Below are 144,179 nucleotides of genomic sequence, written 5' to 3'. Positions count from 1 at the left end.
ATAATTTAACTGATTCTGTTGTGGGGAAGGGGTGGGAGTGTGTGTGTGTGTGTGTGTGTGCGCGCGCGTATGTGTGCATGTGTGCGCGCATGCCCTCAGAGCCCTGTCACTGATGGGAAAAAGATTAGACTGGCTTGCAGAGACAGGGAGCAACATGATAGGGAAGAGAACTCAGCAGAGAGTCTATCCCAAAATGATTTTACAAAATTGCAGCAGTTAAAAGGAATGTTTGCCTTGACAGCCCCCCACTAAACTGGGATTAACATCAAGGCTCCAATGTGGGAACAGCTCCAGAGTGACCAGTAATAAAGACAATAGACAATGCTGCTTTCTTTAATCTTATGGCTGGTGAAACAGACCCTTGACAGGTGATGGATTAGCAGAAACTAACACAACTTCCTAATGTCTTCATAGAACACTGTATGGTTTATCGTCAGGCACACTGTAGCCATTATATTGCCTCTCACAGTCCTGCTTTTCCTAATCCTACTCTTTCCTCTTGCTGCTGATTCTTTCTCTAGGTTTATCCTCCCTTCCAAGCCCCCCAGAATCCCCTTAATCAGCATCTAGCCAGCTGCTGTCACAGCAGGAAAATTGATAGGATCTGCATTGCAGATGAATCACTAGAGCCAGATTAGCTTCTGATGCTGATGATGAGGCGTCCCCTCTCAGCACCGCTGCTCTCTGCAGTTTCCTTTGTCTTCCACCGTCTAAGTCTGTGTGCGGTTAGTCAGATGATTTCAGCTGCTGGTGCCAGCCAGTAGCATTCCTGCTGACAGATGGCCCAGCCTCTGATACAGCAGCACCATCTAGAGATCAATAAAGGGTATATTATTACTGGTAATTTGCACGTGTGCTGGATGAGAGGAAGTGAATAGGGAAAATAATCAATCTCAGCTATGATAGCTGTGCAGGTCTCTAGTCTCCTGCTTACAAGGAACAGAGACACGATTCCTAGCCAGAATAAATGAACCGTAAGGGCTTCTGTATTAGGACCCTTCAAAGGCCAAGGTAAGGGACACCAGAACTTCCAAGGGTCCTCGTGAAAGAGATGATTAGGCAGTGGCTCTTATGGACTGTTCTGCATCATTTTTAAGCAGGATGGATGCTCATTGCAGAGAACAGAGCTAAGCAGCCTACACTGCAGGACTGAGGAAAGGGCTTCACAGATCTGGCCCATAGTACAAACAACAACTGGTGTTACTGTACATCTAAGGGAACTCTCATATTACTGAGCAACTCAGGCCTGTACAACTTTGGATGGAGGACTTCTATAAAAATGATGAATCCTGTTAGTATTACTCACATAAAGAGTTGTACTATGGCCCTATCCACGTGTAAGCATTGAACACCCTATTCCGCTCTCTTTAGTTTTTGGTTCTGGGCATGTTGGTGTTGTAACTGAGGAATCTTGCTCTCCCCATTAACTACAACAGCTGAGTTACACAAATACGAGTCAATTTATCATTCCTGTAGAAGTTACACAAATGGGGAAACTGAGGCACAAATATATTCAGGCAGATGTTCCAGAACTTCTCAGACTAGTAAATTGTTACCAACCCTAAAGTTTCTTCCAAGTCACCATGCACCCTTATCATCAAGTTTTTAAATGAAAACCCACGAGGCTGGAAGCGATGCCCAGATTATCTGTGGACCACTCACCATGGCCTTATCTCCCAGTCCAGGGTTCTGTTCAGCACCACTTGACTAATTTGACAATTACTTACTTTGCAAGCATCAGATGATTTGAGTTGCTTTCAGATGAAGACGTCACTGTTAATTCTCTTCACAGTGCTGGGGAATCATACTTCAGGAAAACTGATGTTAACTCCAACTTTGACCACCTTCTTCAAGCTTTGCCCCAAGGTACCCGAAGGCCACTTAAGCGGTGAAGTTTAAAACTGATTCTTGTCAGCAAAAAAATGTAAACATTAAAACCTTCCAACTGCTGAAGACTGGTGCTACTTCATAAACTAAAAAAAAGCCAGCTCTCTCTGGAGAACAAGAAATCACAACAGTTTAACTTGGATTATTGCACTAGGTTTCTGTTATGTTTCAGATAATGAGACAAAGAGCATGTTGGATTAAACAGAATTACTATACAGGAAAAATTAATAAGGTAATTAATTACAGGTCTTCAGGTTGCATGCAGGAAGATCAGTCCTCTGTGAAGAAATAAGGGAAGTTTAGAAAGAGGTGTTTTTAATGGTGTATTCTGTATATACAAATGGTAAATGAGTGTGCGCCCATGTGCTTTAAGTGCGGTACAGAAATATCATTCCGATGCCCTTTATTTATGTGTTAGTATAACCGTGTGTTTTCCCTGCAAACACAATTACTGAGCTACAGTCATAAATCATGTGGAGAAGGTGCTGGTTTGTTCTTAGTGCACATGGATGATGGAGTCACTGCACCTGTAGATGATCATTCAGAGACACGAGAAGGTGGTGGGGGAAGCTGTGAGAAATAACCCAAGCTTGCCCCTTATGGACCTTGATTGATGGGCTACATATTTTCCTAGTATTCCCAACATTACCTAGTCAAGTATACAAAGGGTAACACCTCTGTGGAAAAGAGAAAAAGGGATTAATCTGAAAGCTTTCGAGTCTACAGGGCTACATAGCTGACAGATTTATAGGTCCAAACTTCAAGTAAGCAATGAAAAATGTATACTGTGGTACGGTTGAATAATATGGTTCAATGCTGAACATGAAGGCGTTAAAGAAAATGATAGCTCGATGGACTATAAAAAAGAATATATGAAGTGGAAGTAAGTTACTCATGTTGAAAAGTAAATTGGTAACTTACTTCTGATTATGAACTTTCAGACTGGTTTGCTTCTTAAAACCATCAATGAACAAACCTCAAAGATTATACTGGTTTATTTCTTACCAGGTGCATCAAAAGCAAGGCCCTCTAATGTTAGTCTTGATCAGATTGTGTTTATGTTTCTTTGAAACAAATGATACAAGAAAGTATGTCGATGTTACAAGGTAGCCTTCAACCAGACCACATTTGGATGCACCGCTGCTAACATCTGTTATAAATTGATGGGTCTGGTTTTGGTAGAGATGGCTCACAAGTATCATTCTTCTCACACAGGACCAACTTTTGTGAGCTTTCCTCACATAAGCTAGTGTTTACTCATTCAGGAAATCAGTGCATTTATTTATGTAAGTTGAACTATTTAAGTCAGAGTTGTAGGTAGGTGGTGTACACGTATAAAGGATAGATTTAGTGAAGGTGCCTACAAAGTGATCTCTACAGCATTTAGTTTTTAGGCACCTGCCCCAACAAGTGGAATATTAAACCCAGAACGAGGAACCTTCAACAGGCAATCTTCATAAATGCACTCTGGAATGAAACACTAAGGTTAGGAGTATGTCTGAAATCCTACCCTCCGCCAGAGTTTAGCCTGTTCGCATGGGCTGCTTTTTGCCAGCTCCATCTAACTCAGAGTCCAGGGCAAGAATTTTCTTCTGAGGGTAGGTAGATACCTATAGGTGCTCTTTGAAAAAAAAGAGCTCACTCTTTCAGTGTGAAAGATCTCATGATGCTGCCTGCCTCATTATTAACTTCATAGTTAGAGCATTTGCCCAGAAAGTGAGGGGCTGGGATTCTGTGCTTCCCTCAGTTTTGGTGAGGCTCAAGCCCCCAGCCCTTGTGTCTCAGGACATTAACCTACATTTCTTCTTTAATCCCAACATGGTGTTAAAAGAGATTAATTGTGGTGGGGTGTCTTTTTGGTCAGGTGTAAAACTGAAGCTGTATTAAGCTGTGTTTTTGAAAAATTCCTGATAGCACTTTTCAAAGGGTAGATGGAGGCCTGATCAAATTCATTATATCAAGCAAACTGTAATTTTAATTAGAGAAGCTTGTGGTAGAAAATTTATTAGAGAAGGTAGTAATCCTTGACAGAAGGATTGTACAGGGCATAAAGGACTGATGTTTAATCTCTATTCTGCTACTCCATTCCTATGTGTTTTTCAATAATAAGTGACAAGATTTCTGTGTATCAATTCTTCATCCATAAAATGGGTGCAATTGTACTTCCCTGAATTGAAATGGCATAAAAGATAAATATTTTTCCTATCCAGTGGTATTACAGTACTGTCAGGGATCCTCTGTTTGTTGGATATATGGGGACTTGATCTTTAAGGAGGATCTCAACTTGCGCTTAGGGTCAACACCTTCTGTTTACCTACTAATTAATGTAAGACACAATTGTTTGCAGAAGCCAAACAGAACTTTACAAAAATCAGGTCCTCTGTCCTCTGTCTGTAAAGTCCTTTAGCATCCAAGACACCTTAACATTCTTAAGCAAGCAAAACTTCCAATGAAGTAACTGAGTATAAACTTACTGGATTAAATTTTAAAGCTAATGACAGTTTGCCTGCCTGAGAAGAGCTGAGTAAAGACCTTAGGATTTTCCTTTCTAAAATTCATGAGTTAAAGGGAAACTATAGACAGAGCTATCAGATAAAATAACACTGAAAAAAAGTCCAATGTAGCTTACCTTAACATAAGTAACTTCAATGAAGCTACTCATATGAGTTAGGTGAACAATATTTATCTTTACGTGTTACTAACATCTGCTTATGGATAAGCATATTACCTAATAATTAATGTCATGGTATCAATAACGGCATGATGCTAATTGAACAAAAATTGTAATAAAATCCTTATCATAAACACATTCAAATGCCATCATTTGATCTCCCAGTGTCTGACAGACTTTTCTCAGTACTGAAAAAGCAGGTCTATCATGGTATTTTTTAAACTGTGTGAGAGCCATTGCTGGCTCACCTGATGGGCTTACACATCTCTATTTAAGGGCATTTGAGCAAACAAAATTTAGAAAAGTATTTAAAAATATTTCTGTCTCAGGGTGGATCAAAACTCTAGTAGCTTTATTGTGGAGCATCTTAAGTGAAGACAACTTGACTCGACTGCAAGAGATGATCCTAAGCAATGCTGAGAAAATGCTGTCATCAAAAGTTGCTGCAGGGAGCTGCAATTTATTTCCTTTTCTCTTACCCTGTTGCTCCTCCATGCACAGCATGATGCCATGGACTACCATGATCTGTTAAGTACAGATAAAACTACCGTGGCAAGTAGAGGAGAGCATGTATCCCACCAGAATGACATTGACCCCATCAGCAGCTGTTTATTGAACCCTGTGCAGATCATTCCAAACTTGGGGCCAGATTGTTTGCAGAGTGAAATTGCCTTTATTACAAAACAGCAGCTGAGAGTTTGGGCCGGTGTTTTCTGTGAACTCAGATTGTTATTGATCTTGGGGATTATGTTTCTTTATGTCACACTGAGAATACAGTGGAAGGCACCAAGGGTTTAAATTTATGTCTAATTATTTTTCAAAGCAAGATACCGAACACCAGGGTATCTTGTTATAGGCTATTTGGGTTATTTGCTAGTTCCTACTTGAGTTGCTCTGATTAGCATGATATTGATTTATTGATTATTATGGTTGTTGTTATATTGGTGCCATTTGTGATTTCTCTGTGAATGCTGAGATGCTGTGGAAGACATAGGACCATGCCTTACCAGCTATTGCTTGTTATGGCTAACTGCCTTGTAATCAGGATAAATAATACATCCTTTTTCTGTTAGTATGTTGCCCACAAGCATGGTGTAATTTTGTTGTTTCACAGAGTTGGTCACCAAGTCATTTTTGTAACTATCTGTTAGACTGCTTTGGAGCAGTTTGTTACTAGCTCAGGAAGAAAGACAACTGTAGAGTCTCAGTCCAGTTGGGACGATAGTTAGTTTCAAATCAGTTGACACACACAGTGTTAATGCGCTTCAACTATTCACATCTAAATTTGATACCTGCATTTACAGGTATCAAATTTAGGCATGAAGTGTCTAAATTTGCCATTTTTAACACACATTAAAAGTGCACATGTGTAGACATACACCCTTAATGTGCATTAACTTAGGCTAATGCTCATTAAAGCATCACATGTAGACAAGTCCATTGTGTAGGAAAAGCTAGGAGTGCTTATCAGACCTTTAGCCCATAGGTGGATCCAGAATTTTAAAATATTGGGTGCAGGAACAGCAAATGATACTGCAGGGGTAACTGCACTCCCACTGTGCCCTCCTCTCCACTAGGCTGCAGGCCACACCATGGAAGCAGTAGCCGGGGACCTTTTCCAAGTCCCTGAGTCAGGTAAAACTCTCTCCTGCTGCTCTTGGCAACCCCTCCTTTCCTTTCTGTACTCAGTGGCACCTCTCTTCCTCTCCCATTCCCCTTGCACCCCCTAATCATGATTCTGGCACAGAAAGGGTTCAGGAAGATCTGCCTGGTGCCACCACTGTCCCAGCAACTCCTGCTCTACTTCAGCCAGGGTTGTGGGGAGCAGCTGTCCAGGGACCCAGCCTCAGCTGGGGACAGCGGTGGTAGCAGTGAGTAGGTTCACTGCACCTGGGCTGGGGGAACACACTTGTTGCCTCTGCTGCTGTCCCAGGCTGAGTCTGGCTCCCTGCACAGTCTGGTTTGAGTAGGGTGGGAGTGGCCCTGGAGTCCCTTCTTCTCCCATCCCTGGATCAGCCAGGGGCAGCAGCAGCAGGAGGTAGGGGAGGTACCGTTGAGCGTGGAGAAGGGAGGAGTACCGAGATAATTTCTTAGCTGCTTCAGGGACATAAAGTTCCCGGTTGCTGCTCCTGCAGGGTGGTCCAAAATGGGGTACAAATATGCCTCTGGATCTGCCCCTTATTTAGCCCTTGCCTGATGCTTCCAGTAAGAATAGGAACTGGTGAAGAGAACCCACGGCATTCCAGAACATAACAAAAATTACTTGGGTTTATTCAGGGGATGAAATGTAGCATGTGGTAGACCTTTCCCCACTTCAAGGGATAACCAGAGAATGCTTCTTCTTTATTTATAACTGTGATAACCTATCTGTTACATACATGCACATCAGAATATAAAGATATTTGTTATTGAATCTGTTAATAATAATGCATACTCAGCTCTACCTGATGTTCACAATATATTCTGTACTCACCAGACTGGCAGTGCTTTTTCCCACATGTGTGGTTGGAGTCATTTTTTTTCAGAATGCCTTTGGACAAATGTAACATTAGCACCTAGCCATGATTCCCCAACACCTGTGGTGTTCTTCTTTAAACTGTTGTGCACTAAATTTGCAATGAGGGACCAATATGTAGAAAATGTTTTTATCACTTTGCAAAAGCTGTCTTCTCCAGCTTTCTAGTCGCCACTGACTTGATACAAGCACCATATTCATGTGGGACTCAGACCTCTATCATTTATTTTCAGCCTCCACATTAGATTCACTTTCATAGTGCTAATGAGGCTGCTGCTGGGCTTGGGGTTGAGGCTGAGACTGAAGCTTCCCATCCATTAGACCTGCTGCTGATGGAGCTAGCAGGTGTGTGAGTTCAGTGGTCTCTGTCACTGCAGAGGCCTCCTTAGGCAAACATTTCTCTGACTTCTGAGCCTCATATAAAGTCTTTTACCTCCTTTGTCCTGTAGCTTTTTTTGCCAATTTGTTTTGTTCTGTCATCTAACACCAAAAAAAAACAAAACAACCCAAATGTTTTTAAAGATGCCAGTAGTGCTTCATTGATGTGACAACTAAGCAGAACGGAACGATAAATTAGCAACCAACTCATCACTGCTGAATGCTACATGAATAAAATCAGAACTTAGGGTGGTGCATATCAGAGTAACTCCATTAAAAAGAGCTGGTGTGATTTGTGCCACTGATAACTAAGTTCAAGATGCTGCCATGATGCACAGAATGATACACACAAGTAGAGGTCCTGGAACAAGAAGGTGCAAATATATCCCATAAGTTTTGTGCAGAGGCTTCTCTATTTGAAAATGACTGGCTGTATAAGAAATGCCCATCTGGGCACTCCAGAACTATAAGTCTTAAGCCCTATCCACATCAGGAGCTTTATATCCAGACTGAGTCTGTTGTATACATACACAATAACCCCACTGCATCCAGATGAGTGTGGCCATGTGGTATGTCATTCAGTTATTCTCCATATGGGGGCAGTGCGCACTGCTCAAAACTGGAGCCAGGTTGCCCAAAGGCACACTCTTGTTGCCAGCCGGGCTCCATGTGACAGGATCACCACTGCTGCCACCCTGGGAGGACCCCAGGTAAGGTTGCTGGGGCAAGCACAGTGCTGGCTTCAGCCTCTCTTACCCCACCTGGGGTAACTTGCCATGTGTCAGAGGGTGCGTGGCATAGGCGTTCTCCAGGGACAACTAGCAGCAGCACAAGGTGCGCTACTGTTAATTGGCCCCAGAGACCCAAACATCTACGCATGTGTGAATGCGGCCACAGCATGCATTTTTTGAGCATGAACAGCTTAACAAGCACATAATTGTCTAACACCTAAATGTGCAAGGGAAAGAATTCATAGGCAGAAACCTGGTTTACTCAATGCACGTGTGACAATAGGGAGACAGTTTCAAAAGAAAGACTTAGGTGTCTGTGCTGTTAACCCCATCAGGGTAAAGGGGGCCTAGTCCTTGGGTGTCCTGGTTCATGGACAAATGCCCTACCTGCTCACCTATTGGAGCCAAAACTTAGGAGGGCCCTCCCCCTTCATTATCTCACCTGCTAGCCATGGGGTTTTGCTGTGGGATTGTGTGGCTTGTACTCATGTAGCATATATGTGTAAGTAGCTGTTTAACTGCACAGCGAGCACAAAGGTTACTTACTGATCATGCTCAGTGGCTATGTGGATGCTTGTGTATCTAAATTGCATGTAAAGTTTGTGTGAAACTACAAAAAATGGCATTTATGCAATTAAAAATGTGCCATTTGGGCATGTAAAGTGAAATGGCCTTCTACCTTATGCATTTTATGCCATGCATATGACCCCATAAGCAGGCAGGCAGGGTGGAGACGAGATAGACAAATCCATGTCTTCATCCCTCATGCAATGGTAAGAGATCTGAGCAATGGTAGCGCAGTTTGCCTGGTGAAGCAACATATCCACAAAGTGCCCCACACAGGACTGAGACTAACAACTAATATGAGCTCTAATTAGATGTAAGTTACAAATAGATTTTTATTAACGTTATGGTTTTAATCAACAATTTGCTGTTGATAGCTTACATATATGCTTATCAAACCATTAGAGGATATATAGATTATAGCGCAGTAACCAGAAGCTCTCAGCTTTCTACAAGCATTCATCCTGAGTGAGTTGGAATCTGGCCTCACCGACCTTCCCCTTTTAATCCACAGTCTGGGCAGAGGTATTGAGGTTGCCAGGAAATTGAACTGATGATTCACAAGCTGCCATTATCATTTACCTTTTTTTCTAAAATCACTTTTAACCCTGAATGGACAAAGCTCCTCTTTTGTTCCAGGCACTGGTTTTGTGCACTAGCTTTGAAATGTTTTAGACATTAAACCAAAAATATACTGAAGCCTTGAAGCCAGCATCAGGAAAATGAAATAGTGAAATGTAATACATATCATTGCTTTGTGACATTGGGGTCAGAGGTTATAAACTCTCATATTCACCAAGGGATGGAAACTGCTAAATGAAGGTTTTGTTCCTTGTTTCAGATCTTAGTCCAATTAAGTGCCTGATCTGCAAACTGTTGCATACATGAGTCATTTCATTAATATCAGTGAGAAATGCAATAACAATCAACATGGATGGCATTTTAGCCAATTGATTTCAACAGGAGCAGAAGGAGAACCAATATATATGTTTTCCCACACAAGTTACCAATATATATCATATAGTAACATCTTTTCACACCGACATGCTTTAAAGGACTGTGCAGTAAAAGAGCATGTGACTCATATAAGCCAAGGGTTAGACAAAACAAGTGTTTATATGCAGGATTTTGGTTTATAAATATTGGTCTAAAACAAATGCATCTTTATTTGTATATGAATCCACTAAACAGCTCTAAACAGGTGCTGAATGGCACTCTACAATGAAATTATGAGCTAACAGTGTGCCCTTGTTGCCAAGAAGGCTAACAACATATTGGGCTGCATTAGTAGGCGAGTTGCCAGTGAACTGAGGGAAGTGACTATTCCCCTCTATTCAGCACTGGCGAGGCCACATCTGGAGTACTGTGTTCAGTTTTGGGCCCCCCACTACAGAAAGGATGTGGACAAATTGGAGAGAGTCCAGTAGAGGGTGACAAAAATGTTGAGGGGCTGGGGGACATGACTTCTGAGGAGAGGCTTAGGGAACTGGGCTTATTTAGCCTGCAGAAGAGAAGACTATGGGGGGATCTAACAGCCTTCAACTACCTGAAGCGGGGTTCGAAAGAGAATGGAGCTGAACTGTTCTCAGTGATGGCAGATGACAGAACAAGGAGCAATGGTTTCAGATTGCAGCAAGGGAAGTCTAGGTTAGATATTAGGAAGAATTTTCTCATGAGGAGGGTAGTAAAGCACTGGAACGGGTTATCAAATCCGTTGTGGATTTGAAGACCCAGCTAGACAAAGCCCTGGCTGGAATGATCTAATTGAGGATGCTCCTGCTTTGAGCAGGGTGTTGGACTGGATGACCTCCTGAAGTCCCTCCCAACCCTAATTTTCTATGATCCTATGAAAATCCTAGCACAACTGATAGACTATTGACATCTAGGTAGTTACAAAATGGACAGGGGGAAAAAGTGCTTTAATTAGCTACTAGATGTAGCATAGTGCAATATGTATAGCAGTGAAGGTGTAAGGCTACGTCATTAATGTTACTTTCTGCCATAGAGAGGAAGTGGCACTTCACTTCACCATGCCAGGGCAAACCAGAGGATGAACAAATAGTCCTTTTCCCTTGCTGCTGAGAAAAGATTAGTGGAATAAGTCACTCCATATCATTGCATAGTGCCACTTGCTGGCCCTAAATGCTACTCTGACTGGAATGTGGGGACAGAGCTAAGAATATACCCTGTCCCTACCTAATTCACCCCATTCCCTGCCTGCATCCATGTTGCAGTGAGGGCTATCAAAGGTGAACTTTGGTCCTACAACCAGACACAGGTATGAGCAAGGAAGAAAGAAAGAAAGTTTCATCAGAGCATAACTAGGGCTAGACAATGTGGGCACAAGCTATGGGGGCTGATAAAGGCAGGGGGCACTGGAATCATGTCTGAGGGGCACTGGAAAAGATGCAGCTTTGTTGCTAATACAGGCCTAGGATATGGGGAGAGGGGCCAAGCAGTGAGATCAGGGAGACTTCCTGGCCCTGGAAGCTGAGTGCTAGAGGGAAAGAAGCTGTGGGTGAATAAAGCTGAATTAGCCATTAAATTTCTTCACACAGCATGGCATTCAGCGAGTAAGAGTTTTAACTTTTTTGCTGGGAGGAAACTTTTCCCCATAGCTGTCAGGACCCTAGAGCTGCTCTGACCCAACCCCTTGTCTCCTTCCCCTCTCTGCTCAGCTGGAGCTCTTACACCTCCCGGGCCTTGACAGACTCTCTGCCTCCTACCCCAACTGGGTCCTGGACACAACTGGAAGCCTTAGGTATGCCTCCGAGGGTCTCCCTTTGAACACCCTTTGCCCAGGCTGACAAAAAACCTACCTAAGCTTTTGGGCTTCCTTCCATCTTAATCTTCTGCATGGCTAAGAGTTTCTAAAATCTTGGCCAATGTCTTTTATCAAACTTACTGCCCAAAATTGTTTTTTCCTATATAGATCAGACAAAAACAAGCCCACACCAAAATTTCCAGTCTGCTATAGCCCCTAATCTGAATGCTGCATGCACAAGGGAAATCCAGAGGTGGGGGTATCTTCACAGGCATTTCATGATGATAATATGCGATCATGTAAATGCAATATATATTCCCTTTTAAGAGAGCATTGTTCTTGCTTTCCAGCTTTTAACTGCTTTATGAAGAAAACTTAGGAGTCTTTTAAAGACTCATCTGATTTCCAGTCTTGGCACCCTCTTTATCCAGTGCCTATGTGTTACTTGAGTCTGAATTGGTCTGCCTTTCTAGCTAGATTACAAACTGATTCAGCTAGGGTCATACGTGCCTGGACTCAGCAGCATTGAACCTATGGTCAGTACTCAACAAATACACAATATTCTTTTGTAAGCTCTGGCTCACTTTATCAGTAGGGGGAGAAATCAGGGCCCCAAGCTGTTTACATAGCAATTTAGGTAAGGTAAACCTCACATCATTCTCTGTAGAGAAGCTTGTATAATAACACTCTATTGTTTCCTGTTCTAAATCGTGGAGAGGTTTTTTTTCCCTCCTTCTATACTGTCTGTTCACTTTTTATTCTCACTGCTCCAGTGTCTTGCTTCTTTCTGTGGCTTCCCTGCAAGATGTAGCAGAGCCTTGGTTCCCACCTCTCAGCACAGGAACAGTATACCTCTCTCTTAAAACATCCTGCAATCCACAGGAATGTATCATTGCATCAGCACAAGCCAGAGTCCATAAGCATCTCTAAATAGATCCTTATATCTTTGGCTTTTGGCGGCTGAGCAAACCGCAGGGTGGTGAAGTTGGTGGTTTAGCATCTAGCTTATGTCAGCAGCAACTCCCATGGCCCTGCATTTACTCTATAGGCATATTAAAAACCCCTAAAGAAAATCGAAGCTGTTCATGTTGAATTCGGCGCTTGCTTCCAAAATGCATTTGTGCTCAATAGGCTACAGTCTAAAGAGGGAAGGATTTTTTATACATGGTAAAATCAGTAAGTACTGAAATTAAAGGGAAGAATTTTTCACATATTTAGTGAGCTGGAGGACAGCTAAACTAAGTCATTATACTTTCTGGATTTCCCTTTTTTCTTTGCTTCAATATTATGTAATTACCTTTGCTTATGAGGGTCTCAGAATATTTGATAATAATAAAACAAAACAAAGCTATGCCTTACATCACCACTGTCCAATAATGCTAATTATAATTTGCAAATCTAGGAAACCTCTCCCATAGTATTAAATGAGGCAAATAAGCTAAAATTTATCCATGATGTCACTCCATTCATGTTCATCACGTTAAGCCACCAGTGAACTTAATTTAGCCAGTATTATCAACTCCACAAAATTTTACACTAGCTTTATGAGGTAGCAGAAGGACCACACGTCCCTTAATTCACTAAATATTATTCTTCAGTCCTGACATCTTATAGTAATATACAGAAGCTGTAATTGCCACTAGGAGTCCCTAGATTTTAAACCAGTAAGTTTTGAGATAAGTGAGATGTGACCCCATGCTTCCTGGGGTTTAATCAATTTATAGGAAGATACTTAAGAAGTTTCTTGCTTTGTGGATTATAATTTAGTTTGTTTCTTCCATTACCAGAAGAGATGAAGGCTACAAGAGTGTCTCCACCTCTAATATCTGCATGTTTGATTTAAGACTTGAATTTAAACCCACTTCAGAAGAATCCCTTTTATTTTGATGTAAATGGAGATAAAGGCCACATTAATGGTTTTCTTGGAAACAAAAGTTATCTGCATTTATAAATAGAATTTACAACTATTTTATTTTCTCTAAAATTTTTGGAAATTGCCATTCTCTCAATCTCTTTCTATATCAAAATATCAGGTCCTTCTCCCCGCAGCTTCAAATGATATCATAAGATCAAGAGATTTTACTTTATTTATATGCTGTCAATTTTCTTCCATAGACTATACTGCTCTCATTACACTTTTGGCATGTTTTGAGCTTGTGTTGTTACTTGAGAAAGAAAACTAGGTTTTCATGCTCATTATCTCTCTCAAATGCCAATCTATTTTTTTAAAACTGAGCCGCAGGTGCTATGTCTCATTAAATTGGACCAGCTGTCACATTTTGACAGAATTTTTTTAATAAACGATTCAAATATTGTAGATGTTTTAATGTATTAATAAATGTGTTTTGATTTTGGACAACTAACCACTATTTAGTAGAACAAAACTCAAGTTGTGGACCCTTGTAGTATAAAATATAATCTGATGAAGAAAACAGAAGCAAATTTCCAGTTTTCAGTGATCTGCTGGTTTAAATATTCCCTTCCCACCTTGACCCTGTCATTGTACTGCCGTGACCTGGAACACATGGATCAGGGTTTCACTATGTGCTGGCTCATGATGTAAATTACGGACAAACTACTGGTGGAAGCTTTGAGATCTTACCTCAGATACTTATGTTTTTAGGAAGGAAAGGCTAGGATTGAGGTCCTGACCCAGACTGGTTCTCCAAGTACAAGCACACTTTATCTAGTTACCATGCTTTTTGTATAAAAGCACATGCTGCTTCCTATCCCAATTCTTCAGGTTTTCTAGATGTTCCTTCCCTCTCCATTAAATCTCCCCATCCAGCCTAATTTTGCTTCACTCACCCTTCCAAGTGCACACAGTGAGACAGGTCCTGAAAACTTCTGGAGTGCAAGGTGATTTTGATAGCAATAACTGTGATTTATTGCAGATTCACTAAGGTAATTAGGAAGATACTATAAAAGGCAACACTTTCCCTTGGGACTGAGCATTTTACTATATATTAGCAGTTGCAGGAACAATAGACATACCCATGTTACTTACAGTCAGGTTGAATGATCACATTTAGGAAAACGAGAGACATAGTAAAGTGAATCAAACAATAGTATTAGACAATCCTCTTAAATACTCCTGGACAGAAAAAGGAGGCAATATAATTCAGGCTTCAGCAGGGGGAAAATCAGCCTCCCTGCAGGCTTGCCAGAGTTAATTTTGTTTTTCAGGGTGGGCTCTCCCATGTATCTGGCTGAGGGAGCCCACCATGGAGCAGATTACCATTGAACAACAACACAGAGACTGTTCTTCAGCCTTTGTCACCGTCTGTATGAAGAATGCCTGCAGGAAACTATGGGTGCATCTACACATACATATGATCTGAGAACAGTTTACTTGAAAGTAAACTGCTGATGAATAAATGCTCCTGGGCATTTGTCTACATGTGCAGGGACATGGCAGTAGATTTGTTGCTCTTAGCAGCAAATTGCTACCGTTTCCTGTGGCCCTGCAGTGATCTCTGGGGGGAGCTCAAGGCTCCGACTGTAGCTGTCAGCAGCCCTCTGGAAAAGCCAGTCCTGCTCTATGCTCCATGGCCAACCACTTCCCTGGCCAAAGCAGCATGCACAGCGCAAGGGCAGCATATAGCAGCTCTCTTCTCACTACCTTTACCTCCCCATGCCATGGCTGATTCAGCCCTTGCTCCAGCTGTGACAACCAGCACCCTGGGCTCCTGCTGGCCATGCTGGCCTGCTGCACCAAATGCTGGCTGGCCCATGGCTGCCTGGGCCCTCCCAGCTCCCCCTATGCAGTGATCACCTGCTCAGCCCAACTGTAGCATCCCAGGGCTGATGCTGTTGCATACCTGCCACCTAGACCCCATCTACGTGGCTGGATCCCAGCAGGGACACCAAAGATGGGCTGCTGGATGCAACTGCTGGGGCTGCCCTCACCCTCCTGGGTCTGAAGCCCCACTGTGTCTGGGCTTGCTGGGCCAGCCAGGACTCATGACTGTATGTCGTCCAGCAGACCTGAGAAGATGAGCAGTGGTTGGAGGTGCTCTGGATGAGCAAGGGCACCTTCTGGGATCTCCTGGAGCAGCTCTGGCCACATCTGGAGCAGCAAGACACTGACATGCAGCTGTCCCTGCCTGCAGACACCCAACTGGCCCTTGCCCTGCTCAAGCTGGCCATACCCATATGCCTCCACTATGTGGGTCATCTCTTTGGGGTGGGCAAGGCCACTGCCGGGGAGGTCACCCTGGAGGTGTGTGGCACCCTCCAGGATGTGCTGGGGACAGTGTTCCACATGCATGACCCCCTGGTGGTAGTGGTGGGGCTCCATGCCCCGGATTCCTCCAATGAATCAGGACCCTGGACAGGACCCACATCCTATCACTTACCTAGCCCATGGCAACCGTCCCTACTATAACCAGAGGGCCTTTCAATCTGTGGTGCTCCAGGCTGTTATGGACCATCATGGTGGCTTCACGCACCTGAGTGTTGGCTGGGCAAGCAGTGCCCACAGCACCCGCATGTTTCACAACCCCACCTTGCCAGCCAAGGTGCAGAGCAGCTACTTCAATTCAGGCGTGCCAGACCTGCAACTGGGCGCTGTGGTGGTCCTGCCCCTTCTCATGGGGAACCCTGCCTACTCATTCCTGCCCTGGCTCATACATCTTTACAGCGGCCAGCTGAACCCCCCACCAGCCCCACTTTAAGTGCTGCTTGGGCCAAACCTGCACCCTGGTGGAGTGCACCTTTGGCCACCTCATGGGATGCTGGCATACCCTCACCACCCACCTTAACTTCACCAAAGACAACCTTCCCAGGTCATCATCACAGCCTGCATGTTGCATAACATCTATGAGGCTCAAGGGGAGCTCTTCCATGAGGCCTGGGCAGAGGAGGCATGGCAGAAGGAGAATGCCTCGTAGCAGAAGTACTACCTGCCATAGCAGTGACAGCAACAGCAGCAGGCCTCCACTGCTGCAATCTGGGTTATCTGCACACCCACCACTGGGGGCCAGGGTACTGAATGCAAGGTACTGGCTGACCACTTCCTCCTGCACTCACCACTGTAGCCTGCCTGGACCACTGCCCATGGACTCTTTCCTCTCCTGCATTCACCCACCCACCACCAGCACCACACTCACTGCAGACAGATCTCAGAAGAACAAGTATTTAATCTTCTCACATCAAACAGAACCCCCCTCCTCAACAGAGCCCCTCCACCACTCACCCTACCCACACACAAAACAGCTGTTCCCCCATGGGTGTATACGCTGTGGTGAGCATGGCAAGCAGGGGGCTCATCCGGGGTGACCGTGGCTGGTGGTCCCTCAGTGCAGGCAGCTCCCCCTCTGGCAGCCAGTGTCTAGGGGCAGCAGGGTTGGCATGTGGTCCTCACCCCACTGCAGGGAGCTATGGCTCCATGCCTGTGTGGAGCTAGGGTGAGTGGTAGGCCTGGACCCAAATGGGGGGGACTGGGGGGAATTTGGGGGAAATCCAAGGCAGGGGCTCCTGGCTGGTGGAGGTGGTGCAGGACCTCCTCCAAGGCCCGGGGGGGGGCGGGCATGGGCTGTTGATGAGAGATGGGTGGGGCAGGCAAGGCTAGAGTCAGGGGCAAGGCAGTGTGTGGCACAAAGGTGACCTCCAGGATGGTGTTCAGCACCAAGTAATCACAGTTCATGGCTTGCACTGCCCTGACCAGGACTGTGGTCTGCTCCCATAGAACCTCCACACAGTGGCTCTGAAGGGCCAGATGCTGTGCCAGGAACTCCCGATCCCGTGTGTCCTCATGGGCAACGTCCTCTGCCTGCCAGGTCCATACATCTGCCAGCTGGTCCTCTGATGTCATCACCAGCTGGTCTAGGAGAATGGTACAGTCCTGGGTTTGCCTATGGTGGAGCTGGGACATCCACAGGGCCCTGGCCATGGGCATCAGTGACCTTGAGGCCACATTCCAGCTGCCAACTTCGCCCTCTATCCTTCATGCATGTGAAGAACCTGCAGAACCATGACAAAGCAGCTGTTTGTGAGAGTTTGCAACATTTCTCAGATATGATGCTCTGTATCAGGGGCTGTGCACTGCTCAGCTTTAGATTAGGGGTTGGGCACACAAGGATGCTCAGGAACCATGGTAAGTCAGCTGGGCAGGGCTGGGCCCATGTGGCCACAAGCCAAGCCCCCTGTCCCCGCTCACTCCCAGGGTCAGGTGGGCAGCTGGGTCCTGGCTGGAGGCAGCCTGCCTCCCCCACCTCATTCCCATGGCGGGACAGGCCAGGCTTCTGGCAGCACCTGCCCTACTGGCTCCAGATTCCACTGCCCCCCTTCTCCTGAAGACCAGCCACAATCCTGTGCCACTGCTGAGCCCAAAGCACCCAGGCTCAGTGGGTATGGGGCTCCCAGATGACTGCGACAAGGAGCTGCCTGAACCTCATCCTTCAGGCAGGCACCCTGGGGCCACCTGTCTCACACCAGCACCGTGCTTTGTGTGTGCCCCTGCTGCACATGTCATGGACCGTTTGTGAAGAGCTGTTTGTGCAAACCGAGGGGTGCCTGACCCACTATGCCCTGCTGGTGCTGATTGCCATGGTGCTCTGGCCACACCTGCACACCTGGAATGGGACCCAGAGCTTCAACGGCACTGGGGGAAAGTCAAGGCTGCCTCACAACCTCTGCTGCCACCTGGAGGACTACCTGTGACTGTGCTACAAGTCCCTGCCCCCTGCAGCTGGAAGGACATTGCTGCTGACATCGATATGTTCCTCAGCATGTTGGGCATGGGGAGGGGGTAGGGAGGGTCCTTCCCCAGTGCAGGGCTTACCACATGGCTGGTGGCTCCAATCAATCCTGGCTGGTGGTGATGGCATGTGACTTGGGGCAGTGGCCTCAGATGGCAGAGCATGGAGTACGGGTACCCAGGTTGGGGTCCTCCACAGGGCGGAGCTGGCTCTGCTGGAACCCAGTTGTGACTGTTATGGGACAATGGCTGTCCGTGCTTCATGGCTGGGGCTGTGGAGCTGTCAGGGCAGGCACTGGTCTGGGCTCCCCAAAGTGCTGGTGGAGGCTGCAGGCCAGGACCTTGCTGAGAAGGGCAGCTGGTGCCCCAAGGGTGTCAGGGTGCCAGGCCAGGGCAGGGGCTTGGGCAGGCCACCCATGCTGTATATAGCACAGCTGCAGCTTGGGTCCCAGGGCACAAGGATCACTAGCAGTTGCTGCATAAAGGGCATAGGCTTACAGGCACTCCCTGACCAATGATTTTGGTCGATCATGGTGACCCACTGTGCCTGGAAGGCCGCGATCTTTATGTGGCACTGCCATGCCAACCAGTTGTGCCCACGCTCCCACATTTGGACTGACAGCCCCTCACATACATGGGTGTGGGAGTGCCTGCTCTGTGAGAACTGGTGCTGCACCTCCACCTTGCCCCACATTGCCACAAGGCCACCAGTCTCCTACCACCAGTTGGGGCCCCGTGTGGTGGGCACAGGCATGAGGACAATGCCATTGGGGCTCCTGCACCTGCTCTTTGGGCCTCCATGCAGCTGCTCCTGTGCTGCTAGGCTTGGGCAGCTGGCTGTGGTGCCCAATGCAGGGGGACAGTGCATGGAAGCTGCGTGGTAAGGCAATACCATAGCACCTGCAGGCTCTGGGGAGGCTCCTGGGGGGGTGAGCTGTGGGCAGCTGGAGCTGGCCGTAGTCACCAGGAGTTGCCTGCGGCTGGGCAGGCACACCCCACATCCAGCTGTGAGGGCAGGAACCCAGCATGCCTATTCCCACAGCCCCTAGGGCAGGGGTACTTACCTGCTACGCTCTGGGTAGGGCTTTTAAACTCCCCACCAAAGCAGGGAATCAAACAACCTACTAGGCTGCCCCAGGAAACATAGGCGGCTTGCACTGCATTTCCAGAGCTCTGCTGCCTTTTTCCTCTGTGCTTCATGTAAGTTTTTTATTAACTCTTTCCGTCTCCTTTCAGTTTCAGGCCATTTCTGGCCAAATTAGTTTTCCAGGGCTTCTGAGGCTTTCTCCTGAAATCGCCTGCAGCTGAATTACAGTGGTCCCTAAATATAAAATTCCCCCTGAGAAAGATTCTTCAATGATAAGTCACTGTATTCCTGCTGTAATAGGAAAAATATACAAAAAAACAGTTACAGGATCATAGAAAAGTAGGGTTGGAAGTTTCCTCAGGAGGCCATCTAGTCCAGGCTTCTGCTCAAGGCGGGTTAATTCCTGACCAAACCATTCTATTCAAGTATGTTTAATCTGCTCTTGAAAATTTCCAGGGATGGACATTCCACAACTTCCCTAGGTAGCTTATTTCAGTCACCTTCAATCAGAAAGTTCTTCCTGGTCTCCAATGTAGATTTACCTTGCTGCAGCTTGAAGTAGCAGCTTCTAGTCCTGTCCCCTACATACAAAAATAAAAGTCTCTCTCTCTCCTCTTTCTAACTGCCCTTCAGGTATTTGGAGACTGTCATCAAATCCCTCCTCCATCTTTTCTTCTTCAGACTAAATAACTGTAGTTCTTCCAGCCTTTCCTCATAAGCTACATTTCCCTAATAATTTTTGTTACTCTCTGCTGGACTCTTTCCAATCTGACCACCTCATTCTTCAAGGGAGGCTCAAAACTGGACACAAAACTCCAGATAAGTCCTCACCAGTGCTGAACAGAGAGGAGGAATCACTTCCCTTGATTTGCAAGAAACACTCCAGGGTCCTCTCTACAGTACCAGGCTCAAGCCAATCATTTTGCAGTCTGTATCTGTGCTTGCAATTATTCTGTCCCAAGTGTAGGACATTGTACTTGCCCTTCTTAAATTTCATCTAATTGGTTTTGGACCATTTCTCCAGTTTATCCAGATTCTAATGGATCCTAACCTTAACCTCCACAGTACCTGCAGCTCCACCCAACTTGGGTGTCATCTGCAGGTTTTCTAAGCATGAACTCAACCCCATTGTTGGCATCATTAATGAAGATGTTAAACAATACTGGACTCAGGACAGACCCCTGGAGAATGCTACTTGATATGTCCTCCCAACTAAACATTGACCCATTGATGACTACCCATCGATTTCAATGATCCAACCAGTTCCGCATCCACCTTGTGGTACTTTCATTTAGTTTGTATTTCCTTATAAACATATGAAATAATTGGTAACATTATAGAGCTTGTTGTATGTTATTTGCAACATTGCTTGTTCATTGTGCTAAGTGTTTGCAAATCAATTCCCTGTCATTTCCATGGGTATAAAAATTGTCCTACATTTTCTCAAAGTGCATTTTAGTTCTCAAATACTCGGCAGTCTGCAAATGGGAACTTAATTTCAGAACCCAGAGCAATCATGGATAAAGATGTTTGCTTGCAGTTCCATACGCTTAAATGTACGCACATCATTCATACTCACTTACTACAAGAAGCAGACACTTCTTTTTTTTTCCTTGCTGAAAGATGCCTTTCTTCCTTTCTTTGATAGTGGGTGGGAACCTACTTTCTTCTCACCGCCCCGCATGAACCACACTGGTGCACCATCTTACCTCTTTTTATTCCATTGCCTTTATTTCCTCACACACCTTCTCTCTTTCACCATTAACCTCCTTTCTATCACTTCTCCCTTATTGGGAGCTTCCATCCTGGCAGAGAATTCCAGGGGTCACACTCTGCTGTGCTTTCTTGTCACCAAAAGTGACAGGAAGACTAATCTAAAAACCGAAATGCCCTTCCAGTTTTAGAAACCTCAGGTACCTGTATTTGTACTCATTTGCTTAATTGCCTGAGGGCTAATCTTAGGACAGTTGAGATGGGGTACTAGAGCTGGATACAGTGATCTTCCACTCTGATTTCTACTCTCTCATTCCCCTCACAGGGATGGGAGGTGGAGGGGACAGCCAAGAACTGAGTGGAAAGGGGTTCTCTGGTCCTGCTGCCAGAAGTCTGATACTCCAGCTCCAATCCCCTCTACTTCTGCCCCTGTGAGCCGAGCAAAGCAATAGAGGGATCTGGAGGTCCCAGATCTAGTGATGGCAGAGACTCCAGAGGTTGGTAGTCTGTCAACAATCATAGATAACTCTTTATTTTAGATTAATTTTGGGAAACTTTCCAAATGATTCCCCCTCTGGAAACATGACTGATTACTTCTACTCTGGATAGTAAGAAAGAAAGACACTCAGATTGCTGACAACCATTATTTCCCTTAAAAAGGTTGTTAATGGAAACAATAAAAGAAACTTGCATCTCCTTCAGATAATTCTGCATGGGTATATACCATATTGGTCTAAAGTATATCAGATCCGCTGAAATCAATCATTTTACCCTGGGTGAGGATTTGTTCCTGTGACTCTTTGTTTTATAATGATGGTCTCAATAATTGGATAGACTCATTAATTCATTCCAGCATGCCTATTAGTTGCTGTGGATTAATAACAAAAAGCATAGTTAGCTGAAGGATAGTCAAATGGTGTGCGTTCATGCGTTTCCCCAGGGACAAACAGCAGCAGCACATAGTTGTTGTGCTGCTGCTACCTGTCCCCAGGGAAGACCTGTGTACACACATTGCAATTTGGCACGCTGAGCCTGGCTGGCAATGGGAGCATGACTCAGGCCAGCCAGGCTCCCTTTTCGGGCAGCTCATGCTGCTGCCACGTGGGTTGCTCTGTTTTTTTCTGGTGTGGGACCTCCTGGTGTCAAAAAATCCTACCACACTACAAATTAGCAGTGCAGCAAATGCCTGCACATGTACACTTGTCTGGAGGCATCTGTGGTGTATCTTTTTTTTTTCTGACACTGTTACTTTTGCTACCACTAACACTACTGCTGCTAGCTTCATTCCCTTGGATCCTCTCTCTGTTTTAATGGCTTTCAACAACTTGTAGACATTTCGTATTTTCTCCTGAGGGCCAGATATTCTTTCCCTTGAAAAATGCTTTGTATTATTCTCTGAAATCTGGAGTAACTCTACTTAAGTCAATGGAGCTGTATGAGTGAGAGAGAAGAATCAAGTCCTTTGTTTTTACATATTAAGTAAGAGCTAAATTGTTTTGTAAAACCTCCTGATTTTATTGCATAGTTCTAGAGGATCTTTGTGAAACCCAAAACGTCTCTGGGTTCCCCTGTCCCCCGTTGTTTGTATTCACATTTCACATTCTGATTTCACTGCATAAAGGGCAAGGAAAGTTTACTGAATGGAAAGACCTTTGAGTCTACAATATCAAACAGTGGAATGACCTCAAAGGAAAACATATTTCATTTAGGAAAAAAAAACCCAAAAAGATTTCCTTGCAAATCCTGCTTACTTTCCCCACCAAGATCTGCCTTTCTGCTGCCTCTGTGGTAACACATGTTTTATATGAATCAATATTAAGATGAATTTTAACCTACAAATAACTAGATACAGCTATGCAGTAGGAGGGAATTCCTACAGGATGATGTAAAGTTTTCTAAGCAGTAAAATTAAAAATAGCACATAAAACCTGACTGGTCAACTTGGCTCCAAACCAAGTCGACACATTTGGGAAACATTATCAAGTTTATCAGGGGTAACGTATCAGAGAAAATCTGCTTCTGTTTATATACCATTTATTATTCATTTTTGACATTTCCCTTTTTTCTTGAACCTTTTCCCCCCCAAGCAAATATACATTAGACTGAGCTGAAATGTGAGATAACAGAATGGGCTTTTTTTTCCTTTTCGCATAAGACTAAAGCAGATCTGACTAGAAGCAGACTCGCTTAACTGAAAAGTTATGATTTGCAAGTTTTCCCTCTAAGAAATGCACCTACTGGAGGACTAGTTCAGCTGACAGAGAATAACATTTGGCAATAAAGCAGAAAACACACTCTTAATAAAAATAACAAAAATCAAAGTCTTGGAAAGGTGAGACAGTGCACCTTTGTTGCAAACTATTTTTACAAAAGACAAAATCTTGCCTGTTTTATGCTTCCCTATACTGCTTGACATTCAAAGAATATATTAAAAACTGCTTCCTCACAGAGATATTCCTGTATTTTCATCAAGAGGTCAAATTTTCAGCTGATCCAGCTATACAGAATTCTGTGAGGTTTTTTAGTAGAATATTTGCCCTATGTCTTAAAGGAGGTTTACAATAACAAAACGTTTACAGTAGCAAGACCTGAGGTAGGACAGATTTTGACCATTCAAAGGAAGTAAAAAAAATTGATTGTGTAGTTTTAGTAATAGGTTAGACACAGATTTGTATGGGATGGTTGGGATAGGGATGATTCTGCCTCAAGTCAGAGCCTGGACTAGATGACTTCTGGAGGTCTCTTCCAGCTCTACTTCTCTATAGTTCTCTGGCAAATGTCATAGCTGGTTTACATGGACTCAATCCTGTCATATTTACTCAAACACATTTTTAGTGAACTGAACTTTTAATGGAATGTTTGCCTATGATTGAGCACTCAGATCTTTTAAAGCAGAGGTTGGCAACCTATGGCTTGAAGGCCAGATCTGGCCTGCAGAGCCATTTGGGTGCTTTTGGTGGCATTCAGTGGCAAGGGGCTTCAACAGTAGTCACTTTCCTAAGTGACTTGGGGAAAAGCACCAGCTGGAGGCACTCTCAGTGGCTGGGTCCTTTGGGCCAGTCACTCTGGCCCAAAGCCTAGAAAGGTTTCTAAATTTGTTTAATTACAGAAAGTTAGGGCTGGAAGGGACCTTAAGAGGTTTTCTAGTGCTACTCCAATTCCCAGGTAAGGCAAGAACATCTCTGCCTTGACCACTTCAGACAAATGGTCTTTATTCACCTTTTGTGGAGCTTGGTTTTAGAAACTATTAAGAAACAGATCTAAAAAGGGCTGAAGTTAGCTTTTGACTTGCTAGGCTTCCCACTGACATTTACTGGATTGGGTTCAGGTCCCGGATAAATTTTACAGGTTTTAATTTCGGATATCACAGTTCCTCCCAAATTTGTAATTCAAATAATTCACTAATACTTTTTAAAAGAAATTATTAAACTGGAGCTTGCACATGAACATTTTGCTGTGAGTGGCTGATTTTCAACTTACTTTACCCAAGCTATAAAAACAGATGTGTGTCCTGTATTCTAACTGGATGAGCAAAACTCTTTAAATTAGGTTTGTGGAGAAAATTTTCATACTTCAAAATAAAAGTATCTTTCTCTGAATATTCCAGACTACCTTTGCATAATACAATTATTCCTGCTATGTTCAAGGAAAACAAACGCGGTAGGAGGCATGAACATTTAAAAATATAAATTTCTGCAAAACATTTCATCAGTATTTGCCCAGCACTATGAAATGCTTTAATCATGAATGTTGTGATTTTTTTTAAACTTATGCATAAAGACAACTCTATGGCTCCTGATACATTCCCTGATCTGAGTAAATATTGTTGTTGCTTTACCTTTATTTATTATATTAAAATGAAGATGTTCAAAATGATGATGTGTGCATATTTAGATCCAGAATTGTATTTGGGGTGTTTCAGTCAACTCTCAGAAATTATGGCTGAGTAAGAAACTAGTGGTGGAACAAATACAAGGCAGGCAGCATGTCTTAAAACATAATAGGTGCCTGCAGATGTGTGAAGACACTGCTCCAACATGCTGTAATTATAGCGTGTTGGAGCAGACTGATTAATAAAGTCTGCTGGAGTGTACTTATTAGCACACTTCAGCAGCCTCCACATCTCATGTATTCAGCATCCCCACGCTTCAAAATGGTAGTGGGGCACTTTAACCCCACTGCCATTTTGAAATGCAGGACGCTGAATACATGAGACACTGCAGGCGCTTTAGTTAAAGGAGCTCTCATACCGCTCTAATTAAAGTGCTCCCCCACCCCTAAAGCATGTGTAAAGATGCCCAATAACATTAAAAGGAAGACAGAGCCAGGGAAAGAGGAAGGAAAAAAGAGATCTCTGCAACCTAGGATGAATGTGCTGAACCATGTTGGCAAAAATAGCATCAGTGGTTAGCTTGCTGAATAACTGACTGCTACCAGAGAGAAAAGGCAATTTGATTGAAGCAGATAAGGAACCCTCCACCCCACACATGCCTGGGGCCCCCTTTATTCTGCCAACCACCTTTAGTTATAGTATTCTCAAAGAACAAGGAGTTAGTCTCCCAATGAACCATATAAAACCTAAGTGACAGCAGCAGGATGATGCAATGCCATAAGTAGGCTGATACTGCCATGTATAACAAGAAGTAAGGAATGACAGGAATTGGCATTAGAAACTTTTGCTAAGACTCCAACATGATAGAGTTACAATGTCTTTTGCTTGCAGTATTCAGAATTCTAGGCTTCAAAGAGTTTATTTTATACTGGACTTTAAGGAAATCAAAGCTGGAGGAGAGAGTGATCTCAGAAAAATATTTTATTTTCCAAATTTTAAAGAGGTTCATTAAACAAATAATAATTTCAGCCATTAAAACATGGTTGAAAGTGCTTGTGCTTCTAGTGACAGTGCTCTTACCATGAATTATTTTCATTCTGCATTTGAGATCATGGATGTAAATGGCCACCACTGCAAGGGCTACAATACTATCTTTCATTTTTATGCTTCTTGACCTGAGAAGTCAATAAATGCTATGTCAAAGGAATTTATCCAGCAAGAGGCAGTTATTACAGCATGCTACAAGAATGAATGTCCCATGAAAAATGAACTTCCCAAGGAGATGCAAAAAGCTCAGATATTTTCTGTACTATGCCAAAAATGTCTAATTCATAGGAGGAAAGTAAAGGAGGAAAGTCAGCCTACCTGACAACGTGTCTGTTATATGTTCCTTCTCAAATGCACCGTTTCAGGTTGAAGATTGAGAGTGCTACATTGAACACCTTTTGTTCCCTATATGAAGACTTGATAGTATAATAATGATTAGAAGTTTACACTCTTTTAAAAGATGATATCTTAGATTCTCCAGAGTACGTAAGCTACATAAATTCTAGAGTTCATTAAATTTTTTTTGGAAGGCTATAACAACTTTTTGGTAGAAATATAACCATTTTTCAGAAGCAACAGGTTTTTCAAAACAATATTTTTGGGAAAACATATTTACTATATTTAAAAAAATTAGCTAACAGTTTGCCTAGTCTCAGGAAAATTTTGATTTTTTTTGGAAAACTGTAATCAATACATATTTTTGTTTGTGTGTCAAAAATCATGGAATTTTATAGGATTTAAAAATGATTTCTGCCACCTCCTTCAATAATTTTCACAGAAAATAATATTGCTTTTGATCAGTGTTACTTCAGAGTAGTAGATGTTGATGCTCATAACTCACATTTTTGCTTGTTTTACTCCTGTTAGCTTCATAGAGCCAACATAAGATAGCAAGAATGAGCTGGAGTTTGTTCTCTTTTGGAATCACCTACAGACTTATTTATGAAGTTCCAGTCAGTTTACAAAATTTCAGGACCAATCTTTTAAAGCTAGAAAATATTTTATATTTGATCAACCCAAATTGCCAGGCTTATATCCAGTTGTATATAAAAAAATAACAAGTACTAAGCAGTGGGAAAAGATTATTTTATCAGCAGTTAGTTAAAAAGTGACTAAGAGGATCACTGATCACAGGCATTTGGTTTTATATTTTCTCCTATGCTTGATTTTCACTAGCAAGAGTTTTACCACTAAAGTTCCTGGTAATACTCCCACCACCTTCTACAGAGTCAGCGTTCCATGTAATGGTTTAATAGGTGTAACAAGGAAAATGAAATTGGGCTCCATGAAGTTCTTCTGTATATTAGATTTTCACTTTCCAGGGCTGGCCCTCACTGATTAACTCTATTTTTACCTCCTATATAACTTTGATTATATTAATTTAATGTTATAACTATAAAACCCCACTGAGAACAGCAGGAAGTCAGGGACTGCGCCAAGGTCAATGCACTTAGAAAGGAGAGCAACTCTTTACTATTTTATTGGAATCTGATCTAATGTTCATTACCAAATGTAAAATCTTTGACATTTAATTATCTCTGGATATTCTGGTATGAAGCATAACCACTAACAAATAATAATAATAAATTAAAACCTTGTACGTGGTTTGATATCAAACCAGCTTAAATTATATGGTCCAAATTGCCAGCTGGTATAAATTGAAATACCTTTGTTGGCTTGGATGGGGCCTAGTACATTTTGCACTGATTGAGGATCTGGCCAATTATGTCATGAGTGATAAAATAAAGATTAATTATTCAAGCCTATTTGCATATTCTACTAAATCAATTAAAATAATTATAGGTGCACAAGACATCATCATAATGGTGAGCCTTAATGTGAATGTGAAACCACTGAACAAAGAAATCTTTCTTAGCTTATTACACTTCTTAATTAAATAAAGCAAATGTCACTCCGGCAGATTAAGTTAAGCAAATGTAGCATTTACCTTGTAATTTTAAAACATAGCAGCACAAAACTGACTACAATCGAAGATAAGAATAGTTCTTGGGTATATAAATATTAAGATATTAAGATTATGAAGGTAGATTTAATAATTGTTTATACATATTCAATTAGCATAATAAATATATATATGTGAAATAAATAAGTAAATAATTTAAATCCTTAATAACAATAGCTTGGTTCCATGATTTTTTCCTCCCATAGTTATTCCTTTTTAACAACTTTTGCTTGGTTTCCCTTATCATGGCATCTGGCCCCTTTAAAAGTGAAGACAGCAAAACCAGAGATCAGCTACCCAGCCAAGACTTTGGTTCAAATTCAATGGTTTGTTGCATCTGCTTAGGAATAAAATGATTGTCTAAGATCCTGATTCTGCAAAGTCCTTTAATTTGACCTACCAATATTTAAGTCAAGCTTAAGTTGACCACAACTCTCTGTTCACTACAAAAAAAATGTATTTAATTCAGGCCTATAGGGATTGTCATAACCACAATGCCAATCCCCCAAATAAACTCTGAACTTAAAACATTACCTCAAGTTAACAACATTTGTCCAAACTTTTGCACACAAGTGGGATAAATGAAGCATTTCCTAACAGCCAAGTCTGGATCCATGCCTGGTATAAATTGGCAGTGCCCAGTTATTCAAGTCAAGGGATCTATATTGTTTAAGGTCAGCTGAGAATTTGGCTCCCCACATTTAGAACAAATAAAATCCTGGGATATTTTTATAAACCTGATAAACAAGGGATCACTAAACCAAGTTTATCAATGAAGAATTTGTAAAAATATTTACTTATGGTTTCTATGCAAGATCTACTCCAATATCTACTTTTAGTTTAATTTTTAAAGCAAACCGTACATTTCTTCAGGACTGATCTGCACTCACAGAAGGCTCAATTTACCTAGTAATAAGGAACTAACAGGGAAAGCATGACTGAGAAAACACACAGGGTATCTTTTACACCAGTGTCAATCAGAAGCAACTTTACTGGAATCAATCAAATTACATTTGTATAAAATTGGTGCGAGAAGAGAATCAGGATTAGTATAATTGATTATACAGCAGTCAGGAATTCATTCATATTCATTTGTGCAGGATATATTAGAGTTGAATATTGGTGAGGCTAATGATCTTTGACAAGATCTGGTATAATATTTCAATGCAACCAAAATGGGCTTTGTTCACTCATTTGCAAGAGGAAACCTTGTAACTGTTTCAGCCCATTGCTTTCCATTGTTTTAATGTGATGCACTTAATTGCATCCATAGGATGTGCAATTCTGCATTACAGGACTAAGCACTGAAGTAACAGGACAATAATTATGAGGATATGAAAAAGAAATCACTAATTCAGAGCGGGGGCTTGAACATGTATTTCCTAAAATTTCTAGGATACAATCTCCATGTGTTTTTTTTCCCACCAAAGGATCTTGATTTCATTCTAACATGACATGGAATGAAATAATTATAAATATATAAACATATTTTATGAAACAGAAACTCTTGTTTTCCAGTCAGGCCAATTTTATCTTGACTGACGTGTAAGCAATGTCTACCAATTCCACCGCGACACAGTGCTTTAACTTGGGTGATATTTCTGAGGGCCGTGTCCTGGCTGCTGTTCATGGAGTCTAAGGCCTGTTTCAATCATCCACATCAGCTAGTACCAGATATGCGTATGTCGGGACAAAACAAAACAGTGATCAAGAGGGAAAGAAGTCCCCTATTATGCATTAAAAGCACCTCTATATTTTTATCATTATTCCTTCATTCTCACATAGGGAAACAACCTGCCCTCAGACCTATTTTACACAGTATTCCCTGTTTAAGACTACATAAAGCATTTTTTTAAACAGCTTCAGATTTTAAGGTCAGGAGATCATTATAAGCAAACAGGACCAAGTCCTTTCCAGCTTCTAGATGCCTAAATGGAGTTAGGTACCCAAGGGCCCTGGAGTCCCCATGTGCCAGGATTTTTAAAAACTATGTCTGCACATAGGCTGCTCACTTGGTTTTCTGATATACCCAACACATGGAGACCCCAGGATTGGACAACCTTTTCCAAATCCTTAAAAAAAAACTGTGTGTAGCCTTGTGTCAGAAGGCTTTCTGATATCGTGGTGCACAGGGTCTGGGACCAAAAACCAGCTGGTTGTTGGTCCTACCGCTGGAACCACAGCTGCATCTCCAGCTGGCTGTTGCAGTCCTGGGGCTGGGACCCATAACCACACTAGTTGCCACTAAGCTGCAGCACTCAGCTTTCAGCCTGACAGCATATGCGGAGCCTGGGACCATGATATTGGGTTCTCTCTGCACTGGCAAATAGTAATAGCTCAGTTGGGAACTCATCCATGAACCCAAAATCATGCTTCCTGTTATGCACATGTGGCAAGGCAGGATGTGCGACTGTTGGAATTAGGGATTGAAAACTATCACACCATTTAATGAGTGTGTCCGAGCCTCATGTGCACCCACTCGGCTTGAGTCTGAAAAACTGTTAATATAAAAAGATGAATGGGCCCTCTTCTTCCTCAACGTTTTGTGATTTAGTTTCAGGATTATGATGACAGCATATTTAAAACATGGATTTTCAGGGACTTCACAGGGTGGAATAGGATTACATTAAGATACGGAATAAAATCCAGTGCAAATAATCCAACCATTTGACTAGCACAGGCCACAGATTTCACCCATGGATTGCTGCATCTAGTCCCACAGCTACCGGTTGAACTTGGCCTTAGTTTTAGAAAGACATCCAGCCTAAATTGAAAGACTGCTAGAGAAGTTAAGACTGTAAAGTGTCTTGGACACAAACCAAATATTTGTATAGTCTGCCTTATACCAAGTATAGAAGAGCTTTGCTATACAAATACCAATGATAATAATACTGCATCTATACTCAATGGGTCCAGTGGTTAATTACTGTTAAAACTTGTGTCTTATTTCAATTTCCATGATTCTTCTTTCTTTATAGAAATTGGTTTCACTGCTAAGCAATGAGACAATCTAAATGTCCTTTCCAATTCCCCTCCTCCACCCTTCCCTTTTTTTTTTTTGGTGAGGGGAATATTTGATCAATTTTCTTTGAAAAACATAAACTTCCCCAAAGGATACAACTGAGTGTACAAAACAAAAATGAACAAATCTCACACCTTTTTCTTATAAGGAAACTAACAAATATTTAAGGAGAACATTAAATGACAATTCTGAAAACCCTAGACAAAACTAGTTGGTAATACTGATGTATCAGAACTTGCATAAAGGATTGCATTTTTTTCAGCAATGTATTAAACTAAATCAAACCTCAGCATGCAGCACAACACGCAGCACTACCATGAAGACATCTATTGATCTTAGCTCAATCATAGAAAATGAGGGTTGGAAGGGACCTCAGGAGGTCACCTACTCCAAACCCCTGTTCAAAGCTGGACCAACCCCAACTAGATCATCCCAGCCAGGGCTTTGTCTATCCCAGTTTTAAAAACCTCCAAGGATAGAAATGTTATCACCTCTCTAGGTAACTTTTTCCAGTGTTTCACCACCCTACTAGTGAGAAAGTTTTTTTTCTAATATCCAACCTAAATCCCCCTTGCTCCAAATTGAAACCATTGCTCGTTGTTCTATCATCACTGAGCACAGTCCAGCTCCATTCTCTTTGGAAGCCCCCTTCAGGTACTTGAAGGCTGCTACTAAATCTCATCTTAGTCTTCTCTTGTCCAAACTCAATAAACCCAGTTTCCTCAGCCTCTCCTCAGAAGTCATGTGCCCCAGGCCCTGAACCATTTTCGTTGCTCTCCACTGTGCTCCCTCTAACTTGTTCACATCCTTTCTATAGTGGGGGGCCAAAATTGGACACAGTGCTCCAGATGTGGCCTTACCAGTGCAAAATAGAGCAGAATAGTTACTTCCCTCAATCTGCTGATAATGCTCCTACTAATGCAGCCCAATATGCTGTTAGCCTTGTTGGCAAAAAGGCCACACTGTTGACTTATATCCAGCTTAATATCCATCTGTAACCCCCAGGTCCTTTTCTGCAGAGCTGTTGCTTAGCCAGTCAGTCTTCAGCCTGTACCGGTGAATGGGATTCTTCCATCATAAGTGCAGGACTTTGCACTTGTCCTTGTTGAACTCACAAGGCTCTTTTTGGCCCAATCCGCCAATTTGTCTAGGTCACTCTGAATCCTATCCTTACCCTCCTGTGTATCTATACTGCTTCCCCAGCTTGGTGTCACCGCAAACTTGCTGAGGGTGCAATCCATCCCATCTTCCAGATTGTTAATGAATATATTGAACAAAACAGGCGTCAGGACCGACCCCTGGGACACTCCACTCTACTGGCTGTCAGCTAGACAGCGAGTCATTGATTACTACTTGTTAGGGCTGTGCAAAGCTTTGGTCCCTGATTCAATTTGGTCTGATTTGGTGGCTAATCTCCAAATCTGAAATGAATCAGGAGACCCTTTAATCTGTTTGAATTGAATTGGAACCCTCCGACTATTCACACACAGACACAGACACAGCACGCTTGGCGGCAGACCCAGAAGTGGACCAGAAGTAGTCCCCCCCCAACCTTTGAAATGCTCCATCTGCCCAACCATCACAGTGTTCACGAGCCATGCCTGGTACCTCAAGGTATGTAGAACAAACATTGAAAGCTGTGTCTATGGCTAAATTGCTGATTCTCCAAATCAGCTTCGAATCTTCAGATTCAGCCGAATTGAATCAGGGACAGTGATCTGAATCAACAAATTGAATCACTGTCCCCAATTTGGATCGAATCCAAATCAAATACGACCTGTTTTCCACAACCCTATTACCTGTTGACCCTCACTATCCAGCCAACTCTCTATCTACCTTACAGTCCATTCATCCAAGCTGTACATCTTCAGCTTGCTTGCAAGAATGCTGTGGGAGACTGTATTTTTGCTAAAGTCAAGGTATATTATGTCCACTGTTTTCCCCACATGCACAGAGCCAGTTTAGAAGGCATCCACAGCCATGATAGAAGGCAATCAGGTTGGTCAGGCATAACTTGCCCTCAGTGAATCCATGCTGACTTCCTAATCACCTTCTTCTCCTCCAAATGCATAGAAATGGGTTCTTTGAGGACATTCTCCATGATTTTTCTGGGGACTGAGGTGAGGCTGACTGATCTGTAGTTCCCTGGATCCTCCTCCTTCCCTTTCTTAAAGATGGGCACCATATTTGCCCTCTTCCAATCTGGGACCTACCCCAATCACCACGAATTTTCAAAGATAGTGGCAAGCAGCTCTGAAATCACATCAAGCCAACTCCCTCAGGACCCTTGGTGGATGCATTGCATCTGGCTCCATGGACTTGTACATGTCCAGCTTTTTTAAATAGTCCCTGACTTGTTCTTTCACCACTGTTGGCTGCTCACCTCCTCCCCACACTGTGTTGCCCAGTGCAGTAGTCTGGGAGCTAACCTTGCCTGTGAAGACGGAGGCAAACAAGGCATTGATTACTTCAGCCTTTTCTGCATCCTCTATCAGAAGGTTTCCTCCCCCATTCAGTAAGGGACCTACACTTCCCCTGATCCTCCTCTTGCTACTGACATACTTGTAGAAGCCACTCTTGTTACCCTATACATCCCTGCTAGCTGCAACTCCAACTGCATTTTGGTCTTCCTGACTTCATCCCTGCATGGCCAAACAACATTCTTATACTCTTCCCAAGGAGCTTCCACTTCTTGTCAGCTTCCTTTTTGTTTTTAAGCTCAATGAAGAGTTCTCTGCTAAGCCAAGCTATTCCTTCCTGCACTTCAGGATGGTTTGTTCCTGAGCCCTCAGTAAGGTTTCTTTAAAATACAACCAGCTCTCCTGGGCTTTTTGCCCTGTGAAGCTGGCCTCCCAGGGGATCCTGCCCATCAGTTCCAGAGGGTGTCAATGTCTGCTTTTCTGAAGCCCAGGGTCCTTACTCTGCTGCTCCTGTTTCTCCTTTTATGATCCTGAACTCAGTCATCTCATGGTCACTGCCCCCCAACTTGCCATCCACTTTTACATCCCCCACCAATGCTTCCCTGTTTGTGAGCAGTACGTCAAAAAGAGCATGACCCCTAGTTGGTCTGTTCAACCCTTATACTAGGAAGCTATCTCCAAAGCTCTCCAAAAACTTCCTGAATTGCCTGTGCACTGTTATATTGCTTTCCCAGCAGACATTAGGGTGATTGAAGTCTCCCATGAGAACCAGGACCTGTGATCTGGAAAATTCTGCTAGTTGTCTGAAGAAAGTCTCATATACCACATGCTCCTGGTACACTGGTCTATAGCAGATGCCCATCACATCACCCTTGTTGCTCTCCCCTCTAACCTTAACCCAGAGACTTTTGACAGGCATATGTCCACTTTCACATGCAATTATATGGCTCTTTTACATACAGCACAACTCCTCTGCCTTTTCTCCCCTGCCTGTCCTTCCTGAACCGTTTGTACCCATCCACCAAATCTCTGTTATTCCAACAACGTAATAGTTCCTTGACTGTGCAAGGATTTCCAATTCTTCTTGCTCGTTTGCCAAGCTCCATGCATTTGTGTACAGTCACCCAAGGTGAATAGCCAATTGCCCTACTTTCTCTGAAAGAATGAGGCCTCCCCTGTTGCCCCTCCTGCTTCTCCTTCCTTACTACCTCATTTATCTCAGGGCTTTGTTCTCCTTCCTCCAGCAGGCCTTGTTTAAAGCCTCCTTCACTAGGTTAGTAAGCCTGTCTGCAAAGATGCTCCTTCCTCTCTTTGTCATGTGGATCCCACCTCTTCCTAGTAATCCTTCATCTTGGAACAACATCCTATGGTCAAAGAAGCCATATCCCTGCTGGCAACACTACCTGTGCAGCTAATATCACAAATCTAGTGTCTATGTAATATCACAAGTCCAGGTAGCATTCTGGCGTTGCTTCTTTGATGTCAATGCTTTCAATCTTTTAGATTGTAGAGATGGAGTTCTGTTACTTTTTACATACTCACATGGCAGTTTTCCAGCTACCTAACTGACATTTCTGCCACTTCAGGACATTGCACCATTCTATTACTTGTGGAGGATGGACAGCATCCACTGGACTACTGGGCGCCCACAGTAGGCTACACCCTACACCCTGGATACACCTATATACCAGGCAGGCATGTAGGTAGCTGAACATACAGGGCGAAGGAAGTGGCCTTTTTGTGTTTTAGCCCCAACAGCTGAGAGGCTAGATCATGACTAGATCTGGAGCTGAGCTCAAGGGCAGAACCATGGACAGAGTCTGCTGAAATATAGGTGGACCCACATGCCGAACCTGAAAGGGTCAGCAGTGATCACAGGTGTTAATGCCAGAAGAACCACCCAGAGCCCTGAAGTCATGCAAGCCAGCCAGACAGGTGGTAGTATTGTAGAAAAAGAACAGGAAGGACTCAATTCATATGATCCCCACCTTCCCTATTTAGATCAAAACTAGGGCACCTGAGCCAATACATGCTGTATCTGCAGAGGCACTTTTGTAAAGATGGCAGCAATGCCAAAGAGTTATCAGGGTGCTTTCTTGGAGCTTCTTCTGAAATAACAAAGAAGCTAATAGAGCCAGTTGATGGAACCAAAATATTTGCACTCGGGTTTAAAATGAGCTTAAGTATACTATCTTCTCAAGCCCACGAAGACTTGGACCCAGAAAGAGAAACAGAGGAAAAATGTTCAAAGTGGGCCAGAGCTACGAGCTCCAGTGTTTGCAAAATTACTTGCAGGTGTTGCAGTTTTAGCAGACTCAGCTTTCTAAAAGTAAGTGTTAAGGGAAAGGACCACAACTTTTTGAAAGGTCAATGATTATAATGCAAGCCTCACTACTTATTAAAAAATACAAAGAAATAATAGACAAAACAAAACAACATCTAAAACAAATCCACTTCTTTCCCAAATGACCCTAAAGTATCTAAATCCATACTAATACCAAAGCCAGCAAGGACTAAACTGTGTACCACGAGACAGAGATATAAGTGAAGCAAAGTCAAACTAAGCTGTGGACATTATCTCACAGGAAGATAATTGGGGTGTTTATGTTTCAGCATTTTGAGGGAAAGAGGTTGAGGGCAGGGACTGTAGGCCCAGGAAAGATTAGATGAGAAAGCTTTGGAGTGAACGTTAAAAGAGAGAGAGAGTGCGCAGCAAGAGTGCGCAAGCAAGTAAGTGGAAGAGCTGAAACCAGGCATAAAGAACAATGCCTTGCTCAGGGACCTGAACCAAAGGACTGGGCTAGACTAAGGCAGCCCACTGAGGGTAGACTCCCCATACTGATATCATCAAAAAGCATGGCATGTGAAGACAAGGCGGCAGCCTGGGAGAACAGAGTGTTGCGGCATGATTGGTGTAGCTCAAGGAGTGCCATGGCCACCTTCGTAGACACAGGTCCCATCACAGACACATCCATAGATTAAGTGGTAAAAATACAGTTGGTAAAACAAACCTTCAGTCTTAGACACAAGGGGGAACTTAACAGTGGAATACAAACAGGATTAAGCACTTGAAAATGGCCTTTGATAGTGATATATTCCTGCACTATACATTTCTCCCCTATGCGTTCCTGCTTTTACCGTGACATATCTATCAATCATGCCCAAAAGTTGGGAGGTTGAAGGAGGTATTTAGTCATCTTAATAGACTGAACATGCAGCCCGGATGCTGCAAATATCCTATAATTAACTTGGAAAATTAAAAGTGCACACACAGTGGCTAGAGCAATGGACTCTGATCCTGCCTGATCTTTGGTGAGGGCCTCTAAGAAGCACCTCAAAAATAAATTAATTTGATTAAATATTTGAACCTGCCTCCATGGCAAGTGGTTTTAGATTCTACAATGCTTGACAGGATATTGCCATCCATTTTTTCTTATAATACAAGCAGTGATAAATGTAAAGCAGTTTAAAATCCAGTAAGTATAAGGTAATAAATATCTAGAGGCCTTTTTTGTGTACTGATCAGTATACAGAAAGATATATCATTATAGTTAACACCTGACTTATCTGAGGGCACTGTGAAAAATAAGGCTGAACTCAAGTGATTTCAACAGCAGAGATGTTCAGGGGTCTATTAATGATAAGTAAGTGCAATATTATAACTCATATAAAAGGGAGAAACACGTTCATAAATTTGCTAAATCTAGTAATCCTGGGTGTAGCTGAAAGCCAGATCCCTTTATACAAGATTTTTTTATTACCCAACATATAAGCTATGACAATCCACATACTTAAAATGTACCAAACTTCTTTATTATTTCAAACAAATTTCTGTACAAAAACACTGTATCAGTCCAACAAATGCAGTTACAGCTTCAAAGAACACATGACAACTTGCAGTATGCTTTCAGGTTCATACTTTTATTATACAGGTGGCAAAGAGCTCTCCTCTAGGTTCATAAAAAAGTTAAAATTAATACTTGCCAATATGTTTGGAAGGAAAGTTAAAAAATAAAAATCTACTAAATCCATGGAATGCTCTGTAGTCTATTTAGATTTTCCTAAGCTTAAGTGGCAATGGGGAAACTAGTTTTTCAAGTACATTCAATAAATACCCCAAACATTAGAAATTCGCTGTTTTTAAACACATTGTGGGAGATCACTGCATCCAGGAAAAACAAAACTATTTCCCATATACCCAAGTTCAGATTTGGTTTCTGATGACAGTACTCTGCAGCTGTAGTTATACTGTACAGTCAGAAGCATTGTTTATATATACACACTACATTAGTTACTACAGGCCCCAACCAGAATTGAGACCTCATACTGCTAAATATCGTGCAAACAAAGGAGGAGGCAATCCCCACTACAGCTTATAACCTAAACAGTGCTTAGAGACTGACTTTGATAAATAGCTTTGTAGCAGTGCACCATGTTACACATCCAAAATATTAAGGGCCAAGTTTTCAAAAGTACATGCAAGAAAACTCCAGTAAATGCACATCAGCTGATGTAGGAACATGTGTACATGTATACACAAATCCTTATCTGTGTACATAAATTTGAATTTGTGTGCACAAATGCAAGCTAAGTACACAAACAATTTAGAACATGCATTATTGAAAATGCAATTGCCACACGACAATATTTACAGTGGCTGCAGATCACTCAGAAGACATGCCAAAAAGGCTGCTTTGCTGGTTTCAGCAAAAGATTTTAATTATTTTTGATTGAAAAAAAAAAAAGTCAACTGGGAACTGAGTAAGTGAGAGAAAACTTCTTGCTTGTCAGTCACAATTGAAGTACAACGGAAAGTAACCAGGCCTGATGGGCAAAATCTAATGAATGGTCTGTAGTCTATTTAGATTTTCCTACACTTAAGTAGCAATGGTGCAGCATTTGCTGTCAAAATTTTAATTCCTAGTTTTCACATGATGTCAGTTGATAAACAATACTATAAGAAACTTGATGGTATATTTAAAAAGTAGCTCAAGTCCCAAAGGAAGTCAAGCTCTCCCATTCTGATGACACTAGGTCTACACTCAAAACATTTGCAAATGCAATAAGGTTAGTGAGGAGTATAATTCTATACAACATACTTATACCAGCAAAAAAAAAAATAAGGCCTTTTGCTAGTTTAAGCCTTGTCGCCATTAGGAGACTTTGCTGATTTAGCTAAGATTTGACAAATCTTTTCTAGTACAGACAAAATTAACACGTCCTCCTTATATTCTAAGATGTAAAACATTGGGGCTAGGAGGGGTTTTTTATTTTTTCTTCTCTTCGACTACTACACTTGAACAAGTTATCAAAATCCAGTTATGCTCCTGAACTGCATTTGATATGTACATAAATAGAGCCTGAAATAAGATATTTATCAATTGTGGAACAGAAGGGACAACCTAATAAACCAAGGAGGCAAAATGCTCTCTCCTGCAAAAGAAATTTGTTTGATTCAGTCAGCTAGCCAAGGACCATTACGAACTATATGACCATTCCCTTCTTCCTAATACAAAACAAGTTCTCTTCCATACCTATGTGTGAATATTCAAATTACCGTAAGCCATAAGAGAGAAGTGAAAACTGTATTTAAAAATAACTGGCAACTGAACTTGTGCATGTTATTAAGCACAATATTTCAATTTTATTTTCATTTATATTAAATTTCACCTTCAAGGATTCACTTTTATGGTAACTGAAAGATTAGTCTATTTGACCTCCATTTTGTTGTTACTACTGTTTACTTTTGTGAAAGAGATGCATTTAAGGACTGAAAGAAACACATATTGTTATAGATGTTGATGAAGTTTCTTGGTAAAAAAAAATATTTTAATGTCAAGAGATAAGGCTAGCCTGTAAAGTATAGTTGTGCTATAATAAAGCAGTCTGGTTATGAATAAGGTTTCATATATTTCAGTGATCTGAAGAAAATGGTTATGTAAATACACACAAGTATTAACATCAATCTGTATTAAATTATGTAAACATACACATCTTCTGTGATCAATACACACATTCACACTTGTCCCAGAGGGTACTACTGAAGCATGGCTCGAATTTGTTTTGAAGTTGATTCATCATTCAGGTGTCTTGTAGTGAACCTAGGAGTTATAACAGAAAGGTGAACATGATGCACATAAAAATAGGAATTTCACAACCTCAGAACTTTTCACTGCTCTGTAAATTGAAGTTTTATATTTATTCTTGAATTTACTAAATGTGCCTAAATTAAACATGCTTCCCTCAGCTTCCAAGAAGAAACAAATTGCCCCTCCTGAAAATGGAATTCCAAAGGCACAATATAACTACTATATGATTAATCTTACCTCTTTTACAGAGAACAGCCAGTGTTGTTATTACCATTTAATTATTTCACCTCAACAAAGTATGCTTCAATCAAACAATACACATTCTCCTGTTTGAGAGGTCTTCAAACATTTGTCCTCAGTTGCTACCTTCTATCTAAAGACAGGAATGTAATCCTGTACCCTCTTATCGCTGGGTATGTGCCCTTTCTATTCAAATGTATTGATCATTAAAACATTCCTGTCCAATAGGAAAACATTCCCAATTCATGGAGGAGGAGCAGGTGCTGGAATCCTAGTCCTACTTAAGGTAATGGCAGTATTCCCACTGATTTCACCTGAGCTGGTATTTCTTTTAGGAGGCTTGTCCCAGGTCATACAAGTCTGTGGCAAAGGATAGAACTGAATTTAGGCCTCCCCCTCCCTTCAAAGCTGATCACTCTGGACCACAAGCCCAACCTTTTCTCTACTTATATTATGATTAAACTTTACACATGCCAAGATGGGTAATAATTTATTTAATCTTTATTCTACGGAACTGAGACGAACAGGGGATATCAAAAAAAGGACCCATACACTGGAAGTTAAATACATATGCAATTTAGATGTTCAAGTACAAGTAGGTGATCCATGTGACCCCACCTAACTACTCCACTACTTAGGCACCTAAGTTCATATTTATTAGCTAAAAATACAAAGCTGCATTGTGCATATTTTAATTTCTGAAGCCCCTGAGCTTGATTTTGCAATTATGAAAATGGCAGCGACTCTGCAACGGAAAACACTATAGCCAGAGTTTTAAAGGAGTAGCATACTGACTGGGGACTACAAAACTTTAAAAGGAAAGATGTTTTAATATGAGAAAATATTTCCCTAAATGGAAAATGCCTTTATCTTCCTCCCTTAACAACAGTCTACCCTTGTACATACCTGAGGGCATTCAGAAGGCCTTCAACTGTGTCAGGAGGCTGTTCCTTTAAAACTTTTATGTATCCTTTCATCTGGGAGGAAAAGCACATGATTATATACTAACAATATACAATCTGCATTATCTAAAAATGGGGAAACTTTATCAAATCAAGTCCACTTCATTTCAAGTTCCTCAGTGTACTGTTAGCACTAACTAACATTCAGCATTCTGGCTCAGATTGAATGTTTTTGAGGCAAGGACATAGCTTAAGTAAATTAATTCTATTTTTGGTAGTTATTTGCAGATATGGCATTATAAACGAACCTCAAATAAGTTAAATTAGATTTCAATCGTCAAAAACACGGAAGTTAAACAAAATGGTGGAAACCAACTTTGACTTTAGGTAAAAATAGCTATGTTTGTAAAAAAAAAGAAGCATCTCTAATAGCAATGTAACTGACATTTTTAGTACAGCACATATTTAAATATTGACCTCCATTTCTTGTCTCTGCTTACTGAGAATGCAAATGGCCCACACTTTTTTAATATAACAAACAGTTGTCAGAGTAAGAGAATGAGCTTGAAGACAACAAAGGAACACCTGTATCAAGTAAAATTTATAAATTGAAGGAGCTGGTTTTAATAGTGATCAAACCAATACACAAAAAAGCATACAGGCAACAGGGAATTCTGAACGTCGCCAATGGAAGCAAAACTCTACTTTCTATGAAAGGATAGTCTTCTATTGAAGAAAAGTATGAACAAGTATTTGCTAATCTAACAATGTCAAACGTAAGTTTTTCTTCTTAAAATTGTTCTTACATCAATCTTTGATGTTTTGGAGAAAGCTCCCACAGGATGGACATGATCATAGAGAATAATAACTCCCACCATTACTCTCATGCAGAACAACAGGGTCTCCTCATTGGTGAACCTACTTCTGTATTCTCTGGGAAAAAAAAACAACAAAAACAAACTCAAAGCTTGAGTGACACTTCAGTGAAGAAATCTGTCATGTTTCATTAGAATTTTTTTGCTCTCATAGTACCTTACATGCGGCAGGAAATATTGCAACAGTGCAACTGGGGTTGGGCACAACAACAGGGGAAAGGGAAAAGGTGAGAAAGTGAAAATAGCTGTCACAGCTGCAAGCTGGTTGTGACACATCTACTACTGTACTGCCACTTGTCATGATGCAAAGTGCTCTGTTAACGCCTCTGAAACATTGTAGAATACAGGTTAAAAAGTGTAAGTTACGTCTTAGAAGAAACCAAAACCAGTAGTGATCACTGAATTAATCACCTTGATAATGTAAAATGACTACATCTGAGAACAACTGAAGGTACAGTATGCCTTCTTCCAACACCCTTTCACAAGTCAGATTATCTCTTCCATCAAGCCGCACATTTTACTGACAGCTGGTGCACAAGATGAAATATAAAAAGATACACAATGCTCTTTATCTATTCTTACTATGGAAACAATGGAAAGCAAAAGAAAATCTTCTCTTTGATTAAGTTGTTAGTGTTGAAAAGGTGACACTTCAAACAAGATTTGATTTACCTGTTCAGTGGTAGCTTACTATGTGTGGATGGTCAAATAAAGACTGCTGCTATCAGCTGTCCTCCTTGAAATTATTAACAAGTGCAAGAAAGGAATTAAGCTGGGAACAAGCCTAAGAAAGCAATGAATACTATTTTCCTCACCAGGAACTTCTATATTAAAAGGTTCAAAATAAACTCCTCTGTTGTCATCAACTACTTTTGCATTGAAACTAAGTCCACTAACAATGCAATCAAAATTCACCAAAATTCATTTTTTAAACAACCACCCAAATTAGAAATTATACTTTAACTCTTCTGCTTACCCAGTGTTCCCATACTGTTTTTTTTTTAAATTTAATTACTCCAGTAAAATAGAATGACCAAGAACAGGTTATGATCATTTATTTGGAATTTGTGATGTTCACGCAGCTCTCTTATAAATTTTAAAATTGTAAATATGTTAAGCATGTTCTAAAATCTTCTTGCCCTATAAATGTTTTAGGGCAATATTTTCCAAAGTGATTTGAATCAGTCTAAATCTACTTCCAACCAAAATCAATGATAAAGAAGAAAGTATACCAAGAAAACAGATTACCCTTTGATCCCAGGATAAACTTGCAATCTAAGAATAAACCAAATAACAAAAGGTAAGGCATGCCCTCCCTGGAGAATGATCAGCAATCACACAAAAAATAAAAATACTGAGATTGCTGAAATTTTATAGCCGCCTCTATAATGAGCAATTATCATACCCATTAGCCATTCTGCAAAATATTTTAGGTTTTCCTTAACTGTACAGTTCTTTTCCTCAAATCCACAGATCTGAATTTTGACAAGTTACAACTGATTTTGAAAGCATCATATTTTGTGTATGCATCAACTAAATGGAGATGCTGCTCAGCCTTTCATGGAATGAGGTCTCTAAAAGGTGTTGAGATAGACTCTCCAAAATTATGTCTCTTCAAAATTTAAACCTGTCTGCCCAGAGACAAACTTACCTGCCCATACTATTTACTAATATCATTAAAGATTTAAGATACAGAGCTGAAGTTAGGCACTTGTCTAGCCCTAATGCAGGGCTGTTACAACCCAGGATTTGAAAAAGTTGTTGGCCCCTCATTTAGGGTACAACTGCACCAAAAAAAATCAACACAGTCATGTCTACATGAGATGGTTACTGGAGGCTAATTAGCTCTGCAGGAACCTCTTGCGTCTATATATGCACCCCTATTAGGCTGCAGGAAACTAATCAACTACACAGCAGCATACATGTAGATGCTAATGGGGCTGGCTGGGGCAGGAGGGTGCTTTAGTGAGGGGCTGCCTGCTGGTTAGTTCTGCAGTGGAGCACCCTCGTGGCCGAGCCAGACCTTCCACAGTATGTTGAGCTGGGTTGGAGCAGCCCTGGGCCAGCAGACTCACTCCTTGGGCTCCCTGACAGTCAGGGCTGCTTCGACCTGGATTAACATGCTGCAGTCCCAGGTGTACACGTAAGTGCAGTACCCAGGAGGAGTAAACTCCAGCATGATAAATGCCAGAGTTTATTGCTTCACCTTAATAGCATGTGTAAACATGCCCACAGTCTCCTTCATTGCACAAGACTATATACAATCTACATATATTTATAGTCATGCAACATTCCCTTCTACACCAGGGGTGGCCAACCTGCGGCTCCAGAGTCCAAATTTCCAAGTCCAAACTGAGTAATGTACTTGCTGTGAGCAGTCGCATCACGTGACATGACATAATAGCTATGCAAGTTGGTCACCAGGTGCTCATGCAAAGATTCAAAGAGACACATATTTTAACTTCTGAAGAGCCGCATATGGCTCTGGAGTTGTGGGTCGGCCATCCCTGTTCTACAGGAATTAAAAAACAAGCAGTTGAGGTAAAAGGGCGGAGGGGAGAAATTACTCCAGTACAGTGTGTTTAATACACCTTCCTTGTGATCTTGTTAGATAAATATACAAATTAAGAAGTGTAATTTTCAGCTGTGATGTCAGCGGTCTGAACAGCATTAGAAATCTGCTGCTTCTTTCTCCATTTATGTATAAAATGCTAAATTAGTGTCTTGTAGAAATATTATAGGGATTCATTTTGACAACACTTTTTTTTAACATCTAGTCCTTTTAAAACACAGTGGGGTCTGTGCTTACAAAGAAGTCAGTTATTGTTATAGCCTGATGTTCATCAATGGAGTTATTAACAACTTAAATTTGTTTTACTGTAGCACTCAAGAATTAAGTCCCATCTCCTCATAAACTTATAAATACAAGAAAAGAAAAAAGTACTCAAGGAACCTCAAGAGCCTAGTGTCTTGTAAAAGTGAGACGTAGCAGGTGGACACAGAGTGAAAAGTAGAAAGTAAGAGAGGATTGTCAGTCTTATAAGCTGTGGTCACAGCACTCAACAGATGAGTATTTTAGTGTTTTGCCATTCCATCTCCCCCATCTATTTAAAAACTGCAGTGAAGCAATATCGCTATAACAGCTGAGAAGTTATTGCAGGCTACTGGCATCTATCAACTCAGTATCTCAAAATGAACTTCAACATTTCCTAATCAAGGAATAAAATGAAATACCAGCATTTGCAGAAACAAACAAAATGCACACATTCCTTCCACTGGTTCTCCATTAAACGACAACTTAGACTGAAATATTTACTTTCCAATATCAAAGATTCTGATTTTACTCATACTTCATTTTGGATGCTCTAGAAATAAGTCTGCTCTCTACAAAGCCATTGAGAATATGTGCAAAAGTAAACTTGTTAAAAGTCACTCTTAAGCCTACATACTTGACTGATACTACATTTGTGTTTAAATGTAGATGTATCATAGGCTTAGGCAGAGCAAAAATGTGCAGTTGACTTTTTAAAATTAATCAAATTGATAACATAGAAAACATAGCTACCTATATACTAATATATTTAGTATTGCTATATACCTATATACTAATCAGGATACATAAAAAACCCAGTAAACTGGAAGATTAATTTGATGATCAGATTTTGCAGACTATCCAGGCAACTACTAAAAGAGATGACAGTAAGAATTTGAACATAAACAAATAACATTATTTAACCTTTACTTACGGTGTTTCCAACATGACTTTGCATACACTAGCCATGGTACTTAAACAGTCAGTTGTATTTTCAATAGGTAGGGTCTTGTTCTGGAAAGGATAAAGATGTCCATTGTAGAGACTGATTTAACAAACAATTAAAATGTAGAAAGAAAAGGACAAAGCAAACATTCTTATCACTTACTTCCGATACAAAATGGGTTGTTGCGTTGCTGAGTGTTTTCAGCATTGGGGTGGCTTCTGCATAAAATAGAGACATTCTGTTGGCCATTTCATTGTTAACTTCATTCTCAATATCTAGCTGATAAAAATACAGGGAAAAATAGTTAATAAATAGCCCTCCTTTCAAAACCTATGTGCAGCTACAAACAGTAAGTTCATGCTTATATCAGTATGGAGTTATTCACAAAATAGTGTCACCAAATTAATGGTCTGTATCACATGATGATAACCTTACCCACATAAAAAGTAATTACTGGCTGTAAATCAACGCAAAAATATATTACTGCAAGTAGTGGGAATGCACGTTAAGAACTTCAGAATGTAAATAAAAAGATTTAAGTTACATTTACTTACATGCATATTGTTTATTCTGTTGCGACTTATCGTCCTCCTATAATAACTGAAGTCATTTTGAATTGCTGGGTTTCTCATCTTTGTGCAATAAAATAGGAAACTCAGTTTTCAGCATTTCAAACTTTAAGAAAATACCTCAATGTATTTTAAAATATTTAAAAAATATACATCTAACCTTCAGTTCATCAAAACGGAGTGTAAAATGTAAGATTTCTGCAAATTCTTTAGCTAAAGCCTGCTCTCGCTCCAAGTGCTGAGTTGGGGTATAGGGTGGACAGGTCAAGGACTCCAATAAGCTCTGCAGAGCTTTTTCTAAATGCATATATAAAAAACAATAATTTACTAATCACATCTCCTTCATTAGCAAAAAACTAAATTCAGTCTTGATGTGTCATGACACTGGTACTCATAGAATCACAGAAAATTAAGGTTGGAAAGGACCTCTGGAGGTCATCTAGTCCAACCACCTGCTCAAAACAGGCCAGGCGCCAACTATATCATCCCAGCCAAGGCTTTGTCTATCCAGGTCTTAAAAAGCTAAAAGGACGGAGATTCCATAACCTCTCTGGGTATCCAGATTTAGTGCTTTACTACCTTCCTGTTGAAATTTTTTTCCTAATATCTAATCTAAACCTTCCTTGCTGCAACTTGCGACTACTGCACCTTATTCTGTCATCTGCCACCACTGAGAATAGTACAGCTCCATTTGCTCTGGAACCACCCTTCAGGTAGGTGAAGACTACTATTAAATCCCTTCTCAGTGCCTGCGTCTACACAAGACACTGACTAAGCAGTCTTTACTGTGCAGATGCACTGAGGAACGGCTTTTTCATGACACTGAATCGCCAACTCTCAGACCCAAAAGCAACCTTTTGGTGGGTCTGGGGAATTGTTGCAACTCATAGTGCTTTCTGCAAAGTGCTATGAGTTACAAAGGGTACTGCTCTTTCTAGAGACCACTGCTTAAATCAAGGAATTCACCTGTCCTGAGAGTAGGTATACTTGAGGACTGCCTGGAATCACACTGCTAGCACATGGCTTCAGGGTAGATTGTTTTCAAGATTTTAAATCAGAAAAAGTTCAGATCATGTAACCTAGACAGTCTACTGACTTCAGAGACAGAAATTCAGGTATTGTAGGCAAATCATTGGCACTATGTTTTATTACTCTACTGTTAGCTTTTCAAATAATCTTTGTACATTTGCATATAAAAACAATGAAGTAAAACAAATATACAAGCTTACCTAGTCTAAGTGAAAACTCATAAAACCTCTTTAGCCTCACAACCAGAGGGCATACTGAATTCCATGCTTTTTCTTGAAGTTGAATATCATTTGGATTTTGTATTGCCTGAAATGACAATATTACTGTAAACATTGGTGTGACACTAGAATAAAGAACCAAGCTCGGTGAGCCTATGAATGACTAGAATAAGATTTTCTTATAAGGTAGTGTTAAAAATAAAATAATTTTCTTGAATAACATAATAAGCAGCACTACCAAAAACACCCTTAAAAGAATTGTTGAAAGATAAACAAAGAAAAAACCCCCTTATATTATGCAGAAAAATAAAGTTGAGTCAATTAAACATTTTTTAAAGCTTCTTTTAGTTACGAACTTTTAGGTGTGGTCCTAGAAGATTTTGCTTTTATTTATTTTTTTAAGAGTCCTTATTCAAAATGCAGTTTACAACTATCATCTAGGTTTAAATATCTATGTAAGGGTTTTGAGGAAGGCAGCTTTTGCTACCCTTGGCCACAAAAATAAGATGATAGCTAAATCAACATCATCATTATTTTTGTAAAGGAGAGTTTTGTCTGCTATTACAAAAGAAGCAGACTTAAGTAATCAACTTTTCACCTCAGCAATAGTCTTGAGGTTGTTGGAGGCTTTCCTACCTTGGTAGGTAGCTTACAGTTAAAAGAAGGTTAAAATTAGACTAAATCATAAGATACAGTTCAGAAATCAAAGCAGCTACCCATATACAGAATTCTATTGACAGTGTAGATCTCTCATGCAAATGTCTTGTACGTATAACTATTTTTTATTTTTAATATTTAGAATGTCTGATACCCATTAACATTTTCCATGCTGTTTTATTTTACATAAAAGTAAAAAAAATGTGTTTCTCCTGGTTCCAAGTACTTAATTGTAGTAATATTAAGTTGTATTAATAAAACATCAAAGCTCTCTGCCTATCATCAATGAATAATCTGAAGCTGTAATTTAGTTCTAAATGCAATGATACTTATTTGTCATTTGTTTTACTGGGTACTTTTCATATACACTGCTTGGCGATTGTGCTTGGCATACAGAATCATAATACGAAATTATGTAGACTATTACTCCCCCCACCCCCCCCCACAAGAGAACTGTCATAGCAACATTAACATACTTCTCTAATTTCTTGTCCAGCTCCTTTGTAAGACTGAAGGTCAGCAAGCATGCTTTCAGAATCCTGTAAAACTGCACTGATTTGATTCCATACTTCCCTTTCTCCATCTGTAGGCTGTGCATCTAAGAATAGAGCAAACAAAACAAGACATGCACAATGTTAGAGTATAAATCAGATATTAATGTCAACACTACTCAGCTTTATTTATGAACATTAACTTCAATTGGATTATATACAACCCAATCCCAGTTTCATTCTCACCCACCTAACTGTGCTTATTTCTAAGAAAACAATGCTTATTTGTATCAAAGAAAGATAACTAACATACTTTTATCTGAAGGGGCTGAATTTTCATTAATTTTGGGGGGCACTGGACCAGATCTGCAGTCTTTGCTTAATTCTGCCAATTCTGTTCAGTCAAAAGTGAATTATGAAATAATATTAGAAGCATTTTTAGAGGCAGATAAATAAGTATTAGAATTGGACAATTTATCAGTGCTTAACTGAAATTTTCCTTTTTGAGTGACAAGGTCCGTAAACTGCTTGGAAACAGCTGTCAGTCACTGGTGGCAGACAAATATCCTTCCCCCTGAAGTTTCCTCTAGTTGAGGCAACTTTCATATCCATGATAATACTTTTATGCTCCTATACTACAGACTGTGTTAAAAAGACCCATTTCTTCTAACGGAAACCATGGATAATTCCTCCTAACAAAACAGTGATCTTTGAATGATCAGTTTTTTTTTCAGGGTGGGCTTGACCTGTGGACCTTACTTTTCAAAGACAGGATATTTTCAAGCAAGCACCGATCATTTTTCCTATTCATCCTTATGCTAAGGTCCATAGATCAATTACAATGGGATTTTCACTGCAGTGTGACTCCAGGGTAGGAAGCAGGACTATCCCTTGAATATACGCATACAAGACAAGGTATTATATATCCTCCATTTTCTTATGGGCACCAAAGCATGGAGAAGACCTTTGATAAAAATGGCTTTGCTAGAGACAAGATGCTCAACACTGTAGCGGTTGATTAATTTGTGTATTAGTGACCACTAGCCATATTTATGTATAAGAGAGCACTTCTTTTTCCAAAGACTGTTAGTGTTACGACAAGACCTTGATGCATAACAATAAGCACCAATATTTCTTGGATTTACTTTGGAGATTAATACTGTCACAGCTGTCAAGAACATGGCCCAAACCCTATTGCAGCATTAAGTGCTAGTTATGTGACTAAATGTAGGAGCAGAAGAAACACTTTGTGGCACTTATGTGGATTTTAGATCCTATTTCCACCTACATTACCAAACTCATCCTCCTGATTATGTGCAAAAAGGAATGGTTATGGCCACTTACACTCTCTTGACAATCCTATCCCAACTGAGAAAGCACTTCACTCTGTGAAAAGTCCCCTTACCATTGGTCACGCTAAAAAACAGATGTTTGATGGAATAGGGGGACCCTCCTGCTTTTTCAGTTTAGCTTTAGTTATTAAGGCATTTGCAGAGACAGTGGAAAGACCAGGTCCTTGACTTAGCCAGAAGGAGTTTGAACTCGCATCTATCTTCTCCCCAACATAATAGCCTAACCACCAAACATGGGCTATGCAGGACCAAGGGCACCTCCTACTCCTTCTGCTGAAACTGAGCCACTGCGCAGCCAGAAGGGAAATTATGGTTGGGGGTGGGGATCTGGTCTAAATAGAACTGAGAAATATATTAAGATGTAATTATTGGAATCAATGAGCACACCCAAAGAATTCTCAAAACTAGTGGGGAGGGAGGGGAAGAGGACAGATAAGCAAGGAGTGTTACTCAGTGACAAGGGCATTGCCCTGGAAGGGAGGAGACCCTGCCTTGCATCCCAAATTCCTCTCGCTATGGTGCATTTTGCATTCAATAGTAATGGGGTTAAATATAGATAGCACTGGGAAAAAGTGATTCACAACCCAATAAACTCCAAAATTGTTGGGAATGGCACACAGTGCTATCCATCATTCCAGCCTTCTGGCCAGGTCGTGTATAGCTCCACCCCTTTCAAGGTATCAGAGTCATAAAATGCCCAAACATAGCAAATGATGTCCCAAACTAGCCCTCGATTTTCTGTTTGGACTCATACTGCACTATTTTCCAGATTAATGAGACCTAGGGCTTTTACCTGCAGTCCCCAGTAGCCATGGGAATACAATGCAATTTTGCTTTAGTCAAACATTTCATAATAGAATTTGTACAAAACTATGCTTCTTTGAATAAGCTGGTAATACTGTATTACAGAAAATGGATCTTTTTGCTAGGGAACACATATACACTCAAATGGAGTGCAGACCATGCTATAGATCCAATGTTTCACTTGTTTAATATAGCACTAAGTTAACCACAAATTTTGCCCAAGCCCGGTGCATCTAGGGTGTCAGTTTAATTTTTTTTATAGCGGCAATGTATCCCAATAATGCTGCATGAAAGGGAAAGTAGATGCAGAGAGAAACCGATGTGTGTAATCGTGCCCCGAATATTTCGACAGGCAGGAACCTTTTTGTCTAGGACACAGGGTGTGTTTTTCCCTTGGCATGGGCTCCTTTTGGGTGCAGTGAGGATGTTCCATGAAAGGCTGGAGTTAACTGACAGACCCCTCAAAAGCTTCACTTCCTCTGCATGGCAGTTTCATAGGCCAGATGGATGTATACTTCCCCTGGAAACCCCACTCTGGGTTAAAGTAGTAAGAATCTTTGGGAGGCCAGTAATAGAGGTGGTAGCAGAGAAGGCCCTTGACAGCAGCTACCACCACTAACAGTCCTCTATATCCACAGCCCACGGAGAGAGAGAGTTCAGCTCCAACCACGCTGCATGGACTTTGGTGCAACTTTTTATATGACATGTTGCCTACTGGAAAAAATCCATCAAAAAGATGGGAGAATGCAAAGTTGCTTGTGTTAGAACTAGTTTTGTCTGTAGTTTTATCTTAAGGGGATGGTGCTTCTTGCCTGGGTCCTTTCCTGGCCACAGGAGAGAAACTTAGGCAACAGAGCCCAACTGGACTGTAAAAGCAACTATTCCCACCGTGGCACAGAGAAACTCCAACAAGACAGTGATAAAGGGTGAAACGAGAGAGATGATCCTTTCTTTTTAACTTCTAGTTTTTTTGACCTAATTTATTCCCTGAAACCTGTGAACTTCTCAGGAACAGCAGAGTTGAAAGGACAATCTTTCCAAATACATACAGCCAATGCCCACAGCTGAGAACTGGAAACTTAATGAACGAAAATGTCAATCAGAAATTTGAAATTAAATTTGGAAACTTCTGCAGTAATAGCTCGGCAATAAAAAGGTCTGAGTTGTCAGCTACGGGGAGACAGATAAAACTGGAGGAAACTTCCAAGGGCAGGATATTTGCCTGTGGCCAGTAATAGACTGATCCTGTTCCCCAACTGCAAATAGGTTGAAGTATGCATTGTAATGGATCTTAGGACCTTAGCTCTAAGAAAATAAAAGTAATCATTACAACCAGCTTTACTAATATATTGCTGTGAACAGAAATCTAGCTCAATGGTGACAGAAAATGAAAATAGGTGGATATGTGGGTATAAAAATACATCCACACAAACAGTTAGCTAACATTAAACTGAGGGAACAAGTGTTAAGACACAAGAAAACAGAGTTAAATATTCTTTTAGTGCAAATTATTAGTGTGTAAAACTTTCACCTTCAGACCATCTGAAGTATAAATCACTAAATCTGGAGCACAGAGTTTGAATTTTTCTTGCATTTTCAGAGGAAAGTCACAACATTTACTGTTATTCCAAAAGCATGCATTTTAAGAGTAGAAAGGGCAAGTCATTGTTTCCCTAGTTCCACAGCTCCAAGTGGCCCTTGTTGATAAAAGGTAGTTTAAGTGCCAGCATTGCCAACTGGTAAATCCTGAATCAAGACATCTCAAGAATCTAGCTATTGTTGATCTTAAATTCTATAAACACCAACAGCACACGGTTATAGAAAGGGTGGATAGTATATAATTGGTATGACTGGTGAAAAAATACATTCTCCTTAAAAATAGCTGTGTTCCTTTTCATTCTACTCCCAGCATTTTTGAATAGTTACTGGAATAATAATCCATTAGATATCTATGTAAGTACCTTGAACAGGTCACTTATAACATCTACTATGGGGTCCCAGTGGCCTCTACAACAGAAATAGTGGCCCACAACATTTTTCTATTAGTAGTGGAAACAATAGGTGTTCCTGGACATCAATCAATGTCTATTTTCCATAAGAAAAAATACTTGTCCTCAGTCTCAGTGCCAAAACCAAAAGAATATCCTGAAATCTGACCTTCTCTCTTCTATATCTATATCTTCTTTTTCCTTGACCAATGAAAAAGAAGTGGTGGGGGTGTAAAAACTGCTAAATATGAATAAAAAATTGTGTAAGGCCATGGCTTTTCCCCCATCAGCAGTCAAATACAGCACGGCACTGTGTCAGAGTTGAAGTTCAAAGTCGTAAGACAACACTAGAATTGTTTACTGCAACAAAGACATCAAGCCAATCCATATATCCTACTTTCCCAGAATCTGTGATATAGATAAAAAAAAATACAGAATTTACTGAGGCTGAGGCTGGAATATCTTGAGGCCTTGGGTGGCCCTCAGCAGGTCATTTAGAGCAAAGCTGACTGTGAGCTAACAAGTCCTTCTTGAAGCAGGCAAGCCTTGTCACTTCCACTGAGTGAAGTGCAGGCTAAAGTGGATCTGCAGTAAAAGACATATTTATCTACCTTGGAAAAGCAACATGAGACGACTAAGTGAAGTTTCTTAGGTTTTCATGTTTTAGGTAGATGCACCATTTTCCTTGTGAAAATTGTACATTGTCAGGTCTTACTGGGTATTGCTTGCATGGCAATTCACACCACTGGAAGCAGTTTCTGGATGGAGGCTTCACTGTCTACCCAAGTGCCTTCATTTTGCATTGGCACAAATAATCTTTTATAAATGCATCTCTGAAATACCCTTTTCAAAAACAACCAGAGAAAAGTTCCCAGGGTTCATGATCATACCTATTGAATTTCAGGTGTTTTGATTTATTTTTGGCCAGTTTGAAAAGAAAGAAACTCTCATTAGTCTGTTCAAATCGCAGTTAGCTGGACAATCTAATTAACTGACACCTGACTCAAATTGAGTAATCCATGTTTGGAAGGGAAGGGGAAGGAGGGAGGAAAGGAGAGAAGGGGGAGTTATTTGGATCATTTTTACCTTTCTCCCCCATATCTGAATTGGCCAAAGAACTAACCAACATCTAAACAATTTTGAATTAAAGATGGAAGAGTGATTTTCATTCACTTAATTCCTTCTTTTCGTTTTTTCCAGCAGTCCCAGTAAGAAAGACAAGAATCACAATGAAAAGAAGAGTCTGACACAAAAGGACATAGAAGTGGGAAGAACTGGTGGTGAAGAATGAGACACAAAAGCAAGTCCATTAACCAGATGACAAGGGAGAACAGCTTAGGAGAATTTTGTGGATTGGCATATTATGTACTTTTAAGAATTAAAAAAACCAAAAACCTAAAACATGCCCTGTTAGGCAACCCAGGAGTATAGCTGTGAGATATACGGATAATTTCTAGGCTCGTGTAGAGACTGTAGGCTTGCTTACATTATGGAGCTGCTGCCCCATAAGTGGAAACCTAATGTATGAAGGATTTTTCCTGTCAGCATAACTGCTTTGTCTCTAAACATTTAAACTAGCAGAAGCCCTTTTCTGTTGTCGTAACTGTCCTGACTGGAGGTTTTTTTCTCAGTATCACTATATAAGCAAGGGAGCAGGATCTTTTCAGGCTGTATCTGATGCAACTTTGTCAGGAAGTATGTACTTGGGGGAAGATTTACGTTCTGAAATTTCAGCTTGCTGCTGCTAGTAAGGACAATGAACAGCATGTTCTGTTAAACAGAACTAAATGCAGAAAAGAAAGTCTGCTGTCCATAAAACACCATTAAGGGAGAGATTCTATGGAGTGCCTTTCGAATTCGTATCAAGTTGAACAGCTATTCTTGAAGTGAAACACTAGAGAAGCATCTATATAGAAGTGCACTTATGTGACTTATTTGCATAGTAACCTCACCTGGAGAAGAGTGCAAAACAGCAGTTATTTCACCCAACAGCTAAAATGACACTTTTGCCTCTTTTGGACTTTTAGCCCTTGTCAGATCAAAAGCATGCAAGGAAGGGATAAACGGAGCTTTAAAAAAACCCTACTTTTGGAACCTACTATTTAGAAATCAGTACCTCTCATCATAGCAAAGCTACGTGGCTGAAATAAATCCCTTTGATTACATATGCAACATACATCAATATTTCTACAGCCAAGTTAATCCTTCCTCTAAGCTTCTTATCCAAGATCCATCACATGAATCTTAGGAGAAGATTTATTATTAAAATATTTAAGCAGGCTTGTAGCTAATTTGTGCTATTTTATGCATTGTGTGAATGGCTGACTGAATGAACAATATCTAATACTGAATCTATCTGAAATATAAGTACAATTGAAGCACACTTATGACAAGCACTATCCCAGACCCTAAATAAAGGTATTTTATCAACAACAAAAAATCTCATAAATTTGTAAATGTGCTGCATCTATGAGATTATACTGGCACAGAAAGACTCTGCAGTCATGGTCTGGCATGCCAAGAATACGAATACTTTACCAAACCTTATGCCTCCATTCGAAATAAATAAATGAATTCCTCCTTCATTCCCTGCTTATGTCTTCCCCTTTACATTCTCAATTCACCCACCTGCCTTCAACCTGTATTTCACTCAACCTCTCCCCTCCCCGGATTAAAGACCTATTTTCTCAACAGGAAGCAGCTGTTCAGTTCAAGACAAACATTTGTTTTTATGGACATTTTAACTGCCCCCCATCAAGTGGATGTTTTAATTAATGTGCCATGCCTTTGAAGATGAAGCTAGGCTAGCTCAGGTTTCTCAGACCGGTTATTTAGGTGGTGTAACAGGGTGAAAGTACAGGTTGGGAGTAAAACTTCCAATCTTTTTGGCTGCTTACAGATGTTAAACCCCTCTCCTGCCAAAACAAAAAAATGGCGCTTTACTTTAAGCTTAGCAAGCCCCAGACTGAGCGTGGCACATGCCCAGAAGATGTATCACGTTAGTTTGACCCAGCTTGCTCAGCATCTGTATAGATCGCGTGCTTCAGTGGGGCTTTTTTGGCACTTTCATCTAAAAGCTGATTGACTCAGCTTTAGATAAAAGTGCCAAAAAGCCCTCCTGAATTGCCACATCTACATAGACACTGGGGAGCCATTTCAAACTAAGTCACTTTCTTTTCTGGTAAAGCACCGTTTTTTGGTTTATTTTCATATCTCTCTGTGCCTTTTGTTGCCCCTTCTCCTGTATATGATCCCTTACAGTACTAAAAGGAAGAAGTTAGGAAAGACTACCAACTAACTCGTTTAGAGGCATGAGCTTTTATAGGCAACATTGCTAAGAGATGTAAAAAGTGAATTGAGCAGATCAATTGAAATGAACAAGTTAATTAACACTGCGGGGTACTGGGGTTGACAGCTAGTCTACGTAACGGGATACAATTTCATAATCCTGTTTAGACCTTGGTTTGCATAATCCAGGTTATGGTTGATTTAGTGTTCTGCCATTGCATTCAGGCTGTTTTTTTTAAAATATCTTCTGTTTGTTTGCTTAAGAACAGCTCCCCTAAGGTCAGTGATGGAAACCTCAGAGAAGTCAAAGTGGGCTTCTTTGTGTCTTTTTGGAATTCATGTCAAAAATCAGTGTTGAATACTGAAAAGGGTGTTGACTGCCACCATTACCTCAACTGTCCCTCCACTCAGAAGAGAAAAAAGTCTGTGCTGTCCTGGAAACCAAAAAGATCAGTCAGATGGGGATAGTCACAGAAAGAATATATCGGGGCCAGAAACCTGAATGGAGTAGGATGTCAAAGGAAAAAAAGATGGGGCTCGGGCTGGCTTGGAGTTTGGAGGCAGATTACTAAAATAAAGTGAAAACTGCTAATTCAGCTGAAAGCAGAGGTGGAAGATAGATTAAAGCAGCACAGCTAGGGAGCAATCTCTGCTAAATAATTCTGGACTCCCATTATGCCTTCCTAGTGCTGCAGGTCAATTCATCTCTACAACCAATTGAGTATCAGGGCCAGGGAGGTAATGTCTGGGAAAAATATTATTTTTATATAAATAGGATCTGTACAATGAAAATGGTTTCTAAAGCTTTTTAAAGTGTGGCTGGTAGCTGTGACATGATACTGGTGTGGAGAGTACAGAAACTATAACTTTAGTGACTTCACTGCTTATCACCAAAAAACAGATATATTGGGCTAAGGTTTCAGAGCCACATAATGTTTATGCATACGTGGATGCCAACTTTTCTAGTTTTCTCTAAAGAAGTTGGCAAATGTTTTGTCTGGAAAATACTCTATAGTCTTTTATCGTTCATTAAATTGTAATAGTGTTCAAATGTGAAGGCTGAATTCAACGATAATGCAAAATTTAAAAGAATTAGTCTTGCTGCTAGTGAAAACCTCAACATAACTGTGCCATAATATTTTACAGCATCATATAAGGTATGTCCAACTATATAAAGGGCAGTGTTCCTATTGTCACACAATGAGCAAATTTAAAATTATTTAAACTACCAACAAAAATATTTAACGTTCACAGTCTTGAACTTAAACAGGCAATTTTTAAAAAGCTGATATTTATCTCAATAAAGCTAATTATATTCATGTTGTTTCCTTCGAGTAATTTCAAGGCAACTGAAAGGAACAATGAGAAGCTGAAAGATACTATTCAATTTATGTTGTTTTATATATTGTACGCTGTTTTTAAAGTATAGGTTGATATCCTAAAAATCAATGTGGTACTTGGTAAACAACAGTAAAAGACTGTGTATAGTTTACGTAATATCAAATAAAACAAAAGCTATATTTCAAAAAAAACTTTATTTTCATATGTTAAGCATTCTCTGTAATGTAACTTCATATATATGGTTTTAAACTTTTTCTCATTAACATGAACAATGGAATGATAAAAATGCTGCTCTAAGTGTAAATGGTTATATTTCAAACTGAAAAGTCATCATCTTCATGTTACAGTAAGCCTAAGTCCACTCTTTAATTTACTTTGCTAAAGAAGATGACTCAAAGGCATTTTAACATAACTATCTGAGCTCTGACAACTCAAGTCTTCCAAGCCTTTCATCTTGTGATATTAGAATGTTGATGCAGTCCTAGTAAATTATGACAGAAAGCTCCTAAAGGCTTTTAAAGAGAAGTATTTAGTTTAAACGATTTGGGTCATGACACATTCCAGTTAGGGAGGAGAATGTCACTGTTGCATGCCAACTCCTGTGTTGTATGTAAAACATGCTGGACATTCTTCTGGACGACTATTGAGAATAATCAACATGGGGACCAATTCTGCAAGGATCTACATGTTGTTACCCTTAATTATAAAACCCCCTGAACATAGGTTTTAACACTTTGTACAACTGGTTTCATTTTCAGTTCTGTCAAGCACATGAGTGAAAAGAGATGTCAGGAAATCTGACTACTAAACATCAATGCAAAACAACCAGGCCATTCTCATTAGCATATGAGAGTTATGTCACGAAATTCAGGGAATGATTTTGAAATGCATCCAGATTTCAGCCCAGTAAAATACGTGGCATAGCAAGATTGAGGAAACAAATTTTAAAAAGTAAAAAAGATTGGCAGCAGGGTCTATGTGTGTGAAGGGGCGGGGGGGGGGGGTGCACAGAAAAAAAATCATCCTGGGGATTCCAACTACTTTTACCAAAAGCATTTAAGAGATGAAGTAAGTCACATGCACATAGCTGCCTTACTTAACCTGCATGAAGATTAAAGAAGCATTACACAATTTAGGCAGGTTTACAAATATCTTAATATTTATATACTGCAGTGGGGTATTAACATATCTAGCAACAAAATACTTAACTAAATACTAAAGAGCTTCACTACTGCTCTTACATTCCAAATCAACTAGGGCATTCCTGGATCACAAGATCTAATCTTCAGCACAAGTGCATCTTCATTGCAGTCATAAAAATCACAGAAAATTAAGGTTGGAAAGGACCTCAGGAGGTTATCCAAGTCCAATCCCTTGCTCAAAGCAAGACTGTTCCCAGCTATATTATTCCAGCTTTGTCTACTTGGGTCTTAAAAACCTCCAAGAATGGGGATTCCACCACCTGAGTAACCTGTTTCAGTGCTTTTCTACCCTCCTCATTAGAAAGTTTTTCCTAATACCCAAGCTAAACCTCCATTGCTATAACTTGAGAGCATTGCTCCTTGTTCTGTCATCTGCCACACCTGAGAACAGTCCAGCTTCATCCTCTTGGAAACCAGCCTTCAGGTAGATGAAGGCTGCTATTATATCTCCCCTCAGTCTTCTCTTCTCCATAATAAATAAGCCCAGTTCCCTCAGCCTCTCTTCAGAAGTCATGTGCACCAGCCCCCTAACCATTTTTGGTGCCCTCCATTGGACTTTCTCCAATTTGTCTACACCTTTTCTGTAGTTTGGCGGGGGGGGGAGGGAGGACTGGACATAGTACACCAGATGTGGCCTCACCAGTGTTAGACAGAGGGGGAAGAAACATTAATCGGAACCTAGTTTGTATATTGATCCCAATCTCCCTTTTCTTCATAAAATTAACACCCAATTAATATCTTTTCTTTGCTAACTTCTGAAAGAAAAGATTCTCTGGATTCGTCCTAATCCAGTTTCCAACCAGAATAACACCAACATGGCTCTGTTTGAATTCACTGTTTATTCAAAGTCACAGAAAACTTTGGAAGAATAAAGTAAGTTATGGATATATTACTATATCTGTTCTCTGGAACTGAATAACATTTGTCACCCTGTGCTGAGAGGTATACAAGATTGTAAATGGGAAAGGTGTAAATGGCACAGTGCACTAGTTGATCTACTGTTCTATCAAGCAGAACCCAGATAAATTTAAACTAGCCCTTTACCAGCCAGTTGTGAACATATGGAGTACTGCAAGACTCAACATGGTCACAATCACTCTAAACACTATCATATATTTGGTATAGGGAAGACACTGGAACTAACTGATGACTATTATCATCAGTCTCTGCTACCACCAAGATGTCTCAATGCCCAAAACAAATTGGCAGATCAGCAAAGAAAAGCTGACTCAAGCCCAAGACAGAAACAGAGAACAAAATACAACAGGGTAAATGAATTAAAAAACCTGCCATTCTATTAATATTACCAGAAGGCAGGTATCAAAAACAAATTATCAAGATCATATGAATCCAGTTGTCCCAAACAAAATGCATACCAGTGCTGGTAATCCAAGAGAATACACATGCTAGACCCTTGTGAACTTAAATGTTTAACTAAACATGAGTAGGACTGAACTGCTTTGGCTTTATGGGTTTATGTAAATACATTTGAAAAAATCATTTTAAACTGAACGATTAAAAGATCTAATAGTACTAAATGTCTAACCAGCACTTTCAAAACATAACATGTCCAATATGTAGGACAGCATCAGAAGTGAGGTTCTATGTTGCAATTAAGCAATTAAAAGCCTCACTTTAAGAACTTCAATCATCTAAACATAGAAATAAGTGCTAAAGTACATCTTCATCAGTGACTTGGATGAAGGATTAAAGAGCACCCTGTTCAAATTCGCAGATGACACTAAGATGTGGGGGGATGTGGGATGCTAGAAGGAAGGAATAGGCTGCAATTGGACCTAGACAGGTTACAGGGGTGGGCAGATGAGAACAGATTGGGTTTCAACACTGACAAGCGCAAGGTGATGCACCGGGGGAAGAAGAACCAGCAGCATACCTACAGGCTGGGGAACTCCCTTCTCGTCAGTGCCTAGGCAGAAAAGGATCTTTGGAGTCATCATTGATGCCAAGATGAACATGGGCCGGCAGTGTGGGGATGCAGTCAGGAAGGCCAACTGTACCTTCATCCATCCAGATGCATCCAGATGCAGCTCAAGCAGCTCCAAGGAGGTGATCCTCCCCCTCTATACGATGCTGGTCAGGCCGCAGTTGGAGTATTGTGTCCAGTTCTGGGCACCGCACTTCAGGAGGGATGTGGACAGTGTTAAGAGGGTCCAGAGAAGGGCCATTCACATGATCGGGGTCAGCAGGGCAGGACCTACAAGGAGAGGCTCCAGGACCTGAACATGTTCAGCCTCCAGCAGAGAAGGCTGAGGGGGGATCTAGTGGCCATTTACGAACTAGTCAGGGGAGACCAGCAGGCACTGGGGGAGTCACTGTTCCCCCAAGCACTACCAGGAGTGACTAGAAATAACGGTCACAAGCTGGCAGAGGGTAGATTCAGACTAGACATCAGGAGGTGCTACTTCACAGTCAGGGCAGCTAGGATCTGGAACCAACTTCCAAGAGAAGTGGTGCTGGCTCCTATCCTGGGGGTCTTTAAGAGAAGGCTAGATGAACACCTTGCTGGGGTCGTTTGACCCCAGTACTTTGTCCTGTCATCACAGGGGGTCAGATTTGTTGATCTGCTAAGGTCCCTTCCGACCCTACCAACTATGAAACTATGAAAGACACTACATACATCCACTAGCTTCAAGTGTTCATGATTTCTTTACTGTTGATCATCTGCGTTAACAAGACAGTTGTGCAACCAAATCACTGGCATGCCCAAAAGCATGACAATGGTTGACATTGGGAAGATGAAAGATGATGGAATTTTGGATGTTTTCCCTACTTTAGGATGTTCCCAATAAAGATGGTCTTTCATTTCAATGTGCATCAGAAATCTGATCACTGCTCAAGCCCAAAACAATGGGCACTCTCAGGAACCACAGGAGGTTTTGCAGTGTGCTGGTCCCCCTCAAATGATTCAGAAATTTTAAGAAATAATTTGGAAATATTGAAGGCAGATTTCTAAATGTGCCCATTTTAACTAAGCTTTAAGTAACTTAAACCTAGAACTGGAAAACTTAAGTATACAGGAAGTTACCAAGCCATTCCAGCAAATCCTCAGGTACGACTCATGTTCATGCAAATCAGTTCAAGAGCTTTCTTTTAATATTAAAGTATATGAAAGCATGAGAATGTGAAGATTAATCCACAACACATTATAGAAATCATCCCACAACATTATGAAATGTCTTATACGAAGAAGAAAATTGCAACACACATTTACCATTTCCCTCAGGAACCTCAAACTCATCATGCCTTTAGTCACTTTAGATCCTCCCATCGTTGGATGCATTAAAATAACATATGAATGGGCCTATACTAATTGCCTGTCACATTCCTTGAGGAGCAGGTGCCCTCAGAATCACTCCATTTTAAATCTTGCTTGCAATGTGCTTAGGGAAAATCCAATATTTATAACCCAAATGCTAAAATAGCATCCTACTACCATCAACTCCAAGGCATTCTACTGCCAAACCACTTGTTTCTTGCCAAATATGCCTTCTTGTGCAGCACATACTTGCTTTCAGGATGTGACACAATGGGACTAATTAAACAGTATAGCCCCCAAACAGTAAAAACCTTAGAAACAGATTAGGATGCTAGAGTACTTATTTAACTCTCTAAATGTTGATAGATAAAATAAGCATGATATCTGGAATCAGGGTTCAAAACCCCAGTTTTTTTCTGTAAAAAAGAGAGTTAGACAGACAAAGAAGAAAAGAATACAAGGCTGATAAAGCAAATCATTTCACTGTGCCTCAAATTAATCTGTCAGTAGTTTATAATGGATTCTTCATATTGACGTAAAATTAGAATCAGAATGGGAAAATTATCATAGGCTCCAACAAATTGTATTTAAAAGCTCTAGACCCAAGCCAGGAAACAACACTCAAGCTGTTTGCTTAAGCACATACTTATGTCATCTTTATTTAGCAATCTCCTGAATCCAGATTTAATAACATGCACAACACACAATTTTCCCTATTACTAAAAAAAAATTGTAAAACAAGCAAGTATCAAATTCTTTAAAGATTATTTCAAAGTAAAAAGACATTTGGACTTAGTTTAAAGGGATGTTTTCAGATTAAGTTGGTGGCTTTCCCAAAAGAGCTTGACAGAAGTTTATATTTAATTGCTGCCAGAAATGCATTTGGAATATTTCAAATAAAAGGTATTATGACATCAGCCAAGACAACATATATTGTTAGCATTTAAAAAAGGTATTTTGTATAAGTAGCAGAGCACACTGATTTAAGCCATGTTTCAGAATTTGATGGCTAGATTTCAAGAGAAAGTCTAGAGTACATGCAGGAATAGTCAAATAAACTGAAATTAGCTTTCCTCAACTATAGATGTGATCAGAAAGTTTCTCAAGCTGATAGACATGCACTTAAGAGAAATGCAATCAAGCATATACACTATGACCACATTATTCACTTTTTAAATTAAAAAAAAAAAAAATCAGTTGAATGGATTTTGAACAATGCAAAGAAATGTCATTTTTGAACAATTTAGATTGTAGTTCTAATAGAAACCATTGAGTATATTAAAAAGACACACACTTTCATCTGATAAGAGGACAGAGAAATGTGTGTTAATTTTTTAACCCTTAAAGCAAGTTTAAGACAGTAAAGATTACTTGTAAAAATAAGTTTTCTGTGTTAAATCAAAAATAGTGTCTTGAAACCAAGTCAAGACAAGATCACTCTTAAATATCATGTCTCACATTTTCTGCCAAAAAGTTTTTAATGATATTACAAGAAGATATTTTACAGCTACAAGAATTCAATATCAAATTTGAGTGTAAGTTACTTTGTTTGCAAATCCCTTTTGAATTACTTTGTGATGTAAAAATTCATGCAGATTATTGGGGGGGGGGGGGGGGAAGGAGGAGAGAGGAGAAGGAGGCAAGCCAGGCAAGAAGTTTGCTCACTTTCAAAGTCAAGGAAAAAATTTGGCCCCTGATCAAGTTCTGTGCAAGTGAGAACTTTTAAAAGATTTCCCATTTGGTTCCTGAAAAAAAGAAAAGGAAAAGAAAAGGAGCTCTGAGCAAATGAATAATATTACATACATCATTTTGGAGAGCCAAGGTCTGCTGGTACCTGTATACTATAAATCACATTTAAAGGGTTCCTCCTCAACCAACTGTATAATTAGGGAAAAGATTCTATCATTATCCTGTAATTCTTTGAACTTACTTTCAAAATCCAGGAAAAAATGTGGATAGTTTTCAATTTCCCTGGTAAGGACTTTAAGAAGATTACCCATCCCAGCAAACCTAGTGAATGCAACAAAATCACAACACAGTTATATATGCAAAAGTAGAAAGTTAAACCTAAGAGTTTAATACAGTCTACAATATACATTAAATATCACGAGAAAAGCTGGAACTTAAGGAAACTTATGACGGCAAATTACATGATATTTTTGCATTGAGATAGAGAGATGCAATATGATTTACCATAATGGATATTAGAGGGAAAAAAACAAACAAACCAAAAAAAACCTGTTAGAAACCCTTCCTTTTCTCCTTATATTTTTACTTTTCTTTTTTTTAAATGGGAAAAATCTCTTAAACCATAACTCTATATTTTCAGTAACGTTATGAATACTCGCACCCCATGTTAATAAAAGCACTTCCCAATGTCAGAAGAAAATGGCAAATTCACTGGAAAACAAGTTGCTCAGTGACAATCATGAAATATGGAGTTTCACCTACAAAGAAAACTTGCCCTATTTATAGTTATATAGGTATGACTCATGGACATTCATTCTGGAAGAGTATAAGAAAAGTGTTTTTGGCTTTTGCTTAAACCCGTTTAGCCATTAAACTAGGAAAAGGGCATATTTGTATCAAAGTAAAGACAGTTTTTTGCAAAATGAAGTGAGGGGGAAAAAGCTTCTACAAATTCTGAAAAAGAGGGGTGCTATCAAACTGACCAATTACATGAATTTAAAAAAAATTGTATCAAGTATACCTATATATAAAGATGAACCTTGTAATCCACTGATTTCAGAGAAGCTAGTGTTATAATACAAGTTAAAAATCATTGATGTAGTCTCAAAAAATCATCTCTTTTTTCAGTTTATATTTTCAACAAAATGATCCAGAATTTTTGCCGTTTAAAACATTTCTAATGAACAGACCATCAAGTCCTGCTAAACAATTAGCAATACTTTGCGTCAAGAACATTAAAACATGAGGTACCTCAGTTTTCCAGAAAATTATATTCATTTCTATGGAGAAAGAATTACATTTTTACTTTCTAAACAAGTTCTACACTGTATCACTAAAGTGTACTTCTCTTAGCTTACAAAAAGTATCACATAAATGAAATGAAACTTAAAATTATGTAGTTTTTGAGTAATTTAATATTTCTTCTTGTTAAAGTGGAACACTAGAAGCAAATAAATGTAGACCTCAATTCCCCTTCCCACCCATATTTTTGCATTTCACAAAAAGCATTAGATTAACATTAACATTTAAGGAACCAGATTATACCACCCAGAATAAAAAAAACATTTTGGATTCCTCATTTTCAACTCATTTCAAACCAGGCCTTACCTCATTGCTTTCAGAATAGACATCATCCAACCAAACAATTTCTTCTAGTTCCAAGGTCAGTACTCTGCATCGAAAGACTGCCTTTGTAGATGGCCTAATATTAGCGATTTTGTTGACAGCTGCCCTTTCAGCAAAAACTAAGCATGTGTTCTCACTTTTGTATTTAGTTGCCTGAAATCTTGAACCTAAAACTCTTGTTTCTGACCACAGTAGTACAGTGTATCAACGTTAAGGGAAAAACTTGTAACTGTACTTTCAGAAAAGTACTTTACCTTGTTTTCATTTTTTTATATTTGAACTTCCACTTTAGTTTATTTTTCCATGCCTTAATTTGTATTGATTTAGTGATTCAAACTGTTTTTCATTACAAACATTACATTTGTCCCTCTACAAATTGTAATGTTGATGATACTGCTGCCACTTCTGAAGTTCTAGAATCAACTTTGACATCCTCTATCTACATGCCCTAAAACTACTGATATGGTTTGTCATTTATGTACAAAAAAAAGACACTTGATCCAGTTGGTCAATGAACATAGGTCATTGCCTTATTGCAACAGACTCAAAAGGGAGATTAAAATAAACAAACAGATCTATGATCCTATTTAAAATCACCAACCAGAAGAGCAAGTAAAGGGCTTTTGTTCTGAGAGAAAGTGACAGTTTCTTGTTAATCATCCTATTTCCCATTCCCCGTGCTTTTCCATGGAAATCACTTCTTCCCCACAGTTTGAATTTCTGCTGAATTTTCTTTGTAAAGTTTTTAATGCCATATTTTAAACCTTAAAATGAGTACAGAAATAAGAACCAATTTTGTAGAATACACTTTAATCAGATAAAAAAAATCAATTGTACTAAACTGAGATCTCTACAAATTGGTAGCTAATTAGTTCACCTCTAGGTTTGCAAGAATAATTTGTCCTCGCACTTACAAAAAGGTATATGCTCCCAAATGAACAGTTGATATGTGCTAAATCATGCACAGTTGTTAACTTAGGTGTTTGAGCACAATGCTTAATTTCACTAACCTGGAAAGTATGGCTGCCCAGTACTGTGGGTTTAGTTTAAATGTGGAGATGATACTCAAAAAACACCAAAAACATAGTAAAATATTTCCACTGTAACATACGTAAAACAGCTTCCAAATTCTACTTAATATTCAAGCTACTTAAAATTGCAGAAATAATTTAGCTGTCAGTAGACTACTTTAAAACTATGGTGTACTGATATCAGAACCTGGGCCTCATATTTTTATGCTTTCTTCTGCTTTTCAAACAACTAAAGTTTAGTTAAGAATTTCCAAACATCTGAAAGCATCGCTTCTATTTTATGTACATTTTTGGCACAGTTAAAAACATCAAATTTGTGTTTACTTTTTTTAAGCACCACCCTAAAAAATAAATTAAAAAGAAACAGGGGTAATAATTAAAAAATAAGCATTATGAGATTGTCATTACACACTCGTCTTCAGGTTTCTCCATTTTCTGACAATATTAAATATCAAGTCAAAATGACAGGGTTCCTTTCATCCCAGGGCTTATTGGTGGGGTTGTAAAATGTTTTATTTCTGTTTATATATTCTGAAGATACTTTTTCCTCATATGGAATGTACTTTCCATCCCCTAAAATAACCATTTTTTTTTGCACCATGAACAATAAACTGATTATTTAAAAATTTCAAAAATTAACATGGATTCAATCCACTGTTTTAAACAATGCTGAAATTCATTTTTAGACAACTATAATAAATATCTTAAAAGTACGTATTGTGAATTTAATTTTATATAGATAGAGTGAAGGTTGGATTCTTTAACTATTACTTACCTTGATTTACACAGGGTTAGGGAATATAACTGTTATTTTATGGTATGATCTTCAGCTATATGAAAGTATACGTCGTCTTCACAAACAGTACACTTGACCCGGTCCAAACTGTGTCATTGTTGATGATCAGGCTGCCACTTCTGAAGTTCTAGAAGCTGCCTTGACATCCTCCATATTTATATACTTATACAACCTCTAGTGTGAATGCAGCTATCCTAGCATAAAGAGCAGCGTAAGTATGCCTTAGTCTTGTGTAGTTTATTTTTTTTCTATATAGAATAATCTGCAACTACACATATATTTACACTACTTTATTGTATTATATTCACTATACAGACATTTTGATTAACTTTACAAGTAATTTATTTACTAAGCGTGAATATGAATGTCAGAATCTGGCTCCAAGAAACATTCACACATGAAATTCATATACGGAGCCAGATTATATTCTAAGTAGTTTTAAGCCAAGGATCAGCAACTTTTTTGCTGTCTTGGGCCAGAGCTTGGGACCTGACTCCCAGCTGCAAATCTCCATTTCCGGACAGCTAAAGCTCTCCGCACTTCCCACACTGCACTGAGGTAAGCATAGACATGAGAAGAACGGCAGTGTGGGCTATGTGTTACCTGATTTTCTGTGTTGCCCCAAAACTTACTAGGCTAGATCCAGCTCAGGGGCTGTAGGCTGCTGAGCCCTAACTTAGGTGCTTAAGTGAAATTTTATTTCACTTCTGAAAAATCCATGAATGCATACACGTCTGTAACAACCAGTACCTTACCATTAAGTTTCAGACTAAACAACCGAAAGGACAAACCACCCGCCTTTTGTTTTAACAATTTCTCAGGGATCTGAACAGGGGGGAACATAATCACACATAGATGCCTCATTCCACTTATGTGCCTGTAGCAGGTGCCGACAACCGGCCTCTGATAGACTCCCGTGGAGCCAGCTGAGTTGGCGGGGAACTTACCAGGACGAGTCTGGACAAACTGTGTGTCCCCGGCACACCAAAGAACAAGGGGAAGTCTGGGAAATCAGGCAGGCACCTGGGGCTGAAGAACACGTGCCCCGGGGAGCCGGCTTTAATGGGCCCAGAGAGAAGACTGGGAAGTTTAAAGGGAAACACTGAAAAAAGGTGCAATGTTTGGCATCTCCTGGAGCAGGGACCAGGCAACTGAACCAGGACAGTAAATGGGTGAAGCAGAGGATCCTCTCTGACTGAATCCTCGTGGAGCATCATCAGGAGCATCCCAGCACATCCGGAGAGTTTAGTAGTAGATGGCAGCATAATAGAGGTCACCCCTGTGAGCTAGGATCAGGGAAGGAAAGATCAGGTCCCACCCAATAGCTACTAACCAGGAAGAGGAAAGGACAGTTCTACTGAGGGCAATGGGGGCTTAGAGAAACTGAGGCAGCCAGGGCAAAGAGAAGATCTGCCTGGCACAATGAAGGGAAAAAAAGAGAAACAAGATGTAAACCTGGATGAAGATAGCCTAACAGAACCTCAACTCATCTGGGATCAACCACATTCAAACTGTTGGGGGGGGCATTGTTTGGGTTCTGCAATCAAGGGACAATACAGACCAGGAGAAAGAAACCTCCCTTTTGATTTAGGGTCTCTGAAAGAAAAGGACAAGTGGGGAGGAAATTCATAACTGTAAATATTACGAAATAATACTTTTGACACTGTTCCATGTGACACTTTCATAAGTAAACACAAATCATCATCGAGTAAGTGTTACTTTTGACTGGTCTCCAACTTCTTGTGACCACAAGATAAAAGCCAAATCAAGACCTGTAAATCTGTCTACAAAATGTGCTGGATCTACTTTTGGATCTAAAGTTCTCTGCTAGTCAGCAACAGAATACTGTATTCCAGGTTAGAACCACTCAAGTCACATTAGGTTGGTCAACACACCAAAACTTAGGAACCCAGATGTCCATTAGTGCTCGGTAACATTGGCCATTAAAACATTCCTGCCATTACAGTAGCATAAATGGAAAGCCTGCTTAACCCAGTTTATATGGAACTTTTTAATTTTCCTCCAACTTGCCTGATACCCAGTATGCTTTGCAACCTCATGATTGGTCATTGCTGCAAGATCCCAGACCCAGAAGCATTTCCCCACTCAGCTGCATGCCCTGCCAGTACTGCTAACACCAGTCTCCGTGGAAACCCTGGCCCTGCGCTGTCACAGCCCTGCCACTGCTGGGATCTCCACAGAAACTGGCTGCAGCAACATGGGCAGGGGCTACTAGGGAATGGAGTCTGCTGCAGGCCTGAACCAGCCCATGGGCAGGACTTTGCCCACCCTTTGTCTAATTGCACCGAATGCCATCACACAGAATAACCAAGACTTGACAATATACTACTAATATGCAGGACTGGAAAATTAAAAAGGTATAAAGTCTAGACAAGTGTTTTTCAAACTTTTTTGACCATGTAACCCCTTCTTTGCAAAACATTGCTGCTTGTACCCTCTACACCCCTGCATGCACATGCTTAGGAAAAGTAGCAACACTGACATCAACACACAGAAATACTGTTACTCACTATGCAATGACCAGTCAGAAGCTCTGTAGCCATTATTATATTTTAGGCATGCACCCCTTGAAAAAGAACCGTGTTCCCCTGGGGGTATACGAATCCCCATTTTCAAAGTCACTAGCTTAAGTAAAAATCAGCATAAATAATGAACAGTTGAAACACTACGCTAGGATTTATCAATGGTTTCCTGTGAAATGACTGATATTTGAAGTGGACTTTGTGCACAGATCTGCCCTCAACCCAGTTCTGTTCAATGATTTGGTATGCAATTGGTGCATTATAAAATTTTTGAATGAAACTAGCCTAGAAGGGGCTGTTTTGCAGGATAAACAAACATGGGTAAATTAGAGAAAGTGTTTAAGATAATTAAGATGAGATCCTATAGGGTAGTACACTTAAAGAAAAAATTTAGGCACATACAGAAAAATTATATATACAGAATAGGAAACAACAGCATAGATTTCACAGACATTCATAGACATTAGGGCTGGAAGGAACCTCAAAAGATCTTCGAGTCCAGCCCTCTGTCCCAAGAGCAGGAAGTCAGCAGGGGTCATAGGATCCCAGCAAGATAAGCATCCAAATTTCTCTTGAAGGCATTCAAAGTAGGTGCTTGAACCACCTTCGATGGCAGTCTATTCCAGACCTTGGGGGCTCAGACAGTAAAGAAGTTCTTCCTTATGTCCAGCCTGAAACGGGCCCGGAGGAGTTTGTGACCATTTGACCTTGTCATCCCTTGGGGCGCTCTGGTGAACAAGCATTCCCCCAGATACTGGTGAGTACCCTGTATAAACTTATAGGCACCCATCAGATCACCTCTGAACCTGCACTTTTCCAGGCTGAAGAGCCCCATAGCTCTCAGCCTGTCGTCGTAAGGTCTGTTTTCCTGACCTCTGATCATGCACGTGGCTCTCCTTTGGACTCTCTCAAGCTTCTCCACATCCCTTTTTGAATTGTGAGCCCAAACTGGACACGGTACTGCAGCTGCAGCCTCACCAAGGCTGACTACAATAGTAGAATGACGTCCCGGGATTTGCTTGAAAAGCATGTATGGATGCAAGCTTTACTAGCAGCAGTATCACACTGAAGGCTCACGTTCATCTTGTCAATTGTGACCCCCAAGTCCCTTTCGTTCGTAGCGCTAGCCAGCGTAGCACTGCCGAGCCTACAAACATGCTGCAGGTTTTTCTTCCCAAGGTGGAGAACCTTGCATTTTTCAGTGTTGAACACCATCAGGTTCTTGTCTGCCCATTTCCTGAGCCTGTCAAGGTAAGCCTGGATCATCCTCCTGTCCTCAGGTGTGGACGCTTTACCCCAAAGTTTGGTGTCATCAGTGAACTTGGCCAGTCAGCTTCTGATTCCAATGTCCACATCATTAATGAAGATGTTGAGTAATATAGGTCCAAGGGCAGAGCCTTGAGGGACCCCACTGGCCACAGCACACGATGACAATTGACTTCCATCACCCACCACCCTCTGGGTCCAACCACGGAGCCAATTCCCCAGCCAGCAGACAGTGGTGAAGCTCAGGCTGCACTTGGCCAGTTTTGCTAAGAGGTGATCGTGGGATACCAGATTGAAGGCTTTTTTAAAGTCAAGATATACGACATCAAACTCTTCTCCCTTGTCTAGGTTATGGGTCACCTGGTTGTAAAAGGAAATAAGATTAGTCAAGCAAAACCTACCCACAACAAACTCATGCTGGCTATCTCTCAGGATGTTGCCATTGGCCACTCTGTTAAGAATAGCCTCTTTGATAACCTTTTCTAAGACCTTCCCCGGGGTAGAGGTCAGGCTGATGGGCCTGTAGTTTGCCGGATCCACTTTTCTCCCCTTCTTGAAGATAGGCACCACATTGGCCTCCTTCCAATCTTTGGGCACTTCAACAGAGTGCTAGGAGTTCTTGAAGATCCGTGCCAGGGACCAAGCGATGATGCTTGCCAGCTCCTTGAGTACCCTGGGGTGTAAGCTGTCAGAGCTGGCTGACTTGAAGGTATCCAGCCTCTCAAGGTTTTCCTTCACAAGGTCAGCATTGATGGAAGGTAAGGAATCTCCCTCACCCAGGTCTTCCCATCCCATAATGAGCAGGGGCGACCCTTGGGACTGGTAAAAGACTGACACAAAGTACCCATTTAGCAAGTTGGCTTTTTTCTGGGTGTTGGTTGTCAGTTGTCCCATCTGGTTTAGCAGGGGTCCAATGTCGTCCTTGCTTTTCCTCCGGCTCCGGATAGGGAGCAGTACAACAAACTCCTTTGCCTTAATCCAAATAGAATGCAAAATACCAACTTCTGTCAACCACTAGAGGTTAGAGTCTTTCTAACACTGCATGCACACTGAAAAAAGAAAATACACAATGCAGTGAGAAAGATCAATATGAGAACTGTGTTGTCAGAGATGGTCTAGAAATAAAACAAAATCCATACACTGAGAACAAGAAACACCTCCTAATCATGGCTCATAATAAGAATTACAAATTTCAAATTTAGTGTGTTACAATTTGTTACAAAAGGAATATGCTGATATTCCTTAAAATAGGATAAGCTTGAAAGTAATTAGTTGGAAGCCTGCAATAAATTTTGTACAATACAGTTTTCTTAAAATAGTAAAACTGATACACTGTAGTACCTTTATGCTCAAGCTTAACTTTGTAATAAAGCTGTATTTTAACTAATTGAGAAATTTGCATGGTATTTAATCATAGATTCATTTATGACACAGTTTACTCCCTTAATATTACAAGATGCACATGACCATAGAGGTCCATTATACAAAGAAAACAGAGTATTGTTCAGTGATGTGAGCAAAGTTAAACACATGCACAAAAGTAGACATTGTGCAGTTGTTTTGACAACCCTGAAATGTTACTCAGTGGATTTCCTGTAAAGGAGGCATTTAAAACTCACAGACCAGTCTACAGACATTTACTCATTCAACATGGCTTCACATGAAACAGGGATAAAACAAGCTTAGGGAAGCCTTTTGTTGATTCTATAGTGCCCTCTGCTGTTTGCAGCCAAAACTTATCACAAGATAATATTCCAATTTCAAGTGTTTTTAATTATCCAAAGCATTCTACACTATTAAGGAAAAAGAGGGCATGAAAGCACAGTCTAAAAAGAAACTGTAATACAGAATTACATTTATATGGCCACTGACTAATTTCCAGAGCAAGGAAAAAGAAAACAAAAACAAATATATCTGTACCTTTAATAAGGTAGGAACATTTTCTCAACTGAAACCTAGAACCTGAAACAAAGTCCAGTGAAATAAATTAGGAGTATTTCAATTAGTTATGAGGTGACCCTAATCTGGTTCTTCACAATTCCATTGCCATTAACCAAAATATCTATAGAATAATCTGAATTCAGAAAGAAGAGAGACGTATTGCATACTGTGATGATTGTTTTTTATATCAACTTCCCTGAAAAAACAAACTAACCCAGATACTATTTTGAAATGATCCCATAGATGACTGGTACTTTTTAATTTAAAAAAATACAGATTTTAATTGGATTTTTCAATTTTAAATAGTAAAATAAAAGTATGTTTACAATTAAAGAGGGTAATTACTGAATTATATTTTCAGCCTGAAAACAACACTACTGTAATATGTTAACACCATTTAAATTTAAAAACAGAACAAAACAAAAAAAGAAATATTTTGATGCTAAAGGTTTAATGATAGACAAGGCACTGAACTGGTAGAAGTTATTGGCTATGAAACTGGAACTGGAACTGGAATTTGTTGATATGCACCCGGGTGCCAGCTGTCATCTCTCTTCAGGTAGAAAAATAACGTTGCTTCATTTCAGCTTCTTCAATTAGTCCACTCAGAGTTAACAAAACAATTGTTGAAGAAACAGAAAAATGAAAGCAAGATTTCTAATTTCAAAAACACTGTAAGCCTAGATGTTAAAGGCTGAAGTTTATTAGTTCTAAAACAGTCTAGAACATAATGATCAGAAATGAGTGGCCTGGTTCATAATTACTTGTTTTATTCAATAAATCAGTTTCAAATGAAAAAGATGATTTGATAGTCTTTTCTTAGGTCTCCAGCAAAATCTGAGCAATTTTATTTAATAAAAAATATAAATACTATTTTTATGAATTTTAATGAATTTCTATATAAAACTTTTTAACTGTGATTTATCACCTCCGTATAATCTAACTATCATTTATCATTTTCAAAAAAAGTAAATATTAAGAATCTGATTTAAGGTATATTAGGTTACATACACACACACACACACACACACACACACACACGTCCGGTTGACCAAAGCAAAGTGATAAATTAATATGTTTAGTCACAAATGTTTTAATAGTTACCAAGCAAAAAAAGAGATACCAACTCTTTCTTCAGGAAGGGAACAAAATAGTATAAAAGCAAGAAAAAATGTTTCACACAAAGTTTTCTACTTGCTTAGTTAAATCGGTCTATCCTGGGTTATTGTTATCAGCATTTCCACTAAGGGTAGCAATACAGAATTGCCGCTTGGGGAAGAAGAGCTACTTCTGTCAGCACAAAAACAACTGTGGTTTATAATATTATCATCATCCTCATCATTATTATTATTATTATTAATGTTACAGGGGTGGTCAACCCCTGGTCCATGAAGCCATGTAATCTGGCCCACAGGGCTCCCCAAGGGTTTGGAAGGTTGGCCATGAGAGAATGCTATCACTCCCCCCACTGCAAACCTCCAAGCCCTGCAGGCCAGATGACACGGCCCTGTGTGCAAGCCCAATTTGGTGTGCATGGGGCTGGGGCCTGATCTGTGGGCGCTGGCTTGCCATGGCCAGAGCCAAGACCAGGACAGCAGAGCCTATCTGCCACACCCAGTGCACATGGGGCCAGGGTTAGGCTGATCTGTGGCCCGTGGCCCAATGCATGCTGAATTGGGCCCAGTGACCAGATCTAGCCCAAAGAGCCAAAAAGTTGGGCACCACTGATACGCTGCACATTATTATGTACCATAACATTGTAGTATAACATTTTACAATAAGATATTCAGTCAATAGAAATCAAGCCTCTATTATCTAGCAACCTCTCAAGAAGGATAACTCAGTATAGCTTCCTGTGGAGCCAGCCAATTCAACTACTTTAGTAATTTAGAAAGAAAAAAAAAGAACAGCTATTCATCACTGTGGAGTTAATTTGTAAGTGATTTTGTTCTACGTGAACCAAAATAATTTTCCTTTCCGTTTCTTCCTGAAATGAAAAGCCAAAACAAGGTTTCATTCACAGACCAGGTAGAGTCTTCTGTTTCAATTTCAGATATGTAAAATAAAACCAATGAAAATTAAAGGTTTCACAGGAGTTATTTACAAAGAATGGGTTGTTACAATGACAGTAGCAGTGTTTTTATCCAATGGCTAGGCAGTTAGGGCACTTACCCAGGATGTGCAAGAGAGGTTTATTTCCCTCCCTTATCTTATACTTCCCAAGAGTGTGACACTACCTCTACTCCATAGAATTTCCTGAAGTGAACTGCTCCCATCTGAACTGCTGAAGCTGTTTTACTTTTCAAGGAATATGTAAATATTTCCAAACACAGAGCCTGGAATCACAACACACAAAACAGCCCAAGTTGACTGCCTGATTACTGGACTAAAATCACTCCCACTCTTCCCAGCTCACTTAAGAAAGTCCATATTGATGAGGAAATTGGATCTGGGTCTCCCATACTCTGAGACTGCCTTGACAACTTAAATAATTTGATAAAAAGGAAAGCACAACCACCTTGTTACTATAGCATACTATTATTAGTTGCTACTACAAGTTTCCCTTGATTTATATGGGTTCAATTTATGTGAATTTGCTCTTATGTGATGACTCTTTTGTACCCGTAATTCGTTATATGCAAGGTAAATTCACATATATGCGATTGGCATAGGCCTGGAAAACGCTGCATAAGTTGAATTTGCATAAAGCGAATGTACATTATAATGTAAGGAATTGGTTTCCATGTTGGCTGCTCCCGGCGCCGCTCCACTGCGGGCTGGGGTGAGTGTGGACAAACGGAGCCCCAGGTGGTGCAGAGCGTGGCACTCACCCCAGTCCCAGCTGCAGCGGCCCTGGGAGCTGCCAGCACCAGGGCACGGTGCAGCCGAGCGGCTACGGGGAGCTGTCATCGGCCACTCCCGGGATAGCTGCAGCAGGAGCTGAGGTGAGTGGAGATAGGCAGAGCCCCGGGGGGGTTGGGGAACGGTGCTGCCCAATGGCTGCATGCAGCTGGTGCCAGTAGCTCCTGGGGCCACTGCAGCCGGGGCTGGGGTGAGTGCCACACCCCGCACCACCCAGGGCTCTGCTTGTCTTCACTCACCTCAGCCCATGCTGAAGTGGCCCCGGGAGCAGATGACACAGGAACCTATCCCTATTTCTTACGTTATAAAGTACGTTTGCTTTATGCAAATTTGATTTATGTGCCGCTCTCCAGGAATACATGTACCGCATAAATTGAGGGAAACCTGTATATTGCCACAGTACTTTAAAGACATAGTCAAGGATCAGGACCCTACTCTGCTGGGCATTAGATGAAGAAAAAAAAAGGAATAGGATAATGTTGAAGCACAATCCCAAAAGTAGAATACTAGAATGCTGAGATCTTTATTATAGTGTAATGAAACTTGTTGATGTAAGTTTCTACTCTAATGGGTGGCGTAAAGTCGGAAGAGAATACATTACATGAACAAATATTTTGAAAAGATATCCACATCTTCTGTACAAAATTCTGCTATGCTCAAAAAAGTGACTGGATTCCCGTGTTGAATTCAATATAGATAAAGAAAGATTTTAATGATCTCTAACCAAGTTCTGTACTTAATTCAAGTTTTCCTCAATCCTCTTCTTGCAACTGTGAAGTGGGAATGGAGAGCTAAAAAGTTCAATTCCCACTTCAGCCTGGAGCATATCAGAGAATGGCATCTTATCACCACTGAATCAAGAAAATACCGGTTTTTGTTTATTGCTTCCATTCAGTTACTGAAAATACTTTTTTAAGTGCTCAAGTTAGCTTGTCAATTAATCCAAAAATATAATTTTTCAAGTGTTCAAAATAATCAAGACCAATCATTCCAAGTATTCTAAAATCAGAAGATTTGAAAGTTTAAACTAATCCTAAAGGATGTATTCCCCAATTTTCCTACCACCTCTCATACCACAGTTACCAGCAAGAGAATCATAGAGCCATTTGGTAAAATGCCAAATTACCACATTTACTCAATTCCAAGATGACCCTTAATTTAAGATGACCCCCTCAATAATTAGATTCTATATATGGAGAATTTATAAATTTGTTATAATTTTCCACATAGAGAATCTAATTATTATTTGAGGGCTGTTTTAAATTCACCCTTCCCACACACACATATTGCTCCAGCAGGGTAAGTACTAGCAGGGGCAAAGGCAATAGGGGTGCAGGCACTGAGGGAGACAGTAGAGAGCAGGTGATAGGGAGGTGAGGAGGGCATCAAGCAGCTTGATCACTGCCTCTTGCCCCCTGCCATGCGTGCTATCATTTACCCCCCTTATGCGTTCCCCTGCAGCCTCCGCACCCCCCTGCCCTCACAGCCCAGCCCCCATTGCCTCTGCTTCTCACCTGTTCCTCTTCCCCTCAGGCTTACCCTTGCTCTAGCACTAAAAAGCTCCATTCCCACTTCAGCCTGGAGCATGGAGCCTGGCCCCAGCCTGGCCTGATGGCAGCAGTGACAGCTCCAGCCAGGCCCTGGAGCTTGGACTATCCTGCCACACCACTGCCGCTGCTATCGGGCTAGACTGGGGGGAGGATGTAACAGGGGTGGGGGGACAGGGACCTGAGGCTACGGGATGGGGGGGGGGAAGTCAGAGGAGGTGGGGGGGCAGGCAGCAGCTGACACTGCCTCACACTTGATTCATAGATTAAATACAGTATTGAGCACCACAGACTTGTATTTTGTTAACAATTAAGAAATACAAAACAAACAATAAAACTGTTACCGCTTTAAACCAGTCAGCTCTAATTTATCTGAATAACACCATCTTGATTTCACTTAAGGAGCTTTACACATTTACCACTTTGAGTTCTGAAGTGAGTGAGTATCCTTCCTTTCCAAGCCACTCAATCCAATTATTTTGTCAGAAAAAACCACTCAGGGCACGTATGTTTATTAACATGCTGACCAAAAAAAGGAAATTTGAAAGTGTGCCCATTTTTAACACACTCAATCTAAAGAGAAAAAAAAATACAGCATAAATAGAATCACAGTTTTATGCCACTTGATTCAGGTTTCTGTAGAAACTGTAGTTATACCAGTTATCCACTAAGTGGCATTATTAACTAAGCTACACCAAAACAACAAAAACACCATCTTAACACAGTGAATATATTTTCTACAAATAAACTCATTGAAAACATAACATAAATAACCAGTTTTACTTATGCATGTCAAAATGTAGGCATTATTCCACTATTATCTTTAACATGTTTAGAAATTCTTAATAACCTGGATCAACAGATTTATTCACTCTCAATCTAAGTGCAAATATGTAGCAAACATCCCAGTTACAAATAAAACTGAGATCACAGAAAACATTTTAAAACCCCCCAAATAAATAAGCATCAATCAATAGTAAACTTTTAAAAGAAGAAAACAGCCATAAGTCTGAACTAGGACAATCTTATCAAATCAGTGTGCTCAAAGACAGGACACACCTTTAAAACTGGATTTGCAAATCTCACAGAAATGCACATAAAGCATCTAAATGACCGCCCAATTCCCAGAAGTAGAGAAATACCAAGTAGCTTCTGTTTGTCTCCAGATGTAGGTGCCCAATACATCTGAAAAAACTAGACCCATTATTAAAATGCCTAACTTTAGATAGCTATATTTGAAAAATATGCCCCTAGTATTTAAAAAAATAAATGTACTAAATATAACTGAAGTTACTTATTACTACTTAACCTTACTGGAATTGGTTATTTAAAAATATTTTAAAAATTACCTGCGTTTGGGGAAACAGAAAAGGTCTACAAACACTGAAACGAAGCATGCTTGGTTTCAGGATGCTACTTGGAAATTAACACGAAGTCATATATTTACAAATTGACTAATGTGCATTTGACATTTACAGGAAAAGTGCTGAAAAATTTTAAAAGAACAAACATTTATTAGAACTAGCATAGGTTCTGAATAACTCCTTCTATTCTGTCCATATCCTATTTACATGAGTGAACGAATGCAAAAGAAGCATGGCACACTAGTATTTCATTTTTTACAACTGCCATTTTGCACAACTGTAAAGGGAGCAGAGAAGCACTGTTATGATGCAGTTGAATACCTTACCTAGTAGATTAGATCGTTTAGATCCCCAAAGTGCACACAAACTACCCGAAGCTTTAGTCTGAGCATATATATAGTCTACAAACACTTAAAATACTGCACATACTTCAGCATTTGCAAGGCCAAGGCCTTCTATTTTTAAAAATGATTTTTTCCTAGTCAGTAACAGTGAAATCACATTAGGAGGCAGACCTATTCCTCACATCCGCCTATCACACACATTTGTTACGTGCCAGTGACTTCAAAACCAATTGTTTACATCAATTAACTCAGAAAAGCCCTGTGAAATATTTTCTTTGTTCCAGTGGGAAAGAAGGAGCCAGATGTGTAACTTGCTGCTCCTGCTCTTTTTTTCAGCTTTGAATGCAGGAAGTAGTGTACTTGAGGAAGTCAGCCAGCATGGTCTAAAACATCAGCCATGTTTGGTAAAGGTGTCACCAAAAACAAACAAACAACATAAGGATGAATTTCTTTACTGTCCAAGCCCCCAAGGTCTGAAACAGTCTGCCATCGGAGGTGGTTCAAGCACCTACATTGAACACCTTCATGAGGAAATTGGATGCTTATCTTGCTGGGATCCTATGACCCCAGCTGACTTCCTGCCCTTCAGGTGAGGGACTGGACTCAATGATCTTCCGAGGTCCCTTCCAGCCCTAATGTCTATGAAATCTATGAAACAAGTTTGTTAGAAATATTTTTTAAAAATGTTTTCATGATGGGGGCAGTTCCCCCCCCCCCCCCGCCAAAAAAAAGCGGGGGAAGAGTGAAGTCACATGGCCCAAGCTTCCTGTAGACTCTCATTTGTTACTGGTGATAATTCATGTCCCTTGGAAGGAAAATGTCAAGGGGATTTGTGTTTCCAAATTACCTTATTTTCTCAAATGCAGCACTCCCTAGAACACCCAGTGGGGGGCGGGGAAGGGGCAGAGTGTGGCACACAAAGGCATTTTGCTTGGCATGCATGCCTCCGAGTGGATGATGAGAAAGGGGCTGGGGCTGTGCTGCCACAACAAGGATTAGGCCCCTTGCAGCTGCCCTGCCATGTTCCCTTGTCACACCAACAGCTTACAAGTAGAGGTTGCAGGTGTTTTAGGCACTCTGCCCAAAAACGTTGCTGACCTTTGCCCTAGAATAAGACATTTTGTTTTTGAAAGGCAGAATAAAGAAAAAAGGATCTTTCTTTAAAATACTAGTAAACAGCAGTGAGCAGCAGCAGGTAGGGATTCGAGCATGCTCATTGTGCTGCCACCTGTGGAACATGTACAGAACTTTTCACTGTCACAAGGTAAGTGGGACTTTCACTGCAGAGCAGAAGTCTGGGGGGAGGGAAGGAGGGCTCTGAGATCTGCCAGATCTTTCGCATCCCAGACATCTACACTCCAAATGTCAAAGTAGACACCTTTCCATCACGTGACAAAATTCCTCACTACCTGTCATACAATACAAATGACAGCACAGGAGATAAATTGACAAATAAGAGATTAAAAACCTAGTGGTATGCATACATCATGGAAGTCCATACAAGCTGTGTCCCCCAGGGGGACAAAAACAGAGGCCCCAGAGCACCCTCTCACAGCAGGACCTGAGGCAGGGCTGAGCTGCCCGAAGGAAGAAACAAAAAGCCCTGAAGAGAGGACTCACTTATCTTTTTCAGAAAAAAGCCGAGCCGTACCAAGAAAGGCCGCCAGCACGGTTTATCAGCCACTTTTATTTCTTGCTGGGAGTGGCGCCAGCAGATGACGTCATCAAAAACCGCTGCCTGGCTGATTTAAAAGCCAGCGGTGGGAAACAGAGACGGGGCAGTAACACTGGAACCAGAAGGCAAAGCTGTTCCCTGGGCTGTACAGCGGCAGAGTTGTCAGCTCAGCAGGAGGCCAGACGGGGACCCACAGGAAAGGTCCCGGCTTCTCTAAAAGGAATACCCACCAGGCTTGGCAGGGCAGCCAGATCAAGGAGGATGGTGTTGAGGGATCCTGAGGATCACAGACACCAGATCCATGAGTGGGGTGGGCTGAGGCCCATACCCTATTTTTTTCTTCCCTTTTCTTTTCTTTTATTATTTTGGAGGGTACATAGAACCTGGACCAGGGAAGGCATCTCCAAGTCCCCCCCTGGGTCAAGAGAAAGAGCGGAGTCAACACAGTGAACTGCAGCACCTCAAAAGGGGAGAGCAGATACTGAGGCAAGGATGGTCTGGTCACCTGGGGTGAAGGGTCATCAAGGGACGGGCAAGAAAGGACAATAGCAAGGAGGAAACACCAGGGGGACAGGCCAGGGACACGCTGGTGGTTCATCATCCAGTTGTCCTGAGGGCTGGCACATGGCTAGGGGGTAGGGGAGGTGGAGCCCCAATAACACCTGCAAAGGACAGCGCCCGGTCTGTGAAAATCCGCGAGGGGGAGCCCCACCACTGAAGAAAACAAGATCAAGTCATGCCAGGTGAGTGTCGGGGCCTCCCTCAGGGGTGAACACGACCCAACACACAAGTCCCCAGGACACACCCCATGGACGGATCTGGGTGTGTGCTCTAAGGTTGCTAGCGAGCGCCTATATGAGACCAGATGGGTGCACTGTGCCAAACACCAACAAAAGAATGTATTGTATTTGACTTATACTGTCAGTCAACTTTCCATTTAGTAACCTTAGAACTTGTCATTCATTATATTGGCTGAGTTTTTGCTATTCCTCATTTCCTCTTCACTCCTTTTTTTTCCATATAATACACACAAGAATTTTCTTCTGCATTACTCCCTTTTTTTCCTTCACTCCTGTTCTTCATTCCACTTTCCCCCAAAATGTCTACACTTTATGCTTCCAGTCTAATATCCTCACTCCACACTCACCTACCCAAACCTACAAGCATCATTCCCAGATTATATAGGCATTCCCCTGCCTCAGATATTAACAGCAACAAAAAGGGAGGTTGGGACGTTCCCTTAAGCAGGAATCTCTCTTGCTTAAGGGCCATAAAGCCTAAAATTGAACCAAGGCTGAAAACTGACATTGCTTTTGTACTACCTTAAAAATGTTTATTGAGGCACAAACCCCATGGAAACAGATGTCCATGCCCCTTGTCATGCCAAAACTGCCCAAAGTTGTGGCCATAACAACAGATAGTAAAAAATCTGTGCTGCTGTATTTCAGATGTCTGTTTGCTTTATGGTGGGAGAATAGACATTCCCACTGCTTCAGAGGTGTGACCCCCCCAAGGATGTCCTTACAGGGGCATGCAGGATCAGCACCCTGTAGCTCTGAGGCACCTGCCCAGGTTCCCCCATTTGTAAAGACATGCTCTGAGAATCCTCCAGCACTGTTTCCAATCTTCCAAGGTCCCCCATTTTCAAAGGTGCACTTCTTGTTGGTTCCCCCATTTGCAGTTTTCCTGCAGGACTGAGCCCCTGAAGCCCTGGTAGCAACAAGAGCCTGACCCTATAAGGACATGAGGTGACATCTGTGTCAGCCAGTGAAGCAGATAAGAGGGAAAAATCCCAGCAGAGCTGATTTTGCTCCAAGGCAGGCATCTGTTTAATTTAGTCCTTTAACAATCCTGTAGAAATTGTTTGCTCTATAGTTTTGCATTATATTTCTAGAGTCCTTCTATTATGGATCTCCTTATTGTGGAACAAGGAAAGAAATCAACAAGATCAAAAGATCAAAATGCATAAAACACAGGTGCTAACTGAACATATAGTAAGGACATATTTATTGGTCTAATGGCAAACAGCTCCCTCCACTGTAGAGTAACTGAATAAAATTCTCTGGTCCACTCCTGCAAGAGTTTAGAACATCTAAATCAGGGATGTAAAACACCCCGTCCATATATCTGCTGTAGCTGGCCCACAAGTAGTCTGATGGGCTACCAAAAGTGCACTACCTCTAGATCCCACATGCTCCCAACACTGCCAACATGCCAGAGTTTCACGCCTCTAGACAGCAGTATGGAGCAGTGGACAAGCAGTTCTGCAAACTTGGCTTCGGGCAGCTGCATGCCACCAGCTCCATGCTGCTACCTGAGGGTATTGGAACTAGAGGCCTGCAGCTGGAAGAAGCCATGTTTGTGCAACTACACACCCATGACTCCATGCCACATCCTGAACACTGGCCAGCTGGTAGTATTGGGGATGTGCAGCAGTGAGGACCCATGTTAATGAAGCACAGAGCTGGAGGCATGCATCTACAAGAGGCATGTACTGGTGCAGAGTGCTGGCTGAACTGCACTGCTGCTGCACACCTCCAGCTGTGTGCTGCTGCCTGGTCAGAGCTCTGTGCTGCTATGGACCCATTTCCTTGCAGACACAATCCCCAATTTCTGTACAGCCTCCCAAATGCAAGCCCATGCTGTCACCTGAATGTGGGCCCATAAATTTAGCCAGGAAGGAGCAGCTGCAGTCTAGATCTGGCCAGCCTATGGCCCAGGGTGAGTTTGACACCCCACACTAGACAATACCTGTGGTCTCTGCTGAGCTCAAACTTACGAATCCTTCAGCATTCCACAATAAGTTGCTGCTGTTCTGTTGCTTTTACCCACCATCTCAGCTCTAACACTGACAGTACTTATGAACTACAGACTGGTATGGAGCTTCTTGTTTGCAGCTGAACCAAATCTGTTTGGCTGGCATCCCCCTGGTTCAGAATGTGGGATAGATTTAACGTTTCCTCTTGCAACAAGTTGCTTTTTTGCAGTATTTGATGTGCAGCATCTCCTGCTTGATGATTCATAGCTATCCTGCTGACAGAAAGAAGGGAAAAGCTAACCTAGAGATTTACTTTCACATTTTATGGACTGTTTTATTACATCTAACCAATTCACTAGTTTTATTTTCCTTATTCTCAACATGAATGCTGTATGAAAAAGTGTGGCTTTCCTTCTCATTTGAGTCATCATTTGAGAGAGAGCTTAGTTCAAACAGCATATTTCCTTTCAAAAAGTCTAAGAAGGAAATGTATATGCACGTGATTGCCACAGCCTGGAAAGCAGCTCCTGCAGGTAAGGGGGAGGGGGGGTGTGGAGAGGATTGAGGCCCCCATAGGAAGGGAGGGAGGGAGTTGGGCAGGGCTGGGGCTGCTGCCCAGCCATGCAGTGTGTGGGGCTTGGGGCCCAGGGCCCTAATGCACGGCCACAGGGCCCCAATGGGGAGCAGGATGAGGCTGAGGACAGCTTGTCTGGGTGGCAGGAGGGTGGGGCTAGCTTCCCATCACCGCGCAAATACCAGGGGGCAAAGGAGACTCACCCCCCCAGATCTGTGTGCAGGGTGGGGCAAGTGTGAGCTACCCACTGCAGGCTTGGGCTTGTGCCCTGCTGCCCACCCCAGGGCCTCCTCAGACCAGTACGCATAACCTGACACCAGGGAGTGGGAATCTTCTTGCCGCTGCACTGCCCTGGTGAGGCACCCCCTGCACGGGCAGTAGCACTCAGAGGCACAACCCTGCACCGCTGTCCCTGCTGGTGCCACATGCACAGGGGACAGATTGCTATGGCAGCGTGAAGCTCGCAGCTCCAAGCACCTTCTCTGCACAGCCTCATTCTGCCACGCAGTGTCGGCTCACACCCACTAGGCTGCAGAGGCCCCGGGGGAGGGCAGCAGGGTGGGAGCCTACCCCACAGCCTACACAGATCTGGGGGCACAGGGAGCCACCCCCCCCAGGATAGGACCCGTTCCTGCCCAAACCCACAGCAGGAGGCAGTGCAGAAGGGGAAGGGGGGAAGCTAGGCTTCACTCTGCAGCAGCTGCCACCTCCAGCTGGGGGCAGGGGGCTGTGGACACGGGTCCCTGACGTTGTAGCCCTGACTGCTGGTGGGTGGGCTTTCATTTTAAATCACGGATTTGGGGAGTTTTTAAATCGGAGAATCTGAGATTTTTTTTATCAGGGAAAACCAGGATCCCTAGTGATGAGGAACAGTGTGTTTGACATCAGAACTAGTATATAGCTTTATACGGCGTTCTCTTCTCGATGAAAAATGTTCCAAAATTCCAGAGCCTAATTATGTGCTTGACACTTTCTCTCTTTAGGCTCTGTAGCCCTCAGAGATTGAAAACAGTGGCCAAATTAGCAGAGAACTGTAAAGGAGAAACAGACCCGGGGGCAGCTCGAGTACAGTCGTACTATTCTTTACACCTTTGGATTCTGCAGGATTTCTCATAAGAGATCTCCTTCTCTTTCATGATGCCTCAACATTTTTTTAATTTTTTTTGCAGAGCAGACTAATGCTTTTACTTAACAAGTTGTTTCATTCAGAGTTTCTTCTGCCATGATGGAATCATTGGGAGCGTGGACCTATTTTCCTCAACATTTAGAAGCCAAAGTGAAGCTTTAACAGAAGTACAGTGAACATTTAACAGAAATACAGTTACATTGCAATATTCTTTATCTTGGGTTATAGAGATTCTCTGACACTGTAGAGGAGGAACCACAACACCTGCAGACACTGAAAAATTCTTACCTAGAAATGTATTCGTTCCAATTCAGGTTCAACAATACAAAGTAATGGAACTAGACATTTGAGCCTGCTCGTCATACAAAAACACACAGATTTGCATCCGGAATCACTGTGCTTTTCCTTTCAACCTTGCAGATGACACTTCCCTATCTTACAAAGGAAAGAAACTGGATTATGCCAAAGAAAGTCCAAACTTGTTCTTTAAAAAAAATCTGGAACATTAAAATAGGCTTACCTTAACAATTTTAAAGTTGTTTCAAGTAGACATGCAATATACATAATTTGGGTTTTTATTCAATACAATTATAGTAGATCAAACTCAACAACTTAAATGGGAACATAAAATGGTGAATTTGTTGCCAAAATTAGCACAGCTGCCTGAAAACAATAGTCACTGGTACCAATAGACATTATATTAAGAATTCAACAAAACAACAGACATACAACAAGCATGCAGCCTTATCATAGTAGTTATACTAATTAAAAATAAATATTTTTACATGCTAGAACTGTTTCTACCAGACTGGTTTGCTATAGTTTGGATGACCTGAGTTTCCAGAACAGGTTACTAAAACAGAGTGGCATGCATTTAATATTATTTAAGTCTGCTTTTCAATAAGTATTTTCAGAATTCTATTCTAGGTGCAGGGTGCAGCATGTTTTTTGTTTTGTTTCATGAGATCTGCCATTCTTCCATAGTCCAGAACTTAAGAATATTAGCATTTATTTTCCATAGGAGAATCATGTTCCCCAGCTCAAGATGGGAATCAACTTTAAAAAGCAATTATCATTAAACAAAAAGCCTTGAATTGCAGTCAACATTTACTACAGTATTATCGTATTAATGCAATGCCAAAAAAATTTTTACTTAATACACAGATCCAAATGTACACAATAATGAGTACAGTAATACCTCGGTTAATGAATCCTCTGGGAATGAAGTTCCTTTATAACGAAGTCGGCCTTTTTCATGAAAAAAATAATTGAAAAATGTTTCGAGGCAAATGCGGATTTCACATTTTACCAGAGAAACCCGCGAATTTTGCAGCAAGCTCCCTGTAGGTTGGCAGAGTTCCAGCCTGCAGGGAGCTAGGAGGGAGTGGGAGGAAGGTGGTGAGACCGGGGGCACCACATGCATGGAGATGGTCCCAGGCAGCCTGCAGAGTAGCTCCAGCAAGTATGTGGGGGAACGAAGGGGACTGAGAGCCATATAGGGAGGGAGCTGGGCAGGGTTCGGAATGCTGCCCAGCTGGGTAACGCATAGGGCTTTGGGCCTGGGGCCACAATGTGCAGCAGCAGGGCCCCAGCAGCAAGCAGGATGGGGCCCCAGGTGTCTCATCTGGAAGAGGGGGAGGGCAAGTTCCCCATTGCCATGTGCATTTCCAGGGGGCAGGAGAGACCCCCCAGATCTGTATGCAGGGTAGGCACAGGCTGAAGACTCAGGCTCCCACCCTGCTTCCTTCCCCCAGGGTCTCCACATCCCAGCGGGCATGACCCAGGCAGCAGGGAGCAGTGGGGCCACAAAGGTAATTGTGCTGCTGCGAGCTCCATGCTGCCCTACCAACATACCCCCAGTGTGTGACGCTTTGAGGGGCACAACCCCATGTTGCTGCTCTCACTGCAGCCCTGTGCACAGGGGGGGTGTTGCCAGGGCAGTACGGAGCTTGCAGTGATGAGGAAATCCTCGCGTGGCCCCGCTGCTCCCTGCCCTGCCAAGTTGTGCCCGCCAGGCTGCAGAGGCCCTGGGGGATGGAAGCAGGGGGGAAGTCCAAGCTTGTAGCCTGCCCCACAGTATATAGATCTGGGGGGTTCAAATCCCCTGAGCCCCCAGGAGTGCACGCAGTGGCAGGGAGCTGCCCCACCCAAGCCCAGAGCAGGCAGTAGGGCGGGTTTAGGGGGTTGTGCACCCAGGTCCATAGCCCTGGCAGTTGAGTAGCTTTGTGAATATTTATCACTTATCTTTGTGAGTATTTAAAGATATTTTCCTACTGTACCCCCCTTCTCTGACATCCTGAAATACATCCCTATGCTTCCTATGGTATTTCTGCTTCTGGTAATGAAGTTTCTGGTAAAGAAGTGACATCATGGAACACATCTACTTTGTTAACCAAGGTATTACTGTACAGTGCTCAGTCTATAAGTCACTGGGACAAGGAATCAGTGCATCAGAGCTACACAGTATAACTGCAACTGCAAAAAGAGCATCAAAAACTTCCTAATCCAAAAGTGGGTTTTCAATTACTGATACTGTTCTGAAATCTTGCATACTTAATCAGTTCCCAAAGCTGGGTTTTGTTTTTAACACTGAAGATTCCTGTATACATAGTCGTATGTCAGAATATTTTTTTCTGAATTTGCATATCTGTTTATGTTTTATAATTCTAATTAAAATTACATCAGAATAAAAATATCCATAACGAAATAACTGTAAATAGTTCATCAGTGTAATCAAACTGTTAACAGACCAAGTCACCACTGGCCAAAGCTGTCCAAATTAGAACGCACTCTTTGAGAAAAGGTTTTTACTGTTGGTATTGCCATACTGTGCTTTCTGGACTGAAGGAATTAACAGCTCCATGCTAAGGGAAAAACTAAAGAATCTATGCTTGAGACCATGATAAAGTTAAGTCCTTCCCAGAGGGGGAAAAAAAGGGGGGAGGGGGTCATTTTAGCTCTTCAGCTGAGGTGTTTGACTAAAGAGAAGCACCATTTCTTAGAGGGACAAGCAACTATATTTTTCTCACTAGAAGGAGACACACTTCAGGAAAAAAATAATTATGATAGCAAGCATTTCTGAGGCATTAAAAAAAAGAAATAAAAGTCACCCTACAAAGAAGTAAATGTCTAACTGAGCAACTTTGGGGGAAAAATTGTTGCAGCTAAGCAGTGGGCTAAAAAAAGAGAGACAAGTAAAAACCACTTAGCTCCTCTGCTCTGATTAGGAGGCTCTTGATTTAAAAAGATCAACTCAAAAGAAAAAGATTGGGAAGAAAAGGAAGAGAAAATTTCCCCCAAAACACAAAACCAGGCATCTTTTTGCCCTGGTACTTAGTCTTCACAGACTCTTCTGAGGTCAAGTTGCTAGAAGGCAAGGAAAAAGTATACGTATTTTAGTAGCAGTAGTTGGAGGGAGCAAACACGAGTATGGCTTTCTTGTCTAGTACTGCTAAACCAATTTGATCCCAGCTTCAAAATCTGCCTGCCAGAGCAGGAAAAAGCCAACAAGAGGAACAGTGAAATGTATCAGAAGAAGGAAGAGATGATAGTGTCCAAGAGCTAAATGAAGGGAGAAATAAAAGAACTTTAAAATTGTTATCCCATAGCAAGACCTTTTAATGATCTTTGTATAGGTGAAGCACTAGAGTCAATTAGAGTTCTGAAAACTGCATTGTGCAACATTAAAACAGCAATCTATTCAGAGAACAAGAGAATATTTTTAAATAATGTTTTTCTACTGTACACAAAAAAAGAAAACACCACCTCAGTGTAATCTTACCTCCTTCGAGTTTCACCAGTCTTCTAAATACTTCAGGAGAGACGGCAATCTGTCAATATTAAATTAAAACAGTTGCTATTAATAATAGTCTAACAATTCACTTATTGCTAAAACAGGCATGTGTACAACTTCTAAAAACATACTATAGGCAATTCTGCCTTTACTGAAGATAACATATTTGAGGTGATTTACCTTGCAGCAACTATATCCCAAACAAAAGGCTGCTATCTCACACTACAATTCATCTTGAAAGCAAATTACTGTTAATGTCTTTATAGAATGGAAGTTCACACAGAGCGTTCATGACCGAGTTACAGCAGAACTAAAACCAATAAGGGTCTTATTAACTGAAAGAGAATCTATTAGGAAGCCCAAGAGAAAAGTGAAGCTCACTAGATGTTGATCAGCTGTAACACTAAGTAGCTGTTCACTGGTTACGGGGTGGGCAAAATGGCAGATTCGGCCAGCAGCCAGACTCCATTTCCCAGGAGCCCCTGCCCACATGCTGGCAATGGATTGCAGTTCTGCCCTGGCTCCGCGCCAGGCTGTCACCGCCAGAAGATCCTAGCCCCGGAGCAGCTCCCCGACTAGCCGCATGCCCTGCCAGTGCTGCTGGGGCCGGTTTCCATGGAAATCCTTTCCCCGTGCTGTCACAGCACCGCCACTGCTGGGGTCTCCATGGAAATTGGCTACAGCAATGCAGCCAGCAAATGGAGTTCAACACAGACTCAATTCAGCCTGCGGGCCAGACTTTGCCTGCCCCTGGGTTAGCAGGACAAAGAAGTGACACTGAAAATATTTGAGAGCTCTCTTGCAGAAAATGAATAATTCCTACAAAGGGATCATTTTTATTTTTATCAGCCCGAAGGCTTAGAGACAGAAAAAAAACAACAGAACCACAAGAACACTCAGGGTTTCCTAAACACTTACTAGTCAAAGTTATATGAAGTTGCATTCCCCTGCTTCCCTCCACCTGGCCTCCCAACAAGCTTCAAGGTCCTTGACAGTAATCCCAGAATCATTTCCTTGTCTAGCAGTTGGAAAGGGAAAGGGGTTTTTAAATAGAGAACTTATCTCCAGACAGTAGCGCATCTCTTCTTAAGCTTGACTCTCCATGACATTTTTCATGTCTTCTGTACAAAAGGCAAGTATGCATGTGAAAAAGTAGATAGGACAAGGATACATATGCTATGGTCAGTTAATAAAGGAAAGTCATTATTTGATAACGAATGGTAAATTAATTATGGGGGAAAAGATTAAGAATAGTTAAATACCTTAAACATATATTTTTTTAAATCCCTCTCTATTAATCAGTGTGGAAAATTTACAATTCTTGCCTAAAAGAGTCAATTTGAAAAAAAAAAATATGTAAAATTTTAGGCCACAGTAGTCACAACCAATGCAACCTCACAGCCTCAGTGATCTATTTCTATAAGAAAAGGAAATAAATAAACATACCAAAAGCATAGAAAAAAGTAGATACAAAAAAGCAAGGAGGATTTAGTAAGATACACTTTTAAAATTAAATTATATTTGCCACTACATAGAAAGATGGCAATAAGTTCTCAATGTTACAGTACAAACAGCACTGGTTTTAAAAAAATAGGATATAGTTTGTTTTATTTTAGAGAAAATATAGAATTGTCTGAACAAAGAACCGTCTTCCACATTAAACAGAAAACTCATTCCTGGGAATAGAAAGTGATAAAGCCCTGCTCAAGAATTACCAGCACCACTTCTGGTTATGTTTAAACTGAATATTGTCATAAAAAAGAATTCAACTCAATTCACAAAGCATGGAAGCAAACAGTTGCCATAAGACAAAAATTTGGAGTAGAGTAATGTGCAGGCAATAGGCTTGAGGATCAAAAAACAGGATGTTCAAAAGGAATTTAACCAGCAGTATCCAGAATGAAAAGATCCAATTATTTAGCTAACCAGAATTTCAGATCACATCAACATGCAAAGATGTTAGGGGTAATGGTGTATGCAGGCCTAATTCAAAACTTTAAATCTGGAATTATCTACAGGAAAGCAAGGGGAAGTGCACCAGTATATTAAAAAAGTAAATAACTAAAGAATGTACCTAAAGGAAAATGTGGTTCATTGCATGTGTAACTCAGCTTATTTGGGGAAAATGAACATAATGCTAACAACTATAAAGAAGGCTTAAAAAATACAAACTTTGAGGGAAAAGAAATCATGAAATTAAAATTTTCAAATTTGATTGAACAACTGTCCTTTAATTAAAATACGGGATTTTTAAGATAATGTCGGCCAGTAATGAATTATTAAAAACGAGAAGGCAGGTTTTCATAATGTAAGGCATTATATTTCTAAATCTAAAAATAAAAACAAGGAGCAATTTAAAATGTAATCAAAACATATAAAATGGTACTTTAGTGTGGAAAAGCATAAATAATACCAAAACAACAGTACAGATGATAGGATTAAAAAGTGGGGGGAGGAGATAAAAGTGGAAGTCTGTTTGAAATCTTCTTTAAACATCAGGAAACAATTTTCTTGCAGCAAAGAATAAATGTGTGGAGCGGCCTACAAGGCAAGGGTTGAGGCAAAACATTTGAGCTGTTTGAGAGACATGCCAAGAGATGCCATCTATTGGGAAACTGAGCATTATGGGGAAGAAAGGAAAAGCATGTCCAAGAACTAAAAGACCTATACTATTTCTTCAAATTGACTGTTGTTTCTTAAACCACAATGCTTTTGTTTATAAAGGAGAATATTACCTTAAAAAAAAACTTCACTATCATTAAAACAGTAAAAAATCCCTATGTGGACTCCAAAGGAATCATATTTATAACATGTTTACTGATGCAAGATGGATGCCATTCCTACAAAATTCTTTCTTAAGTGAAAGTAAGCAAAAACATTTATAAAACAGGTTCATACAGCATACTGAAGCCCTTTCTATATTCCTTTATTGAGGAGGGGGCAGTTCTTTCTACCTTCAGATCAGCATAATAAACATGCAGAGGAACAGATACAAAATACCACTTATACTTCCAAATTTAGCAATAGCATTATGCTGCTTTAAGGCAGAAAGGATAAAGAAGATAATCACCATATGATAGTAAGGAAAGAACATTACTTATGAGTTGTCATCAAAACAATAATGAGTCAATTAACCCTGGTTAAAACACATTTATAAAAGGGTTCAGAGGGTTCACTTCAATCCCTTCAGTCCAAGAGTAAAGTGAACCTGAGGAGAGTAAAGCTTATTATATATGCAGGTTTTTGAAAACACAGCCAGTTTAACTTATGGCAATATACAGCCACCACTTTGAAAGTTTCCTGCTATTTAAAAATAACACAGGCCATATGATCTGATTTTGATAAAACAGACGATTCTTAGTGGATGCTACTTTTATGTATAGGAGTTAAAGAGAGCAGCGTTAAAAACAGAATGTGTATTTTGAATGTTGCAGATGAAAGACTAAATAAAACACAAATATGATGAAGTTTTAAATAAAGATAAAGAATGAAATTGAAAGAAAGGCCATATTCTAAAAAGCAAAATCACTGCAGAATTTCCTCAAATCTCAGAATTCTGTCATTCCAATTTCCTGTTCTACTATGAAGTTTCTTGTTAGAAAAAGGGAGATGTTTTTAAATATGAAAAATGAAAATATGGGGCTTATATTTTCAATATTCTATAAGAAAATCCCTTGTATATAATAAGGAGATTTAGAACAAGAACCTGGACATGGGGGCACAGGGTCTTCCTGTTAGGTAATTTGTAATACAAACAGACTGAATCCTGCTTAAAAGACCAAAAATATTTCCCCCACCCCCCAAATCTGAGGTTAGATGGGCAGATCCAGTAGAAACAGAAGGAGAGGAGGCATCTCCCAGAGAGGCAGAAAGATTCTGCACGGGAAACCCTAGGAACAGCCAAGTTTAGGTGGATGTTTATATGCTGCTGCTGTTATTTTAGTTAACAAAGGCAAACCCCAGGAAAGAGATAATGTGGACCATAATCACTGTGCTTATCGTCTACTCAGAACAGGGTGGAAATGCCATCTGCTTAGATTTTTTTTAAAATGCCAGTCAATTGCTCAAAAAAGCTTTGAGGATTTATTTATTTTTTTAAATAAAGCAAAGCCTTTCCAGAATGTACTTCTAAATCGATACAGAGGCTGTATTTGGCTAGAATCCCTCTCTCATCCATAGCCCACGAGAAATATGAAGAATAATTTTATAATACCAACCCCAACAAGAAAACTATGAAACTTTCTGCCATAAAACAGTACTTCCTGGATTGCCAAGAAAATATTGCACCCTTCCTATAGACAACTTATTTCAAAATAAACTAGAGATGTATCCTTACAGGTATATTAGATGGGTACTCAGGAGTTCCTTTAATACCACATTTTCAGAACTACCAGTTTTGCTGATTGCAGATAATAAAGTTCCAGATCTGAATTGAGGTACATCAGTATACCTAATCTGAAGGCAATGTTGATTTATAATGGTTACAGTTTGGGCCCCGAGATGTTCCCCATGAAGCCCACACGGTGTAGTCAAAAGTAACAGTGCCTACACACTTTCAGCTCTGTGGAAAAGATCTGGAATATTATCTAATGACATTTTAAGTTACTGATTTTTAGCAGGTTGGATGTTTGCTGCTGTTAATAAATTGGGGGGAGGGGAGGGTGTCAAAGCAACCCAAGACTTAGTCAAAAATGGTTAGCAGATTTAAACGGGACAGTTACTTAAACTGGAATGGATGTTATCTCATTTTATCTCATTCTTAAACTGTTGCTATACCAGTGCGCTAAAGAACTACTGTTCTAACCCAAATGAGATAAGCTCCACGTTATTTACTTTTAAAATTTTGTCTTTATAAAAATGCACACAGAGGGAGTGTTACTTTCCACAGAAGTAAATGTCTGTTAGTTACCGCAGAATAGTAAATGGTTGCCAATTACTGTAGACTACTATACCTACTCGGAAAAGTAATTGTTTATACCAACTTTGGACAGGTGTAAATGATTACAAAAGGCATGATAATAGAGAATTAGACCTGTGTATAAAGGCTAGAGAACTGCAAAAAACTTCACCCAAGGAATCTATTTCCATAGCGGGCAAGTTACAAATACACCATTTTGCTACATATTGTTCAAGTTGCTAATCTATGAACTTAAGGTAGCTTGGAAAACACAAAGATGCTATTGACAAATGGTAAATTCTTCAGACTTAACACCCTGACCAAACATTTTTGTTTCCTGAACTGTTCCAGTATGCTGTTCTGAAAACCTAAAAAATATCAAGTAAAAATGGGACCTTTCTGCCCAAGATAAAAGTCCCAGAGATAGATTACTTCACGAGAGGCAAGTACACTTCCCCATTTTTAATGTAATATATCATAGAAGCATTATCTTTCCATACTTGGATTGTGGTTTCTTCAAGCATAGACACTGGGAATGTTAATAAACTCTTCTTAGTTTAAGTGAATGTATATGAAAACCTTTTTTTGAGAGGGAGGAGGGAGGACAGGAAAGGATAAAGGACTATCCAAGGGCCATCATTTTAGTTGAAAGAAGCGAGACCACTGCTACAGTACATACATGTAAAGTAATAAAAATTCATATGTGCCTCTGAGGAAATACTGATCACCACCATCCTTGCAACGACTTTGGGTAAAATCTAACAAACTGCAACACAGTTTTAAGAAACCACATATCCCAGGAGTTACACATACTCTGGCTGATGTGGTTAAAGTTAACTGATGAGGAGATCTATTTTGAGGTATGCCATCTTCACCTGTGAAGTCCACCAACATCAATACTGGAAAGTATATTCAGATTTTTCTTTGACTCCAAGACCCAGAGCAGTAAAGAGATCTAAAATAAGTGGGAGAGTTACTCACTTGCTCAGCCAGTCACAGATAAGTTTCCCCTTTATTCACAGATTCAGATTCATAGATTTATAGAAGTTAGGTCTGGAAGGGACTTCATAAGATTATTGGGTCTAGCCCCCTCCCAAAGGGCAGGAAGTCAGCTAGGGTCAAAGGATCCCAGCACGATAAGCATCCATAGATTCATAGATATTAGGGCTGGAAGGGACCTCATCTCCACAGGTAAACTGCTACAACCATAATTTTGGTGAACAGACTCAACGATTCGGGAAAGTTTGAAAGGAAAGCACTGGCAATTATGAGACTTCCCCAACAGTAGAATAAGGCATTTCCTGAAAGTCAGGTGCACTGCAACCTACAAACTAGGATCTAAAACAGGAATAATCAGAACTAGACCTAGTCTGCAGAAGATGAAGCAGATTATTTCATTGAGACAAAGGTCCAGGACAGGATGCCAAAACCATCTCTTTCTGTAAATATAGTAGTCACCTGTTTGGACAAGAGCAGTTGAGGCAAAAGCCTCATCAGAATAAGACAAAGATGTCTTTATTTAAATAAACTGGACTTTTAGAACAATAACAACTTAAAAGATATTTGTCCCAATGTGAAGATGTATGGTGGACTGATTAACCAGTCAGAGGCAAAGATTTTGTTTTAGAGACCCCCTCTACACACAACACCTGTTGCACAATTACCTTGTTAATTATGCAATAAATTTAGATAAGCTACACAGGCAAAAAAACACCTAAAAAATGTCTAACCAGCTATGAAGTTATTGCTTGAAATGGTACGACACCTTTATAACTGGTTTCTATCCAGCTTTAATTCGCACGCATAGACAGTCTGCTGTTGCTGCTGCTGCAATCTCCCAGCTGTGGGGCAATCCACGCATACCCACACCTAGGAGACTACAGCAGTATTCATAGCTGATGGGGCTCTCAGTCCTGGCTGCTTGTGGGGTGCAGCCAAGACCAAGAGTCCCATGCCTGATGGGATCAGGCTCCCCCTACATCAGAAATAAGGCATGATTGGATCTAATGCACAATCCCACAATTGCACCTCCTCCAGTGCACTGTAGTATGGCAGAAGACATGACTGTGTGCATCACACATTAGATCTGCCTTTACCTGCACATGTAAAAGTTGGAACCAATCAGTGCTAACTTTCAATTGATGTCTCTGCCCCCCTTCTCCCCACCAAGAAGTCCAGAATGATTATGATACCACTGAATAAGAATATTATGCTGTAAGCCATAAAAGATACTAATGGGGCAGCTCATCACTAAGATGCCAATTTCTTCTGGACTCCCTCTTTTGTGTACCTGGATTCATAGTGAGGGGAGAGTAGTTAAGTATTTGGGTGAAACCTCTTTGCTTTAATGCAGAAAAAGAAAACAAAACCTTCTCTTCTGTACATGGACACATTCTCTCAGGAATTTTACTAAGTCCAAGAATATCTGACACACAGAAATGACAGTGGCTGAACTAGACATCCCCAGGGCTAGGAGTTCTGTGGTAGCCAGTAAAAGAGACTAGTGAAATGAGTGAGCTTAGAGTAACCAACTGCTGTTGATCTCATTAGTACTGAGAAGGCTGGCTATAGGGATTCATCCTACATTAGTAGACAGCATGGCAGGTGTTGCAGATAGCAGTAGAGCATTCCAGTATTCCTGCTGTATACTCTGATGCTGGCAAAGGAGTGCAGTCACTGATTAAATGCCTCTGAGGCCAACCAGTAAGTCATACACATCTGTGAGAACTTAAATTGTCAAGGAGGGCATAGAAGCCCTTGTTAATTCAGTAATGAATAAACAAGGCCTTCTTGATCAAGACTGGGCTGCAGATGAATCCAGGGCTTACTAGAGCACTGGCTGCCAGAGTCAGGAGTTTCTCCGCTGAATGGGATTCTTCCCTGGGGGAAGAATCCCACTTAATATACCAATTAAGTACTGAAAACTTAATTGGTATATGTCCTTCACTGTCCATTGTTAATAGGAGAACTTCTATTTGATTAAAATTTGCTGTGTTCAGGTATAATTAAATTTACTGTGTTCAGATAGTGCTGAAGAGCATCTGCCTGCAAACATGTTTAAAACTGTACCATTTTGGCTACATTAAGAATTCTAACTACAATATTAACTAAAAATTAAAGAAACCTAAAGGCAGGTTGGTCTACCCTGAACTTTACACCCTTGACTACAGGGCACTGAAGTCCCAAAGGACTACTACCCAAAAGAAAACAATTACATATGCAAAGATGGCATGTATACAAACAGTAAAGTATATACTATCACTAATAATTATATTTTAAATAGGATTCATCATTATGCTAGTTCTCTTGAACTACAATCTATTAAAGCCAACAGTCAACCTGAAGTTTCCTATTAAAAAAACAAATAAATGACTAAAAGACCCATGAAACTATGAGGATGCTTTTGAATTTTCTTTACAAGAACAGGAGAGGGTAGAGTGCATGTCAAAGTTGGGTGCCAGGCCTGATTATGGCAGCTGCAGAAAAAGAATCCCTACCTCCCACCCACAGTACCATATATTGTTTCGCTTTCTACACAGGTCCAGTAGGAAATATCCCAACACTCCTCCTCCCTGAATAAACTGTTGATGTAAAATCTTTATTAACACTGAATAAATCAGCATTAAATACAGATCTAGATATCTGCACAGACATTCCCTGACACAGAATGGGAGACTCAGAGATAATTGTTCCTCCCGTTCCAAGGAGAAAAATTTCTGCAGGTTTTAGAGGATGATGCAATTTTAGACAAGTGATATTTTTCCTCCCTCCCACACAATGGATGTTCAACTACCCTAGAAAAATCCATGTTCCACACAGAAAAATATTCTTGAACTCTTAGTTTATAATTGTTTAAAGAAAACATATTAGAGCAGAACAATTAAATATTTCAGATCTGTAGAGGCTGGCTGAAGAAGTCACTATAAAGTTTTCCAGGGGAAAAAACAAACAAACTACCCTTCACCTTCCTAGAAAGACTGCCTTTATTTAGAGTCATAGGTTTCCTAGTAATAAAAACCTCAGGTTCAAAATTTCAGTATTTCATTTTTACCATATAAAAAATACACAGAAGGGAATGCCAGGAATGCAACACAAAAATTAAAGTTTTCTAAAGATATTTTAAAAACATACTTTTGTCTTGTGATTCTCTCCAGTCCTAGTCATTTCTCCTTTTATGGGCAAAAAAAATGTAAAAGGAAGTCAGCATCACTACGAGAGCTGCTCACTTCTCTGCCATACAAATCAGGATGCTAAAAGCTATAATGCTGCTCACTTATTCCTACCTCAGTGAAATATGAGCATAAACCCTGAAAGCAGAAGGTAAAAACCATGAGCACAGTGTCATTTTCTCAGAGCATAGGAAATCGCCCACCATAAATGTTTCATGATTTATGAGTTAAACACTAGAGAATATTTTAAAAACCTAAGAAAACAGGGCATGTAGTATATTTGACTTTCCTTTCTTGCATTAATATCATTTCACTGACAGGAGTCTCTTTTTTAGAAACAGCTTTTTTTTTCTTTTTTTTTCTGACAGCATGACTCAAACATTTTAACTGCTGTGAAATTCGGTACTTTGTATTCAATCTCTTTCTATACGTATTCTAGGGTGTTTTGGTATCTGCTACCACATCTAATTAATTCGGCGCTCCTTTTCCTCAACAACAAGTTCAGCTCAAAAAAAGCAGAATAGGGAAATTAACTGATGATCCAACTTATAAAAATTCAGCTTCCTTTTAATAGCTTTTTTTAGACTACATATGCTCCACACAGTAGGAAGGTAAATGCCACTTGACAGTCTTATGGAATGCCTTGAGTCTCTTGTTTTTGTGCTGTATAATTAGCAAGGGGCAAAAAAGCTTGCACCTTCCCTAACTCCTACAACAGTTAAGAAGTCTGTTGTGATGATGAACACTTTTACTTCACTGCAGCTGAATATGTGGGTGATTTCTAATTCCAGCTTGAAAGGATGGGTACTGCAAACTCTGATCCAAAGTGCATGTTGTGGCTCAATTAGTGATTTGCAGTTATTTCATTTTATTTAGGTATTCTAACCAAGCTATCACTCCATTTTCAGGATCTGATCCTGCAACAGTGAAGTTAATCATGTTTAAATTTGCACTGGATTACTGCCCAAACTCCAGCATGCTTAAGAATTTGTAAATCTCTGTCCTCAGAACTAAATGAAAAAGGTACATTAAATCAAGTCCAAAATGAAAGGGGTTTTAACCATGTTAGGAAACTCCCCGTAATTTTTTTGCAAGCTAAGTCTTGCCAAAACAAGAGAACCTGAAAGTGAAATTTGGATAGAAACTGATTAGTCATTTTTGTTGTCAGAGATAAGGATTTACTTTTACGTTTACCACCACCAATAGTAAAAACACACTTTTAATTCTTTGTTTAATAAATGTTATTTAAACATCATAAAGAACAAGACACTTTAAAAATATAGCATTTTAACCCACCAGTATCACTTTGACTTAGAGCATACTGAATATAACAGCAATTGCAAAAGTAACAAACACTTACTACGATTGTGGTGACTCAGCCTGGGTTTGGCAGCCCACAGTGTTCTTCAGTAGCAGAACAAAAGGGGATTTTTAGGCGGATTTACTTTTAGTTACATAACGGGACAACATGCGACTGCCTATGCCATAATGAATCAAAACCTCATTAAAACACAGGTGAATAAGTCAAATCCAAATAATTCTTCTTCAAATGTAACTAATCAGTTTCACAATAACATTATATTAATGAAGGGACATCTACCTACATGTCTAAGACTTCAGATTTCCCCCCATAGTATGCAAGAAGGCTAAAAAATAGAAAAACCATGACATTATCAAGAAACAAAAATGTTATCAGTTCATCAAATAACAAAGTTCAAATTCACTTCAAGATCAGAAACTGTGTAGGAAAATAGTCAATGAAATATTAAAAATAAGCAGGAGAAAAAGACAAGAGGGTACAGCTTGATGCACTATACCAAGGGAAAATGAAATTGAATGAAAACATCACTCCAGTAGATACTAAGTAATAAATGCTGTGCTATAACAAGGGTTCCCAACAATTTACAGCACAGATTACATTATGTGTCTCGAACTTCACTTTCCAATCTCTTAGTCATTCTCATCTGGAATTACAAAATGTCTTAAAGGCAATTACAATTTCTTAAATAGAATGTAATATCAGGAAACTGTGAATATTGTTAACTACCGTTACTGTATCCACTATTATTTCCTTTTTTGGAAAGGAACAATTATATTCCTCCTTCCCTTTCAACCACACATATGTCTCCCCTAGTATGCATTCATTCTTCTTCCCTACTGACCAGCTATATAACCATATGCACCAGAGCAGTAGTTTTCCACCTTTTTTTACTTGCGGACCCCTACAGAAATTTTGAATGGAGGTGCCTTTGAACTGTTAGCATGCATATTTACATACTTTTGATTGATCATAGTTATCTTTCACGGACCCTTTACACATTGTCTATGGGCCCCCAGAGGTTTGCAGACCACAGATTGAAAATCACTCCACTAGAGAACTCTGCAGTCAAGTTGCCATCCAAGTTTCTCTACCCTACTCTTTATTTAACCTATGCCAATTTAGACTCATTGGCCACATGCAGATATTCAAATGCTCTTCAAAGAGTAGCAACTCTCCAAGGAGAAACCACAAGTATACACATGTTCAGGCTTTTTCTCCTAGAGTAAAATAACCCGGGAACAACCAGGCTATAACAACCTAGGAATAACCTGGGATCACCCTCAGGAGAGTCTCCTGGGATCACGAACAATCCTCCAGCATCCTTCTTTCCTCATCGCATTTCTCCTCTTAGGAGACAGTGCGTCACTAGACGCTGATGTCCAGCAGGGAGCAGAACACATCCCCAACACAATCCCCACATTTTGCTGCAGGGAAATACAGGCAGTCCGGGTCAGCCAATCAGGACAGCTCTATGCAATGCTGCCAACTGTTGCCAGGCAAACTAAAGGAGCCTGCACAGTAGGCTGAGATATGCGCACAGCTTCCCCGAGAGCCCCATTGCTGCACAGTGCCAGCACTGCAAGCTCTGCACTTTTCAGGGCCTCAGCATTCAAATATCTGTATACATGGCTCTGGTTAAGTTTCTGTACCAGAAGAATGAACCTGGGAGAATTTTCCCAGATTATTTGAATGTGTATACACGTCTGTTTTTCATCACAGATACAGCTGTATTGATATAGCAGTAGTACTGGTACATTAGGCTCCTATGTTTTCAGCACTTTTTTCTGTAAAACCTTCTTTTGAGGGGACACTGAAATTATCTAAGCCCTATCTATACTAGCTTTTATGTAGTTGATTCTAAAGACATAGGAAAAAACCAGATATTACATTTTAAAGTGTAGATATACATTGAACAGCTCCTGTGTCCTCTCCCACAAAGGAGGAACCCCTAGTAGAGGATGTTACAGCAGTCATGACTTCTTTTCAGCAATGCCTACAAGTACCCACACCCTTCAGATCTGAGGAAAAGGACAGCTAAAATTTATACTGTGAAATGCCAAATGAATAGTCCAAAAGATGATTTTGCAAAGGAAGTAAGAGGAAGTGGAGGTTATCAAAGTGGAGAGGCAATAGACTTACATTTCTGGAATCAGTGAACCATGGACTCCTAGCAATCCAAGTGTCCAAAGCCTATATGAAATGATCCAGTGCATGAACAAGGACATGTTTACACACTATGAAAAAGTACTATTAAAGGATCTTTCCCTTCTTACCACTCCCTACCCCAAGACATTTCCACAACAGTCTATTAATGCACAAAAAGCCTCTAAAAACTATGTCCAACAAACCATGTGGCAGAAATAAATGTATCAAATGAAAAAATGAAATTCATTATGGTGTACACACAACAGCTCTATGACAGCTCTTTAAGCATATTTCTGCAGTCAGTTTACCTTGATAGGATCCTACTCAATCTCAGTCTGCTTCAGAGAAGGAGGGTTTTTGCAGGCTATCAAATGGAACAGTCAAACATATAATTATCATCTAAACAGATTGTGACACCTATGTAAGAACCAGATTCTTACCTATTTTCACACAGCATATGAAAGACAAGAAGCTAGAAAATTTCTTAAGTTGTTTCATTCCCCTTCTAAAAACCTTTTAGTCAAATTGGATTCCATTTTGGACTGCTGCAAAAAATAAATTTATTTTTATTACATGTATCTACATTAGAATCCAATATCTACAGGACAATAAAAAAGAAAAAAAGGAAGAAATAAAAAGCCACACACACACACACACAAATGCTTACATCTAGTACAAGACTACGGTCTTTAATCTAGCCACGTTCAATCCATATAACAATGACTTAGACTTCTCAAACTAGTCTAGAACAAAGCTCTCAAACATCTTGTCATATATAATGACAATGTCATATGTTGCCAACTGAGAACTGAATCCAAAAGAACTTGTGGTCCTCTGTTGTACTTATCTTAGATTCAGTGTACAACCACAGAAAGACTTATGCATCATCATGCTTAACTGTGAGGCACTTGGAACCGAATCCACAGCCCTGGGTTTGATGCATAAGTTCCTTATTTAGTACACAGAGGGCACATCTACATGAGATGTTTACTGCAACACTGACAAAGTAGCTCCACAGTAAAGCATCAGGGTCTACACGTGCGTTTCTATTAGGCCAGAGTAAAGTAATTAACTCCGCCAGAAGATAGTACAGCCTGACACAAGTACTATCCTATGACAGAGTTAGTTACTCCGGTGCAACACACATGCAGACGTTGATCAGGGCTGGCTAAAGCACAAAGATGCTACAGTGAGAGGCTCCCTGCCAGTTAGTCCCACATTGTAGCGCCCTCATGTCCCAGCCAGCTCCTTCACAGCATGTTGAGCTGAGTATGAGCATCCCCAGGCTGGTGTAAACACTGTGCCCAGGAGCAATAAAAACAGGGCAAACTGTGCCAAGTTTATCGCATCTAATTAAATTTGCATAAGGGTGTGCCCAGAGAGAGCTGTATGCCTCAGAAGGATTGACAAAAGCAATCGCGCCCAGCAGGAATCTGCCTAAGTTAGACAATGCAACTGCCATGAACAGTGTTTCTTCCAGCTCTGTTCTACTCAGAGGCTTGGGGAGCTAAGTTGGCTGTAAGAACCTGCCTACAACACATAGGGATTCATAGCCCAGAACCTTCCTGGAGTTAGGCACTATATCATCACTTCTATAAACTGGAATAGGGGCCATCCTCCTGTCTGAAAAGAAGAGACAACAGTCTGCATTAGCTCAGTGTTTGAGCATTCATGCAAAATGCAGGACACCTTGGTTCTACACCCACCTCAGCCTGAAGAGTTAGCATCCAGATCCATCACCTCCCAGAATGCTCTAAATGCTAGCCTCAAGGCACTATGCCTAGTTGGACTCCAGGCACCCATCCAAAGTTTTTGTGAATTGAGTGGCACCCAATTTCAAAAACTAATGTATATATTACAGTTGTTTCCTCCTTCCGGGGGGGGCTGGGCAGTGGGAGCGGGGAACTGGCCAGGTAGGGACATACTTGAACCTGCCTTTATCTGTTTATTCCCTCATACCTCATGATGCCCTTCAAAGAGCAAAGCACCCTTAGATGCCAGGGCACCCTGGGTGAGAATCAGTGATATAGGCTGTTCTGAAGTGAATGAGAAGTTAAAAAGACAGACAGAAAGAAGAAACAATTAAACAGACCTAGGAGAAAAGATGAAACCCAGCTGTCATCCTCTCAGGTGAGTGCCCAGATCACTGGTTTAAAAAGTTATGCTCCTTCTCTCTGGCTAAATACATCTTGAAAATCTGTGCTACTTTGCAGAGAAATATAACTAAAAGAACAAAAAATACCCCTAACTATAGATCAGTCCATAACCTGGCAATTCAGCCACTATCTTAAGAGGTAAACCCTGCAGGTTGAGGAGAGCAGAAGACCCAGGATTTTCACAACCTGGGTGACTCTCATAGCTATTAATTATTGATTTTCTTTTTTTAAAAGGGCAATAGCACCTGCTTCAGCCACGATTTTGAATGAAAGAGGTTATGCCCACTGTGGGGGGGGAGGGGGTTGTTTTGTTTTGTTTTGTTTTGTTAAGATGTGACCAATCCTGTCAGTGTTTTTAGGTGTGTTTGGAGCATGCCTCCCAGATCAGGCCTCTCAAACGACTGAAGCAGAAAAAGAGGTCAAGGCACGTGCAGGGTAGGGGTGCATAGAGAAATTTTGGTCCATACTGATAGCCGATTTTTAAGAAGCCATATCAACTGATACAGATCTGACCGCCTATATGCAGCTGGGCAGCGTGGAGAGCAGCATCCAGCTGGTAAGTCTGTTATGGGGGAAGGGGCGAGGGGCACGGGTGGGACAGATCAAGGCCCACGTGGTGAGGGAGGGAATGTGGCAGGGGCAGGGCCAGGGGCTGCACAGCTGGGATGGAGCATGGGATGGAGCCATTAGCAGCTCATCCAGGGGGCACGGTGTAGGGGCAGCTCCCACCACTGCGGGCACCCCAGGAGGACATAGGAGACATGTCCCTGTATCCGTGTGTGCAGTGAGAGTGGGCTGCCGCTGCGGGGGCGTTGAGCTGGGCTGTGCTCAGGGTGGGCAGCAGCGGTGCTGGAAGGGGGGCTTGCAAGGGGGGCCTGCAGTCACACCAAAAATGCCTTAGTCCCCCAACCCTCCCCTTCCAGCGCCACCACTGCCTGCCTCACGCACAGCCCAACACCCCACCAAGAAGAGCCCGGCACCGCCCCAGCCCATAACGACAGCCCACCCTTGCCCCACGTGCAGAACCAGGGACACACACATCCCATGCTCTCCTGGGGTGCCCGCAGTGGCAGGAGCTGTCCCCCGCCATGTTCCCCAGATGAGCACCTCACGGCTGCATCCCGCACCCCACCCCAGCTGTGCAGCACCTGCCCCAGCCCCACTCCCTCCCTGTGGGTACCTGATCTGCCCCCAACGCTCCTTCCCTCACAACAGACTTACCAGCTGGACCTAGCTGCTCTCTACCCTGCCAGGTTGCACTCCTGGCCGCCTGCGTGCTGCACTGCAGCTGTGTGCATGCACAGGGCATTTATTGATGGTGTTATCGGCCACATCAGCCAAAAAAAGCCAATTGTTGACACATTCTATTTTCCTTATATCAGTGTCAATCCAATATGGGGCCAACATATTTTTGGTGCACAATCTAGTGCAGGGTAGTGACTCTAGTCAGTCACTTATAGAACTCCAGTGAAAACTTTGATGTCTACATATGTTGTAATCCCCAAAAAAGAGCTAGGCTTATAAGCTGACAATTGCATTCCTAAACTCAAGTTCTTAAATTGCACCTAAAGTCCCATTCTAGGTACCCAAGTCTTTTCTTTTTGGATCTGTGAAAGTCTGCATAAGGAAACCTGTGACAGGGGATGTGGGAATTATCTACCAGGAAAAGCTCAAAACAATATCAGTTTTGCAGTAACCATATATCACTCATTGTTTTTCCTCAAAATAAAGACATCAAAACCCCACTTTTTTCTTAAATTTGTGTGTATGTGTATATATATTGTATACACAAGCAACTTAAGAACAAAGGTTAAGGTTCAGCACCAACTCAGTCCTTCACACTTCAGCACAGAGAACTAGGGGACCAAAGCCAGAAATCTGATATATACCAGTCCACATCCTCACTGTTATCTTATGTGCCTCAAAGGAACATAAGATAACATTGATATAATTATAAAAAACAATACAGCAAACTAGATTACTGCTAGGACTTTCAACATTGAACTTGTCAAGTGGGCAGACTCTTACCTTCCAGAATTTAAAAATAAAAACCTTCCAAACCCCCACAAGCTTCTCAAAGACACACAGATGTACTTTAACTTCTATAGTATGACTGGAGTTATTCATCCAATCCCTGATCCTACAAGCTATTCTGCATAGTCAAATTCTTATCCTTTCCTGTAGTCCAGTAGAAGCTGAAAGTGGGATGTAAGTGCAGGTCAGGGAGTTGGGGGTAGGAGCAGACTGAAGAAAAGGGTGACTGTGTAACTCACATGACTGAGGAGCTTCTGAAGTTACAGTGGTATATCAGAAGTTTCTTAAGTGACAAACTGATTTGTAAGATATTGTATTAAAATTACATTATAATTATTTATTACAAATGATTATTTATGGCTACCTAGACTTGACTGATCTATGATATCGTATCAATAGTTGGAGGGTTTTTTTTCTAAAAGTAAAAATTCACAACAGTATTTAATAACATTTAAATAACAATGATAACACTTCAGCTGACAACAACAACTAAATGCAGTACCATGATCATAACTAGATAAAGCCCAACAAGCAGTTAACTTATGCCAATTATTTGAACTGTAGTTGTATCCACAAGTGTGAATTCAAACTAGGGGCCAGAAATCACACACAAAAGTAAAATTCAAATTCCTCATTTTCATTGAAACAAAAAAGGAACTAGGAGAGTACCCTAGCTCAATACACGACACTTTGGGAACAATTATCTTTATAGTATATATTAAATAATTGCAAATTAAAGCCTAACAGCCTACACCATAAATTCAGCTTTACCATGCACATTTATCTCATTCCAATTTGCTTTAAACTCTCAGGCCAACATATTTTAACAACTGTATTTCCAATCATTTTCTGCTCATCATATCTATGAACACAAGACAGTAAAACTGTCTCAGACTTCTGAAACATACTGTATGTCCGCCAAAAAACAGCCCAGATTCTGACAGGCAGTGCAACAATACTTTAGGCTTACTTAGGACATAAATAAATGAAAAATATTTGTTTTAATGTAGAAATCTTCACTCTTGTCTGAATACTTTGCACTAAGTATCATAGATCATAGCTGGTCAACCTGCAGCAGATGACACAGGTGCACGGGCAGCCGGTGCGTGGGGCATGTAGCAGTCATGGGAGTAGACAGAGAGCAGAAAAGGCAGAAGAGTAGAGTGCCCCTCAGGGAGGGCACAGGGTCTAACTTCTGACACGCCTGCCGAAAAGATTGGCCCCCACTGGCCTGGAAGTCTTTTGATAATTAATTTTAAATACTACTGCAGAATAATATATGTTATATATGCAAATCCTTATCTTTTGAGAGAACCATACAACAGAAGACAAGCTATATTAGTGTCAAAATAAGTGTTTCAGAGGGGACATCACGAGGACACGCTAGCCTCAAACTAACAACAAAACTTCTTCCCACGTTATGATAATCCACGAGAACCGAGCTCACTCTTAAAGAAAATTTACATTCAACATGCATAGTATTTTTTGCATTTACAGTAGTACCCAATATGATAGCTTCTCTCAAATTCTTAGCAAATGCTGACTTTTTATTGACCTATTGTAGCTGTTTAGATTTCTAAAAGGACAGAAAGAAAAAAATAATAATGTAAAAAAAAAAACAAATCACAAAAGGGAAGCAAACTATTAAGCACTCACAAAGCAAACTGTAGTGTAAAACTGAAACTCTGTTATATGTCACTGTTTTCATGCAAGTATAACCTCTAAACCACATGTGCTACAACATGATGTTTGGAAAAATTTTAGCCAGTTATTTTCTGATTTTGTGGGTTTAAGTCAAGCCCTTCATGTTATTCTCACTTAGTCTGTAATTCTGTCGTACACCTCCAGAACAAATACAACATGTCCTGGGGAAATTTAAGAAATCCCTAAGCTATGGGGCTTCAATACAGTTGTATCATGTTTAGTTTAAATAAATAAATAAATATGTGGAGATAGGAAAACAAACCTTATTTTCACCCAACCAATGATAAATTGCTAGTATAAAAATATTTCTTGAATTGAAGAATAATTTTATTTCTCTCTGCCTGACAGATTTTTCTTTCCTTGTAGCCCAGTGCTGTGCACAACAATTCTTTTCCCATTTTCCCACAAGGGAATTTTTGGTCACTATTCCATTTCATTTTCTCTCCTTACCTGGAATTGTTTACAGCTCAAATGACTTTTAGACCATTTCTGAGTAAACGCAGAAGGAGAAGAAAAAAAAGGGAAGCACACACAAAAAAACCCCATGTCAACACGAACTCTTCATTAAAAAGCGGTACAGAAATACAAAACAAGCAGAACGACACTCAAGGCAACTAGAAACAGGCTGGAAGCCAATCCCTATCACCTCCCTAAGCAACTTATCAGTAAGGCCAATATGAAGACATGCCAGGTTAGAGTCTTTCTGCATTTCACGTCCTTTATTCGCATTTGATACACTGCTGTTGTGCGCCTGTGTCCTGGGGAGCTCGGTGGAACTAAAAGCCGACCAGTAAAACAGACACTAGGCTAGAATAATAAAGCTTAATTGTAAAAAGACAAACATGAAAGTATAGTGTCGGGTTGCAAACAGAGCCATCTCACTATGGGAAGAGGCCTAGGTGATCAGGTTAGATTACAAAAGATCATGTCCATTACCCTCATATCTAACATCTATTTATTGCTGGCAACCAAAAAAAAGCCTCCTCGGGACACCTGCCACTTAGACAAAACCAGCATCCAAAAGGGAAAAGTCTCAGGACAGCGAATTCAAACTGGCATAACCCTGGGCCAGTGACCCTCACCCGGGTGCCTTAAGGTGCCAAACCACGTTCAAACTGCAAACATGATTCACAAAATAACCTCAGGGGCTTCATAGAGGAATCCAGCATTCAAAACAGCCTGACCTGGCCTTTTTAAGGGCCTTATCACATTCATTTTAGGCAGCTCACAGAGCTCGTAACCCGTGAACAGTCCACCTGAAATGTTTTAAGCACGCTCCAGGGCCTGTTTACTGCAAAACCGCGTTACTCATTGAACACGTGCCACCCACAGATTCACAGATGCTGGGGTCAAAAGGGACCTCAGCAGATCATCAAGCCGGACCCCCTGCCCCAAGCAGGAAAGAGCGCTGGGGCCAGATGCCTAGCCAGCCTGCTCTTCAAGACCTCCCCGAGGTGGGGAGAGTACCACCTCCCTGGGAAGCCAGTTGGATGAACCACCCAAATTGCAGTCCTCCAGCATCCCAGCATGCAGTGTGCCCTGCCCCGCTCGCCGGCTTGCGTGGACAAACTTTCTACCCTTCCAACGCGTCTGTGCAGGGGGAGCGCTGCCACCGAGCCACCTCCCCTCCTCGACCTGCCCTGTGCAGGGGGGCGAACAGCAGCCAGGCCGCAGATGGGTCCAGGAGGGCGCAAGAAGATAAGGGGCCACACCGGGTCCCGGGCTTCCCGAAAGCACTTTCCCCCACTGCCCCCCCGCTGCAATGTCCCCCCTCTCCAATAGCGTGCACTGCCCCCCGCACCCCAGCTGCGCGAGCGGCTGCAACTGCCCCGCGGGCCGGGAAGATGCTCCCAACGGTCCACCCGCCCCGGCGCTCACCTGCGCCGCCGCCGCCGCCGCTCTGCCCGCCTCGGACACGCGCCGCGGCCCGGCCCGCCCCGCAGGCACCGCCCTCAGCTGAGGAGAGGAGGAGGAGGAGGAAGCGCGTCCTCGCTCCGCTCCGAGGGGAGGGCAGAGAAGGGGGCCGCCTCGCTGCCTGCTCCTCCCTCCCTCCCTCCCTCTCTCCAGTCCCGGGCGAGACTGAGCGCCCTCCTGGCGCCCGAGGCAACAGGCGAAGTCGCCCGCCCGCGGGGGTTTCTTCGCTGCCCGGCCCTGGGTAGGGTAGGGGACCTTCACTCCCGCGGGCTGGAGCTGGACTCCTCGCCGTTGGGTCCTGGTTACGGTGGCCGTCATAGAGGAGAGTCCCGTTGTCCTCTGTTGATACGAAGCCCCACGCCGTTATGTCCTCTAGTTCTCTCTTGAAAAGAGAAATACAGGCGCTGGGTTTTGTATCGGTGGAGGACACGGTAGCAGAAAGCAGAAAGGTGTGGGGTTTCCTATCGATAGAGGACAGAACAGCAGAAAACCTGGATGTCCTCTATGATGCCAGGCCTAGTCCTGATCCACCTCGGGAGGCGGAGGGGTTGTGAGCCCAGGGGTTGCCGCTTGTCCCTATGGATGCAGCACCCTACCTAGATTCCTGGTGGGCCTGGGCGAACTTTTAGCATCGGATAATGAGCACATGATGATAATAATCAGACAGTGGGGACAAAATGACCGTTTTTCAGCCCCCTTGTGTCTGAGCCCGGGGCAGCAGCCTGGTTTGCTTGTGCCTGTGTCCGGCCTTGTATGGATGGGAGGGAGAAAAGGATAAAAGCACCTGGCTGTAAAGGATGTTAAAAAGAAAAAAAGTCTCTGTAAAAAATGAAAGATCTAAAACATCCTGAGCTTGACTGAAGCAGTGTCCTTGGAAAGTCAAGTGGGGATGGGCCAATGGATCAGAGCAGCGCCACTGTAGGACTCCGGGAGCTGTCCCAGGGCTTTGTAGCCCTTGAGAACCACCACAGCTCCCTGTCTCCCAGCTGGCCTGGCCCTAGCCAAGCTAGCTACCTGATGGGGAAGGAGGCTGTTTGGGAGGAGCCCCAGGGACTGCAGGGTTGTTCAGTCTTTGGGCAGTTTCACTGGGCAGCGTCCACTGGACTCCCTGGACTCATTTGAGGGAGGTGCATCTCAAGTAGAGCCAAGGAGGTGATCCTCGCCCTCTATGCGACACTGGTCAGGCCACAGCTGGAATACTGCATCCAGTTCTGTGCACCCCATTTCAGGAGGGATGTGGACAACATTGAAAGGGTCCGGAGGAGGGCCACACACATGATCCGGGGACTACAGGGCAGACCCTACATTGAAAGACTGCGGGACCTAAACCTGTTCAGCCTTCACAAGAGAAGGCTGAGGGGGGACCTGGTGACTGTCTATAAACTCACTAGGAGGGACCAGAAGGGTTTGGGGGAGACACTGTTTCTCCTAGCGCCCCCTGGCATGACAAAGAACAATGGACACAAATTATTGGAGAGTAGATTTAGATTAGACATCCGCAAGAACTACTTCACAGTCAGGGCGGCTAGGAGCTGGAACCAACTTCCTAGGGAAGTGGTGCTGGCTCCTACCCTGGGGCTCTTTAAGAAGAGGCTTGATGCCTACCTGGCTGGACTCATTTGAGTCCAGTTTTTTCTCCCGCCCCTGGGGGGGTCGGACTTGAAGATCTACAAGGTCCCTTCCAACCCTACTTCTATGATTTTATAAGGGCCAGCAAGCACTGCTCAGAGTGCTTTGGTAGGTGCCCTCCTTGGTAAATTTATTTTAAACCTTTCACTTTCACTACCATGCCTGTTTTCTTTTTGGTTGTCCCTAGCAATCAAGTGATGTATGCCCAGTAGGCTACCTCCGGAATAACAGTGGTGGGGCTAACCATTGCTCTGTAGGTGTCTAGCCCATGTTAACCTTATACGTCAAGTAGACCTGTCCCTCAGCCATCCTGGCTCTAGCCAAGCTAGTAATATCCCTGACCAAAAAGGAGGCTCTGGCTGGGAGCAGCCCCAGGGACACCACCGGTGACATCTGTGGGTGGTCAGCAATTGCTGCCGGCAGCATCTGCATGCGGTCGCCAACCCCTGGTCGGGGCTCACCCCCCCCAACATCCCTCCCGCTGACAGTGCCGGCAGAGTCTACAAGAGCTCCCTACTTACTGCTCCTCATGCTCCCACCGCCACCAGCACCGCCATACCCCACCAGTTGCTGGGGGCACACATCGTTCATGGCTCCATGAGCCATATCTTTTGTACCCCTGCATTAAAGTTTGCCCAGGCTCAGAAATATCCCTACCACCCAATTGTTTGGAAGACATGTACATCATCTCTGACCTTTTTGTAGCTGTCCATATCCTGGCTCTCTGCAGTCCTCATTTCTCAGATTACCCAAGTCATTCTGTCCTGTGGAAGGATGCTTCCATGGCTTTCAAAAGTTTGGATCTAGCAAGTACTGAAAACATATAGTCTGAACCCAGGACTTTACAATGACCAACAGTGTAATGACTTTGCTGAGCACCTGGCACAACTGCTACACACAAGGATTGTAATGACTCCAGTTGTTACCACTACGGCCAATGTCATCACATGGCTGCAGCAGCAGCCCTTTTTCCTCCCCTGCTCTCCCCTCCTCCCACCAAATTAGTGCCCAGGGTGACTGTCCTGGTAGGTGTGCAACTGCAATGGCCTAAAAATATCTTCTTGCATAAAATATTTTAAATTGCTTTGAACTCATGATGATCTAACTTTCCTTCTAATCCTGTTAGGACTAAGTGGGGATAAAGTTGGTAACAAAAGCCATTTATACACATGTCCCAGGAGCATCTCATGTATTAGCATCCCCATACTGAAAAATGGCAGCGAGCTTTAGTTAAAGCACTCCACCACCATTTTTCAATGCATGGATGCTGATACACAAGACGCTGGAGTCTGCTGAAGTGTGGAAATTATCATGCACCAGCAGACTCGATTACTCGAGTAATTACAGCGCATCGGAGCAGCCTCGCTGCACATGTATAGGCACCCAGATTTTGCCGGCTTTGTTTTTTCCCCATATCCAAAAAAAATTCAGTGGCTTATGATCGGGGAAAAAAGGATAGCAGGAAAAATAATGGAGATTTAGTATAGCAATGCATGCAGTTGGGTTTTTTTTTCCTCATATAGGGTTTTTGCTTACAAGTAGCTTTAAACATGTAAAAACACTTCTTCCTTAGCACTGACCACAAAGTCTTGGTTATCATTGCATTAGCTAGCCCAACATTTCAGAGTTGTGTTTTAACCAAATAATACCTGATAATGAAGAAAATACCTATGGGTAAAAACATATGTGGTTCTAGTGAATAAGAGGAGCCAACATTGGGAATGTCTGTCTGTCAGGGCTGTATGGTCCCTTGCTGAATGAAATCTCGAATTTATTGGCCATGAGGATGTATGTTAGAGTGTATCTGCGACAATAGCCCCAGATCATTTGTTACTTCCTGGGATTGGGTTAGATTATTTTTTGTTTTTAAATCTCAGATTTTCCCAATGTCTAGGTAGAATATGTGAGATGATCATGAGGCACTTCATTAGACCCTAGAAAATTATCTAAGATGATTTTACGTCTCCTGCCACGTTAGTAACCAGGTAGATCAGCCTTTAATATATTTACTCTCACAAAAGCTTTGCAGAGTAAGGACTAATACTACTTAGCTGTTATGGAGCACTTTTCATCAAAAGATTAAAGAGCACTATACAAAAAGTTATCATTAATGTCTCAGAAATAGAGATACCATGCTACAGAAAGGCTAAGGTTATAAAGGAAGCATGTGACAGAGCAGGGAGCTGAATGCTAGACTCCCAAGTCCTATGTTAATTCTCTCTCTCATGCTTTAGCCTTCATGTCTTTTGAACAGAAACTTTGAGGGTGACCAGGCATTTTATAGCCACATACTGGATATTATAAAATCGATAGAATGTAGAAAGAATGTTTCCACGTACGTATATCTTTATGCTTTAGGAGCAATTCCAAACTTTGTGAAACTGATCTGGTTTTACAATGCACTATTTTAGAGCTACAATAAGATTAAAGAAAATATTTTAAATGCAGAAGGTTTCTCAAAACTTAATAAAATATTAGTGTATATTCAGTAATATTGATGTAACTTAAGGTATAAACTGGGTGAAACTGGAAACTGAATTACAATAGAATTTTTTAAAAATGGATGTTAAAAAAGAGTACAGAAAGAAACTGTATATGCTGTTAGCCATGATAGAACAAGTTTAGATTTTGCAACTTATTTTGTTATGCAGAATTGCACTAACAGCCATCAGAGCGCAGGCAGTGGCCTCAGAACAGATGGGAGACTGGGATATTTGCTTCTGATGCAGAACTAATAGATTATCTAGTAGTTTTCTTGAGCTTTACATCTAAGGGTTATTATGTGAAATAATAAAACTGGTAATGCCCATTTTGTTCCTTCATGGAAAAAAAAAGGGAGGTTAAATCAAAGATCACTTTAACAAGAAAGCTATTGAAGTCCAGAGAAAGACCCACATCAATGTCAGTGGCTGTTTACACTGGGATCAGGACTGGCAACAATCTGATGTCTGAAAATTAAGGAACCACAACTACGTACAGCTGAAAATCTAATCTCAGTTTTTCCTGACTACTTGGAAGCCATGACAATACACCCCTTCGGTCATAATTATTCTTCGTTTACTCTAAAAGCTAATGAATAATTTCATTGCTGACAAAGTAAAAAGGATAAAGAGTAGGAACGAGAACATAATCTTTATAATTTACTTAGCATTCCAGTACAATTCTTGTTGGTTTATGTTTAGTTTAATCGTTATTGAAATATTTTTAAAAATTAAATGAGAAAATTCTTAATTTGTTAGGCAAAATTTATTCAATATCAATGCACAAACAACTTAAACAGCAGAAAACCACAAGATTCATTTTTGTTCATTAATTTCCAATAGCCATCAACAGTGACTTTGACAAAAACATCTTTAATTTAATCTTACAGAAAATAAACAATTTCCATGAGAGAATTTAAAGTTTCCATGAGAGAATTTAAAGTCTTTTATACAATTTCCATGAGAGAATTTAAAGTCTTTTATAGGATTTTCAAATAAATCTGTGTGCGTACCTGCCATGTAGAGTTGTTTGATGTGGTTAAGTATATTATTTAACACTCATTTTTAGGTAACACGTATTTATATATACATATATACAAATACACACAAACACATATATGGGGAGAGAAAGGGAGGTCTATATACATATTCTGATTTTCTCTGACAAGCAGCATTAAATTAATAAACATAGCACATTCAGTAATGGGACTTTGTCTATATATTTTACTAGGAACGTAATTGGAACATAGGGATGCATTTGGTTTAATGATTCACGGCTGTAGTTGCTTAATACAGGTACATACTGGTAACACAGTAATAGCATTCTTATATATTCCTAGTTGATTTTTTGTTACTGCTACTGTTGCCTGGGGGAGAGATGTTGCCGACAGACAGCCAACATTAATATATGACTCATGTTTTGCATCAGAAAAGGCATTGATGAGCTGCAATAGAACATTTACCCATCTGTATGATCCTTCTAAAATGCCACATACACTGGAAGAGATTATTAATGAAATTATAATGTAGTAAAGGTGGTTCAAATTTACTTCAATATCATTTCTAGTGTAAAAGGTATTTTTGATATTACACTAAACACTCATGATGTTAGTAGTTCACTGGGTATATAACATGTCACTTAGTTCTATTACTGTTAATAAGAACATTTTTGAATACCAAACTATTTTTAGCTGGCCTGCACAAACGCGTTTTCATTTGCATCTAGCAAAATGTATCCTGGCAACAGTATATTTTTGGATTCCAAACCATTTATTCTATTCATTTTATGCAAATGAGATAAGTAATACTGCAAGAGTCATGAGAATTCAAGATGGCTGATACACAGCTCTGAGCTACATATGGGTAACTAGGAATTTTAAAACATGGTGTGTTTGTACACTGTGTGTGTACACATGTATGCATTTTCCTCAGCACATTTACTTAATAAATACTGACAGTTTAACTGATGGTTTACTTTCCATACTGTGTGGTCCATTGCTGCCACCCCAGGAAGTGTCCCATGGAGCCACAGTTTCTCCACTGCTCTTCCTTGTTTTGCAAGGGTAGGACATTTACAATACCCCTTATCAAAGTGCAATGTTTCCTCCTGCACATGTACAGCTTTGATAGTACTTTGGAGGTGAGAGGAAGGGCCAGAAAGGGCTCCATCTACTCCCCACACAACTGCATTTTTATCGTGCCCACTCACTAACAGGAAAGAGTGATTATGCCATATCTCAGGGTCTCCACGGTCCCCCTCCCTTTGGCATCCTCTTCCGCACCCCAGGAGGCGATGTGCAATGCAGTGCAGCCCACAGTGCAGGAGGAGTCTGTAGCCCAGGGTACAGAGAGGCCTGATACAGCAAGGGAGCACACAGCCCAGGAGCACAGGGTGAAGTGGGGCACCCAGGTGCACAGTGCAGTGGAAGGAAGGTGGGTCACCACAGCGCACAGTGCATCTCGGGGGTGCTGGCATATGGAGTTATGAGGGCTGAGGGGGTCATGCAGTGTATAGCCTTGAGGGCTTCGGACCCCACTGATGCCAACCCCACTAGTTTGGCTCCCAGGCACTTAGAGGTTGGACAGCTCTGACCTAGGTGATATATATATGCAAGGTATACAAGGTCTATATAACAGAAAGGAGGGTCAATGCTAGGAAAGTTTATAAATGAAATGATATTCTCAACATCTTAGTGAGGACAAGTGGGAAAGAACAAACTTCCAGTCTGTGTATATTAATCTTCTATTTAGCAATCAGGGATAACAACAAACATTTTTCTTGCCTTGAACATTTCCTGAGACATTTATCTGATACTAGAAATCAGGGAACCCCACAATAAAACAACAAAAGGGTAAATTACAGTGTGACGCATGTTATATCAAATGTGTTGTTTTTAAGCTGCCCGGCCTCTCATTATCACTGCCTGGGTTTCTTTCCATCATAGGAAATCTACATTTGGAGATAACTTTTCTCTTCATCCCTTAGTCTGCATCACTTTTCTTAGACCAAATCACATTTTATTATTTTCTGTCCACCAAATAACCATGGAAAAGAAAGATGAGGTTTAATGCAAACAAGGCAGGGAGGTGATTAGTGTTTTATTCAAATAAGCAGGTTCAATTCACACAGCACTGGCTAAGCATTTTTAGCTCTGCTACCCCAGCAATCTTTCTTAATTGAGCACCGTTAGGGTCCTGATTGCTATACAACACAAAAATGACAACATGGGCCCTGCTTCTGTACAGGGTTGACAATGTATTGCTTAGCCCAAGAAAAATAAAAGAGGGATGAGATTAAACATTGCATATTAACCTCTTGTTGCCTACGAAACCTCTTGACTTTAGAGTCTTGTTTTACAGTGTTTGAATCCCTGGCAGTCAGCTCTTCAGAGGGTTACAGCCCTTTAGAGGATTTTCTCTGCAAGGGTAACTGCTGTGTAAAGCTCAGAAAGAAGAGGCACAGAAATGCACATTCAGTTTTGTATACAATAGCTCCATTCTCACTATCAGGTCACCAGTCAAGTTCAGTACAACTCCTCCCTCCATTTCTGAATCAAGACTCTATGAAAGGCAGAGGCTTTTTAATAAAGTAATTCTTCTGTGAAAGGAATACACCCGTAATGACAACTCTTTAGCAAGCAGCTTTGCTGGGCATATTAGAAGTACAGAGAAGGCACTGGGTCTTAGTGCCTCTTCTCATCCATTCATCATTATAATGTAATAAAGGTGGTTCAACTTTATTTCAGCTAGTACTTCTAATGAAAAAGCTATTTTTCATATTACTCAGAAAAAACACACATGATGTTAGTAGCTCACTGGGTATACATGTCACTTAGTTCCATTACTGTTAATAAGAACATTTCTGAATACCAAAACACTATTCATGGCTTTATAAGATTAAGTGCCATCAGGGACTGCGAGCAGGAGATAGACTCCTACTGCCAGGCCCTTCTCCCCCAGGAGCCGCAGGGGACAGGTCCGTCTCTCTCCACGACTAAGGAGGACTCTGGGACCTCCCGCTCTGCCCAGTCAGGGGCATGGACCAAGGTGGTCAAGGGCCCGAAGTCTCGCCACACCAAGGGCCCTCCCTCGCCGGAGCTTAGCAACAGGTTCGCACCTCTTGCAGCCCCAGCAGAGCCTCCTCAGTTGCCGGCTCCCGCAGGCAACCCAGGCTCGACCACAGCTACTGCCCCCACTCTCCCCAAGACAAAGCGAAAGGTGTTTGTTGTGGGAGACTCCATCCTGTGGGGGACCAAGGGGGCAATCTGCCGCCCCGATACCTTAGCCTGGGAAGTCTGCTGCTTCCCGGGGGCCCGCATCCGAGACATTCAAGAGAGGATCCCGCAGCTCCTCCGGCCCACACACCACTACCCCATGCTCCTTATTCACGTGGGCACCAATGACACGGCTTGGAGCACCCCCAGCCAGGTCATGAGGAGCTACAGGGAGCTGGGAGTGGGGCTTAGGGGTCTGGGAGCTCAGGTGGTGTTTTCATCCATCCTCCCAGTCTCGGGCTATGGGCTGAGGAGGGAGAGGAGGATCCACGCAGTCAACCAAAGACTGCGGCGCTGGTGTCATCGGGAAGGCTTTGGCTTCCATGACCACAGCACGCTCTTTGGCGAGAGAGGCAGCGAGCTGCTGGGAAGAGATGGCCTCCACCTCTCTCCCCTGGGGAGGAGGCTCTTCTCAGCCAGGCTCGCTGACCTCCTCCACCGGGCTTTAAACTAAGCCCGCTGGGGGATGGGGGGACTACTGCCACTGCTGGCCTGCAGAGCGACCCTTGCAAAGCCAGCGGACCAAGGCACTTAAGGGAGACGACCCCTGCCCCAGCCCTGGCACAATCTGTGGGCAAGGCAAGAGCCCCCAAGGGCACACTTGCCTGCCTGTACACTAATGCCAGGAGCCCGGGCAACAAGCAGGACGAGCTCGTCCTCCTGCTCAGTGCAAAGAAATATGATGTCATTGGGATAACGGAGACCTGGTGGGACTCCACCCATGACTGGACCACGGGTATAGAGGGCTATACCCTGTACAGGAGGGATCGTGTTGACAAAAGCGGTGGGGGTGTAGCTCTCTATGTGAAGGAAAGCTACATGTCCCTGCAAGCCGATGTTGGCGACTGGCATGGACAGCTAGAGACCCTCTGGGTAAAAATTCGTGGGGAATATGGCACGGGGGACACAATGGTGGGAGTCTACTGCAGACCTCCCACTCAAAGTCCTGAGCTTGACCAGGAGTTCACCCGGGAACTGACTGAGGCCGCTTGCTCCAGGACCTTGGTTGTCATGGGTGACTTCAATTACCCGGACATCTCGTGGGAAGATCACTCAGCAAAATCCGAGCGGTCACAAAGCTTTCTCTCGTGCGTGGATGACCTCTACCTGACTCAAGAAGTCTATGGGCCAACGAGAGGCAAAGCGCTGCTTGACCTGGTACTGGCTACGGGGGACGACCTAATCAGCGACCTAGTGATCGATGGGAAGCTGGGTGACAGCGACCACGAGCTGTTCACCTTCACCATCCGCCGTAAAGCTGGCAAGTCAGTCAGCAACACAGAAGTCCTTGACTTCAGAAAAGCCGACTTTGACAAGCTTAAGACGCTAGTCAGTCAGGCCATCAGGGACCATGACCCCAGGGAGATGGGAGTTCAAGAAGAGTGGTTGCTTCTCAAGGAAGCGATCCTCAATGCACAAGCTAAATCTATCCCAACACAGAGGAAAGGCAGCAAGAAGGCACAGCAGCCCCCCTGGCTCTCCAGGGACCTAGCGGACCTCCTGTGGCTAAAAAGGAAAGCCTACAAAGGATGGAGGACGGGATTCACCTCCAAGGAGGATTACTCCGCGCTGGTCCGGTCCTGCAGGGACCAAACCAGGAAAGCCAAGGCTGCAACTGAACTCCAAGTAGCTTCAGGCATCAAGGACAACAAAAAGTCCTTTTTCAGATATGTGGGGAGCCGGAGGAAAAGCAAGGGCAATGTTGGACCCCTGCTAAACCAGATGGGGCAACTGACAACTGACGCCCAGGAAAAAGCCAACCTATTAAATAGGTACTTTGCGTCAGTCTTTCTTCAGTCACATGGGATGCCCATGCCTGCTATGGGACAGGGAGATCCTGGTAATAGGGATCCCCTACCCTCCATCAATGCTGACCTCATGAAGGAACACCTTGAGAAGCTGGATACCTTCAAGTCAGCTGGCCCTGACAATCTGCACCCCAGGGTACTCAAGGAGCTGGCGAACATCATAGCCCAGCCCCTGGCATGGATCTTTAAAAACTCCTGGCGCTCTGGTGTAGTGCCCGAAGACTGGAAGAAGGCCAATGTGGTGCCGATCTTCAAGAAAGGGAGGAAAGTGTATCCGGCTAACTACAGGCCCATTAGCCTGACTTCTATCCTGGGGAAGATCTTGGAAAAGTTTATTAAGGAGGCCATCCTTGATGGACTGGCCCAGGCTAACATCCTAAGGGATAGCCAGCACGGGTTTGTTGCGGGTAGGTCTTGTTTGACCAATCTCATTTCCTTCTATGACCAGGTGACCTATCACCTGGACAAGGGAGAAGAGGTTGATGTCATATATCTTGACTTCAAAAAAGCTTTTGATCTGGTATCCCATGATCACCTCTTGGCCAAACTGGCCAATTGTGGCCTTGGCTCCAGCACGATCCACTGGCTGGGAAACTGGCTCTGTGGTCGGACTCAGAGGGTTGTGATTGATGGCAGTCACTCATCATGGTGCCCTGTGACCATTGGGGTCCCTCAAGGCTCTGTCCTTGGACCCATACTGTTCAACGTCTTCATTAACGATGTGGACATTGGAGTCAGGAGTGGACTGGCCAAGTTTGCCGATGACACCAAACTTTGGGGCAAAGCATCCACGCCAGAGGACAGGCGGGTGATCCAGGCTGACCTGGACAAGCTCAGCAAATGGGCAGACGAGAACCTCATGGTGTTTAACACTGAAAAATGCAAGGTTCTCCACCTTGGGAGGAAAAACCTGCAGCATCCTTATAGGCTCGGCAATGCTACGTTGGATAGCACTACAGAAGAAAGAGACTTGGGGGTCGTCATTGACCACAAGATGAACATGAGCCTGCAATACGATGCTGCGGCTAGTAAAGCGACCAAAATGCTGGCTTGCATCCATAGATGCTTCTCGAGCAAATCCCGGGACGTCATTCTCCCCTTGTACTCGGCCTTGGTGAGGCCGCAGCTGGAGTACTGCATCCAGTTTTGGCTCCACAATTCAAAAAGGATGTGGAGAAGCTTGAGAGAGTCCAGAGGAGAGCCACACGCATGATCAGAGGTCAGGAAAACAGACCTTATGATGACAGGCTGAGAGCCATGGGACTCTTTAGCCTGGAAAAGCACAGGCTCAGGGGTGATCTGATGGCCACCTATAAATTTATCAATGGTGACCACCAGGATCTGGGGGAACGTTTGTTCACTATAGCGCCCCAAGGGATGACGAGATCGAATGGTCACAAACTCCTGCAAGACCGTTTCAGGCTGGACATAAGGAAGAATTTCTTTACTGTCCGAGCCCCCAAGGTCTGGAACAGCCTGCCATCAGAGGTGGTTCAAGCACCTACACTGAACACCTTCAAGAGTAAATTGGATGCTTATCTTGCTGGGATCCTATGACCCCAGCTGACTTCCTGCCCTTCGGGCAGGGGGCTGGACTCGATGGTCTCCTGAGGTCCCTTCCAGCCCTGATGTCTATGAAATCTATGAAATCTATGAAATAATAATTTCCCTTCCTAGCCTGTGATGCATGGATTTAATTCGGCATAGTGATATGGATCACTGAAATCAGTTTTTAGAGAGTGATAGTAGAACTGGAGACTCTAAACCTGAAATATTTTTTAAAGAAAAATATCAGGCAGTCTAAGTTTCATGTGTAAATATAAACAAATACACGGGGAAATCAAGTTAATGAACTGTGATCACAACTGATCACAACTGCAATCACAACCAAAATGTTGGGAATTGATCTGAAAGTAGGGAGGTATTGATCTCCAATAAAAACTGCATAAATGGATTATTAATTTCTGCCATGTCTAGAGCAAATAGGTGTTTTTCATAGATAGACATTAGGGCTGGAAGGGACCTTGGGAGATCATTAATGAAGACGTTGAACAGTATGGGTCCAAGGACAGAGCCTTGAGGGACCCCACTGTTCACAGGGCACCACGATGAGTGACTGCCATCAATTACAACCCTCTGGGTCTGGCCACAGAGCCAATTTCCCAGCCAGCGGATCATGGTGGAGTCAAGGCCACAACTGGCCAGTTTGACCAAGAGTTGATCATGGGATACCAGATCATTTTTTGAAGTCAAGGTATATGACATCAATCTCTTCTCACTCATCCAGGTGATAGGTTATTACCACACTAAAGCTCTGTTCATTCATGTCAGCTGACTTATGGTAAACCTTTTTCATGTAATATTACCCACTACACATGAGAGTAAATTTAAGATTGCATTTTTAAACGTTTCGGGCACAACAGTTGCAATAGCAGTACCAAGGACCCACTGCAGTTTGCCATAATATTAGATTAAAGTCAGCCTTATTTTCTGGTGACTTTTATTTATCTGGTGTCATAACCTGACTTAAACATTTATTTTAAAATTAATCAAATATATAATACAGATGCTTAAACAAGAAACAACACTTTATACATCTTTTCAACATTTTCGTAGGATTTTTTAACATAAGAAATGTGGATTCGTTTAATAATTTCCACCTTGTTTTCAGTTATTCTTGTTATAATCCCAAGGAGGCCAGTTTTCAAATTTAATTGTCTTAATTAGTTGTTAGAAGCAAAACATGGAAAAGGACTTTGTTGAAACAGCTCTTTCCTGTAGATTTCTACCCCCGAGCCTACAGGTAGGATGCAGTTGAGCCCCTAACTCCTCCACCTTTGCTAACTAGCCATTGTTTCAAATATTACAGTTTTGTATTAGGAGCCTATAGACCCATTTAATTATGGATACACTGATAATCCTCTTGCATCTTCCAAGACTCATTCCTTAAATTTCTTTTTCCACAATTAATCATAGATATTTGGGGATATCTTGACCCCTGATCTCCATGCTTAGTCACTCTACAGAGGAACCTAGATATTTCTATTATAATCCACAATCCCTAGCAGACTGAGTCATCTTCACTCCAAAATTAAATGTTTTGTAAAACAGCAGAGAGATTTAAATAACAGTGTTTCTTGCAATTACTTTTTGTGAAAACTGTACTCTTCCATCTTTCAAAGAAATACATAATACATACATGGGAATTTGCATACAAAACTGTTTATTGCTAGACTCTGCCCTCTGACTTGTCCTCATAGATCCTGTTGAAAGTCTATTGTAGCTGAATGTGAGAATCTGAGGAATGACTTTTTCCAGGTTAAACCCAACACTGACAGGTTTATTTTTTTCTTTCAAAGTTTCCATTTTCTATACAGGAAATTTATCACCAAAATTGCTTTGGGATCCCCTTGAAATGGTGTGCAGCATATCGTGTGAATTGACAGTACAATAAATAGGATGCCTGTTAACTGGAGTGAATTTCCTCCTAAAGAGTCATGCTAACTTTCCATATCCTGTAAATATGAACTTCACCTCGAACAGGAAACACATGTGCACACATTCTTGTCATTAAAAAAAACCAAAACAACACTAGGCAATCTTAACTGGCAGTGAACAGTCACATTCATATTACTGTAAAGTCATAAATGTACCAAACAGGTGATTAATACAAAAATAGGGGGGACTTAGAATTAAAAGGATTTTTGATTGGTGATACATAGTTTTTATAAGGCAGAAAAGTCATAGTGAAACTTATTTTGAGTTACTGCTTTTTGAGTTATTTACTTTTATTTGCTTTATTTGATGTCTATAATTTCTTCCTTGCCAAAGATTACTTTCTGTTATCACTTACACCAGAACTCACAGTATTGGCACTAAAGAGAATTAGCTTTGTGCTAAGTATTCAGTATATGTTTTAATGCAGTATATACAATATTCATCTTGCATACATAGTTTTATATATAATTTATAAAGTGCCAGATTCTTGCCTAGTGTAAATCAGCTCCATTTACACCAATGGGATTTCACTGATTTATATCAGCTGAAGTTCTGGCCCTCAAGTGGTTTATGAATAAAGTGACTTGAGTTCATGGACAGAAAGCAACAATAAGCCTGGTTAGCAAGCTCATAAAAAGCCACTGTTCAAAACCAAATTGTTCACCTAGATCAAAAGCTTTATACACCCATCCATGCCATTGTATGAAAGAGTACATAATAAAAGTGTAAGACCAATGGAACTGGTTTTGGTGATGTTTGGGAGGGTAGAAGCTGCGTTAAACAAGTTGGGTTTCTAATGTAAAGCTATGACAGCTTTAAACATGGAGAGACTACCTCTACAAAATAAAGAAAAATATAGGCATTCTTACTCCCCTTTTTTCTGTTTACAGCCTAACAATATATGTCTATGCATTACCTATATCTGATTAAAGTATTAGAGCTTGTGACATGGATATGAACCACCCAGGTAGTTGTGACCCTGGAAGGACTTTGCTGGGCATGGTGTACCGTCCATGGTGGGCCGGGTGGAGCCGATGGTGGATGCTGGGAATTGTGAGAGAGTCACCTCTACCTGCTGCACTTGGGCCATGCAGGCAGGCTCTGAGCTCCCCTCCCCTCCCCCCGACAAGGGCTAACATATGATCTCCTTCCTCCTGACCTAAACGGGGGTGCTTAGAGTAAAGCTTGAAAGTTAGAGCGCTTCTGGCACGATCTTCTTGAACACCTGTACTTAGCCTTTCTAACTACAGCATTCACTCTGAGGGTGAGAGATGTATATTCTGTGCCCTCTGTAGCCTCAGTGGATTCAGGTCTGTATCTCTCCCATCCTAATTTTGAATTCTGGTTCCTGGTTCCTGCTCCCAGAACTGTTTCTGCATTTTACGTTAAGAAGTTACTAAATAAAATACAGAAACAGACTTGGGAGTAGGGATCAGAGCCCAGGGGTCCACTCTTCCAGGTGACTAGCCTGGTCACTGACCCCAGAGTAGTGCTCTCCATACCTGGCCCAATGAATCTTGAATCATTACTGCACAGTGTTACAGTTTCAACAAGAAGGAGAGGAATGAAATCTCTCCTCCATCTAGTATGACCTATGGCCAGGGAGTGGCTGGTGGGGTTTCTGAAAATCTTCCAGCTGAGAAGGACTAAACCTTGTAGACGGTATCCTAGGTGAAAGTTTTAACAACTAGGCTTTTGTTTAAAAGGGGAAAGGAATGAGCCATGCTTCATTTTCAAAAGGAATGTATTCAGAAGGGATTCTTAGCTGTAAATCCTGATATGACCTCAGATCTCCCTGCAGTACAGGGTTCTCTTATTTGCAAGAGAGATGGGATTTCAGACATATTCTTGTGTTAGCAGCTCCTAGAGTCCAGCTTGGGTAGCTTTCAGTGCCTGATCCTAAATCTTTGAAATTAATACATTTTTTTTCTCAATTTAAAATTAGACCTTCATTACATAAACCAGTCGGGATTTTACAATGAATCAGCAGGACAAACATGTTGACACTGAAGTGAAACTTCGGGCTTTTCCTCTATTCCTTTCTGCAGTAATCACCTCAGGAATGATTAAGAATTTCTTTTCTGGGTTTGAAACTGCAGCCTATAATATTGCTTCATAACATATAAAATTGGTTTCTTGGGACACTGGATTTGTGAATACCACAATTTAGAATTTGAAGTGTGTCAGAAAAATTCCAGTTCCTTCCTTCACCATTTTCCCAAATCATTTACATAGTATCATTTTTTCCCATCCAGCATACAGTTCATAATTTAAATTCAAATAAAAATTTTACTTAATCAAAATATTAAAATTTAGCTCTCATTTTTCTCCCATTTCTTGGAAAGATACTCTTTTTTTTAAAAGTTGAGCGTTTGAATATTTTTTCTTACAATAAATAAAGATATATAAAGATGTATTAAAATATAATATTAATAATGAAGCAGCATACTGCTACCTGACCTTTATGTGTTCTGTAATTACCTATGGGAAATGAGTATTACATTTTAACTCCATTATGACAGTTTGAAGCTTTATTCCTGTGATGCATTTAAATTGTCTAGGATAAAACTAGACCTGTACAAAAGTTACAAGAGCAAAGTAAAGCTTATTAATTCTGAATACATTCATTCTTATTTATAGTCACTAAAAATTTTACAACCCTTTTTTTATTATGTCTTCTGCAAAAGATAATTTGAAACAATGCAGGAACAGCGTGTTGAGGCGCTGTTCCATCCTGGACTTAAAAAGGTTACAAAATATGCAACCAGGTGTTACAGGGATGAACACAGAACGCATGCTTGATCAAGCTGGAAGCTCACCAGTCACAGGTTCTCTGGCAAGTCAAATGGTTGTGAAAATTAATATACACACCATTTCTTGAGCAGGCCACATATGACATTGCTTATCTATCTATATGCACCATCTCGATGAGGTTTCAATTTTAAACACATTAAAGGAAAGTGTCAGAGCATAGGGTTAGTGTCACAAAAGCAACCAGAGGGGTCACTCAGGAGAAGGCTTAGCTGTTCAAAGAACTGGCAAATTTAGGCCTTGGCAACTGCTATGTAACCAGGGCTCAAAAGGCTTTACAAAGGACTTAGTGAAACAGGACCTATTTTTTCAAAAAGTGCTGCACGTATTAAAGCGCTGGTTGTAGGAAGTGACACTGGAAACATTAGATGTTTGTCTCACAGTCAGTAAGCACAATTTTTAAAAGTCATTGCACGTCTTAAAAACATTACTACACTTTTTTTCCCATCTGCAGGCCCTGTAAGACAGTCATCCCTGTTATGGCGGCAGCTTAGTTTGCAGGAGATATTTATTTCAAACCATGGCAGTAATTTATCACAATATTTTTGAGATCTTTTTTCTCTTATTTCAAGATGCTTAATATAGACTGGCCTTCCTTTGAGTCCTTTTATTTTAAATAGTGCTCCTCATGTCCTATGACTTTGATTCTTCAGGGTGTATGTCTCCAGTATTTGCAAAGTATTGCCGTGTTTATTTCATTCCCACAAGAGTCAATAATTGCATGTAGAAAACTGAAGTATAGAACAAGAAAGATATAACCTGCTGAATAATCAACCCGTTGAAAACAAACAAAAATAAGTTGACATAGGGTTCTGCGCTGTCAAAGGACTTCACTAGGGAGCACTGCAGAGCATCACATCCACTTCATGTATGCTAAGCCTCAAAATGGCTCTAAAAGAAAGGAGGGTTGTTCTCCCCCTCCTCAGTCAAACAAACACTAGTTGTGCCGTTTCTCCAGTTACTATTTCAGAGACTTACATGGAATTTATGTGCATTCCCAAGTGACTTCTGAGTTAGATAATTACCTTGTCATCTAGGCTCACTTCTGAGCATCTGTAGTGAACAAAGCCTAATCACTCAGGATAGAATCTGATGTAAAATCTGCATTTGGGAGTTAGAATAGAATTTAGCTGGAACTTAGATAATGTTTCAGGTTCAGCAGAATCTTGCCCTAAGCTCTCCCTTTGGGATGTTATTTCTAGCTTGACAGAATTTTGATTATGTACCAATCTAGATGAGCCCATGAAGTGCATTGATTGAAAATTAGGACAGAAACTAAGGAAATGAACTGGAGGCTTAGACAAGAAAGGAGGTGAAATGAGAAGTAAACTGAATAAGGGGTGTGGAGAAGACTTCGTTGAGTTCTAGGAGACAGGGAGGTGTGGATCAACAATAAAATCTGATTCTGGGTGGATATTTGTAGTATAATTTGGGATATCTATACTCTCAAAGCACTAGGAGAGCACTGACGTGAAATCTGGCATTCCCTCTCTACATACGTTACATCCAAAAGAGAGGAAATGTAATTACTTTAGTGTGATACTCAGCACCTGCTGTATCAGGAATAATTATTGATAATGCCATATAAAACCTAGTATTATTATTAGGGCATTTACCCAAGCCATGGAAGACCAAATTCTAGGGCCCTCTCAACCAGAGGGGATTTGAATCTATATCATCTACTTCCCAACCAAGTGCCAAAAGCACTTTCTATCCTTCTAGTGAAGTTGGCTCCCTTGAAACCCAAGAGGAGAAGATATGTGAAACCAGGAGGAGAGCAAACAAGTTTCCTAAGTGTTGATCTAAAAGGCGGGAAGCCTTCCCTACCTCCCCCATTGCAGCTTTTCTCAGACTAAAATTTTGAAGACTTATGTGTAATTTATGCTCATTCAGTTAGACAACAGGCTTGTGATCTAGATTAATTTCTGTGCAATAGGCCAATACAAGGCTTACAGAGTGGAATCTGACATCAAATCTGTGTGACTATCAAGTCACTAAAGGCAAAATAGAGTTGGACTGGAACTTAGATGTATAAGTGCAATTTAAGGTGCATAAAAGCATTACATTTCTACCACTCGAGTTGTAGTTTCACCAGTAGAAACCCTGAGTGTACAAGCATTCATATTCTACTGAGCCAAAAATGGTAGGACCAGTAGAAACTTCTACCTTGTCTGATAAGGTAGAAGTCATGCGTGATAGAGTTTATACTGGTTGAATGAATGTTTGTACACTTACATGATTGATAGAAGCTCCAACACTATCTTTTGGCATCCCAGCATGCATTGTTCCAAGACTCCCTGCACTCCACAGAGACAGTCTGAAACTCAGCTGGACTCCACTGTTCCATTCAAGTCATAGAGAAAACCTTACTCCCTCTCAGGTCCAGGGCTGGGAAAGCCCAAGCCTTCTCCACCATCCCAGGTTGTCAACGACCTGACCCAAAGCAACCAAACTGACCTGCCAGACCAGACCCCTGGTCCACCAGCAATCCCCTGGACCCAGCCCAGCTCAACTCTGCCCCCACCATTCCTGGAGCTCCCTGATCCACCCTCCCCATGGACATGGACGACCCTACCTGAAGAGCCAGTCCCTGTCAGTGGCAAAGGAATGGTGGGTTTCATTGCCAGCAGGAACTGTGCTGTTTGAGTGGGGTGGGGGTTGGTGTCTGGCCATTTCCCCCCTCCCATACTGAAAAAAGCATCTCCCACTGTGAATGAAGCTACTGCCCCCACTCCAAACAGGGGCTAGTATGCTCCTCCCTCCCAGCCTCAGAGCCTCTTGCCCCCATACCTGGACCCTGCTTGAGAGTTGAAGAGTGAAGACCTGCTCTGGAGCTGTGTCTGATGACTAGTGCTAGAGGGGTAAGGATCTGCTGGGCTGCCAGACAGGAACTGACAGGCTTGAACCGACAAATCCACTTTCAGTTCCCTGTCTACAAGCCTGACAGCTGGAAGGGAGACAAGAAGTGTGTGGGGCTTTTTTGGGAGCAGGGGTTGTTTTTTGGGTGGGAAGAGGGGGCGGCTTGGTCTCTGAGGCATCCAGCCAATCAGCCTGACCTGTGTCTTGGCTGCTGTCACCTGTCTCCAGGCAGACAGGGGAGCCTGCAAAGTTTGCTGGGATGCTTGCTCTGGGGCCCCTTGGCGGGATGCTGTCAGCAGGGCAAGAGTACTCAGCCAGCCCGTGGAACATTTGCACAGGGTTTCCAACAGTTCATTCGAATGCTTGCACGCACTCTTAGATATGTACCAGGCAAAGCAGAATGTTGCTCATAGTCTTCTAGCTTTTCAATTATATAGCAAGGGTAGTCAATTCAGAGTCAGCTACTCCAGGTACAGAATATTTGAAGTATGCTGCACACTGGAACAAACATTTGAAAGTGATTTTAAATGGACTTAGGGGCCAGATCCACATGTGCAAGCATGTATCATTTTTGGCTCTGCAAGCTCCTTTGTTCCACCACAAACCACATGACCAGCATATTAAAATGTGCTCTGTGCCACAAATTTGCAGTGTGGGGACAAAATGTGCTACTGGGAAATCCCGGTAGCAAAAGAAACATGCTGCAAAAAGACGCAATGTGGCACATGCCACAGGACTCTGCACCAGCAGGCAGATGCTCTGTCCTCCTGGGAGATTCTCTGGCTGCTAGATAAAGCATTTCCCCTCCTTCAGTTCTGCTCCAGCTCCTCCAATACACCAGGAGGCAGGGGGAACAGGGAAATGGCAGTTTCCCTGAAGCAGGGCATTATGTCCTGCACCAAAGTGCACGTGCTGGCGCATGCACAGTGGCAATAAGTAGAGACACAAATTTGTGCCCTTACTTTTTTTGTCACTGCATGCACATGTATGTAGGGTTGCACCCAAGATGTTCATCCCACCCCTATAGAAGTTTTCATGATGTCTATGTTGGCTTTATTTGATCTGTAAATGAATCAGTAAACTACTTCCTTGTTACTTTGAATAAAGGAGAGTTTACAATCATCATAAAGCAGACAATCGGGAAAAAGCTTCAACACATGAAGTGTCATAATATGTGAATAACCCTCTGGCCTGTGCTGTGGCTGGTGGACTGTTGCATAGATGCCATAGCATTCTTTGAAATGTTTTAGCATGCAATCTTCCTTCATGCCCAACCAGCTCTGCAGGCATGACTCTTTTCTCATTGCTATGGTTTTCTCATTGCTCTACAATTCCACCCCAGGAGGTAATCCCTTGCTTAGGATGCATGGGCTCCTCCAGGAACCCAGGCAGAGGAAAAAGAAGTCTAAGCCTGAATGCACAGGACTTTAAACATAATCACAAAAGCCATAAGAGAAGAAAAAGAAAAGAGATTATGAAAACATATTTTGCAGAGGCCAAAGAGGGAGAAAAGCACTTTGGCTAAGTACAGAGAGTCAAAAAGCCCACACCTAGATCGATTCAGACTTCATAGCTTAGTCTAAGCTGTGTAGATGGAAACGATAAGCAAGTGAACAGACATTCTCTTTTGATTCCAGAAATGCAGCCACTTGCCTGCAGTGACCCATGCCTGAGACTGTGGGGCATTAGAATACATCTCCCTGCTCAGCTGGAGCAGACTAACCCACCCACCCTGCAAGAGGGGATTTGTGTGGGAGGTGCAAAGCATCCAGGTTTGTCTTAAACTGGTTTTGGCCATTTTGAAAGTGGTTTATATGTACTGAACTTCTGTTTTGTTTCAGATTTGAACTGATTTCCAATCAGTTATACCAGTTTATCTGTAATTTCTGTCTCTAGCCTTTGAGACTTCATGGAATCCATTAGGAACTTCTCTGCTGCTACCAATTTTACATGCAGATATTCAGATCATATGGTAATAGCGGGCTGTATAAAATTCTCAGACAAAGAGAAGGCATTATCCAGTGATATCATTGAAAAACGTTGTGCTCAGATATTCTCTGAAACAGTGATAAAGTTATTCTCCCCCCTATTCTATGTAGTCAATTGATAAAATGATACCTAGCTTCATACAGTGATGCCATGTTCGAGTTGTTGATGTAAAACAAATGCATTTTGACTAAGCTGGTCAAGTGATTTAGGTATATGAGGTACTAAGCACTTGCATCCCCACAAGGCAGTGGGATAGAATAATTTTTGGCTTTCTTTCTTGACATTTTCAAACAATCTTTCTTACCTGATGCACAGAAAGTGCCCCTTACCTTAGAAACTAGACCCTCAACTTTCAGGTTGGAGCATGAAGGAAAATATTCTTTGTGCCTCCAGATGTCTACCCATTTATAGATATGAGTAAGTAACATCTGTATAAAGGCACAGGCAAACAAAATTACAGTGAGTTAAAAGGGGACAGGGACTCACTGCAGGTCAGCTGCTTTGCAATAACCACTTGAGTATATTACTCTGTTGTGACCTCTCAATGAAATAGGGTTAATTTGCCATGGCTTAGGTCTTGCTTATTGCTGGCTAAGAACATGCATATAGGCAGTTATTCTTAAACAGCTGATATGAAGTTGTCACCAAACAGCTGATATGAAGTTGTCACCATTTCCTTTTAACTTACTATACTTTGTCTTCATTCTAAGTTTCAATCAGCAGAACCAACCTTAACATTTTTGAATGAGCCTTAAGACCAACTCTTATAGTTTCATAGTTTCATAATTGGTAGGGTGGGAAGGGGCCTAAGAAGGTCACCAAGGCTGAATCCCTGCCATGGGCTGGAAAGAATGCTGGGGCAAACGACCCCAGCTAAGAGATTGTCTAGTCTCCTTTTGAATTTCTTCAGGGTAGGGGTGAACACAACGTCCCTTGGAAGTTGGTTCCAGATCCTAGCTGTCCTGACTGTGAAGGATTATGATATTTTTCTCTTCCAGCATACCACATTGCTGTTCTTCGTGTGATGCATCACATCGCATCAAGGTTCTCCAGAGTTTAGTGAGAGAATTCTTTGGAATAAACCACATTTAATAGAACAATTGTACATGAAAGTTATGGACTTGCCCACAATTGCTTTTTACTTCAGAGAATTCCTTCTGACCATGGCAATACAGTTAGAAGAAATCTCTTTGTAAGGAAAAAGCTAGAATAACAAATATTTTTTGAACCTGAAAAAACATAAGATTAAAATTTACCTGATAATTTTGATTAGTTTTTATTTAATCCAAACTAGGTCATCTGTTCTTATTCCTGTTTCAGGAACAGGACAAAGTGACACTTGTCACTGTAGGGCTCATCTGCCTCTTCCTGGCTTACCCTCTATTTTCTCTAAGTCATGCCGACTCCCAGATCACACTCCTGGCAATGATTCTTCAGCTGGTATCTCCCAGCTCAGGGTACAGGGCCTAATCTTGCACTGCAGTCAGACCATATTTTCTGTGCTTACTTCATTTTCTTAGTTAAACTAATGTTATTTATAAATAATAATAATCTCTATTCATCTCATTTTCATCTCTATTCAATCATTACTCTTCATTTTCTTCTTATGCATGTAGCATTATTTTTATAATTTCCATGTTAATCATTTAGATTTATATATACTACTTGAAGTCAATCAGGCAGTGTAAAATAGTGCCATCTTGTGGTTCTGATTAGTGCTCTATTTCTTCACATTTCAATATCATCGTTTAATAAGGTCAGATTTTTTGACAGCCAATTAATGTCTTTGTTCCCCACGTTTGGCCCTGAAAGCTGAGCAACTATAGTTAAAGTTACTTTATTTTAGCCCAAGAAGACATTCAATCAGAATTCCATGATTATTTAGAATCATACGAAAATAGGGCTAGAATAGAATGCCGAAGGTCATGTAGCCCAGTCTCCTGCTCAAGGAAGAATCATCCCTGACTAAACCAACTTTGATGTAGTCTGTCTAGTCTATTGGTCTATGTAAATAACAGTCTACCAGATTCGCTCTAAAATAACAAGGGTAGTCCCCATTTTGTTTTTTCAGTGGTGACCCCGAATCTTGCCTGCCATGTCTTGATGTTAATGGGTTATACTGGGAGGGTGCAACTGTGTTACTGATTAATTCCCTTGAGGTTGCAAACATTTTCATAAAATGATCCGGTTGACCTTAAAAGATGAAAACTCACAGTGTGTGTTCCTTATGATAAGGTTCTTTTATTAGGTATCTATCTCCTGTTTTACATTTTTTCCTCCCGTTTCTTAAGTATCATTGCATCCTGAGATGAAAGAAATGACAGAAGCCTGTTCCCCAAGCTACTGACTGATGACTTGTCCAGTGGAGGTAAGTATTATGTCCAATAGCTATCTCTAAGCATCCCAAACATAAATTCAGGCAAAATAAACACAGATGAGTTTCAGTCCTTTGGGCTCTACAAGCCTGATTCCCACTTTTTTTCCCACAAAGAGTATAAGTCCAAGAAATAGGGTGTCTTCCCCTTTAAGCACACTAAACGGTGTTGGGCTTATTGTCTTTATGTTTCATCTTTTTAATGGTGCTCCAGCCCAGCCTGATCCTGTTATAAATAATAAAAGAAATAAGAAAAGTTTTACTTGTCACAGTAGGGCTCATCTGCCTCTTCCTGGCTTACCCTCTATTTTCTCTAAGTCATGCCGACTCCTGGATCACACTCCTGGCAGTGATTCTTCAGCTGGTATCTCCCAGCTCAACACTGTTCTAGATTTTCCCCAGTCAGCTGACCTCCGGCTATTCTTTGCCCCTGCTATCCCACTTGGCTCTCCTCCCACTCTGATGTGCCACGCCTCCTTCCTTGTTTTCATCCAGGTCTCTCTCCTCCTCCCTCTCCCTCTGGTGCTGCTCTAGCTTCATTGAGCAACTGCTCTGGAAACACGGTTCCTTCTTTTCTTTTTCTGGCTCCTGCCAGTTTTTGGTTTGTGTCATCACCGGCTCTTTCTCCTCATGACACTGACCCACGCAAGTGTCTCTTCAATCTGCTCTTGAGAACTTACAAGGATGGAGATTCCACAATTTCCTTAGGTAGGGTGTTCTAATGCTTAACCATGATCATAGTAAAAAAGTTCCTTCTAATCTCCAACCTTAATTTCCTCTGCTACAGTTTGAGGCCATAGATCTTAGCCCTGTTCTCTATGGCCACAATGCAAAGTGCATCTCTATCCTCCCTATAATCAGCTTTCATGTATTTGAAAATTGTTATCACCCCCCCGCCTCAGTCTTCTCTTTTTAAGACTAAATAACCCTAGTTCTTACAACCTGTCTGCATAAATCCCCTTCCCAGACCATCATTTATCATTTGATATAGGACTTTTTCCAATATATCAACATCCCTCTTGAAGCGTGGGGCCCAAAACTGGGCACATGTGGCAGGGCACTATTTAAGACCTAAACCAAGCAGCCAGCAGGTGCTTGATTGCAGCAGCCATTTTAGATCTTTGGCCGCGTATAAAAACAGAGCATTTTCCTGCTAGCAGACAAGACAGTAACATCTCCTGGCTGCAAAGCTGCTTGGAACATCTTGGAGATAAGGGCAGGAGTTTTAGGGGATGACTAGGAGGCTCCTGGTCCTGGACATGACCTAAAACTGCACCCTGCCAGGAGTGGGTGGCCTGGTGGGGCTCTCAGTGGCACAGGAGCCCCCGGAAATGCCAGGCCAGTTACTACCCTGGTGAAAGGCGAGTCAGGGCTCCTTAATAACCCCAGCTCCAACAACTGGGTCGGTTACCCCTTGTAGTAGGGTCCAGAAGGTGGATCCCAGAAAGAGAGTGGTGCTATAGATTCGGAAGCTGTCTTGAAATCCCCTGACTGGTCAATGCTGGGGCCAGGACCAGAAGGGTCGAAGGGCCAGGGGCCCACCATGAGGGATGGCCAGAGCAGAGGACCTGGGGTTCTGACTTGCCTGGAGGTAAGGCCAGGGCCAGTGTAGCCAAATGTCCTGGGGGACCACACTCACAAGGGGGAATAGCTCAGGGAACTATGTAGCCTAGAATGAAGGCAGAGTAGGCCGCCTGAGTGGATGGATCTAGATGGCATTCAAACTGGAGGATTCTGGGGCCACAACTAGTGGATGCCATCTGTGAGGCTTGGGCTGAGGCGTAGGGGAGGAACAGAGCCAAAGATAGCACCCCCTGGCATTGGGGCAAGAAATAGGCAGCCTCCCACTTAATTAACAACTTAATTAAATGTCATCAGGGCATGGTGGGTGAGAAGGCAGGTGGTTGGCCCAGAACAGGTGGGCCAGATTGGTAGATCAGCCCCAGAGAAGGCCCCCTGTTACAGCACAGTACTTAGGTTAGGCCTCACCAGTGCAAGATAGAGGGAAAGCATCATTTTACTTGATTTGCAAATGACACTTTTGTTAATATTACCCAGTATGCTGCTGGCCTTTATTGCAACAAGAGTACAGCATTGGCTCATATTCAGCTTATGTAGACTGCAACTCCCAGGTCCTTCTTTGGAGTACTGCAGCCTAGCCAGTCATTCCCTAGTCTGTATTTGTGCATGCGATTATTTCATCCTAAGTGCAGGATTTGCACTTGTACTTGTTGAATCTCATTGATTTTGGACCATTTTCCCAGTCTCTCCAAGTCATTTGTGCCCTCTAGAGTGTCTGGAACTCCACTCAACCTGGTGTCATCTACAAATGTTTTAAAGTATGCACTCAATCCTAACTTCCAAATCATTAACAAACCCAAGACGGTCCTCTGGAGAACTGCACTTTATACCTCCTCCCAACTGGACATTGAGCCTTTCATGACTGCTTGTTGAGCATAATGATTCAACCACTTATGTATCCACTAGCGGGGTGACTTGGGTGGGTGTGGGGGAGCATGCAGTGGCACAATTGCACTTCCCACTTTGAATCCCAACTGCCTGGGAGGGACAGCAGCATTTCTATTCAGGAAGTGGTAAAATAGTCAATTGACTTCATAGCTCATTATCATCTCCCTGATTCCTCCTAATCTCTTTCCATTCCACAGGTGTTATTGACCTTCTATCCTTTTTAGTAGTTTTGATGTTCTGCTATTTAAACTATCTTTCTTCTTCAATTTTGCTGTTAGCCATTCCTAAATGTATCTCATCTATTTTACAGCCCTGTATACTGTTTATAACTCTAGATAAAAACCTTATCTCAGGTGTCATAATATTCACTTGGGTGTAGACATGATTGACAATGAAGTATTGGGAGCACTATCAAGATGCCCAGGAAGGCTATATTTTGTTTCATAAATATGAATGGAGAGGTACGTTTAAATATAATGACTAAAGGACTAATGATGCAATAGCTTTTAACTATTTTTATTACCTTTTACCTAATTTGTTGTGTTTTTTCTAAACTTTGCATATAATCTACCCTACCTTGGGAGTCTTCAGGAGTAAGTTGGATAGATATCTCGCTGGGGCATCCCAGCACTCGCTTCTGCCCAGGGCAAGGGGTCAGACCTGATGATCTGTTCAGGTCCCTTCTGCCCCTAGAAACTATGAAACTATGAATCTAGTGAATTAGTACATATTCCAATAGTTATGTTTGTTGTTGCTTTGATCTTACCGTATTAGTAAAGCATCCAGCTTCTCTTTGATAGGAGAAAAAATGTTGTGTAACAATCCACAACCCCCTTTTCAAAATCCTAGATTTGCCCATGTATTCACTTTACTGTACTTTCATCTAGTTGGTATTTCCTTAGCTTGTTAATAAAAATGTCATGGGAAACTGTGCCAAAAGTCTTGCTAAAGTCAAAGTATATCATATCTGTTGCTCTCTTCCCATCCACATGGCCTGTCACCTTATCATAGAAGGAAATCAGCTTGGTTGGGCATGACTTGCCCTTGGTGAATCCATGCTGGTTGTTCCTGATCACTGGTTCTCCTCCAGGTGCTTCACAGACTTGAGGACCTGCTACATGTTCTTTTCAGATACTAAGGTCAAACTGAATGGTCTGTAATTTCCTGGATTCTCCTTTCCTTTCTTAAAAATGTTCACTATATTTGCCTTTTTTTCAATAATCAATTTACGGGATTTTATTTCTTTTCATTTAGTTGTGTTGATAGTGCAATGAAATTAATATAAAATGTGAAAACATTCAAAACATTCAAATGTTTTTAAAAACTAAAAATGCCATAAAGAAGTGTCAAATTCAAAAGCAGTTTGACACGTGTTGGGATGTTTGGGAAATAAATTTTTCCAAGAGGTCTACTCAAGATTGATCCTGTTTAAACTGATAAATTGGTTTTCCTGAGGACAGGGGAATTTTCTCACTCTCTAATTAAATGCAGTGGGTACTTGTAATGTGTACTAGTTTAGAAACTGAAAAAAATGGTTTTTCTTAAGTTTTGTTCCCCCCACTGAATGGTTCTGGGCAAAACTCCTAGGGTGGGATTTTTCAGAAGTACTTTGGGCAAAAGCTAAACTAGTTCCTTAGATATGTCCAACTTAGGTGTCACAAAACCTAAAACTTGGGTACTTGACCTGAGAAGAATGTTTCAAACGAACATGGTTAGGCACTTAGTCTAGAATTGTATTTCAGTTGGTGGACAACTGAAGTGCAGCTTCAAACTAGCTTTATGGTAAATGAGGGCATGGACGATTGGTCCAAGGGAGTGTGCTAATACAGAGAGCACTGCAGTCCAACCAAGTATCAGTCAGCATCCAAAGTATCAAACCACAAACCAGAGGTTGTGACAGATTGATGATTAAAGCAGGTCATTTGTTGTATCAGGCTTCCTCAGGTTTCCCCGGATTCATCAGCTTGAGGGTCCGACTTCATAGATGAGTGTCCTAAACATTAAGCTACAAAATAATCTGGGTGTACTGTGGGGAATATTCTCTCCCTTTCCTTTTGAAGCCAAGTCATTGCGCAAATATGAATACAAAAGACATGGGGCCAGAGAGAAAGCAAGCAAAAGAAAACAAGAACAATTAAGGCATTGGGTATCAACAGGGGTGCTCTGGCACCCTGGGGTGCTGCAATCTCCATTTGGGAGTAATGAGGGTTGTGAGGCTATAAGTGTAATAAAGATCCAGAAACTTATAGATTTCACAGACACCAGGGCTGGAAGGGACCCTGGAGGATCATCGAGTCCAGCCCCCTGCCCCAGGGGCAGGAAGTCAGCAGGGAACACAGGATCCCAGCAAGATAACCATTCAAATGTCTCTTGAAGGTGTTCAAAGTGGGCGCTTGAACCACCTCCGGCGGCAGTCTATTCCAAACCTTGGGGGCTTGGAAAGTGAAGAAGTTCTTTCTTATGTCCAGCCTGAAACAGTCGTAGAGGAGTTTGTGACCGTTCAACCTTGTCATCCCTTGGGGTGCTTTGGTAAACAAATATTCCCCCAGATTCTGGTGAGCACCCCTGATAATTTTGTAGGTAGCCACCAGATCACCCCTGAGCCTGCACTTTTCCAGGCTGAAGAGTCCCATGGTTCTCAGCCTCTCATCATAAGGTCTGTTTTCCTGACCTCTGATCATGCATATGGCTCTCCTCTGCACTCTCTCAAGCTTCTCCATATCCTTTTTGAATTGTGGAGCCCAAACCTGGATGCAGTACTCCAGCTGCAGCCTCACCAAGGCTGAGTACAAGGGGAGAATGACATCCTGGGATTTGCTTGAGAAGCATCTATGCTATTTATTGCTGCAAGCCAGCGTTTTGGTCACTTTACTAGCCGCAGCATCATATTGCAGGCTCGTGTTCATCTTGTGGTCAGTCATGACCCCCAAGTCCCTTTCAGAACTTAAAGAGGGAATGTGGAGCAGGTAAGGTCCTGCTAAAAGGAGCTACAGGGCTGTAGGCTACCTGGGAGCTAGTTGCTGGAAAATAGGCTAGTAGGTCAGAGCTCTGGGTAGGCAGGAGAAAAAGATTGCAGCTCAGCTAGGAAAATAGCAGCAGGCTGCTCATTAAGCGTAAGGAGCACACCTGGGTTCCTGAGGCAGCATAGCCAGTGTTGCTCTGAATCCTATAATGAGAGGAGCTCTTGCCAGCTTAGGCTGTCAGGGAGTAGAAGCTGCAGTCCAGACCAGGTACCTAAGAGACTGAGAGTCAGTGAGTGGGGATGAGGCTCTTGCAGCAGTACAGTGATTGCACCCCGAAATATGGGTGCCTAATAGGTTTTGTGTCTGTTGGTTGGATTCTTTGGGATCACTTTTTTCTGACTTACGCTCTAAATGTGTCCCATTTATATACACACTTTGCCAGTTTGGCTTGGCTTGTCACTCTTGCCCTATTTCTGCTTCAATGAAGTCAATGTTATTTAGTGTTCTCATTGAATAGGAGCTCAGTTAGACCAACAGTGAGTACTTTTGAAAATTGCATCCATTACCTACTTGTGCCTTTGTTCCCCTCATCTTCAGAATAAATGTAACAATTACCTGCTTCATAGGTGTTCTGTGAAAAAATATTAATATTTATAAAACACTTGGATAAAAAGCATTGCAGAATCTCAAAGCATTATGCTTCAAATCTAGTGTTTCATTTGCTGGCTGGCTGTTCACCTAATGCACTTCTGAAAAGGTTTTATCTCTATCATGTATAGCTTATTTAAGCTATGATATAAAAAATATATCACTTTAGCTTGAATGAACGACACATGTACTAACTAGATAGTTCCTATTTTTCCAGCTTATCTCTGGATTTCTAATTTCTCCAAACAGCAACATTACATGAAAATGGATGATAATAAAAGTATATCAAAACTTTCATCACTACAACCTTATTCTAACAACACAAATTTTACCACTTTGTGGTTTAAAATCCCTTTCAATATGCACATAACACCTGGCATTGTTCTATTTCTGCTATTCATATAGTCAGAGGATTGCATCTTTTCATACATCTTAAAATATTCAAAACTGCTTTTTTCCTGGAGGTAGAATATGATTCCAGTGGTCTCAAATTATTTCTTCAGATACCAATTGCGTAAGATGCATGTTTAATTTTTAATGTAGGATCCAGCCATTATTTTTCAATAAGTTAGTTTGTTTTTGCTACCTTTCAGCACTGAAAAGAGGTGAATATTTTCACTCAAACTTCCAGGGGAAAAAATAGAAAAAGTATGCTCATTTTCAGCATAAAGCAAAAACTATGCGAAACTGAAAAAAGGACTCTGTAGAATTAAAGCATTCTACCTAGAACTACTGCTACACATTTCAGATAAAATATTCTACATCCAAATACACGCTTACCTGGGGTACTTACATTTACATCCAAAACAAAAAGGAATAGAGTCAACTTAAACACTGTACATTATACATTTCATTGCAATGGGAAAAAACATAGAAGGGGAAAGAAGTCTATGGAAAATCTAATGCTCATGGATGAGGCAGATGCTTTGCTTCTTCAGCATTCAAAACCGGTTCCAAAATCTATAACAAAATCCTACGGGTATTAGGACAATGGCATGAACCTGTATCAAATTGCTGTCTCTTATCCTGTGCTTAGATTAGAGTCTTTTTGTGTTAGGTAATATATGCACAAGCAATAGGACAGTGTTCCTTGTCTAAGGTCTGTGAGTGCTACAGTGACATTAATAGTTACCATACTTTCTTTCATACAACACGCATCTGTCTTCTAAAAAACAGCTGCTGGAGATCGGAGTGTGCCAGGCATGTGAGAAGGAAATACAGTAACAAAGTTGTGCCACTCACCAAGCAAAAACAAAAGTAATGTCTATATGCAGTACACAGGGAGCAGAACAATGAGTTGGCCAACTCCCTAGATCAGTGGTTCCCAATCTTTTTGGAAGCGGGGTCCCTCACACACCCGCACCACGGTCATCAGTGAACCTGGAAGCACCATGCACAGAAGCGCTGGTGGCAAACTTGGAAGTGTTCTCCTTGAACACCTTGTGACCATCCTGAGGGCCCCCCCACAACCCTGATTTGGGTCGCAACCCTAGGTTGGGAACTGCTGCCCTAGATTGTGCTACTCATTTACTTACTACATGGAAAGTAAATGTTCTTCATTCTGCCTTTCAAAAACAATGTGTCTCATACCAGGGCACATTGTACGCAAGGAAATAGTGATAATAATAATGATGCGAGTCTCTGATATGCTTTCTCCCCTCGGCAGCAGAGTTCTATGCTGCCATTTGCTCCCAGGCCATTCCTGCCTCTTCCTTACTACATACATGCAGCAGTGTAACATGGCAGCTCCATGTCCTGTGCAGCCCTTCTGCATGGGACATTCTGGCTGCTGCACTGCTGATGGCAGTAGTACGCCTGACTTCTTCTCCGGGCTGGCTTCTCTCTAGTTTTGTGCATGTGTACCCAACAAATGAATATTGGACATGGGAAGAAAATCCTGTGATTTCTTTCATGAGGGATTTTTTATTTTAAAAACACCATCACAGATTCTTCAGATAGCCCAAATGCTTTTGAGAGAATGAAACAAACTAGGTCTTGCATGAAAACTGTAGTCTTAACTGAGTTTAAGAACATCCAAAATATCTCATTTAATATTAGATACCCAGCTGTATTGCTTCTAGTTGAAGTTTGTTCCTCAGACAGGGCTTTATTCCACCAAGAAATTCTACAGACAGGTGGAAGCTGTCTGTACTCAAGAACAGCATTCTCTCATACTGGCAGAGAACACGAACTGGTAGGAGTCAGTGACGGCCTGGGAACCCCTTGCTCACAGACACAAGCATTTACTTCAGGGGCGGGCAGTTACTTTGAGCGGAGGGACACTTACCAAGTTTTGGCAAGCTGTTGAGGGCCACATGGGTAGCCTCGCCCCTTGACAGGTGCCCCGCTCCCTGTCACCATCTTGGGGCTGGAAGTCCCATGCCTGACCTCTGACCTTTGCCACTGGAAGTTCCTCCCCTTGCCCCTGGAAGTACTTCTTTGGGGAAGTGGGTTTGTCATCTTAGGGGAAAAAAAAACAAACAAATTACATACTATAAATCAAACACCCATAATAATATATTTTAATTTTATTAGAAAAGTTATTTTTGTCCTGATTTGTGGGCGCTTGTGGTGTATATGCAGAAGTGATTGCATATGGGGGGTTGGACAGATGTGTAGATGTGGGTATAGATTTGGGTATGGGAGCCATGTAGTGCAGAGTAGCCGGACAGGAAGGTGGGGAAAGCAGTGGCGGTGGGAGTGGAAGCAAGTGGGAGCACAGGCTCAGAGTGGGGTGGTAGGAGCGTGGAGCATGGACTAGCAGGGGTCTGTGGAGCCAGGCTGGGCTGCCCCATCAGGGAGAGCTGGCCTGGCTCCATAGAGCTCCTGCTCCTACCACCCTGCTCTGGGCCCCACCATTGCTAGCCCTGGGTCGCTGGCACAGGCCCTGCACTCCTGCCCAGCTGCTGCTGGCTCCTGTGCCTGTTTCTTCCCAGTAACCCCACCCAAGCCTTGTAGTACAGGCAGGGAGCAGCGCACCACCCTGACCCCATGCTCACCTGTGGGGAACATGCCGGTGCTCAGCAAGAGGGAAAAGTGCCCCCCCCACCATGGCCAGCACCCCGTGCTGCAGCAGCTGACCACCCGGGTGGGGCTGCCCTACCTCTCCACCACATCACTGCCACCCCATGAAGCAGGGGTGGCAATGGAGAGCAGGCACAGGCAGTCCTGTGCATGCTCTAAGCAGCTGCAGGACAGGGCACCAGCCACTTGGGGGGCGGGGGGAGGAGGGGGCGAAGCAGCCACTTTTCCCCACAATGAACACCAGCTTGTTTCCTGCCACCACTCCTAGCCTGGGCCCTGCACCAGCTCCAGGCTCGCTCATCAGGGCTAAGGCTTGGCAGCAGCAGCTCAGCAGAAGCTGCTGTTTGATGCAGAGGAAAGTGGTCACCTCTCTCACCTCAACTGGGCACTGTTTGCTGTGGCCACCCACCCAGGGCCTGCACCATGCTAGTCTGTGGTGCAGCTGCTTCACCACTGCCTCTCCTACCCAGCAGCTGCTCCACTGCTGCCATGCTGGGCAGCACAGAGGTGATGATGAAACAGCTGCACCACCGGCTAGCATGGTACTGGCTCCAGGCAGGTGGCTGTAGCAAATACTGCCCAGCAGTGATGAGTGGGGTGGCTGCTTTCCTCTGCTCTGAGCAGCAGCTTATGGGGAACAAGCTAGTGTTCAGCGTGGGAGAAAAGTGCCCCCCCTTTCCTGTGGGCAGTACCCCATGATGCAACCACTCAGAACCCACATGGGGCTACCTGTTCTTGCTCTGCATTGCCACTGCTGGCCCTGGATGTGTCAGAGAGGCAGGACAGCCCTGTGCCGGTTGCGAATGGATGCAGAAGGAAGCACTGGCAATGAGGGGGGAGGCTGCTCTTCACCCGTGCTGAGCACCAGCTCATTCCCCACTGGCAAGCATGGGGTTGGGGCTATGCGCTACTCCCCAGCTATACCACGAGGCTGAGGTGGGGGCATTGGGAGTGAATGGGTGCACGGGAGCCAGCGGGAGTGTGGGGCCCACTTTGGTGTTCTGGGGCCAGCGCCAGAAGGGCCGAGAGCAGGGTAGCAGGAGTGCGGGGTCCCAGCCAGCAGGGGCTCTATAGAACCAGGTTAGCTCCCCCCTTTCCCTGATGGCGCAGCCCAGCTCCAGAGACCCCTGCCAGCCCATGCCTCGTGCTCCTACTGCCCCACCAGTGCTGGCCCTGGGACACTGGCACAGGCCCCATGCTCCTGCTTGCTTCCACTCATCTTTGATATATATTAATTTCCTAAATATTTTAGGGTCCCTATGGGCCAAATAGAACGGCCTAGTGAGCCAAATGTGGCCCATGGGCCGTATTTTGCCCACCCCTGATTTACTCATAGGTAATTACAATGAAGTTGCTATCTGTTTGAATAACTAGTCACCAACACTAATATGGAATTTACAATTTAACTCCAAGTGAAACTCTTTAGAATAGAAAAGAAAAATTCGGTCCTTTAGGATATTCTAGTGCCAAAATTGCTTTGAAGACTCATTAATATTTTTTTCCCTTTAGAAAAGGTCAAAACTTCTAAAGGTGTAAAAAGAGACATTAAAGTGAGTGAGTAATGAAGGTCAAAGCAGCAGTAGTTTCTGAAAAGGACAAGGAAAGGTTTGGGAATAATAAAGGTTTGCTACTATTTGTAATAAATCATTCAAGAAGCAATTTGTATGCTGCACTCAGGGAAAAAAGAATTTAAATGAAAACCTTTCAACATCTTTCTGGAAGAAAAAAAAGTTTTGAGTGAGAATAATCCTAATATATGTACAGTCTCCATTAAATATAAATTCCTGGTTCCAGAAACCTGAAGATCATCTTCACATCATTTCAGTATCCTCCATAAAGCAAAAATTTTGTTAAATGATTTATCATATTGCATACAATTACAGATTCTGCTTTAAAAATCTCTGTGAGCCATTAGATGCAATACTGCCCAAGTAGCTTCTGCTTTGGTTTTATCTAGGCAGTTTGAATAAACAGCACAAGCAATACATAATCTTGTTTTCCTTGAAACTTACTTTATTTAGAAAAACAGATGTATACCTCTTGATGAGATTAGTGGGAAGCTAAGTATCCTGGTGCACGTTCCTGAGAAGGATAAATTTTATGACACTGCATCAACTCATGAAAGGAATTCCATCAACTGAGTGAGTATTCCTTCTCTCAGACTTCAGTGCAGGAGTCAGCACGGTCAACAACTCGTGGCCAGATTGCCTAGGACATTTTGGCATCGGCAAGGTGAGTGAAAATGGCCAATGACTTCTTTGAATTCTATGCCCAAAACTAACTGCTTTACCAATTCATATTTTGCTGGAAAAGGTCACCACAAAGTGTCATGGTCACATCCATGATCAGGGCAATGGCGCTAACTAGACCTTGTTATTGTTAGGGGGAAGACATACTTTCAGTGCAGAAGACCTGCAAGTTCCACAGTGCTGATTATGACAATGACCACTCGCTGATCATTAGCAAAGTGAGGATTACAGCGAAGAAACTACATATAACAAAACCTAGGAGAAAACTTCAAATAAATACCACTAACACCAAGAACCAGAGGAAGTGCTAGGAGTTTGTGAAGGCTTTTGAACTTAGCATGTTTGGGAAGTCACTACCAAAGAAGGCAGAGGAAATTTGGGAAGGTTTAAGAACTGCAATTCATGAAACAGATAATGTTACATTTGGGCAAAGAGACCATCTAGTAAGGACTAGT

At 41.7% G+C, this 144,179-nt stretch overlaps 1 protein-coding gene across 7 annotated transcripts; it reads right to left on the bottom strand.

The window, feature by feature from the left end:
* Positions 1-37,085: 37,085 nt before the first annotated feature.
* On the bottom strand, positions 37,086-108,699 carry CYRIA (CYFIP related Rac1 interactor A). 7 transcript variants are annotated; one of them, XM_090031835.1, is made up of 13 exons: positions 108,614-108,686; positions 88,298-88,346; positions 84,805-84,951; positions 63,305-63,384; positions 48,108-48,229; positions 46,957-47,062; positions 45,888-46,024; positions 45,713-45,790; positions 45,321-45,437; positions 45,147-45,226; positions 41,332-41,458; positions 40,530-40,600; positions 37,086-39,395 (listed from the first exon to the last, which is right to left on the bottom strand). In XM_090031835.1, the coding sequence occupies exons 4-13, from the start codon at positions 63,372-63,374 to the stop codon at positions 39,332-39,334; spliced, it is 972 nt and encodes a 323-aa protein (XP_089887961.1). In that variant the 5' UTR covers positions 63,375-63,384; positions 84,805-84,951; positions 88,298-88,346; positions 108,614-108,686; the 3' UTR covers positions 37,086-39,331. The 7 variants fall into 7 exon arrangements, with proteins under 7 accessions (XP_089887961.1, XP_089887963.1, XP_089887965.1 ...); XM_090031837.1 differs by lacking the exon at positions 84,805-84,951 and having other exon boundaries at positions 108,614-108,699; XM_090031839.1 differs by lacking the exon at positions 63,305-63,384.
* Between the last annotated feature and the right edge of the window lie 35,480 nt (positions 108,700-144,179).

This window comes from Crocodylus siamensis, chromosome 1, assembly GCF_052110815.1.
Source record: "Crocodylus siamensis isolate JL-2025a chromosome 1, ASM5211081v1, whole genome shotgun sequence".
NCBI classification, from domain to species: Eukaryota; Metazoa; Chordata; order Crocodylia; family Crocodylidae; genus Crocodylus; species Crocodylus siamensis.
Note: the sequence above shows the minus strand (reverse complement) of the source record. Positions and strands in the feature narration are given on the sequence as shown.

Bases quoted from the DNA above. Each gene is read 5' to 3' on its own strand.
- CYRIA (XM_090031834.1), bottom strand. From the start codon at position 63,112: ATGGGAAATCTTTTAAAAGTTCTCACTTGCACAGAACTTGATCAGGGG. The intron at 40,601-41,331 runs GTAAGAACAATT...TTTTCCTCCCAG, and splicing joins CCAAAACATCAAAGATTGAT to ATGAAAGGATACATAAAAGT. The intron at 39,396-40,529 runs GTATGTACAAGG...TATAACTCCTAG, and splicing joins GGCCTTCTGAATGCCCTCAG to GTTCACTACAAGACACCTGA.